We start from the raw sequence: 143535 nt of genomic DNA, 5'->3' as shown, positions 1-143535 counted from the left end.
TCAAATGTCAGCAGCTCATACCAGAAACCTCTGGCCCAAGCAAATTCAGATTTTTTTTTTCCTGGCTTCAATAACAAGACAAATATTCTTCGCACAGAAGAAAACTAGGTATTTGCCAGTGGCCAGAATATAATTTTAGTGACAATAAAGACAGAAACAACAAGTTATACAAAAGATAATACAATTTTTTTGAGTTTCAATATATGCAATAAATAGAGAGTACTTTTTAGTAAATAAATAGAGGACATGTCGTATGATAATTTTCAGGAAATTAGTTCCTGACAACATACAAATTTTTGCAAAAGAAAATAAAAACAACTGGCTTCGCATAGCCTTACATTGTGTTCAATGACATCATGTACATCAATGGGACAAATGGAAATAAATGTTACTTTATGCCTTAAACCTTCCAAAGTAAAGTATTCATGCATTTTTTTTAATTAAAGATTCCGGTATACTTCATTAGATGGAACCACAATAAAGAAATAGATTCAATTGATCCTCATTTATTTTTTCAAATTTTTTGTACCTTTATCTTTTTTTTCTATATATTATACAGTAAAATGATATGAATAAAGTAAGATTGACACAATAATATTTTATATGATTGACTCTATTTATATTCTACTCCTATAACTTGAAGTCTGCTTCTGCTCCTTACACTATCATCTTTTAGATGTTATTGAAAATTGAACCTATGATCTTTCCGTAGAGAAATAGGACTCGTGACATTGCACTAAGCCTACAATTCACAAGTATTCATACATTAAAACAATTTTAACATGCATGACAAAAAAAAAAACCATTAAACAATTCATATCATTTGTATTAACTCGTTATTTGAGTTAATGTAGAATGAATCCGGACCGTCCAATCCATGTTGACATGAATATTAAAGGGGCTTCATGCTTTTCACCTCATATCAAATTGGTTTGGATCCTGATCAAACGATTGAGATGGGTTATCTCAAATTTTGAATTAATGCAGAGGATACGTGTTTTGGTCTGGCATGGATAGGGGTGTCAACGGGTACGGTAAAGGTCGGGTGGAAGTATTCTCATGCCTGTATCTGTTACAAATTGTTATTACTCGTATCCTATCCATACTTGCTACAAATTATCTTATCCGTATCCTACCCTTATGGTTGTCAGTGATGTGTGATATTGCAATCCAAGTAATAAATCCTAAATTGCACTCAATTTGGTTGCAAGTGTACAACCTTATCGAGGAATACTTAGGGATCGTCTCCACAGGGACAAGTTGGAATATTAATTCTAACCTAGCTATTTAATTTAGTAAAAGTGAATTAAAAAGGTTGTTGTTTGTTGGTGATCGAACTGAATTTATCTAAAGTCTAAAGGCGAAATTTGGGTTTTTAACAAGAATGAGAAATTAGGGTTTCTTAGGGTTCCTATCCACTAATGTCACGATTAATTGATTTATTAAAGTTGTTCTTATAATTATGAAGGCACAGTTGAATGTTATAGGTACAAAGTGATATCTCTATATTAATACCATCTCTAAATTAGAATAAAAGTCACCTCTCGGTACTTGGCTACACTAATCTAAAGTCATTAAGTTCTTAACTGTCCCAATCGGTATAGAAAGCTATTCGTCACCTCTCGGTACTTGGTACAATTTTCTAACCTATCGGGTAAAGCCCGTATAAGACAAGCGTCGCCTCTCGGTACTTAGCCTATCAAATACCCTATTCTTTATGGTCAGGACCTAATATTCAATTTCTCAATTGCAAATACCAAATCCTAGGGTTTCATGCGATTTCGATTAAGTCCTCACAATCAAGTAATATAAAGAATCGGTCATGACAAAGAACAAGAAAATATAAGATAAAATCAACTAAATCATGACAAAAGTTTCAAGTACAACCCTAATCAACCCTAGAAATGTCCTTAGCCGATCATGGCTAAAGCACAAAAGAGAATAAAAGAGTAAAAGAGTTCCAAAAGAAAGAAATCAATATAACCGCTCGAAGAATTCGCTATCTTCTTCTCCCTCCTTTGTCTCCCCTTTTTATCCCTTTTTTTTCCGCTCTGTTTTCTCTCCTTCTAATGTCTAAAAAATTCGTCCTAAAAACAGTTATCCTCTCCAGAAATAAAAACATCTAATAATAGCAAAAGAAATTGTTCTGAAACTGTTTATTGAGGGCCGCAATGAATGGTGTAGATTATAAAATATCATCTGAAATGATGCTGAGTGATCCATTGCGGGCCGCAATAGGCTTGGTTGCGGGCCGCAATAGAAGTGCAGAAAGCCGACTGGAAATGTTGTTCTGTCTCAAGATGTTGCGGCCTGCAATAAATGTATTGCGGTCCGCAATCAATGTGAAAAGTTGCTCCAGCTTCGTGTTGTCTCGCTCCAGATCACCCGTCTAGCTCCATTAAGCTCCAAGCACTTGATTAACCTACAAAATAAACATAACTAGGGCAGTAACTTGAACTTTTAAACATTTCTAACCTAATTAAATCTAATTTCAACAAAACTCGACTTAATTTACATAACAAACCCTAGGTTTCAATAGATATAATTCCGGCTTATCAGTCGGATAACGAAACAGTAGCGGGTAAATAACGAATAATACTAATATAATAAGAGTGATGCTTCTATGGACATAAGGACATATTTGTAAAATGAACATATTTTTATTTTCAAAGTTCAAACAGTCGATCCGAACGTTCATCTTGTTCTCCATATTAATATGTGCTTGGAGACCAAATTTTACATTTTTCTAAATTTTTTTACTATTTATTAAGATGGGTGCAAAAAATATCAAATTCAGACCATTGAATTTTGTACCCATCTTAATAAATAGTAAAAAAATTCAGAAAAATGTAAACTTTGGTCTCCAAGCACATATTAATGTGGAGAACAAGATGAACGGTTCGGATCGACTGTTTGAACTTTAAAAATAAAAATATGTTCATTTTACAAATAGGTCCTTATGTCCATAGAAGCCTTTGCCATATAATCATTATTTTTATTATTTATTGATTAAAACATTAAAACATATACATTCATTTCACACATGTATAGTACTTTATTGAAAAAAGATATATATAATGATGCTAAGCGCAAGTAGATTAATTAAAAGAATAATTATAACAAACCCCCCACTCTCATCCCCCCACTCTCTCTTTCTTAACTGCCATATATCCCCCCACTAATTTCCCTAAAAGTTTCCTTTTATCCCCCCCACTAATTATAAGAAACCCCCCACTCCCATCCCCGCATTAATTATGCATTCCTCTAATAACAATTTCCGCGTTAATTATTGCTTTAAAAACAATCTGCGCATTAATTATACTGTTATCTAATAACAATCACTGTTAATAAATGCTTATCTGTTAATTGATGTTCAAAAAAGTATTTATCATTATTTCTGAGAAGTATTTACCCTTGTAACATAGAGTATTTATCATTATGTCTAAAAGTATTTATCATTGATGTTTTACTGTAAGTTGCAATTATGTCTGAGAAGTATTTATCTATGCAATACAAAGTATTTATCCATGTAACATAAAATATTTATCATTATGCATGAGAGTATTTATCATTGATGTTTTACTAAAAGTTGCAAGTATGCCTGAGAAGTATTTATCCATGTAACATAAAGTATTTATCCATATAATGTAAAGTATTTACCCATGTAACATAAAGTATTTATCATTATGTCTCAGAGTATTTATCATTGGGTGAGAAGATTGTTTATTTAATGGTCTCTAGTTGTGCAGGGACGATTCAAAAAAAAAAAATTTGTGCGGGAACAATTAATAGATTGATTTATTCTTTCATAAATAGAGATCATTGCATAGGGTTTAATACCTGATAAATTCAAGTTAAATACTTTGATGCTTCAAGTTAAATACTAACAATTTTTTAAACGCTCATTAATGATTGAGTGGTCCCCCATGTTTAATGGTCCCCAGTTGTGCGGGGACGATTCAAAAAAAAAAGGAAATTTTGTGCGGGGACAATTAATGGATTGATCTATTCTTTCATAAATAGAGATCATTGCATAGGGTTTAATACCTGACAAATTCAAGGTAAATACTTTAATGCTTTAAGTTAAATACCCGCAGTTTTTTAAACGCTCATTAATGATTGAGCGGTCCCCCCATGTTTTTTTTGACAGTATCTGCGGGGATAAATGCGGGAATAAACCTGCGGGGATTGTTATCACTGTCCTAATTAAAAGTACTCTTCTTCTTTTTTCTTTTTAATTTCAAAGTCCTTGGGCAATTACAGCAAGTAACCTTACATCATCAAATCCATAATAGATATATTATAACATCTCTAATTAAAGTAATTTTTTTAATATTTATAAATGTATATTTTTTTTTATAATTACCCGATCAAATAACATATACGAAATAGACTTTATCCGTAGTTTTATCCGTTTAGATAGCGAAAAAAAATATTTTCTCGTATCCATATCTGATAAATTTATATAAAAAGAAATTATTCATGTTCATCTTATCAAATACAGTACGAATAGAGATAAGCGAATAAAAGAGTGCCATTAACACCTCTAGCCATAGACACTATATTTATTAAAAATAATTTTTGATAGCCACTTGCAATCCACCAATCACCATCTGGTCCAACTCGGTGATGTGAATTAATGAGAAACACGAGGTGTTTTAATAAATTTATATATGTATATTTTTTTTTGTCCATTGACTTTATATTCATGCGGTGTAAACCACGCATCAAATTAAGTTTTAAATTAAACACTTGGCCAGCGGCCATTTTTATTAATATCCCTAAAAAAAAAACTTAATTTTAAAAATGCCTCTGTGTGCAATTTTTTTTTAAATATGCCCTGACCGCCTGGACTTCGGGCGGCCCAAAAACCCTGTGAGGCGCCAGGCCCTGGGGTGCCCCATAAGGCAAGTGAGGCGCCAGCCCCCAGGGCGCCCCATGGTGTTTTTTTTTATTTTTTTTATATAGATCTTAGTATTTTGATTTGAAGAATTTTGTGAAGAAAAACGAATTAATCTGGACCGCAAATCTTAATGGGTAATTTGACTAATCTGGACCGTCAGTTAAAGGATTTTCATGCAATTGACTTCTCTGAAAATAAAATTCTCCGGAGTAATTCGTAGCCTCAGACAACGCTCGCAGGGGGCTGCCGCCCCCCTGCCACCCCCCGCATACATACACATACACACATACACATATACACACATACATATACATACACACACACACACACACACACACATACTCATACACTTTTGCTTTAGTCCATACTACAATTATAATTTGACATATACATATACATATACATATAATATATACATATAATATATACACATAATACATACACATACACATACACTTTTGCTTTAGTCCAAAAAAAAATAAGAAGTTAAATCAATTATGCACAACCATTATAAAGTTTTTGTTGTTTTCAGTGAACCAGATATAATTTACACTTTTGTTGTTTTTACAATTGGCAGGGGGGCGGCAGCCCCCTGCGAGCGTTGTCTGAGGCTACAAATTACCCCGGAGAATTTTATTTTCAGAGAAGTCAATTGCATGAAAATCCTTTAACCGACGGTCCAGATTAGTCAAATTACCCATTAAGATGTGCGGTCCAGATTAATCCGTTTTTCTTCACAAAATTCTTCAAATCAAAATACTAAGATCTATAAAAAAAAAAAAAAAAAAAAAAAAAAAAAAAAAAAAAAAAAAAAAACATCATGGGGCGCCCTGGGGGCTGGCGCCTCACTTGCCTTATGAGGCGCCCCAGGGCTTGGCGCCTCACAGGGTTTTTGGGCCGCTCGAAGTCCAGGCGGTCAGGGCATATTTAAAAAAAAGTTGCACACAGGGGCATTTTTAAAATTAAATTTTTTTTTAGGGATATTAATAAAAATGGCCGCTTGGCCAGCGAATATGACAGAATATATATATATATATATATATATATAGAAAGAGTTAGGCTGGGGTGCTATGGATAGCATAGTAGCCTCTATGCTACGGCTCAATATTCGAGTTTTCAAAATCCAAACGGTCGATCCGAACCGTTCATCTTATTCTCCATATTAATATCTGCTTGGAGACCAAATTTTACATTTTTCTGAATTTTTTTACTATTTATTAAGTATTTTACAAAATTGTTGATCCAACGGTGGCTGCACAAAACAGTAAAACCGTTGGATTAGCGATTTTCAAAGTGGCTTAATAAATAGTAAAAAAATTCAGAAAATTATAAAATTTGGTCTCCAAGCAGATATTAATATGGAGAATAAGATGAACGGTTCGGATCGACCGTTTGAATTTTGAAAACTCGAATATTGAGCCGTAGCATAGATGCCACTATGCTATCCATAGCACCCCAGCCTAACTCTCTCTCTCTCTCTCTCTCTATATATATTATGTTTTGGAGTGTCATTGAGAAATATATATATTTTCGACAGATGACAAGTTGAATAATTAATAATTTTGATCGTTTTATGTGGAACAAAGTATTATGAGCTTAAGATAAAATTTATTTGGATCATTTTACAAATTTAATTCAAATCTTAATCTTGATTTACTGATAAGCCAAATGTTAAACGTTACAGTGCTTTCCTGATTTTTATTCGAGTTAGATCAAAAGATTGAAAAAGTTGTTGAAAGTAAGTGTGCCAAAATAATTAATATAAAGTAAACCAGTGTTCTAAATAGCGCGCTATAGCGTTTTTGGACCCTAAACACTACGTTATGGTATCAAAACGCGCTATTTGAGCTACGGACACTATAGCGGTAATAGCGGTCCGCTATAGCGTATAGCATGTAGCACAAATAGCGCGCGCTATGCAACATGAGCTTTTTTTTTTCAATTTATATGGGTTTTAAATAAAGACTCAGATTGGATTTTAACCGTGATTTTTTTTTTGCAATTGACGTACTAAGTTTTATAGTAAACTATTAATTATTAAATGAGAAATCCATTAAACGAAATCAAATAAGGAAGCTACAGCGCGCTATACAACATGAGCTGTTTTTTTTTTCTTTTCAATTTATATGGGCTTTAAATAAAGGCTCAGATTGAATATATTAAGATATTTCTTGAAGTAACAAAATGATACTTACTATATGGTAATTTGAATATTTTGAATATTTTGAATATATTAAGATAATTAATTATGCCATTATGTCTAGGTTATTTTGAAATTTAAATAGAAAAAAGATAGATTATGTTATAATGCTGAATATATTTTGAATAGAAAAATATCGATAGTTTATGATATTAGTATTACTATGGATATTTTGAGTCACAATTTGGACTTTGTATTGGTTCAATACTTCAATATGAATATTATGATTTTTTAATCAATTTGATGTTATTTATTATTATATGAGACTTAGATAATGTTAATATTTAGTACAAATATATGATATAATTTTTATAAAAATACAAAAAACGCTATGTGGCATAGCTTTTGCTATAGCGACGCTATTCGCTATAGCTTTTTTTTTTGACTTCCCGTTATGACGCGATAAACGCTATTTAGAACCTTGAAATAAACTATAAAAAAATATAAATTTGAAATACAAATGCTTATGTTGTCAAGCAGATCAGAACTAATAAATTAAAAATATAATTAAAACTAATATGATGATTTTTGGAGTTAAAACTCACAACGTAATAGCTTTCGAGATTTAGCATCCGTTTAAATTTTTTGAACAATTTGTATACATTCTTTAACTACTTCAGCAAAAACCATAAATTTTCAATCTATAATGGTGTCTTTGTTAACTTCTGATATTTTTAAATATATTTTTTTATATGAAATATCAAGTTTTTAATTAATATTAAATAACATTTAACAAGGGGTGTATTTCTAACAATTGTATTGCCGAAATTTTTATAAATACTAAAAAATAAAATAAAATTACGAAATCTACCCAATTTTTGGAAGAATCTCGAAAAATACCCGATCCGCTTACTAAACAACCGGATTTTCAATTTCTTTCCGGTGACCCAATTCCCGGAAATGGAAAAAATATTCGGTTACTTGGTAACCAGAAATATGGAGAGTGTCCGATTATCCAATAACCGGACTCACTATTTTAATTGCAAAGCATATGCAATTTTTGAAAGCTGCGCCTGTGCTGGTTATTAAAAAGCTGTATTTTTTTTTACAAAACAATTTTTTTTTATTTATTGAAATATTAGAAATATTGAATATATTTCTTTAAAAATAGATGGAATACAATATAGTTTGATTTATTAGAAAGACTGCAACAAATAATCAAGATCAATATTTTTCAGGCCGAATTTTTCGCGGTTGTAAGAAAAATTAATATATTTCTTTATGTGTTGTTGGAAAAAAAATTAAAATGCTTAGATTATGAGTTATTGATCCCGGTTCAAAAGTCACTTCTAGGTAAATACAAAAAATATTGTGATCCTTCTAGTACATTTAATTTCTAAAAAGTTATATCTATTTTTGAAATTGTTTTAAATAACAGTCATTAAATAATTTAAAGTTTTTATTTTTTTCAAAAATAGATACAACTTTTTAGAAATTAAATGTACTAGAAGGATCACAATATTTTCTGTATTTACCTAGAAGTGACTTTTGAACTGGAATCAATAACTCACATTCAAACCATATTTATTTTTTTTCCAATAACACATAAAGAAATATATTATTTTTTCTTACAGCCATGAAAAATTCGGCCTGAAAAATTGTTGATCCGGATTATTTGTTGTAGTCTTTCTAATAAATCAAACTATATTGTATTCTATCTATTTTTAAAGAAATATATTCAACATTTCTAATATTTCAATACAATTTTTTTTTAATTTATGCTTTGTAAAAAAAAAAAGCGTCAAAAATTGCAGCTTTGTAATAACTGATACAGGCGCAGCTTTCAAAAATTGCATATGCTTTGCAATTAAAATAGTGAATCCGGTTATTGGATAACCGGACACTCTCCATATTTCCGGTTACCAAGTAACCGAACATTTTTCTAATTTCCGAGAATTGGGTCACCGGAAAGAAATTGAAAATCTGGTTGTTTAGTAAGCGGATTGGGTATTTTTCGAGATTATTTCAAAAATTGGGTAGATTTTTTCAAAAATTGGGTAGATTTTTTCAAAAATTGGGTAGATTTTGTAATTTTGTTTTATTTTTGGGTATTTATAAAAATTTCGGATTGTATTGTTATAGTTGTATTTGTTTAATCGTTATTAAATGGTGAGATATCTTGTAGAGAATTTTAATGTTAAGGTATCAAAAATAAATTTAATGGGTTGAAACGAAAGATGAGTTTTTGTTTAAAAGCTTGTGAAATACCGATACTTTGCAAAATTTTAATCACAAACATTCTGAAATCCAAATAACACAAGAAATCTAAATTGCTTTTCTCTTAAAATTACGACACGAAAAACAAAAAAAATGAAAAATACATATCTAGACACTGTTCACATCAACATATCTTTGCAAGCTATCAGTACCCATTTATAAATTTTATGTATAAAAATAAAATATATAAATCACATCTAACTAACTGCTTTAGTCATTTAAGTCCTCCTTATAGAGAGAAATATTTAAAATCCATAAAAAATAGCAAAACCTAATTTGGAGTGTATACGATAAATTTGTCAATAAAAAAACGCATCTAACTGTCTCAGTATCCATTTATAAATTTTATATATAAAAATAAAATATATAAATAACATCTTACTGTTTTAGTCATTTAAATCTTCCTTATAGATAGAGTAATATTTAAAATCCATAAAAAATAACAAAACTTAATTTGGAGTGTATATGATAACTTTATTAATAAAAATCAAAATTTTAAATAATGTTTATCGCGTCATAGCGAAACGGTTAAAAAAATGACGTTATATTCATATAGCGGCTAAAGCGTTAATAGCATCATAACTTTTATGGTTCAAAAACGCTGCAGCGCACTATTTAGAACCCTGATAAAAACTCATAAAAAGTTGCAAAACTTGACTAGTACATGTTTAACGGATTTAGAGCCATGATGATTATTTATGGATTAAAAGTATAATAACTTTGCCTTATTATAAACCTAATCAAAACATAGACAAAATTGGACTAATATGACCCGTCTGTAATTCTGTATACATCCTAATCAGAAATATTCTTGAGAAAGAAAAGAGTATATTCCGCACTAGGAGTCTAGGAAACACCATCCATCCGTAGAGTATGTAAGGCATACACTAAAATAAAACTTTAAGAGGGTGCCATTGAAAAGGGCCCAATACAATACTTGTCAAATTTGGTTGTTTCCTAGTCTTTCTCTTACCATAGAAAAGTAGGCAGTGCAGCAACTCTGTAGTCCGGTAGCGAGGGAGCGAGATAGAAATCCTACCTCTCTCTCTCTCTCTCTCTCTCTCTCGATTTCGCAGAGACCCCTAACATTTGACGAATTAAGGCGTAAAGTAAGTCATACTAGTTCCCAATTTACCCCAGATCAGAATGGGGATTGCCACCCAAGATGCGATCAAGCAACTCTCAGCACTTATGGACGAATGTATGTAATTTCTATCTCCGGTTTTTTTTCAATTCAGAATTCATTTGGATTTATGATTATCTGAAAATTTACTTCTTTTTTTTTTTTTTTTGAATTTGTCTTTGCTTAATTTTGGTGCAGTGGAGGAGCCACTCAAGAGGACATTTCAGGTATAGGGCATGGAACTCGTACTATTTCTTTAGATCTGTTCGGTTTCAGTTTCAAATCTCACTTTATTGCGGAATATTTGATTTCTGCGTTATATTGTACCAAATTATTGATCTCGTTGAAGCCTAAAATTCTTTTTGATGAAGCCTTTAATTTTTGTTATTTTCATTAAATTAGTGTGTTGAAGGTAATTGGACTTAATTTTTTCTTTCGTTGTCGCTGTGGAACATTTACCGTAAAAAAATAAGTGGCAGAAAACAACCTAATCATGAGGAAGAAATAACTTTTCATTGACTTTCCAAAAAAATTTAAATTTTTGTTGGGCCGTCAGCATGTCCCCTGATTGGTTCTCTCTGCATTGTATAATTTTTCTTGTGAGATTCATGCACAACCAGGTCAAGTGGGTCCCCCAGGCCTTAATATCAACGATATAAAGCAACAAAGGCGGCGAGGAATAAAAAGAGAGAAAGAAATCAACGTTTTATTCTTAATCGTCTATTTGTTTTGTGCAATGTTTGAAGTTGTAGCCGCCTAATATATTTAAGTCTGAAGGGTCTGTCACTGGTGTTAGCATATATTATGCTCTTCCTTTTATGCTCGGGGTAAAAGGAAATTAATTAAGCCTAGCCTACAATTTCATTGTAATATATTAATTATTATTGAGGTTTCTTTTCAGAATTTAGATTCTCTTAATTTTTATTCTTTGCGTTGCTGCATTAGGCAATTCCTTTTGTTGTTTGTTGTGGTGTGTATGTACATGTGATTGGTAGGTGCCTCTAACTTAACCATGTTACTTGCATGTTTTCTCACTGCTATTGCATCTATGAGGTTGTAAGTGCATGTCATGTGTTATTGTCATGCCCCAAAAGTTTAATGCTGGTTGTCATATCTTGTCATCTTATGGTAAAAAGCTTTTTACTATTTTAGGATAGTTGCTTGAATTAAACACAATTTTATACATGTGTGGATGTACGTCGTAACCCATGCATGTGTACGCATGGGCCACTAGAGCTTATGTTTAGTTGTAATGTAATCCTATGGATTATACATACTAACGTACTAAATTTGACAGAATGTGCATCAAGGATATCAGAATGAAACACTGGCACGGTTCCTTCGGGCCAGAGAAGGAGTTGTTTCTAAAGCCCATAAAATGGTAAAAAAAAAATTGCACTCCATAATTATTTCTACTTGTCTTTGTACGACAATTGAATTCCATCTATGGATTTTTCTTCTTTTGAAATTGACAGCTCATGGATTGCCTCAACTGGAGGATTTCAAGTGAGATCGACAGCATCTTATCAGTAAGTTACACTTCTTTAAAGTTTAGAAAAGGAACTGTTTTGTTTAGTGTTTGGTGTGTGAGACCGCACCATTTGCTTGATATGCTATTTAAATTTTATAAAATTTTATTCTGTAAATTTCATCATAAAGTTCCGTCTCAGATATTAATTGCATGTTGATTATGTCTTATACTGGTGTGGTAATGGTTTAATCTGGAATTTTGTTCTGTTATGTTTTGCTTCAGCAGATACCATACTGGTCAGATCTGGTAGAAGTACTATTTTTTTTCTTATGATATGTGGTTAAAGAATCCAAATATAATTTCTCGGTGAAAACCGACTGGATATGAATCTAAAAGTGATCAGACCATGTCCATTTTTATTTTTCGGATACGAATTGGATAATATCCCATCCATTTTAATCCCTACACATTATATTTTATAGCTGTGACCATTTTTCTTTGAATTTTCTCTTTGCACAGAAACCTATCGTACCAGTTGACTTATACCGATCTGTTCGGGACTCGCAACTGATTGGTATGTCAGGATATTCAAAAGAGGTAAATTTTCATGCTTTATTATTTTTAATTAAACCCAAGTTTGTAGTCACTGATCATCGCTTACATTGTACCGTTATTTCTAATACCTCATGACTCTCGTAGTTTATAGCATTCCTGATCAAAATGTATAGATAGGTTAACTCGAGTGGACAATTAAGAAGTAATTACTGTGGATTTCTTTCATAAGGTTAACATGTCCTCTACAGTGAGAGAAAAAGAAGATTACCTTCTTTGTTTGTCTGTACCATGTACGTCTAACATATTACATCATTGTGATTAGTGGAATATGCCTTCCAAATCTCTCTCATATAAAAGCTAGGTTGCAAGTACTAGATGGTGATTTAAAGTATAACAGTAAGTGCATATTTGCTCATGCAGACGTAAGCATACAAGAATCAAAACTTTCAACCTTGTATTTATATTTCTCTTTATTTCTTTGTTTAAAAAATAGGGGCATCCTGTTTTTGCTCTTGGTGTTGGGCTTAGCACATTTGACAAAGCATCAGTGAGTATTAATACTTCCATCAATGTTATAATTTATTTTGTCATATAGTGTTATTAAATTATGTCACTATTTTGTCATTATTTAATGGCCTTGATGTCTGAAACACTTAAAACCCTAATTTCAAGTAACGTATACATGATTCTTATGTTTGTTCTATTTGTGCTTATTTTTATACTAGGTCCACTACTATATGCAATCACACATACAGATAAATGAATACCGGGATCGTGTAGTGCTGGTATGTATTTCTTCTCAGATTCTAACTTTTTTTATATCTGCTTCTTTTTGGGAAAATTAGGATGCAACATTTGGAAGCTGTATATATATCTTGGAAAACATTAGTTTGACCATAACTTTTTTTAAAATAAAAATAAAACATTCAACTAAATTTCAGAAGAGATGTGTGTTTCACTTGAGGATGTCAATGCACAATGCTTGGATTGACATGTCCAACCTTTCAGGTTTTCCATCAGGGCTGATAGCCAAGTCAAAATATATAAAGTACATGAAAGCAAAACTCATGAACTTATGTTGTATAAATTTCATTATGCATGGTCACAAGTACACATTCCTCCACATAAAGTTTGTGTTTATTACTAGAGTGTTTTTTTCTTACAGGTTGGAGCCCTGATGAGTGATTAAGGAATTGCCTATCACTTTTCTAACACTGTTTATTTTTTTTTAATAGCCAGAGGCATGTAAAAAGCATGGGAAAAAAATAGTGACATGCTTGAAAGTTTTAGACATGACTGGCCTAAAGCTGTCAGCTCTCAGCCAAATTAAGGTATGAATAGAACTCTGCATTGTTACTAAATTCCTGAAACTTGTAGAATTGCAAAACTCCCCCCATATACCATCACTGATATTATCATGACCTCAGATACTATACCTATTGGCTAATATTGTCATCTGCAGGTGAACATGACATACTTAATCACAACCTCATGTTGCATTATTTGCTTATATTGTTGCTGTTTAGATTTAATTACCTACACATATCAGTTGATTGCCATTTATTTATTTTAGTTCTTTAGACACAGAATCTTTATAATTTTGGTCTAGTTAAAAAGTTTGTATCAACATCCTTTATTCTATTTTTGTATGTAAATTACGGTACTTATGAGTTCATATTGGTGCAGTTACTGACCATGATATCTACAATTGACGACTTAAATTATCCTGAAAAGACGGAGACTTATTACATAGTAAATGTCCCTTACATATTCTCGGCATGTTGGAAGGTAAGTTTATGCTATGCAATATTAAGCTAAGAATTTTTTTTTTTATGCATGTATGAAAGTGATGTTAAATTTCAAATGTACCCCTTGAAACAAAGATCACAATCTGGGAATTTGATGACTTTTTGGTCAGTTTATGTAATTTGTTACCATTGTGCTTTTTCTGCTGGATTTATTTCTGGTGTTGCATGTTATAGATTTATTTTGCTCTATAATATATAATAATGCTGTGGATGGGAACAATTGATCAGGTTGTGAAACCTCTTTTGCAAGAGAGAACCCGGAAAAAAATCAAAGTCTTATCAGGAAGCGGCAGAGAGGAATTGTTACAGGTGAATTTTTCAGCTTAAAATTTTAAATTTAGCTTATTTGACATTATCTAGGAATGACACCCAAGGGTTTCCATAAATAGCAAAAATGTCAAATTTGGCTCGTACATACGGGTTAAGATCAGATTGATGATTATGCTACAATACCTGATCCATATGTAGTAGGGTAACCTCAATTGCACATTTGAACCCATGTTATGCCATTATCATGAAATTAAACCTCAGTTAGCTCTCAGTTGTGATGTTGAACCTTCATGAAGCTTCAAATCTTCCTTGATTCTGAGATTGACCTCTATTCGCCCTTGACTGAGCAATCAAACATGGATAAACTGCAAACAAAAAATAAAGCAAAAACCGGAAATGCTTTGGTCTAGATATTCTCTTTCATTCGTTAACTTCATCTTGAAAAGTTTGAAATAAAATCTGTAGATAATGGATTATCACTCTCTGCCCCATTTCTGCAAGAGAGATGGATCTGGATCTGGATCGGGTTCAACCCGGTATGAGTTGTCAGACAATAGGAACTGCTTTTCCCTGGATCACCCCTTCCACCAAGAGCTTTACAACTGTATCAAACAACAGGCCTCAAAAGTCAACCCGATTGGACCCATTAAGCACGGGTCCTTTCATGTAGAAATGCCTGAACCAGACGCAGAGGATTTAATTGTGAAGACCATCGAGTCAGAGATGCACAAGTTTGGGGATGTCAATGGGATCTCTCATTCGGTCAATGGGCTAAAAATTTTAGATAATTAGACGATGAAATTTTTCATGTGTGTCTCTGGAAAAGCTCTAATATTTATGTATGCTCCTGCAATATATGATATAATACCCCTTGAAGATATCCTCTATACTACATGCCCCTGGTATAAGAAGTTTCTTCTGTCTCTTTATAACGGGCGAGAGAGGTTTAGTTTCGGCACTTCCATTGAAAAAAAAATGGAAAGGGGAAGGGGAAGGGGAAGGGGAAGGGGAAGGGTATGGGCAATGTTTCCTATGTTTCTAGGGGTATTAATTCAAATTTGTTGTAGGGGTATTCTTGATATATTGAAGTTTTTGTAGAAGTACATGTGGAATTCCCTATTAAAGCATAGTTTCTAGTATATGTCCTAACAAAGGTCAGGAATATCTCTTATTCCCATGGAAAGTTGTGTTATTTGTTGTAGAACCTAAATACCTTTTAAAGGTTTTCAGAGAAAGTCACTCGATTTTTAAGAGGTATTTAGGATACATGGAAATTTGAAGGGAATAAGGGATACTTGTACTTTAGTTGGGGTATATCTTTTGTTGTTATATCATATACAAATTCTAGGCACGACAGTTTTACAACCTAAACCAGTTAAAAAAAACGTACTTGCAGTTCTGCCTTCTATTATCAGATCCAGTTAATAAGATCTACCTAGAATTTACCCTAAAATTCTTGATCCTTAATGTGTAAAATCCTGATATTTCATTGCCAGGATGTGTTAGAACCTGTAGTATATTATGGCATTAAAATATTGTATGTATGTATTTCCTGCTGTAATTTAGGAAATTGATAGGAACCAAAGATCTTGATGTAAACTTTTAATTCCATCTTACTACATAGAGAATGGTAAAGAATTTTAGCTATGTCACTGCTTATGAGATCTCAATTATATGCAAATTGCTTGTGTTTGCTTTAACACTTGCTTCACCAGTATTTGTTCCTTAGGCAAATACTCATTTTGGCTATAAACCCTAGTTCTAGGTTCTAATCAACATATGTTGCTAAAGATAGCAAGCGCCATTTTTATTTATTTTTTTTTCAAGTAAAAAGATAGTAGATTCTGTTGGCACATCCTCATTATTATTTTTTTTTCGTGTTACGCGTTACATCTGAAATTTCATGCAAACTAACAGTACTTAACCAAGATGCATATCAGATCATGATTTAGATGGACTCAAGATAACTCGAAATTTTATTTGTTATTTAATTTGAAATATCTAGTCATTAATATTACATAATGTGCTTACAATTTAACCAGAAGTTTTTTTTTTTAAATTTAGTTATGAAATCAACAAGAAGAGGGTCCATTTTTTTTATCTCCACTATGTCTTCATTTTTTAAATATTAATAACTCAAAAATGTAAATCATAAACATTAAAATAAAATCATTAAATGTGATCTATGTTATTTTATCTATTTGCTCATAAAAAAATGATCACATTTCGGTTTTGTTTTATATGAATCAATAAGTTGAAAATTCAACGTCTAAAGATTATCCACATTAGTGTGTTATTACAAACTCTTGATGACAACCAAAACAAAGTTAAAATGTCATAATTTTTTACATGTGCATAGATAAAATAATGTAGATCATATCGAACAGTTTTATTTTGACTTTTAAGTTTTAAATTTTGAGTTATTAAAGTTTTAAAAATAGAGGCATAATGGAGACACCAAAAATAAAGGCATTTGAACCCTCCTCAATTAACAAATATTGTTAAGTAAATACAATTTAAAAAACAATGGACATCAATTATTTTACACTTTAATTATTTAAGACCAATATGAAGATAAATTAAAAAAAAAATCCAGCCATCAGTTTTGCAATCGCTTAACTCGTATTATAGAGAAACGGAGCAGGCGTCTCTCTCCTTTACAGTTTTACTTCATTTCTCATTGGCATTTTTCCGTATTTAATTAGTTATACTTTATAGACTTTTCCTCTTTTGCCTTTAAATACTTACGATTCGACCCAAAATATTTGGTATTTGCACGTCACGCATCTCTAAATATGAACCGTAATAAAGTTTGTGCAAGTCGTACATCCAGAGTTTTATGTATATTTATTATGGAGTGAGTCTATGGTAGTATGGTACTATGCATATCACGGGGCCAATCCGTACTACGGCTTAATATTCGAGTTTTCAAAATTCTAACGGTCGATCCGAACCGTTCATCTTGTTGTCCATATTAATATGTGTGTGGAGACCAAATTTTACATTTTTTGAAATTTTTTTACTATTTTTTTAGATATTTAGAAAATCACTTGATTTGAAAATTCTGGACCATCCAAAAACAGTGATTTTCAATAAATCTAAAAAAATAGCAAAAAAAAATTTCAAAAAATATAAAATAAGAGTGTTTACATGAGGATAGGGTCGTGTACGGATGGTATTAATCACTTTTTTAAAGCGAGAGATGCGGGTTTCAAATTCATTTGGCACAACTAGAAAATAAAAGATGGGATGTTAGATTGAGGTTCATTTAGCCATCAAAATGTCGTCAAAATGGAACGTTTACTTTTTTTTAATAATCTATTAAAATCTCAGATAAAAATCATCTCATTAAATACTGCATGAGGTCGAAATACATGTTTTGCCACTGCATCAAAGATTCAAAGTACATTCTTACAATTCGGCCCAGCGTTAGATCCACATATTTTTGCCTTCTATCTTGTGATTTATAGACTCACAACTTTAAGCCTGCTTGTCTCCTTGCCGCTTCCATGGCGCAACGACAGGTCTTTCAGGAGGCGGATGCGGGTGTTTCAGGCAGTCAATAAGCCGTCCAAAAAATCCGAAGCACGACTTCAAACGGTAGATGAGAAACCCTATGGGGCCGATCAAGGTTCCGGTGAATGTGACAATGGTAAGAGGCTCCATTATCCTGAGTAACCTTAGATTTTTATCAATTCACAAACAAAAGAGATAGTTGGAGATTTTGTATGAAATTCAAGAAAGGGTTTACAAGAGATTTTATGAGCAGAGAACATGCAAGAGGATGCTGAATAGATTAATAGGGATTAATGAAGAGAGAGCATACTAGAGGAAGCTGATTTATAGGGATATATTGGAAACGGAAAGTTATGGAAGTATGCATTTAAGGGATCAGAAGTGCTTCAAGAGAAACAGCAGTAACTGAAGTGATGTTCAGATAGGTAGAGAGAGCGCGATTATCAACCAATAGTATATTATTTTGAAGTAGCTCAATTTGTTGCGTTGCTATTATATTTATAGTTAGTAGCGTCAGTTTCATCCCAAAAAAAGTAAAGATGTTTGCCCTCTACAGGCAGATCTGTCAGTTCCCCCCCCCTTTATTTATTATCTTTTGGTTTATTTTTTTGTTAACTATTTAGTAATGACTTTACCACCCCTGAATATATTTTTTGTTAAAAGCTAATATTGTATATGGTGCACTTGTTATCATAATATTATTTGTATGCATAAGATCAACCATTTTTTGCTATACTGCAACAGATCTTTATTCAATTTAATCTCATAATTACGTTCGTGACATCACGATTAAGCAAACTAAGTGTAACATACATAATTCATTGTCAGAAAAGCAACCAAGAATTGAGATGCATTGTGACTGCACCCATTAAAGGAACAATCATACTAGGAACTTTTCTGTTTTTCCTTTTTTGGTATACCATGTTAGGAACTTGACCAAGTACAAGAGCAGAATTGATATTTTACTATACTGGCATCCTCTAATAAAATTTGCATAGAAAAAATCATATAACAGCAAAGTGTTTACTAGATGTGCTGATACCAGAACAATTTGCTATGATTTCCACAATTCTGCAATTACATATTTACCCAATCCAAGCAGGAGTGGAGCATTTCTTTCTTGGCAGCGTGCTGGATCCTGTGGAAAGAAAGAAACAGAAGCATCTTTGATGAAAGGCTAAATGACCCAAGAAGAGCTGCTGATACAGCGGTACAGGAGGCACAATTGTGGATGCGGCATTGTTGAAGTTTTACTATTAGTGCAGGGAAGTGAAGGATGTAATTTTTACTTTTAGTGCAATGATGTAATTTGCTGTTAGGATAATGTAATAGCTGATAGCCACTATCAGTTTTTCAAAAAAAAATTAAGCGTTGTGTAAGCAAGCACACCAACTAATAAAGTCCAGACCATTTTTGCATCTACTTGTCTGCTGTCCTCAATGCAGCAAAGAAGCTTCAATTTACTGTGCATGAGAGACCACAGTGCTTAAGGGATGAGAGAGTGTAATTTGGTCAAATAATAAAAGGCTACAAACAAGCATAGCACCTGACTTCTGCACCACCATCCTGAATTATAATCCTCATTATCCATCTTTCTATACCATATTGAATCCTAAAGTAAAATCTCACAGAACATCACGCCCCAATGATTCCCTTAAAAAAAGCTGAACCCGTACTATTGAAAATCCCAATAGAACATAGTATTAGAGAAAACCATCTCTCCAAAAAAAATTTATTCATTCACATAGTTCGACGATAAAAAAAATTAATCAAAGCTTCTACCAGAATTTTGACTGCATCTTTAATTAAGACCCCTAAAGCTCAGGCATGCCGATACCGGCCTTGGCATCATACGTCTTTTCTAGCACATGCTCAATTGGAGTATCTTTCAGCCCCACTGCATATTTTCATTTTTAAATACTGAGCTGGCTACTAGGTAAAGATTAAAATTAAGTAATACAAGCTACCTAACTGCAAACTTGACAATTGAGTTGCACAAACTTGGAATATACTTGAGCTTGTCTTAATTGCTAACTCTTATTTACTTTGCTAATAGGATAATGAAATAGTTGGGCAAGATAGCTATTTAATAAAAATAAAATGGATCAAATTCATTGTGTAAAGCTGATGGCTTGAAGTTGTGTAACTTCTAACGGAAGTTTGTTGCAGGCAAGTAGGGTGTTGATACAAATTGAGGTAACTGAATTAACTAGGGCAGGTTAAGGCTGTTGGATTGAGGCTTGGCTGAATCAAATTGAGCCAAATTGAACCCACTGCCCAGTTGTCATTGAAAATAGATGATCAAAATAGTTTCTCCATTAAAAAGAGAACATACAAATAGTAGGTCGAGGCTTCCTCCTTTCTTTGAGGATTTCAGGTCGGGGAATAACTTCACCGGATGCCTCCTGACCCCTGGAGACTCTAACTTTGGTCCCATCTTCCAGCCTCTTGTACCCAATCTTACATGGCTTCCTACAGAAGTTTACTACAAACTTTATGGATTGTAAAATCATGGAAGAATACATTCAAAAGACCATTGATCAAATCAATATAACAAAATAACATAATTACAGCCCACAATAACTATCATTAATGTAACTCGAATCATACTTTAAGGAAAAGTATATGTGCTTAAATACAAAGTGTTTTTTATATAAATCAATGACAAACGGGAGAATGAACATGAAAGAAAACTGAGGCAAAGGGCGCAAACTAAAAATATTTGAAAGTAAGTACCCAGTGACAGGGTCGAGAACTTGGACATTTGAAACATGAAGAGGGGCTTCAATGGAAAATATGCCCCCAGTGTGGCCCTCTCCTTGCTTTATGTGCTTCTTGACCTACAACGTGAGATGAATCAAGATTAAGCGATTCATATTCGCAGATTGAATGCAACCCTGTAATTCAGTACCGTACATTTCAAAACCAGTGCCGCTACACATTAATTTTTATTTTTATTCTGCTCTTCTTCGGCAGCATCAAAGTCTACTACTGGCATGCAAATACCAGAAAACAATTGAATCCGAAGGTTAAACCATAGAAATGATCTGGTACTAAAAAGAAAACTTTTCATTCATAGAGACCTAACAAAACAATCAAGCAAAATACAGGAATTTGAGCCAAACACCCCGAATGTGATATATGAAAAGTAATTAAGAGTTAGTAATCCTCTCTATATGAACTCTGTAAGAAGAATACAATTTTGCTGCTTCATTTGAGAATTCATCAAACATCTGGAGCCCACTTCAAATTCTCAAATTACAAAACTCAACAGATCCAGAGGTCCGCTAATACAATTACTCCCTCACTTCAGAATATATAATACATTCGAGAAAAGAGGAGAAAATACCAGATTCTTTCCCTCGACAATGACTCGATTTTGGGAGCGTATGACACGCTTGATAGATCCAGTTTCGCCTTTATCTTTGCCTCTTATTATCATCACCTAAAATCCAGTAAATTAAGGTAATAACAATCAAATTGGATCCAACTTTTGTGGAGAATAAGCTGAAAATTTCGAAGAAAGAAAAGTACGTTGTCTCCACGGAGGATTTTCCAGTGCCTGATAATCTTCTCAGCTGCTTTCCATCCCATCTCTCTTCCTCCTCCTCCCCCTCTCCCGGTCGTTCAAATTGGGTTTAGGGTTTACTTGGGGTTCTATGAAGTATTGTCTTTTCTTTTTTTCAAAATGCTTTGTCATCGTTTGATCGGCGAAGTTTCTTGTGCAGTGATGCCCCTGTAATAATGCATAATCACGAAATTGACCTACGGAATTACGAATTATTGTCCTCTGCATTAAGATCTGGACCGTCCGATTTCCCCGTGCGTTATAGGCGTGAGTCGGATTTGAATAATTCTGATCGTATAAAAAATTAACTCAAACAGTAAATTCTGATCGTATCAAAAATTAAACTCAAACAGTATGTAACATACAGAGGATGCGTATTCCGAAATTACTACATTCATATTCGAAGCCTTTGAGAGTTATTTTTATAAGCCACATTATTCAGAAAAAAAAGGTGTGTTTTCTGTTTATATTTATACAAATCTAGCACGTAGGTCTTAAAAAAAATATGAAGCTAGGAACTATATCATTGGGTTCTTTTGGGATAAATTACTTGGTTCCGATTTGATTTCGATGTTGATTAAAAGATTGGATGTATATGGTCGGTTAAGAGATGTATGCTTGAGTAAATGTCTAAGAGAGATTTTGTTTTAAACCCTCCCTTGTTTGATTCTTTAATTAAGGCTCTTTGCTGGAAAGGATATTGTAATGGAGAGTTCTATTAAATCTCCTTTATTGTTGATTTTATGCTTAGAATAACATGACAGCATTTGTAAAACAGAAAGCTCTGGCCATTCTCGGTTTGATGACTAGAGAGTAAATTTTGGTTGCCCATGGCTGGTGTTGGGACATGTAACGGGCCGTTGGGCAACACAAGTAGGGATTAAATCTTAGGGAAAATTTCTAGTGTACCCATGTAAAATCTTAAAATAGCCAATATTTCTATCAAAACAACATAATAGCTAATATCCTATCAAAACTTTATATTATTTCATCTATCCCCATTTTACTACTGAACTCTTTATTTAATTATTTTAAATATTTAATTGACAAAAATACCCTTTCTTCTATCTAGGAGACGTCCAGTACTTGCTCTCCCAGTGAACTTTTTCCATGCCCACCCCTGTCGAGACCCCTCTTCCAGTGAAATCTATGTCAAGCCCTGTACTTTTCCCCCGACATCTCAACACCAGGCCCTCTCTCCTCTCCTCTCCCCCGACTTCTTCCTTTGTATTATATATAAGACTATGTTCTTGTGATTTTTGATGGATTAAAAGAGTCATTCTGGCAGTTAATTTTTTAATTTAATATTTGTCTTAGAGGTTGGATGTTACTTTAACATCGAGCTGGTGCGGCAAATGACAAGAATGTTACTAATAAATGCATCAGTGTGGGTATAATTTTCCTCATGCATAATCAAGGTTGTGTTAAATATGCACAATTTTCTCAGTGTCGAACTGGTAACATTCTACCAGTACCGAACTGGTACCAGTTGGATACAATTTTTTTTGAGTAAAAATATGGATCAAGACCACATTTGATTTACCAGTTTAACACATTTAACCATTTCTTTCTTTATTTTCTGTTGTCTTATAAATTATAGTTTAGTTTTTATGACTTGTCCTGCTTAATTGAAGCTCTTCAATGAGTTTTTGGTCAAATATTTAGTTGAAAAGGATTTAGAACTAGAATTTTGTTTTAACTACTGGTAAAATCATTGCATTTCTCAGTAAAGAGCTAGCATGTACTAGTCATTACTGAATTTGGATTACATACAACTACAGTATAATATTGTTGATGGTGATGATGATGCAGTGGCGTAGCAGAATTTTGCCAGGGGTAGGCAAATATATATGAAAGAATATATATAATTGCAAAAAAAAAAAAAAAAATTCAACATAACAAAAATTACAATATCAATCAAAATTAATAAACAAGAAGTCAATATATATAATTGAACATCAAAAGTTTATAACAAATATTCATTTACATATAACAAAAACAAATATTAATGTTACATAGTTAAGCCAATGGAATGATTAGGGCCTAAGCTAGACCCGATTTGTCATGATCCTTGTGAAGATGAAGCAACTGGAACTTTAGATTCCTTCTTATAGAATCTCTCCATTCTATAATTGACAAATTTAAAGAAAGAAAATCAAAAATCAAAAGACTTTCTAAATTGATATGATAATTCTTAACTAAAAGAGAGAACAGTAATGTAATTTTAGTCCAAGATGACAAATCAAAAGGGTTGTAACTTAAATATATATACTGGCATATCAACACATTGGCACGGTTCAAACAAAATAAAATAAAATTACTTAACAAAATTACTTAACAATTCAAACAAAATAAAACAAATTCTTAAGACAGACTCATTGGCGCGGTTCAAACAATTATAATTAATTTAGAAACCACATATACATAATTTAGAAACCACACATACATAAAAATGGATTACCTACAAAAGTTTTGAGGAAAGATCAGCTGCAAGGTGAGCTATAATTTATCAATGGATTACCTACAAAATAAAAATGAAAGAATGATGAATAGATTTAGCATAAAGTGCTAACGTCTTGAAGGTAAGTACAATAGTTACCACACAAAGTATGGTTAGGTACCTTATGCCCTTTTGTGTTAGGAGGGGTTAAATTTTGCATCAAGTTGGACTCTTCTATAAGGGCTTACTGGTCATTTTTTCTTGCTAAGGATTTGGTAATGAGCAAAAATATCCAAAGAAATCAAGAAGCAACAAATGACTAAAAACTATAAAACAATAAATCATACTAAATGTAGCGTAAGGCTAAACAGGAACTCCATTTTACTAAATTAATGTTTTCTGATCTGTCCACTAATACAAATTAATAAGCATGTTACTGTCTGTATAAACCATCTCAATTGAATGATTAAAATTGACCTTACAAGTACTGACCAACACATAAAGGCCATGAAAAATTAATGAAGAATGATTCTTCTTAAGAGAAATACTTGATCCAAAAATGAATCGGTTTGAAATGATTTACTAAGATGTAATTTCACCGTTTGTTGATACCGTAAAGTTTACTTCAGATTTAGATATACTGATACAGGTTAGCAGATAGTTAGATGGATGCAAGGAATAGTGTGGCATACTGACTATGGGTTAAAAGGGAAGTGGTGTTGTTTTTTTTCCTAAATTGTAATCTGTATAACTTTCTCAGATAGTTTAATACAGCACCTGGCAGCCACTGCCCGGTTTTTCAAAAAAAAAGATGTAATTTCACCACTATGTTTGCAACCTTTAAACTGTGCAGTAACAAGCACAAATCCTAAGAATTTTGAGAACACTAACAATCTCATAAAACTAGTAACTTATTGTGCTCACATTCTCTTATTGTTTGTATTCAGCATAACTAATATTTTGCTGGTTCATAACCTTACATGTAGTTAATTTAGAAACCACACATATTCAGACTCATTGGCACGGTTCAAAACCAGTACTGACATATATAAAATTGAGAGAACCAACCTGTTGAGTGTTGACTCAAATTGGAGAATTGAAACTCAGTTTGTTGAAGGAGAGAGACGAAAGAGAGAAGCTGTTGCAGGGGTCAGGGGATGAGGCGTGGTCGGAGCCAAGAGCAGAGGAGAGGCATGGTTCAGCGGAACCAGGAGCGGAGGAGGGTTTGGTGGGAGATTTAGTGTTGAGAGTCTCGGAGGCGCGATTCCGGAGATTTAGTGTTCAGAGGAGCCAGAAGCGGAGGAGGGTTTGGTTCAGAGGAGAGGCATGGTTCAGAGGGGCGATTCCAATCTCCAGACCTAACGGAGCGGGAGCCAGGAGCCAGGTGTGACATCTCTTCACTCACGCGGGTTCTATTGGGCTGGGAATTGGGAAACAACTTGGGCCAGGGGTAGGCAGACTTAAATTCAACGGTAGGCAAATCTTTCAAGGCCCATTAAAAAACCTGGTCCAAAATTTTTTTTTTCCAGGGGTAGGCAGCTACCTACCCCTGATACACAGTAGCTCCGCCCCTGCTCATTGGCACGGTTCAAAACCAGTACTGACATATATAAAATTGAGAGAACCAACCTGTTGAGTGTTGACTCAAATTGGAGAATTGAAACTCAGTTTGTTGAAGGAGAGAGACGAAAGAGAGAAGCTGTTGCAGGGGTCAGGGGATGAGGCGTGGTCGGAGCCAAGAGCGGAGGAGAGGCATGGTTCAGAGGAGCCAGGAGCGGAGGAGGGTTTGGTGGGAGATTTAGTGTTGAGAGTCTCGGAGGCGCGATTCCGGAGATTTAGTGTTCAGAGGAGCCAGAAGCGGAGGAGGGTTTGGTTCAGAGGAGAGGCATGGTTCAGAGGCACGATTCCAATCTCCAGACCTAACAGAGCGGGAGCCAGGAGCCAGGCGTGACATCTCTTCACTCACGCGGGTTCTATTGGGCTGAAAATTGGGAAACAACTTGCGCAAGGGGTAGGCAGACTTAAATTCAGTGGTAGGCAAATCTTTTAAGGCCCATTAAAAAACCTGGTCCAAAATTTTTTTTTTTTTCAGGAGTAGGCAGTGCTCCGCCCCTGTGATGATGTTATTTTCATTTTTCTTGTAAGCAACATTAAGTTTTACTTGCATATAGTTGCGTGAGAGTTATAACACAGCAGTTCATGAATTGAGCTGATATAACATCTTCCTTGGTTTCACCAAAGGCCACATCATCTTATTCGTCCAAGCCCTTCGGAATTCGGATCCCCTAAAGTAAAGCAAATTTTGAGTTTGGATCCGGATCGCACGATTTGCTATGGCACAAATATTTAAGGGGTCCCGTACGTGCATTCTACCTCGGGCTGAATTGGCCGTGATTCTTATCGGATAGTCTGGATAAAAAACTCAAAATTTGGGTTACTTCAGGAGATCCGGACCGATCCCTTCGCAGCTCTGGTGCAAAAAATTTAACAAGAAGGAATACTAAATGCTAGCATCTGGTGACAATATGATATGGTTTTAAATTTAAATCTGGCACGCAAAATTATATGATAAGATGGGTTGTAATCTAATGTGAATTACTTTATTCTTCTTGTTTTTGTTACTTTGTTGTTTTGTTTTATTGACGGTTAATTACTTTATCTTTTGTATGGTTTTAGTTTAAAATCACCGATTTTTTTATTTATATCCAAAAAAATATATAAATTTAAAAAACTAACCAAACCGCTTGTTTTTTTCCAAAACTACCCAAACTGGAAATTTTTTTTTCCGATTTCAATGCCAATTTCCGGAAATTGGATCCTAAATCCAGAATAATTTTTTTCGGATTTAGGATTTCTTTTTTTTTTTTTTAGGAAATTTTTTTTTTCATTTTTCAGTTTTTATTTATAATTTATTTATTTTTTGTATTGAAGTATTACAAATATTTAATATATTTTTTAAAAAAATAGATGGAATACTCTATAATTTGATTTATTCGAAAGACTGCTACAAATAATCCGGATCAACATTTTTCATGCCAGATTTTTTATGACCGTAAGAAAAATTAATATAATATAATATATGTATATGTATATGTATAGGTATATATAATATAATATATGTATATGTATAAATAATATAATATATGTATATGTATATATAATATAATATATATGTTAAAATGTGCTTGCATATCAAATTTTATATTTTTTTGAATTTTTTTACTATTTATTAAGTATTTAACAAAATCGCTATATTCATACCATTAAATTTTTGTACAAATAATCAGGATCAACATTTTTCATGCTGGATTTTTTATGACCGTAAGAAAAATTAATATAATATAATATATGTATATGTATATGTATATGTATATGTATATGTATATGTATATGTATATGTATATGTATATGTATATGTATATGTATATGTATATGTATATGTATAGGTATAGGTATAGGTATATATAATATAATATATGTATATGTATATGTATATATAATATAATATATGTATATATAATATAATATAATATAATATATGTATATATATGTATATATAATATAATATATATGTTAAAATGTGCTTGCATATCAAATTTTATATTTTTTTGAATTTTCTTACTATTTATTAAGTATTTAACAAAATCGCTATATTCATACCATTGAATTTGGATCGACTGTTTGGACTTTGAAAACTTTGAAAATACCGATCGTTGAAAGCCTACCGTTGAACAAAAACTTAAACTGAATTTTTAAGGCACTAAACGAGGGTTCCAATACCTCATCATACCTCATATTTTATATCTTCATTTTCATATATATTATATTATATATACATATATTATATTATATATACATATACATATATTATATTATATATATATATAGATATATTATATTATATTATTTTTTTTACGGCCGTAAAAAATCCGGCATGAAAAATGTTGATCCGAATTATTTGTAGCAGTCTTTTGAATAAATCAAATTATATAGTATGCCATCTATTTTTTAAAAAATATATTAAATATTTATAATACTTCAATACAAAAAATAAATAAATTATAAATAAAAACTGAAAAAAAAATTTCCTAAAAAATAGAAATCCTAAATCCGGAAAAAATTATTCCGGATTTAGGATCCAATTTCCGGATATTTTTTTCCGGAAATTTATTTTCCGGTTTGGGTAATTTTGGAAAAAAACAAGTGGTTTGGTTAGTTTTTTAAATTTATTTATTTTTTTTGATATAAATAAAAAAAATCGGTTAAAATCGTATGGTTGCCATGAGTTAAGTTCATTGAACAAAACAATTATGTTTTGTGGAAGTGACAATGATTTCCATTAAATACTCTTCTTTTTTATCTAATTTTCTGTTCTAATATTTGAGTGGATATATATAATTATCTATAGTTAGGTATTAATTATATTCTAATCGTAATTTTATTATCTTATGCATTTGTACTTGCTACATATTTGTTACTGATCTCCATGTAAATGGGTAAAGGGAACAAGAGAGAGAACTGGAGACAAGTTCATTGTTTTATTATTATTATTTTTTTAAAAGAAACTTTATTTCATGCCTTACTCTGATAGCAAGAGGAGAGGGGGAGAGATGCTTGGTGATTAAGGATTCAGAGAGAGGAGAGAGCGGGAGAGAGATTGGGAAAGAGGTACTAAGCAGGACATTGGTTTTATTGGAGAGGGTGGTGGGTGTCACTGTAGAATGAAGTATTGCACGTCTCTTAGATAAAGGAGAGGGTATTTGTGTCAATTGACTATTTAAAATAAGGGATCGACTAACAGTCCCCCTACTTCAGTCCCCTATCTGTCACCCGCACTAAAAGACAAAAAAAATAGTTAAAACGTGCTAACTACCACCAAAGAGCAAGATTAATGCTATTTTATTAATAGTCAAAACGTATAGTATTCATACCTACGAATTTATAGTATTCATATTTATTATCAGAACCATTCATCATATGTAAACACAAGCTGGAGGGGACCAATAACGACCAGGGGGACCACTGACGTCTTGTGACAGCCTGGATTGGGGACCGCAATCGTCTGAAAGCGACATTTGCCAAGATTGGGGACCACTACAGCGAAACTATATATTATTCATATCTAAATAAAGAAGTATTCATATCTAAACAAATGAAGTATTCATACATGTTTGAAATAATTTATACAATTCAAAATTCAAAGTCAGATTCATCTCTCTCACCCCACCTCTTCCAAGAAGTATTCATACTGACGATTACGAAGTATTCATACATGTTTGAAATAATTTATACAATTCAAAATTCAAAGTCAGATTCATCTCTCTCACCCCACCTCTTCCAAGAAGTATTCATACTGACGATTACGAAGTATTCATACATGTTCAAAATAATTTATACAATTCAAAATTAATTGTCAAATTCATCTCTCTCACCCACCTCTTCTAAGAAGTATTCATATCTAACATGAAATATGCATATCTAACAAATGAAGTATTCATATCTAACTAATGAAGTACTCAATATCTAACAAATAAAATATTCATATATATAACTATTCATATCTAACTAATGAAGTATTCACACATGACACTAACAATATTCACATCTGACACTAATAATATTCACACCTGCCCAGATTGGGACCAAAAAATATTCTCAACAGACTAGTATGCATATCTAAAACAATGAAGTATTTATATCTAACTAAAGAATTATTCATACTGACGATTACAAAGTATTCATACATTTTTGAAATAATTTATACAATTCAAAATTCAAAGTCAGATTCATCTCTCTCATCCCACCTCTTCCAAGAAGTATTCATATGTAACATGAAGTATGCATATCTAACAACTGAAGTATTCATATCTAACTAATGAAGTATTCATATGTTGCACTGTGACAACCTTCGCTGGGCTAGCATGAACCCCCTCCAATGGTGCACCACGCTCTCCCCGCCAAATCTTGACGGTGCACCATGCTCTCCTCGTTGGATCTCGACGGTGCACCACGCTCTCCTCGCCGGATCTCGACGGTGCACCACGCTCTCCTCGCCGGATCTCGACGATGCACCACGCTCTCCTCGCCGGATCTCGACGGTGCGCCACGCTCGCCTCGCTAGATCTCGACCGCCATCACAACTGTCGGCGTGGGTAAATGGTGGCGAGCAGTAGAGGAGAAGAACAGGGTGAGTTTTGAGTTGTGTTGAATTTTTTTTTCTTTCTAAGAGAAGATTAAAGAGGGTGGGTTTTGACCACGTGAGGGAACAAAAAAGGAAGGTTGTTAGGGGGACAGATAGGGAACAGATTCAAGGGGGACAACATCTTTACTCTTAAAATAATTAAATAAAGTATTAAATATATAAAAAGGGGATATAATAAATAATGCACAGTTTTGATGGAGATATTAGCTATTATGCTGATTTAATGGGAATATTACCTATTTTAAGATTTTACATGGGGACAATAGAAATTTTCTCTAAATCTTAATATGCGCTAAGGAGCTCGTGCTCGATTGTCTTAATCTATGAATAAAAGCTAAGAAAACTTAATTTAGAGGTAGAGGTGCCTTAAGACCCCAACAGATGATTAAGATTTGGACAAGAGGAGGCTAAAGGAGGATTCTTAATCCTTATCAAGGAATTGATATTCAAAAGGGTTAAACAACTGAGAAAGCTAAAAGAGGTGAAAGAAAGCTTAATCTCATTTTGCCAAACAGCTCATTACGCCACAATAAACATTTATATGAGTTAGATTATCTTTTCCAATTGAGTACTTTTGAATTCCCTACTCACTTACGGTGGAGACATTAAAAATATTATCTTATCTGCTAAAAATCTAAATACGTTAATTTTAAGGTGAGATCTTAGTTTACAACTCTTACAAATAAGATCTGTCTTTGTTCTATAAACATTCAATATCATGTTTGATTGTGAAGTAAATTTAAGGAGAATTAAAGTTGGTTATTCCATCTCACTGTTTTACACTACCTTTGGCATCGTACATCATGGTTTAAATTAATTTGCTTGAAGGAGAGAGAAATTGGAAAATGTATCTACAAGTAGAGTATGTGCAAAGTAAGTGTAGAGTGAATTAGTTTATCAGAAGAGGTGGTATAATTTGCTTATGTATTTATTTTATCTTATTCTTCTTATTTTATACTTTATTTGATAATTTAAGTATGAAGTAAGAGATTTATTTCACCTTTTATTCCACAATCAAACAGGATCCAAAGGATCAGATGTGTTTATGCAACTAGGCTGTGGGCCTATGGCCTGCCGCCTGCGAGATCGCTTTGGACCTTTGGAACTGAATCGTCTGCCTCCCTGGGGGCAGGAAATTCCTGCCCCCAGAGTCACTGCAGAGTGGGTTCCCATATAACCCTAAATCTAAAACCACTTTAACCCTAAACTCTTTAACAGTAACTGGGCCCACCCCGCAGTGACTCTGGGGGCAGGAATTTCTTGCACCCCAGAGGGCAGGAGATCTGGTTCTTGGACCTTTGGTGTGCTCTTATTAATTATACTTGCTGATGTCACAGAGTTATTATAGGAAGTATTGCACAGGAAGGTTTGGTTTTAAGGATGCAATTGATTGTGAATATTTCACAAGAAAAATATTTTTTTGGTATGAACAAGGATAGATAATGACAGACTTTTGCTCCCTAGGATGATACTGTTTATTTGTTTGGTCCTTTATTTGTCTTTTTTATTTGAGTGACAAAGCAGGAACACTGTTACTTACAGGATACACCTGAACTCCTGAAGTGCTCTGGAAGATATATACTTGATTGTATAAATTTAATTTAAAACTTCAACTGTAACTTTATTTTGAAACAAGCCCTTTTTAGGGTAATTTCATTTGCTTCCTAGCGATTATACACTAGCCAATGTTGAGATTCAAACCCTTCCTTCTATGAGCATTTCTTCATTTGATTCTACTTTGTTTCTCAAAATCAAAGAAACATAATGGGTTTCTTTGTTATGTGTCTAGCCTTATCCGAGGACAGTATATACAAGCATGAACGAAATAAAAAATTACTATAATAGAAGCTGGATTTGATTAAAATAATATTCAACAAGATATATTTCAGAGCGAGATATATTTGTTGTTTTAATTAAACAAATATTTCATGAGTAAGATAGGCAAATTATATAATTTTATTAAAATTAACAGAAATTATGCATGAAGTTAACAAGTTTTTTTTAATCATATATAGGAGATGCTTAGTCTCCCATTGACTCAAAAAAAAAAAAAAATTCGGATCTCCTAAAGTAGCCCAATATTTTAATTTTGAATGACCATCCTATTTATTATAGCGCAAATATTAAGGGCCTGTTCGGCGGAACCATTGAAATGGGAATAAGGATAGAAATACAAAAATTTTGAACTGATAATTATTGTTCACGTGGGAAAAAAAAATTCAGTCTGAGTGAATTTTTTATTTCTCATGTGAACAGTAATTTCTTTACTGTCACCGAACAGGCCCTAAAGGAGTCTTATACATTCCCTCTCGAACGGAATTGACTCAGATTCTGATAATTTCAGAATTTGAAATTGGAGAACTGTTAGAAGTTTGCTTATGATGAAAGGCTATTGTATTATAGACTTCCACAATAGAATTCATTTTTTTAACACATTAATTGCAACTATATTTTGCTCCTCCATCAGTGTTGTAAACAACAGTATGAGGTCGTCGAACAAACAGAGTACCGCCAAACGATTAATCGAAAATATCCATAACGGTTTAGTCACTGCTAATGACTAATCAGCTGATTAATCGGTCTAAACGGGCGTTTTTAAAACACTGCCCCCCATCAACCATGCATGGTACACCAGTACGAGTACATGACTATACAATACAAACATAACATATTAACATAGCATCAATTGACATAGGATGTTAAAAGCGACATTATTGTATATTCCAAAAAAGGTTTAACCAAATCAGCATAGTACATAAACTAAGTAACTACCGAAAGGTCAATTTCAACAATATTGTACCAAACTAGAAGCGAATATTTTCTCTCTCTCAAAAGTTTTGGTACGTGTTACAAATTACAAGAAACCAGTTGAAAATGCCAAACAAGCTAGCGAGAGACACCTATCTCTGCACTAGCATATATATCTGGTAATATTTTGCATGTACATGACAAATTGTAAGGTTATTTCTTAGAAGCTAATCCATTCCCATTTTAGAAGAGACAAGAACTAGAGCCTATTTAGTGTTGTTAAAGCGTCCGGATCAACATACATAACCCGTTAGGGCTAAGCTTTAAACATATTTATTTTTTAATGCTCCTGTAACTTGTGCATATTTTATATTTTTTGCCAAAAGAGAATAAGTTTTGTTAACTTACAGGAAGAGTGAAAGCAACCACCTACCTACCTAAAAGGATCTCATTTTGCTTCCAGGAGGGAAATAGAGCAGCTGCTGTTGTTGAATTAGAAGAAAAAGAAAAAATGTTTCCTCAATTAGTTTTTTTTTTGTGTTATGAAATAGTTATTACACAAAAAGAAAACATAAACGACTATTATTTATTTGAGAATGTTTAATAGTTCCCTAGTTCTAATTCCCTTGATCTAGCTATCATCCCCTACATGTTTTACTATTTATAATAGGGAGAATTTCATGTATACCCCTCAAAAATGTCAAAATTACATATTTTTCCTCTAAAATTTATAATTATATCATATTTACCCTTCTAAATTTCAATAACTCACAAATTTATCCAATTTATTGACATTTCTATTAAAACTCATACGATAGATAAATATTTTGTCTTCTAATTGATTGGTTTTCAAGATCAAATGGTTCATTTCTCTACTTGTGATCTGCACACGAGTATATATATATATGCCTGAATACCACTGTGTGAGCGTCACAAGTAGATAAATGAGTATGTTGTCCTTGAAAACTGATCAGTTAGAAGATAGAACATTTTTCTTACATAGACTACATACCTTTTATACTTTTAATAAAAGGATAAAAATGAGAACTTTATAAGTTTTAAATGAGTTAATATAGTAAAATCAATAAATTTAATAAATTTGTAAGTTTTTGAAATGTAGAGGACAAATATGATATTATGAATTTTAAATGGAAAAATACGTAATTTTGAGATTTTCGAAAGATATACATAAAATCTCCCTTTATAATAGTAACCAACGGTCCTTACACTGCGTACAAAAACAAGAAAAATACATCAGCGTCTCCGCGCGCGTGCGTGCCCACATGCTAAATCCATGCCCACACCTAGCTGCTTGGTGTTTATATCTAAACTACGAGATTATTATACATTTATTACAAGATGAATATATCTTCACTGCCAAATGTTTCTATTTATTATTTTGCACAATTACTTGGCAGTAGGGCTGGCAAAAAAATTCGTAGTTCGTGATTCGATTTGGGTTTAATTCGATTTGAAATGGGTTCGAATTGAAACGAACCAAACCAGGTTCGGTTCGAAATTAATTCAAACCAAACTCAAACCTAGCCTGGTTCGATCGAAATGGGTTCGGTTACTTTTATGGTTCGAATCTCATAATAACATCGGCCATCCATTTACCTGATGAAATTAAAATACAAGATAGAGAGTCATAATTTAACTTAGCCGACACTCCCTCGCTCTCAAATCTCAATAACCTAATTCTCTCTCCACCTCTCCCTAACTCACTCTCCCTCTAGCTCTAAAATCTAGCCGATGCTCTCGGCGACTGGCTGTCTCTCCAGCTGTCACTCCTCTCTCCGGCCTAGATGACTGTCTCTCCTCTCTCTTTGGTCGTCTCTCATAGTTCATACTAGGAAAGCAGTCTTTGATGTATTTTTTCATGAACAATTTTTCAACTTAAAAACACTCATTTCATAGTTCATACCGGTAAAAGGAAGCCATGTGAATTTTGTCCCGCGAGAAAAAATGAATGTATAAACTACCGGTATAACTAGAGCTGCTAAAAAATAATTTAGTTCGTGATTCGATTCGGGTTCGATTTGAAAAATGTGTAGTTCGCAATTAATTCGATTCGAAATGGGTTCGGTTCGAAACGAATCAAACCAGATTCGGTTTGAAATTAATTCAAACCAAACTCAAACCTAGGGTAAGTTCGGTTCGGTTCGGTTCGGTTCGATTCGTTGCCACCCCTACTTGGCAGTGCATAGTCAAGTGTTTAAATTTAGATAGAATTGTTGGTATATCCATTGAAATATTGTAAATTGCTTATCTTTTCCATCAAAACGCTCAAATTCCTTATCTCTCCTCGTTTTAAATTAAAATACTTTCTTATTTTCCATCAAAATATTCAATCTCTTATGTCCTCATTTTAAATTAAAATATTTTCCAATTTTCCTTTTATCTTCATTAAATCTGAAAGTGTATAATAAACTCATTATGTGAGCCTGTGAGGTCTATCTTATGGAAAGTCAGAATTTTAATATAAAAATACTTAATTTAAGATAATTTTAAAATATCTAGTCTCAAACAAGAGATGTTTTCCGATTTGAATGAGATATAGCATTAAAGGAATCAAATCAACATATTAATGAAGAGAGATGTCACATTAATTACTTGAGTGATAGGGTCCAGAATTATACAAAAAAAAAAGCTATGTTTTGACTTAGAAAATGTTCAAATATCTCGTGTAGAATAGGGTTTGAGGTTGGAATAAGGTTACATTTGCATTTTCTGAGTATTTTTGCATATTTGGAGAATTTTAGTGATTTCAGAACAAAATTGAGCAAAAACAATGATGAAACATCTCCATACAGTTTGAACACAAACTGCATGAGTTTGAAGTGAAGAATAAAAAAATCCACTAAGGGCCTGTTCGGCCGACAAATGGGAATGGGCACGGGCACGGGATTTGAACTGAAAAACACTGTTCCCGTGGGAAAAAAAAAATTCAGTTGAACTGAATTTTTTTTTTCCCACGTGAATAGTGATTCGGCCGAACAGGCCCTAAAAGATGTGACATAAAAAGGAACGAGGACAAATTTACAAAAATATCCCTCGTCCACAAAAATTGTGTCGAACTCTTGGAAACTTGCCCAAAAAACCTTCTCTAATTAATGTGCTCCCAATTTTATAACCTGCACGGGAGAAATTTCTTTCTGAAGCAAATAGGCAGAATCAGGGAGCCTTTTATATGTTTTTTTCTTTTTCATTGAGTTGCATGTTTTCTAACAAATGCGATTTGTAAATATTACAAGAATCTGAACAGGGATACCAGTATTCAGGGGCGGAACTAGGATTTGAATATAAGAGAGGCTAAACATCATTTAAAAAAATAAAAAAATAATTTATAACACAAAATCTTTCACTATTTGAGTTCATAAAAAAGATACAATAAATAACTAGCATCAATAAAATACCATGTCTATCAAAACTAAATTAAAAACATGAAATTCATATATTATTTAAATTTCGACCTATGATTTCCTAAAAAATCAAATTCAGCAATAATCTCATCTGTGTACAAATTATATATTAAAAAATAAATTATCATTTTTTATCTCAAAATTACAATGAATAATAATTTTAAAAAGTAAAAAATATACAAACCTCAATTAAAATTAAATTTCACAGCTCTTCTTTAACTTTGTTTTTGTTTTCTGAATTTTTTCATATGCCGTTGGATTTCACCCCTCTTCAAAAATTGATTAATTTGTTTTCTGTTTTGGTGAATTGGAAGAGCCGAAGAGATGTTCAATTGCTCAATGAGGTTCCTTTCTTTCAAGCATTCAATGCTCAATTGCTCAATTTCTTTCTTTTATTTTCTTTATACGGTTAACTTTCATAATTCTAGCATGAAGCCAAGAAGTTATCTATTTTTTAATATTGATGGTACGCAAATTTAGGAGTCAAGATTGCAAATGGGAAATAAAAAAGTCAAGAAGTTGCTCCTTAAATTTTATTTTTAGACCCTATAAGTTTGTAATAATACAGGGGGGCTGCCATGTACAAAAATATAACATTTACATGAAATTCTATATACATGATTAAAAAAAAAATGAAACGGTGGCTTAGCACCCCCTCAACAACACTATGTTCCGCCACTGCCAGTATTGCTTTGAATTTTCAAGTACCGGAATTTCCTCCGAGTATTTTTTTTAGAGACGGAAATATAAATTTCATATCAAATATTTGATATGAAAATATTGTGATATGCATATAATTGTGTTATGAATTTGTAAATCTATTTTAAAATTCAAACAATAAATCTAAATTGTTCAACATGATTTGCTTATAATATAATAAGTGTAGACCAAATTTTATATTTTGTAAAAAAAAATTTAGACAGGTAGAAAAGAGTAAGGCTATGGTATTATGTTTAGCGCATATTGGTCCTCCTCTATGAACTCAAATTTTCGGTTTGAAAGTTTTAACAGTCGATCCAAATCTTTCAACATGGTCTTCATATGTATATGTAATTGTAAACTAAATTTTATATTTTTTTGAATTTTTTTGACTATTTTTTGGATCATCTAGAAAAAGTGATTTTCTAACCATCTAAAAAAAATAGTAAATTTTTAAAAAAATGGAAAAATTTAGTTTACAAGTATTATGGAGATCATGTTAAACAATTCAGATTTACTGTTAGAATTTTGAAAATAAAAATATCAATCCATAGTACAGACCAATTCGCACTATGCATAGTACCATAGCCTCCAAAAATTCTGGATCATTCAAAGGCAGTGATTTTCTACCTATCAAAAAGATAAATGAAATTCTAAAAATTGTAAATTTGGTCTTCACTCTTCATACACATTTTCATATGAAAATTATATTTAGTAGTTCGAATCGACTATTTGAATATTGAAAAAAATATATGAATTCATAGCTCGAGTCAATCTGTAATAAATATGCATATTACAATAGCCTCACTCATTTCATATTTTCATTTTAAAGAGTTTGGCAAGAGATCGGTACACTCATATTAGCTTAATACTGGAATGGTAGAGCTGTTTGGTAAAATTTCGATTTATTGAAACTAAACGCAATGGCCATCCCTTGCTTGACAAAGACAATGTCTTGCGGGGATTCTGATCCAAAAAAAGGGGCTCCCTCCTAAATTTTTTTAATGATTTTGCTCAATGAAAAATAATAAATAAATAAGGTACTTCAATTCAAATTTATCATTTTATAGTTATACACGCGACAAGGATGTTTTCCCTTAAACTTATTCTGCACAGCACTTCAATTTCTGTTTGTTTCTACTTTCTAGTTTCTACCCTTTTAAACGGGTTTGCTTACGAAAATAAAACTAGTTGCACTACTGATTTGTATATCTATGTACAAACTACAATGATTGATGGCAAAAAGTAAATAGTAAAGTTAAAATGTCCTTTTTCGTGCTGCATTGATGTCCCATATTCTTACTATTGTTTTCAAGTTTAATCACACCATCTAAATCTCTCAACATGATATCCATATTAACAGCGACAGATTTAGAAATTTCATCGTAGAGAAGCAAAAAAATAATGAATTGGGTTTGAATAGTTAATCAGATTCAAATCCACTAGCTAATCAGGTACTAGATAAAAAATAATGTTCTAATTTCTAATTTTCAATGATTTGACTTTTAATTTCTAATACTCTGATTTCTAATCCTAATTACCAATTAGAACTCAAGAAATTTATCATAATGGTAACTCTAAATTTAACATTAATTACAAACCAAAAGTTCAGAGGGGGCAAAGTCAATCCGAACCTATAAATTTGTATAAAATTTCAAAATCCAGAAAAAAACAGTTGACCCTCCCTGTACTAGGCTGGGTTAGCCCCTGTATATTAAAATGTGCTTGGAGACCAAAATTTATATTCGTAAGAATTTATTTACTAATTTTTTAAATATATACAAAATTATTGTTTTTTGGATGATTCAAAAACGATGATTTTGTACTCATTTAGGCCCTGTTCGGCTGCTAAGCGGGAACAGATCCAATTTGAATGGCCGAAATACTGTTCCCGTGAGAAAAAAAAATCAATTTGTGGGACTGTTCGGCTGCTCCCCACAAAATATTGTTCACGTGGGAAAAATAAAATTCACTCAGACTGAATTTTTTTTCCCACATGAACAGTAAATTTCAGTTAAAAAAATTCCTATTCCTATTCCCATTCCCACTGTGCAGCTGAACAGGCCCTGAGTAAAAAAAAATTTCCTACAGGAATAGTGAATGGCCGAACAGAGTCTTAAAAAAAATTCTAAAAAATATATATAAATTTTGATCTCCAAATAGGCAAATACATATTAATATCAAGATCGCGGTTCATATTATCTATATGAACTTTGAACGAAAATAGAAATATAAGACATGAGTGAGGTACAAATCATTGGCCATTTGAATTCTACTCAAAAGTAAAAATACCAAAAAATAATTTGTAATATGCAAATTTTAAAATTAATTCGGTTTCTGTTCATATCTTCTCTGCACTCTGCAGTAACTCAGATCTTGAGTTTATGTAGAACAAATATGTACCATTCGATCGGTACTGGCACAATTATTAAATGGACCTATACATTACAGACATGGGCCGAATTGACCTTAGTTCTTAACTTCTTATTGAACGGTCGATATTTCAATCTCAAAATCTGTGGTAACGCAGAGGATATATACTCCTACAAATGCTGGGGTAAAACTTGTAGACGAGAACTTAAGTGCAAACAGAGGGATCTCATCACATTATCTGTTGCCTTGGCGCCAAATTAATGCAGAGAGATATTTTTCTAAATGGATGAAGGAAATATATATGTGCATCAATCGAACTTTATCCATCAGAAATAAAAATACAGAAATGTTTTTAAGAATTTAGGATAAACGTACTCAAGTTCATCAAAAAATTCACGAGTTTAACCTGAAACCATGTTAGATTAGCTTCAGAATAAAATTTTATATTGATTTTGTTATATTCACGTGCCATGCATATGCAATTTCTTTTACAATTTTTAAAGTTTATTTTCGCACGTAATAATAAAAAAAAAAAAACCATGTATCTGTATTTTTACTATGCATAAAGGTATCAATCCAAATGCAAGATAAATTAACAACATGGTATCGATAATTGTCCATTTACAAATTACAATCAATATATCCCTCGATTAGACATCCAACATCTGAGATAATTTAAAGAAATTAATTCTTATTCTATTTTATAAAAAAAAAAATAGTCAATTTGAACACAGAGAAATGTTCAGCATTTTCGGTCTGAATATTTTTTAAATATCGTTCGGCAACCAATATTTCAAGAATCAGTGTCATTTGATATAAAAGTCATATATTGATCGAATGACTCTTGTGTTTTCGTACATCTTTTTTTATTTTAAAGATGTGTTTAAGTTTCAAATTTATACACATTTATAGGAGATTGATGAGTTATTTTTAAACATATTATATTCTACCAATTTTAAGCACTTCTATCTATACGAAAGCAGCTATTGAAAAATAAAAAATAAAATTCAAATGCATAATTCATGAAGCAGATCAAACTTAACTATCAGAATTCATCATCTGTAAATATCTGACATTCTTTTATATCAACATCCTTACCTTAGCTTTATTCCTCAAGTGAAAAATGCAATTTTTTTCTTTCAATTTACAAAATCTAATTAAATCTGACTAAAATGGAATTCATATTACATTTCAGATCCGGCCCATCCATTCAATTCTGGCACAAGTATTAAAAGATGTCACGTACATTTCACTTGGAGACGGTGCTACAAAAGTAGAACCAGGTGTTCTTAAGTTGACCAAGTTATTTGACGAACACAAGTCTAAAATTCGTTAAATTGATTTCAAGTGACAAATCCAAATTGTTGAAACCCACCTATCTTACGAGTGATGAATCTATATGTGAAAATTTTAAATATTCGAATTAATTTAGTATAAAGTCAAGCGGTTAAAATTAAAAGATAAATAAATTTATTTTTTGAAACTTTTTTAACCACCTAACTCTATGCAAAATTAATTTTAAAATTAAATTTTTTCACATATAGACGCATCACTTATAAAATACGTGAGTTTTAACTGTTCGGATTCATCATTTGAAGCCGATTTGACGGATTTTAATTAGACTTGAATTTATTAAGAACACCCTACTTCTACTCGAGCCTTTTTTTTTACTAATATGTTATTAAATTGTTGTTCAATCTGAAAAATAGTTTGCTAAAATTCTAGAGCCCAATTTCCCCAACAGCAATCCAATTTCCTTTCTTATTTTCATTGCAGTCACCTCTTTGGCAGACAATTTAATCCTTTTGTTACCAAATCGTTAGTATTTTTGTTCTCTTTCATTGCCGATCTCTTCTCCTTCATTTGTATTGAACAGCAAATAAACGGTTTGGAAGATATAATAATGGTACTAACGATTTGGTGATGGAGTCAAATTAAAGTAAGCTATTTAGTTTAAGGGCTTTATTGAATTAAAAAGAAGTTTAGGATATGAACCAAATTTAATAGTTCATGAATGACGGAAGTAGGACGTGTCTGATGGACATTGGACTCAAATCAATCTGAGACCCGTTTTGAACCGTCCGATTCATTTTATGATCCTTGCGCTTGATCCACACAAATATTGCCGAAATTTTTATAAATACCCAAAAGTCACTTCTAGGTAATTCAGAAAATATTGTGATATTTCTAGTACATTTAATTTATAAAAAGTTGTATCTATTTTTCAAAAAAAATGTTATTAAAAAGAATTCTCAAAATAGATACAACTTTTAATAAATTAAATGTACTAGAAATATCACAATATTTTCTAAATTACCTAGAAGTGACTTTTGAACCGGGATCAATAACTCAAAATCTAAGCATTTTATTTTTTTTCCAATAACACAAAGAAATATATTAATTTTTCTTACATCCGCGAAAAATCCGGCCTGAAAAATATTGATACGGGTTATTTATTAGAGTCTTTCTAATAAATCAAATTATATTGTATTCCATCTATTTTCAAAGAAATATATTCAACATTTCTAATATTTTAATAAAAAAAATAAAAAAAATAATGTTTTCAAAAAAAAAAAATCTACAAATCCGGTACACCATTAACCGGACTTATATCAAACTTTTGGTATACCAGTAACCGGTTCCTCATTTCCAATTAACCAATAACCGGATTCATTTTCACTAATCCGGGAATTGGACCACCGGAAAGAAGGGCCCAATCCGGTTATTGGTTAACCGGATTGGCTAGTTTTTGAATTTTCGCCAAAAAGGAATAGATTCCGTAATTTGTTAATTATTTTGGGTATTTATAAAAATTTCGACAAATATTGAAACAGAATGTACAAATTATAAAGATTGCGGACATACGACTGATTTGAGTACTTAATATTTTTTTCATCTCTGACTCAACTCAAATCCTAACTACGCCTCTCATTTCACCTGTATCCAAACTCAAATATTAGAATTTTTTTTATAAACCATAATTAACTAATTTAATTTTAGCAAAGTAGTATAATTGTTTTTTTTTACAAAAACCATAAAGACCGAATCCCCAATAAGGTCTCCCTTTATTTTGAAACAGGGGTTGTCCCTAGCAGAAACAGCTTGTTCTTGGAAGAAACAATATCTGTCCCTGACAGAAACAGGCCGAAACAGGAGCTGGCTCTAGCAGAAACAGGTCGAAATAGAGGCCAAAACAGAGGAAATACATCACAAAAATACAGAGTGTTTGAGAAAAACAGAAAAAATCAAAACAGAGACCGAAACAGGAGCCGAAACAGGCTGAAACAGAGGAAAATGGGGAGACCGAATCCCCAATTCGATCTCTCCAAAAAGTAAAATTTGGAGACTGAATTGGAAATTCGATCCTTATGATTTTTTGTAAAAAAAAAAAAATTATACTGCTTTACTAAAATCAATTTAATTAATTATGGTTTGTAAAAAAAATTCCAAATATTACCTCACAGTTCATATCATTCACTGAATTTTTTTTGAGGAAAAGTTCATTCACTGAATTGGTACAGCAGAAGGGACACAAGAGCATTACTCAATTTTTAATACCTCACTAGTCACTAGGTACATCTTCTTTCATATATATAGAATAAACCCAGCCGTGTGTTCCCACTCTGCTACCAACTGCTGTGATTCCATCTCTGCCACCTCCATCCCAAAAGAAGAAAACCAAGACATATCCTCAAAACAAAAAAGAAACAAAAAGTTCAAACAAACAAAAAAGAAAGGAAATAGGAAAACCTCAAGTTAGTTCCATAATCAATGGGGAATTGCCAGGCAGCTGAGGTGGCCACCGTGGTGATCCAACATCCCGGTGGCAAGGTTGAGCGGGTTTATTGGTCCATCAGCGCCAGTCGAGTTATGGCCGAAAATCCCGGTCACTATGTAGCGGTAATAATCACTGCCCCATCTTCTTCTGGTGAAAACAACGCTACTGGCAATGGTAGTGTCGGTAGTAAACATAAGGAGAGAAGGAGAAAATCCGGCACCGATGATCATGCACCGGTGAAGCACCTAAAGCTTTTGAGGCCAGACGATACACTACTCATGGGGCATGTTTACCGCCTCGTCAGCTTCGAAGGTTTGTTTCAATCTTTTGTTTTGGAACCATTTTTTTTATATATTTTTAAGTAGCTAGCGTGTTCCCTGTTTGGAGGGTACACTAAAACTAATTTTGTAATTATCCAATTTCAGTAATATGAAATGGGCTTCTGCCTTTTAAAAAAAAAAAAAAAAAAGTAGCTAGCGTGTTTTGTGTTTTTAATTATGGTTTCTTTTTGTAGAAGTGGTGAGGAAATTTGAGACGAAGAGACATGCCAAGCTAAGTAGACTTGTTCAGAATAGTACTTCCAGTACTGGCACGGAGATGTGTAGTAGCTCTACTCAGGGAAGAAGAGAGAGCAGGAAAGAACGCCAAGGTGGCGATACCATGACAACAGAATCAGAGAAAGATGAGGTAGTGGTAAGTTGTTAATTATGGATAGAAAATTGTTTGACTTCTTCTCGTAATTAAATATGTTTTGGTTTTTATTCTTTTTGTTTGTTTGTTTGTTTATTTCTTTTGTGAGCAACAAGCCGTTAATTAGGCGGTTTTTAATCTTTTTTAATGTCATTGGAAGAGAGTAAATGGTTGAGAAAACAAATGCCCTACGAGCTTCAAATAAAATAAAAATGCATTCTTCGTCAGTAAAAATGGACAAAAATTCTTAGTTTAATTCCCAGCCCATTTTAACAATAAACAATAACATAACTAGTGAATAGTGATATGTTTACTAAACATTTATGCCCACAGATATTGGAATTTATCTGTACCGTATAAGACAATATCATAGAATATATCTGTTAGTACAGGTGCCTTAGGTATTATTTTCCCGAAATTATTATTTACCATCTTTGAAAAAAAAACTAATAATTACTATTTTTGAAAAAATTAAAAATTACCAGGTCTATAATCTATATTGCACAACGCCACAACCAACAGAATGGTCACGTATCCTTTGTTTGTTTGTGGTTCCGCAGATTATAGGTACGCAATTAAGCTAGTTGCGCAGCTATAATTTGTGGATCTAGTAATTTAGAAAAAATTTAATATACAACAGTTATTGGGTTTAATTTTTTTTTTCAAAGACAGTAAAAACAAATTCGGATTACTTTGTGTGTAAATGGTTGCCCAGTTATGATTTGAGAATTTTGATATTCATCATCTTATTCTAAAAAATGTTGTAGAATATATTCAAACCATTATTATTATTATTATTTTTTGAGTCTGCTTGGTCTGCATTAACTCAAAAGATGTCTGATTTTAAACGGAGTTAATCCGATCACAGGCTATAATATTAGTGAAGATCTAATCCGTACGAATTTTAAAATAGATCGGACGGTCCAGATGCATTAACTCATAAAATAATCTTTGAGTTAACGCAGAGGATATGAATTCATACGTGAGACAGTGACCAATTAAATTAAAGAGAGATAATTAAGCATAGGTGACAGACTGATAGGCCTATCTATAGCTAATTATTTGTTTCTATATTTTGCGTACTTCATAGCTATTCTTTTATTACAAAGGTAACAGTGAAAGGAGTCCGTGATTGTCCTGGCTCATGTCACCATCAAGTCTTTGTTTGTTCAAAGTAGCGTGTCACCATCAAGTCAACACACTCTCATTAATGGATTTTCTGTTCGTTCAGAATACCCTTTTGACAAGTGATATGTTTCAAACAAATTCTTGCAAATTTCAAATCCCGTCGGGTCTAGTTGTGTGTTTCAGATGGAGTGTCAGAGACTGAGACTCCGTAAGTCCGTATTATTTCTTGCGTTGCATAGATTTCGTGGTCCAGCACTCAAGCTCTTCAATTGTACGAGCCAACGAGGGGAATAATTATATCTGCAGAGAATATGGTTCGTTTGACTCTGATCGGATGTTTAAGTTACGCAGACTTTTTATTTATCGAAATTATTTAAAAATAATATAGAAAATTGGATGTAGTGTAGAAAACTTTTATCAGATTCAGATTCTTTAGTGACTCAGATTTTCTATAACAATGGTTTAGTATGCACATAGTAATAGAATTCGTAAATAATTCACAAATTATTTAGATTTGAGCTGTTAGCAAATCAATCTGTGTACTATTCGATATACTCAAATTATTCGCGAATTTTACGAATTATACTTGAATTATTCTCGAATTATATTCTAATTATTCTTGCGTCAAAAAATTTCCATTATATATATGTTTTTTGGCTCTATTGTGGGACTATGATCTTCCGTCTGACTCAATGTATAATTCCAAATTATACATGAATTATTCTCGAATCACAATTTTTTTATTCTGCCGAACTTTTTCCGAATCATTAAATTTTCATTACGAGTATGCATGAAATTAAAGAGTTTATGAGCTTAATTTGTTATGTAATCTTTTGTATAATTGTGTGGCGTAGTGTGACAACTAAATAAACTGAATATTGATTGGGTTGCTTTAGAATTGTCTAAAGAAATTGAATGTATGATTCATATAGATTCAGCTCCTTCTACAAAATAAAATCTCCTCCATCTAAATTTATATATTATTTTGAAAAAGTTTCTTTAAATAAATTATTTATATAAAAAATTATGTTGGTTACGTCTAATGCAAAAGCTATTATGTGCAATGTCTCAAATGTGAGCCATTTTTGTAAACAAACAGCAACTACTTGAACAACCATGTCCGCGACATTGACCAAACTTGTTATTACACAGCAATATAAAATTGTCAATTAATTTGTTATCTTGGTTTTAATCAAGGACTTACATGGAAACTTAAACTGCAGGCTGAACCAACTGGTGATAAAAGCGAAGAGGATGCAGAGACCGACGAGTTGGTTGCAGTGGCACAGGCGTTGATATTGAGTAGCAAGTCGTCGGGATCACGCCCCGGTCAATGGAGGCCGGCCTTGCAGAGCATTTCTGAAGTCGCCGGAACCTAAAAGGTGGCGAAAATATCTACTAGAGAGATCTTTTGCTAATCCTCTTCAGATGGGTTCTACATTATGTTTACTACCTTATTTACTTAGTAAATAGTTGTATCATAGCTTTTGGATTGGAATTTGGACGGATTGGTTAAAATGAAGAAGTGTCATATTTGTTTAGATATCAGTCTTAATTATGTCATCACGTGTTAACTAGAAATCACAAACCTTATATTTCTTTGGAAATTACAGCCTTAAGGTTGTTGCTTGTTTGTAATTAATTATATTTTTAATTAGGGAGCTAAACAATTTAACAATTGATTGTAAAACAAAGTGAAAGTTGATATATGTATGGTAATAATTAATGTTTAGATAAAGGCTATCAGCTAATTTTTTTTTATCAACCCTAACTAGTCAGCTGGACAATCATTCAAAAGTTAATTATTAGTTGAGAGTAGAATTAATTTTTAGTCTAGTGGCGAAGGCTAAAGACTGTGCCCTCCGTATAGTAGTTCAACTCTAATGGAAATCTTTTGTAGATATTAAAACCATTGTGTGATTTGTCCTCCAACTTTATTCAAAAAAATTATGAGCAAAATTTTACTATATTAGGTAAATGACTGTAAAATGAATTTGAGGCAAGAAGATAAGAGTGTATAAAATAAAATAAAAATATATTTTTGCCACTTGTATGAAAATGCTTTTGTTGCAAACGGACCTTTTAAGGAACCATTTCGTAATATTATCTTTTTTGTTATCATTTTAAGAAAAAAAAATAGAATGATTTAAATTTGCACATAATAACTAACTACTATATTTGCATACTTATTTGGGGATGTTTTTCTAAAAAAAAAAAAAAAAAAACTTAGGCTAAGTAAGGGGAGCTGATATTTGTTACTGAGGTGCAATCAATAAAAATGGACGGCCCAGATTAATTCCATCCAAGCTAAACTCAATCCGGTATCTGTTGAGCCTGGGGGCCATGCTTTGAGATTCGAGCCAAGTGAAATAAATGGTCCAGATACACCACTTGCACCTCAGGTACCTGGGATGATGCGGATTCTACCCAATGTGCACTCGAGTGTGTATCCTCTGAGATATCTCAACTTTTGCGTGACCGACGTGTCCGGTGCCTATTCGGGGGTGATGTAGGGGTCAGTATTATGTGTGCTTTGAGATTCGTGCAGAACGTTATTAAACGGTTGAGATTTTCCATAAAGTCACGCAAAGTTTGAGATATCTCAGAGGATATGAATTCATGTGCACTCTGGAGTCTGGAAAGCAGGAAGTTTAAAAAATTCTTATCTGCTGCCGCGCACTCTTTCCGAAATCATCTAAATAAAAATAGTTATTCAAAAAGGTATCTTATAGATTAGACGGATTTTGATTTTGAGTCCGATTTAGCACGGAGCCACGGGCTAAAGTTTGCTCCTGCGACCACAGATTGAGTGGGAAAATTTTGACAGGTCCAAAGACTCGATCCTTCTAAACCATGCCGCGAGGCCAGGCGGCCCAGACCGGTCACGGATTTTTGTGAGGTGGCTTTGGAAAATGCAATGAGAAAAATCCAGAGCGATTTTCTTAGGAGTGCGGCAGTCCAATTGACTTCGACCAAATTCTGTTCGATGTCTGGTCGGAACCGTTCAATTCACATCAAATTATGTGCCAACTTGATCCGCATAAATTTTAAAATTATCTACGAGAATCCGATATTAATCAGACGGATTTAAACTGATATCAGACCGAATTGGTCCGATGCCCATCCGCCTCCAGACCTCCGTTTTTTTTTTTTTTATATATAAAATACAAAGGCAGTGTTCTAGAAGGAAGGTACATATTTTTCGAAGTAAAAAGTCAAAATGTTCTTGAACAAAGAGAGCGCCGAAAGCGAATCCAAATACTCTGAGGTAACAAAATATTTCCGTTTAGATCCGGACTATCCGATCAGAATCTGGACTAATCCGGTGCGAGGTGGAATGCACGGAGCCTTTAAAATTAGTGCGGATTCTGATCGAACGGTTTAGATCTAAAGAGAAATTTTCTGTTACCTTAGGTGATATGAATTCTAGCTTTCCTCATTCCCACGCTCAGCTTTTGCAGTGTTGCTTGGAAGTTGGAACGCTATATGCTTCTTGTTTTTTCATAGAGAGAGAAAGAATTGTTTGATCACATATTGGTCTTCAATTTCTTCGCAATATCAGGTACACCGCAATTTCTTCTCTGATCTCCATCTTTTCTCCTCCTTGCTTCTTACTGCGACTGTAAACTTTAGTATAAACAAAGAAAGGAAGAACTAGTTCTGAAACTCGAGACTTATATATAATTGAATCCATTTTATTTTACACCAGTTATTTTCGAATTGTTGGCTTGCGCAATCCGTGTGTGAATATCTATATGCTTTGGTTTAATTTGGGTAATTCCTTTGCTTAAGTTTGTTTATGAGCATTGATATTAGACACAGCACAGCTGTGCATAATTAGGACAGCTTAGGAGAGCTTAATGGGTCTGTTATAGCTGAATGGATCCGATATTATGTAGTTAGTTACAGCTACTGTTATGACTCTATGTGCTGCTGTTATAACTCTGTATATAAACCAGAGAGAGTAATAATGATTGATTGTTATTTCATTAACCTTCAGTCACTGACATCCTCTAGCCTATATATAGAGTTATAACAGCAGCACATAGAGTCATAACAGTAGCTGTAACTAACTACATAATATCAGATCCATTAAGCTATAACAGACCCATTAAGCTATTCTAAGCTGTCCTAATTATGCACAGCTGTGCTGTGTCTAATAATTGAACTTTTTCTGATTACTGAAATCAGATAATTTGCTGTGAATCTGTTGTCACTTGGGATAATTTGAACTTCCGTTCCTTTAAAATGATCCAAGTTTTGTTTAGTCTCCCTTGTTGACTTTTAAACTAATAGGTTCTTTAGACTCTTCTTTGGCTCTTCGCAATATCAGTCAACCATATGTGATGATTTATTTACAAAGCTATTTATATATTTAGCGTTTAAAAGATAAAATGATAATTAGATACTTCTTCACAAAGATCATTGAAGATGGAAAGGAATGAAACAGTATCTTTTGTGATAATGGTTTCTCAAATTAGATACTTTAGACATATCATTAGCCTTATAGATTCGTTGTGTATTAATTTTCATTCAATTTGAATGTCATTTGGTATTCTATCAGATGACATTTAATATGTTAAATATGGACTGTTGTAAATTTCAAGTACTTTGATGAATGGTAGCATTAATCTCGTCACTTTTGATGTATATCATGTGAATTTGGTGTGGGTTACATTTTGATTGTCAGATTTCACAATTTTAAGTTATCTATTATGATTATCAAGACTGTCGACCTAATCTATTGTCAAGGGATCTCAACTATTTTTGGTTGGAGGACAGCGGAGGGGCTGGAATGGAATGAAAGGGAAAGAAAACTTTTATCAACTTTTCCTGTTTGGTTGTAAAATTTTAGGAGCTCATACCTTTTCCCCAATTCGGAGTGTGACAGAGGAAAAAAGTAGCAACCAAATAAGTGCGAGGGTGGACAAAATAGCAACACCCCTTTCCACATTATATTATGATGTCTCCTCTGTAACCTCCCTTTTGATTTGCCTCCCTGTAGCCAAAATGGTAAATAATAATACCATCTTGTTTATGCCTTTAACAAAATATACTGGCATTTACTATTTAGTTCTTTCTCTGCATTAAACATTTGTTGGATCTGTTTGTTAACAGTACTGACATCCATCTGTTACATTTTGCAATCAAAGTTTCTTAGATTGTTTTTCCCTCAACTAATAGCATTTTTTAAAATGTTTTCCTTATTGTCTTCAGATAATGGAAAACATAGAAGGGGACGAAACAGATGGACTTGTTTCACAAACAAACTCAATAAGTTATATGCCATTTTTGAAAGAACAAGGAATGATCAGCGTCTTTGCTGCCCTTCTCCTCTCTATAGCAGTATATCTAGTCCTTTCTTATACAAACTCACGCAAAAACAAGCAAAAAAAGAGAGGTATAGTAGCCGATACCAGTGGGGAACTGGGTCTTGCTATGCGAAATGTAAAGTTTGACTACTTGATTCGTGAACCATGGCCTGGTGCTAGTACATTAGCATCTCTCTTTGAGCAAGCTTGTGAGAAGTTTTCAGAACACCCTTATCTCGGTACAAGAAGGTTGATATCGAGAGAGGTCATTGAATCAAATGATGGGAGAAAATTTGAAAAGCTGCATCTTGGGGAGTATGAATGGGAGAATTATGGGGCAGTTTTTAGCCGTGTGTGTAACTTTGCTTCAGGGGTTGTGCAAATGGGGCATGATTTGGATTCTCATCTTGCGATATTTTCTGATACCAGAGCAGAGTGGCTTATTGCTTCTCAAGTAAATCTCTGTTTTTTTCTTTTGGTCAATGCTTTACATAAGTTATGTTCAGTGCAAATACTTTGTTAAGAGAAAATTGTCTCCGTGCATGAGTTACCTGAAGCCTTCACTTGCATACGTAAATATCTGGCAAAATTTTAAATCAGAATTCAAATCTGGAACGGTAGTTGGGTACTTCCATTGTTAATTATGGATTTAAATTGAGTAATATGGATCATCTTATTTGCATATCTGATCTGGATATTATATGCAACACTCACCGAAGACAATGAAATTAGTCCTATAGGTTGAACTATCTACCTCTTTGCTGCTGGATTTAGGCTATGCAAGTTTTTTTAGTTATAAAGTTCAGTGTTGACTTATATGGTGTGTATTTATTCAGACTGAATTTTTCCAGGATTTTTACCAAATATTTGGACCTTTTTTCCCCAGGAGTTCTTGATTATTCACTTTCCATATAATTCCTAATAGAAAATTAGTTAGTTCCTACATGCACGTTGAAAACTCCTTTGTTCTCTTGGGCAAGTTGAATGGAGATTATTAAAATTTTGCAATGCATGAATAAGATATTTTTCTTGGGATAGCATGTCACGTCTTAATTATATTTTTCTTGTACAAATTTCAAAAAAGACACTTTGGTTCATTACAGGGCTGCTTTCGTCAGAGTCTAATAGTGGTAACAATATATGCATCCCTTGGTGAAGATGCACTTGTTCACTCGTTGAATGAGGTGACGTTTCTTCTTCTTTTTTTCAATTTTTTTCAAGCTAGAGAACTGTTTAGTTTCTTTACAAGGAAGCAATATTTACATCTCACAAACCAACTTGATGAATTATAAGGTCCCAAACAGGAGTTTAAGAGTAATCTTACTAGTATCAGATAGTTTTCCTTCCATTACCTTAACTTTTCTTAGTTCTTTTATTCAATTCCAGACACAGGTATCAACCCTAATATGCGACTTGAAGCAACTGAAAAAGGTAGCTGCGATAAGGCCAAGACTCGTCACTGTTAAAAATATAATCTATTTTGAAGATTATGAAGAAGTTGATGACGATGTGAAAAGCAAACTAAGTGATCTAGCAGTTTTACCATTCTGTGAAGTTGAGCAACTTGGCAAAAATAACCCAACACTTCCACGATTACCTGAAAGCAACAATATTGCAGTTATTATGTACACAAGTGGGAGTACTGGTCTGCCGAAGGTTTGTTTAAATAAAACAAGAATATGATTTATGTTTAGAACTAAATTGTCGTTATTATCGCTAGATCATTCATTTCAACCGATCTTGTAACACTTGTATTTTTTTCATATATCCACGATTTTTATTTATTGGTTGAAATATTTTATGCATTGATCTTTATCAGAACATAGCCAAAATATCTTTATATTTTCTTTTGAAGAAGAAGAACTTGACTGAAATATCACGGCTTGTTATATGGATATGACATCAACCATATTAAATGCATTTTCTGTATTGATTGTCAGCAAAATTTTACATTTGTTGTAATATAGATATTTTATGTCTTAATCCACTCCATGTTTATAGGGAGTTATGATATCACATGGAAACATGGTTTCTTTGGTAGCTGGAGTTCGGACAGTTGTCCCGAAGATAGGCCCTGGGGATGTATACTTGGGCTATTTGCCCCTGGCTCATGTTTTTGGACTGGCTGGTGAGGTAAAAACCTTCCCATAATCTCTGTATTTTCATTTCCTTTCTTCATTAATTTGTCAACTTAGTCACTGGGAAATATGTTGTACTTTATTGTGTAGTATAGTATACCATCTCTGAAACCTGCATGTTGTGTATGGTGTTGACTAAACATTTGTGGGAGTACCTTCACACCTTCAGTTAACCTTCATTTTTATCTTCTTGTGGAAAAGATTTTTGGACCGATTACCCTGAAAAAGACTATAGACATCAGTGACTGGATTCTAAAAGAACACCGGCAATAAAAACAAAGGATAAAAAAAAAAGTATAGGGAAAATGTGAAAAAAGAAAAATGTATTAAACAGATTATCTTTACCTTTGCTTCATTTTGTTCCAAGTAATTTATTATACATAGTTTCTTTTTCTGTATTTCCTTCAGTTGGTTGTTATGTCCTTGGGTTGTGCAATTGGATATGGTTCACCCACGACAATGACTGACACATCCAACAAGATTAAAAAAGGGACCAAAGGCGATGTCTCTGTGTTAAGGCCTACTCTTTTAATTGCCGTACCTGCAATCCTCGACCGAATCAAAGATGGAGTTTCCAAAAAGGTTCTTGTCATATTATTTAAAATAAGTTTAAACATGTGAAATAAAAATTTGTCTTAAAAAATTAAGTAGATCCAATTACCATTAAATTATATTTATTTGTTTAAATATTAGTCTCCGTGTCTGCTTTATATAGGTAGAGGAGCAAGGTGGTATGTTGAAGAAGCTATTCAGCCTAGCATACAACAGGAGACTTAAAGCACTTGAAAGTGATTTGTGTGGTGTGTCAGGTGTAGAGACTTTTATTTGGGATAAATTTGTCTTCAAACCTATTCGTGCTTTGCTTGGAGGTCGTGTAAGATTCATGCTCTGTGGTGGGGCCCCTTTGTCAGCTGATACTCAAAGATTTGTTAACATATGCCTTGGGTAATTTTGTACTACTTTCCTCTGTGTTGACTGTTTATCTGAAATCCATTTTCTTTTTTCATAGCAATTAGATTTTAGATATTTACTTCAATCACAGATTTATGTTGCTAAAATAATAGATACGATCAGGCCCTTTACCATGCAGATTGTTAACATATCGTGCATGCCTGTTCCACTTGCAAGCAACCACTCCTTGGTACTTGCATTGTACCCCTCCTTAGTCTGTTTGGTGTATCTATTGCTCAAATAAGTTTGAACACAAGCAAAATCCGGTTGTTCTTGAAGCTTAAATTAAGGCCTGGTTTGACAATATTTTAGCAGTGTGTCATGGTACCTTCCTTTTATTTTGCTTGGTACAGAACTCCAATTGGTCAAGCATATGGGCTGACCGAGACAAGTGCGGCTGCAGCTTTTACTGAATGGGATGATACGACCGTGGGTCGTGTAGGCCCACCTCTTCCTTGCTGTTATATCAAGGTTTAAAATCGATTTTTTTTTTTTTTTTAATCATTTTGTACAGTCAATTACACAATTCATAAATTTTACATAAAATCGATGAGTTGTAGTGATTTTGGTTAAAAAAAAAGAAAAACAATGGGTAATGATGATTTTGATCAGCCCCCAAGCTTGCTATGCCATTTTGTATAATGCACCATTCTGTAGATGTTGGACTATATGATTGTGCCACTTTTGATAAGTTTTTGTATATTATTCCATGTGACATACACCTTTTATGAATAGCAAGACAAGGCATGGATAATAACTGGCATGCCATTATAAAACATAATTATATGAAACTCTCTAGAGGAAAAAAAGTCAAGAAGAATAATTAGATCTTTTTAATGAGTAGAACTAGGGTGCTCTTAAGCTCACCAAAGTGTTTGGTGAGCTTGACTCCAAAACCCATCAAATCGATTTTAAATGACGAATCCGAACCGTTGAAACCCGCCTACCTTACGTGTGATGCATCTACATGTGAAATTTTTAAACATTCGAATTAGTTTAGTATAAAGTCAATCGATCAAAATTAGAAGGTTAATAAATTAATTTTAGTGCATTCATTTTTTGAACATTTTTTGACCGCTTGACTTTATAATAAATTAATTCGAATGTTTAAAAATTTCACATGTAGACGCATCACACGTAAGGTAGGCGGGTTTCAACGGTTCGGATTCGTCATTTGAAATTGATTTGGTGGGTTTTAGAGTCAAGCTCACCAAACACTTTGGTGAGCTTAAGAGCACCCTAGTTCTACTCCTTTTTAATTCCAAATACGTGATTTTTAACCTTTTTACTCGACATATATAATACGATGAATGTATACGTAACTATATCAATAAATAACAAAATGCAGCTTGTGTCATGGGAAGAGGGTGGATATACAATTTCAGACTCTCCAATGCCTCGTGGCGAGATTGTAGTTGGTGGGCCCAGTGTGACAATGGGTTATTTTAATAACGAAGAAAAAACCAAAGAGGCTTACAAGGTGAGCTCTTTGACTTTTTGAATTCAGGCATCACATCAATTAGTATTACCGGTTATAGTTATCTCTGGTTGCCATAATGAGGGAGTTGTAAGGGCAAAGATGTTGCTAAATAGATAGACCTAAATGGACCTAAATTGTGAAAACACTTTGGCAATCAACCCTGACCAAGGTCCAGGACAATCTTATCATGATAATTTTCGGTTGAAGTTCAGATGAGAGGTTTCCCCCCCTCTAATGTGCTATAAGCCCGACAAGCCCAGTTAAGCATCACATGAGTATTGGTCCCCAATCTTGCAGTTGAGCCTCGATTGAGTCCCACTTCAACTATTGCACCTCAACTGACCTCAACCACATAGGCCTCTTTTAGGTGCAAATGATGTTATTGTGCCAATTATGTAAATCAATACTAAGAAAAGTAGGAATACTGACTTTTAGCTAATTTAGGTGGATGAGAGAGGAATGAGGTGGTTTTATACTGGAGACATTGGCCAGTTCCATCCAGATGGTTGCCTTGAGATCATTGATAGGAAAAAGGATATAGTCAAGCTCCAGCATGGTGAATATCTCTCTCTTGGAAAGGTACTTTCCTTTATCTTTCTTATTTTTTTTGTACTTTTCAGATTAATTCTAGGAATTTTCAAATTGGAATTAAGATCTGATATTTTTTGAAGTCCTAAAGTCAAATGGTCTTGTTGAAATTTTGGTGGTAAATTGTAATATGTTATTAGTAAAAAAAAAAAAAAAATCTGTTCTACAATTGGAGCACTACAAATTTTCTGGGTTTGACCAATTGTGTATTGCTATAGAGCCATGTTCTTCATTATATAACTTGTCTCACCATACCCTGTACTCTCTGTCTGTCTGATGCAGATTGAATCAGTGCTAGCAACGAGCAACTATGTGGCAAATATCATGGTTTATGCCAATTCCTTCAACTCGTACTGTGTTGCTTTGGTTGTGCCTGTCCGTGAGGAACTTGAAAAATGGGCAGCTAATGCTGGTGTTGCATACCAAGCTTTTGAAGAGCTTTGTGAAAATGAGAAGGCCATAAGTGAAGTTCAGCAATCTCTTCTCAAGGTTAGTCTCCACTGACCTTTTTGAGACAGGTACTAGTGTGGTTTGGAATTTCCAATTCTGTGACATGGGGTTATTTCACTAGATCCTGTTCTAAGTTCATTTAAGATCCTTACGAAGACCAGATCTTTAGAGACAGCCAAAAGAAGGTTGTTCTCAATTAAATCCATATTAACGCTTTATTTTAATTCCCTTATTTGGGAAAGCTATTATGTTATTTTCAAAGTTCTAATCTCTTATGAAGTTGTTCAGTTTTACTCATTTGTTTATAAATTTGTGTTTTTGTTTAATTCTTGATTGGGTGCAGGCAGCAAAAGCAGGTAAGCTTGACAAATTCGATGTACCTGCAAAAATAAAGCTATTGCCAGATCCATGGACACCTGAATCAGGTCTTGTTACTGTCGCTTTGAAGATTAAGAGAGAAGCCATCAAGGCCAAATTCAACGAAGAGCTGCAAAAACTCTACCAATGAGCTTTACCAAATTAGGTTGTACATAAATAAATGTAGATGTTAAATCAAATGGTAAATACAGTTTGTATATATTTGTGATGCCTTTTGTATGTATTAAGGCGTCTGGCTAGTATAACATTCAGTGTAATTTCAATCTATATAACACCAACTTCAAAATATATTGAATCGACTTTAAATGGTGAATCCAAACCGTTCAAATCGATCTACTTCATTAGTTGTGCGTATATCAAAATTTATAATTTTTTTGAATTTATATCGTTTTTTTGTGTGATGCACTTAAGAGTTTCATTTATCTTTTTATTTTCTCCATTTATATTGTTGCTGATAGTTTTACACATAGCTAGGTGCATTTGAGAGTGAAGGTGCTTATCTGCACTCTCCTTAACCTGGCCGAAATTCGGACGTTTGAAGTAACTAAAACTTTTGAGTTTAGATTCGGACCGTCCGATTATAATTTGCATGAATATTAAAGGTCGGGTGAATTCCAATCTGATCTGATTGGTTCGAATTATAATCGGACGGTCCGGATCCAACTTGGCGGAGACGAAATTAAGCTAGACGATCTAAAGTTTTGGGGTTACTTGTAACTTGTAAGGGTTATATGAATGGACAACATGCTCTCTACCTTGATCCAACGGTGGGAAAGCGCTTACTGAGCAACTCGGATTTAGTGTGCGTTTCTTGTGGGATACTAAATGATAGCTTCCCCTTTAAATCGTTTTCGACCAGTGAATACGATTTATGGGCATAGCGCCGTTTTGGCAATTGATATTTTTTTTTTTTTTTTTTTTACAAAAATCATTAAAGAAAATGACGTAATTACTTGTATAAATTAAAAGTGAATTGACCATAAAAAACATATTCAACGCAAATTATCATGAATATTTTTACAGTCAACTTGCAATTAAAAAATAAAAATAACATAACAACATTGAGTTACAATAAAAAATTACATCAATGGTAAAAAAAATGTGTAGTTGCCTAATTGGTAAAAAACAATGTATGCACATATTCAAAGCAAAATTAAAAGAAGGAAACAATATCTAGCAATTATGGAAATCAAATAATTAATAAACGTTTCCAATATTAATTATGTATGAAAAGATATGACAGCTGAAATGATATTTAAAGAGATTAAAATTATTCACACATTAAAAGTTTTTAAAGATGTCGTGCTAATACTAAATAGGTACATCTACTTTAATTTGTACAAATTTCCATTGAACGGTTGAAATTTAATCTGATCCTGATCTGATTTAAATTCTGTTATCGGACAGATCAAATTTAATGACGGCGCTGTAGAAAGTGCCACCAACCAACACCAAGATTCGGATAATTTTAAGCAATTTCACCGTTTTACTCCAAGTTGTTTACACTTCAACATGTTATCTTTCTTTTTGCGAAACATATTGCTTTAATGATCTTTGAGTACAAAATTGGAAAAAAGAAAAGAAAAGAAAAACCCACTCTGAAAGTCCGATTTTTATTTTCCAACCGAATTTTAGAATCCGAATAACCATGATTTTTTAGCCGCATCCGTACAGTGAACTTGAACGACCCACTTAAAACAATGGAAATAAATCTGCTACGATTCAAAGGAATTTCAGGATTTCTGTTATTCTAAATCCAATCGTTTGTTTTTTTTGTAATGTACGAATCTCAATAGAAGTTGTTTTTAATGCACAAATTTTAAAACAAATAAAAAGTTGGATGGGGCGTAACAAGGTCTCTACAATTCCTTTGGATCACAGCAGAAAACGATATCATGGCCGAGTTAAAAAGAAATACCGATCCAAATTTGAGACCTATAACCAGACTCTGAAAGTCCCTTTTTTTCTTGTTTTCAGAATTTGTCAATTCTCATATGTATTTTTCGAAACAAAAATATATCCTCAAAATTGTCTTAATAGGAGCAATACAGATTTTCGGTTTATTTTTGTCTACGGTAACTGAAATCTTCTTCCAAAATTTAGAAATTTTCAGGCACTAACAAACAAAAGAGGAAGCAAATGTCTCAAATATCATTCAAAAAATTGCAAATTATCTCCCTCAACTTTAATTCAGAGGTAACAATGTGGTAACATGGGTTTGAAGCTTACTGATTTATGTAATTCGGTATGATATTAGACTGGAGTCAACAACAAATTAAAATCAATTAAAGCTCTTTCAAGCAGTTGTTTATCTATGTTTCTTCATCTGTTGAAGTACTTCTGGTAGGGAGAGAAGAGAGAGACGGGCGCAAGAGGATATACAATGAAGGCCCTACAAACGGTATAAGCGCTACAGGGACAAGCCAAGAACCTTTACTTGTCCTGCCAAGAAAAAAATCAACAATATTAAAATTTTGATGTCCTTGAGCTCCTGAGTATTGTCTGAACTGTTGAAGCATTTGTATGGTCCAGGTACTTAGAATTCACCAATGATTTGGCATTTTATGGTCTAGAACTTAAATTCACAAAAATATTTGGCATATATGGCCTAGAACTTCAGAGAAAGGGATATATCATAGATGTCAAAAGTTCAAAGTTTACAACGACAGATATGTGCATGAAATTTCTTATTTAAAGAAACTTAAGTTCTGAATATTTCCTCAATTAGAAATATTCAGCTATAGCATAATTAATTGGGAGAAATGTAGATGGTTTATCTAGTTTGAAGCATGTGTTGATATCTGAAGTTTATTATGAGTGCAGTAGAAATTTTGTTTTATATTGTGCACATCTAACCAAGGATCTGAATATAAAGCTTAATTACTAGTTTTCTTTTATACCTTTATTCACATATTTATTTATTAATATATCACTTATTTATTATCCTCACCATCCCCTTGCTGTTACATCATTGTAGACCCAAAAAGGAGCAAATGTCGAGAGGAGAGTAAAATCTATGGTCATAGCATGTATCTGCAAACAAGAGAACAACACAACCTTGTCAATTGCTAAGGTTATTTAAACTAATTACTACTTGCATCCCTGATATTAAGCTAGCATCGATACACCAAAATCAATTGCAAGTTGAGGGAAACTGCAGCTTAAATATACGCCTAAAACAAGCAATACACTTAAAACCAAACTAATTAAAGAAAACATACAAATTTGCTCTCTTTGAAATATTGAAAGAACTCCTTCCATGCATCACCACCGGCTAAAGCAGCATAACCTATCAGTCCCAGACCAGCTCCTAATGCTATCTGAAAATAATGCCCCCGATGAAGTATAGATAATGTCAATAAAAGGGGTGGGAGATGTGGCACATAAAAAATAATAAAATAAAAAACAACAACGAAGACCAAAAAAAAAAAAAAAAATTAAAAAGCCGTGCACATTTTCACCTATAGTTGTTTACTTTTGGAACACTAAATTAGTCTCGATAATATCTACGAACTTACTAAGCTTGCTTGATGTTTCTTTTTTAAGTTAGTGCATCAACTGATTCTTTTGTTTTCTACTTCTTTATTACACGTGTTTATTTTTTATGAACTCTCAAGAAATCACTTCTGGCCAAACAGGCAATGCCCCTCCCCCCAAAACAAACCATTTTATACTGTATCACTTTGTACCAAACTGCTCAAGCTCAGTACAAGTACAAACCCTGCAGTACAGTCCCAATCCGTCTGTAAAGACCCAAAAAATACACCATTTTTTTTTTGTCTTTGGTTTTGTGTGGGGGGCCGGTTGGGGTTCATTATTTATCTATCCATTTTCTGTTAGTCTCATACCGCTGCTGTGATCCTTGATTCGAGAATATTCAAAGGCCACTTGCTGATTTCCTCTTCCTCAATAGGTGGGGGAGGTGGCTTCCACAGCACAAAATACGGGATGAGTGCATATGCACCCCCAAAAAATGAAAACACAAGAAACGGCCACACTGGTACCTTGCTTCTTGAACTGTCATTGGAACAATTTATTAAATGGTATAGAATACTTCATCTTAATACAGTGCAATGATACAATGGATTATGACATATTTATATATAATAACTTATTTCATGTATAATATGAAAATGATAGAAATCATGAATTAACATTATTAAATGTTGGTCGGTAAACATTACCATGGATCAAAGTAAATCATCAGGGCACTAACTACCCAATTGTGAAATAAGCCCCAAATCAACTCAGTCAACTCAATTTGGCCTGAGGGGCTAATTATCTGAATTAATCCCCATAAAGAAAAATATTTTGAACCTCTCTTGCCAAATTGAACTATTGATCATGCAATTGAGCATCAACTTGACCAAAGTTTTGACTAGTAACTTTTCATTTGTCAAAAAGACTCAACTTTGATTCAATTAACCCAATTTTGCCTCAATAACTCTTTGTAACTAAGACTCAACTCCAAAAAACACCAGAAGAACTAATAATGAAACCAAAATTTTGTATAGCCAGCACCAGTGCACTGTATCAGTCCAGAATAAAACAATTTACCTTCTGCCAGTTGGAAGAAGCAGCATGGAGTAAAGCAAAGGCCACAGACCCATAATGTACCAAAGTGCCACAAGCACCTCATTCATTGCGAACCCATCATCTCCTCTCAGCTTCAATAGCTTTTCCAAGAAATACCTGTCCCGGTACTGCATCAATTAAATGAAACACGTTTCTTTCCCAATGAGACCAAACTGAGGATCCAGTTGCATAATCAACACCTTAATCGAGTTAACTCAGGGATAAATTGCACATTTTGCGGCACCTTATGCATATTTGAGGAATATTCAATCTACTATAATCACAACCTAACCCGAGTAACCAATCATTCAATTTATGCAAGTGCTATCTGATTAAATCCTACCGGAGTTTGGTTAGGCGCGAGTTGAAAGACGTAGTACATAAGCCCGGCCCAGAGCCCTAGTAGCAAGCCCGAAGTGACCCAGTCATTCCAGTTGTTACCCCCTCCTCCGTCGTCATTCCATTTGTTACCCCCTCCGCCATCATCTCCTCCTTTTGAAACCCTGACTTCATTTTCCTTTTCTTGAATTTGCGTATCAAGCTTTAAACTTTTTATTGAGCTTCTTTTCATGGGAACAAGGCTCCTCGCAACGGAAAAATTTTGTGGGTCCAAGATTTTGGGGTGTAGTGGGACGCGAGCTTTGTGAAGTAAGGTCGGAGTTTTGGCGTTTAGGAGGGAAGGAAAGCTGCATGACAGGATTGGGTTTAGCTTGTAGAGTAGCAGCATGCTATATTGGGGGATAATTTCTTCTGAGCAGTGAGCACGCTACCCAAGTGAAGATTTCGGAAGGTGGATGAATGGTGAGCGAAGTGGATTTCGTCTTTCATTAGCGGTTCGGGTTCGGCGTAATAGCGTGACCCGGCCCAATTTTTTTTTTTTTTAATCTATAATAAGCATTTACAAAATCAATTTAAATCTACGGCGTTGTTAATATTTACTTTTTAAATTAGAATTAAATAAAAATGTTCGAACAAAAAGAGCACCGTCCGATGCGAATTTACAAAAAAAACAGCTCTAGGTACACATGAGTTTAGTCCACGCACCATTTAGGGGTGATTAATGAGCGACACTCGAGTTGGAGTATGTTTGTGCTCGATTCATTGTTGAACGAGTGAGTCGTTTCGAGTTGAGAAGATAATATTGAGTTGACAGCTGTGTTCATGTTCGGTTCGTTAAATGTTCGAGTTGACTCGTACTCATTAAGCAACTCGTTAAGAAATCAAGTTTGTAGCAATTTGAATTTTATTTCGAGTTTTTTGTTTTGCATACATTATTCAAAAACTAATTAATATTGATAGAATTTAACAAATTGTCATAATTTAACCTGCTTAAACAGTACACAATTTAACAAAAATTTGTCTATGAGCAAATTTGATAAAATTAAACAACTATCTTCTTGTCGATTCTTATTACATGTCACATGCTCACAGCTATCTCCTTGTCATAGACCTATAAAGTTGGATTTGGATTTGGATTTGATCCGATTGGAATTGGATGTATTATGAGATGTGATATAATTTCATGTAACTCGGTTACCAATGAGCGAGTTGAGGTATGCTCATGCTCGGTTCATTGAGTTAATGAGCGGATTGATTATGAGTGAGTTGTTAGTGAGCTTTTAACAAGCGACCTACGTACCAATGGTTCGGTGGAACACCTTTTTGATTCGACCAAACTCTCTGCCACAAAGAATCCCATCAAGAACTGGGAATAAATCTGCTGCAATCCGAATTAAATGAACAGTATTATGAAATCCCTGCTTTTCCAAATCTAACCGTTCAACTTTTTCTGTGCACGCATCTCAAAATAGTTAGTTTGTCTGTGCACGCAACTCAAAACAAATCGACTGTTAGATTTAGAAAAATAGAGATTTCATAATACTGTTCTTCATCTATTTCGGACAGCAGCAGATTTATTCCCTCAAGAACTTCCACCGCACCATTGTTGCAGTGAAAGAGAATTCAGTATGTTTAAGTATGGATCTGGTTCACCAAATCACTAGTATGGTGGACAAAGCCTACACCAAACTTATAGTGGAGCTGTATTTTGTAAAATCCTATCCGCACCATTATTTGAATATTTGTATTTAATTATAATTTTAAAAATATTTTTTGTTTATATAAAACTTTAAAACTTAACACGACTGCTCTGAACTATAACGATCAGCTTTTCAATTTTTTTTCACCTGCTGCTATTGTTCGTAGCGGATATTATTTTTATCGGGTAAGCTTGTCTGTCAGTTGGTAAAAAAATAGAAAAGATAAATTATATATATATTTTTTAAAAGTTAGATTATTTGTAGAAATATTATTTGGTAAATTTAGAATTACTTTGTCACTAATTAAATTCTCAAATAATTTGAGACTTTGAATATAGAGGGTGATAAAACAATAATCATGAAAGGCTATTGATATTTTTTAACAATTTAGTAAACAACAAAATATAAACTGAGTCTTATCATTTTTATAGGTATAATGCGTTTATTATATAAATTATACTTTTAATATTAAATCTTAAGATTATCTTTATTTTTTTAATTGTCAGAGGTATCAAGAGAATTTATTGTCAAGCGATGTATTCTATTTAAATTAAATTAAGCTTAAAGTAGCGCAATATTTTTCGTATAGTAATAATTCATAGTATAAAAATATAATTAATGTCTAAATTAATACCAATTGCGGCTAAAATTTAAATTCGTTGATTCTCAAATTTAATGCATATCGTATTTCACTTATGATTGATTGACATTATAATTAATTTGCAAATATTTCAATTATATTATTCACAAGTAATTTATAAATAACATTTTGATTTGAAAATAATTATTCCTGCAAATAATAGTTTGACAAATTATTCCACTTATAATTTTAATAAAAGTCTAATTTAAAAATATATATATATTTTTTAAATTCTACTAAATTAGACATGTTTACATAAAAAAGAAAAAATTGGCCGCGCGCTGTGAATAGTAGCGAGGCAGGTAAAAAAAAGGTGGCACTGTGGTTCATTGAATCGTACCAGTTATGCATTGTTTAGAGATTTTTCAATAACAATGTTACAATGCCATAGATCTAAATTTAAATGACACAGATAAAAAAAAATGATGATTAAGCAGCGCTTAAAAGGAATTCGTATATGGACCGTTAACTCATATTTTAATTTAAGATCTGGACCGTCTAATTTAAATTCGAACTAATATTAAAGGCCCCGTACTTTGTAGGCGTGGGTCAGATTGATCCGAATTTGAATCGCACGGTCCAAAAATTAACTCAAACGATGCGTTAATGCACAGGATGTGGATTCGTTTAAAAGAGTGTTAGTCTTTGATCAAAAAGCTGTTCTCATAAATTATCAGAATTTACTGCTTATGATCTATGATAATCTTTTTGGCCTGCCTCAAAATAGAAGGACCCCTAAAATTTTAATTATTACTTTTTACCTTCCATTCAAAAATTACGATTCAATTATGTTTAAAGGACCTATATAACAGATCTATCAAACTACGGGATCATTAAAAATTTTAAACTGCCAGAAAGATATGAAGATGGTTGGTGAATTTGAAAGATCAATCGCTGTGTTCTGATAATTTATTAGAACTTCTCTATCCTCGTATATTTCTTATCGTTCATCCAAGTTCTGATAATTGAGAAGAGACGACCATAAAAAATTTAGACGTCTTGCAATTGATCTGCAGCTTAAAAATTTACATAATTTTAAAGATTACGCCGAAGTTAATTAATTTTCACTCCAAATTTAATGAAAATAATAATGTATTGTCATTTATCGTTTATTCTCTTTTAAGACAATCTGATGTCTTCTAAAAATAACAAGATAAGATCCGTATATATAATCCTTATTGTTTCTTAAATAAAATTTGATAAATATAATCCTTATTGCTTCTAAATAAAAAAATGATAAATATAGAGAGAACATAGCCAAATATATCAGGTGACGTCCTTTACTAATTTTCACAAAAAAACTTAACTATTATCGAGCTTCAAGAAAAACTTGTACAAATAAAACAAGATTTATAATAAAAATGTTCACCTCTCGTGAATGAGCTGCACACTTGATACATAATCACGACAACTGTAACAACTGGTGTGATCCAGTCATTTATTTTGAATTTCTAATGCATTAAATGAGCATGGGTCGAATTTCACATACAATGGTTTTTTATGACGCTTATAATTATAAAAAGATATGGTCCGGTTTCTCTTGATTGGGATGACGAAAGGTTCAATGAACATCGGATAAAAAATAGTGCTACGATCCTCTCAAGTCTCATCTATTTCTTGGGGATGCAAACAATAAAAATTGAACTATAAATCAATCGAGCTATCGGGTTAGACTAATTAATCTTGAGTTGATTCGAGCTCTAAACAAACTATTTTGTTTGTATATTCTTATCATATTTTAAAATTAAAGCACAAAGTATAGTAGTTATTTTTATATCACATCTTTATTATAATCTATCAATATCAATATTTTGTTGTATGAGTGATTTCGAATTTGTACTCACTGAAGTTGGTAAAAAAACAACCGAGAAGCTCGTTCATTTGTCTATTTTACATAGGTATAGTGGGCCCTTTGCTTATCGAAGTATTACGGGCTTATCGGACAGCTGGAAGCCCATCAAATCCCCTTGCACCCGTTCAGAATACCAGTACCGAGGATCCACTTAAAGTAACCCAATTTTTTAGTTTTGATCCGGACCGTCTGATCTGCATTAACACGAATATTAAAGAACCGTGTGCGTTGATGGATTGGTCCGAATTTCTGATCGGACGGTTTATATCAAAACTAGAAAGTTTGGTTACTTTAGGGAAACGGACTCCTGAGATCAAGGGACCTCAAGTCCTCAGAATCCGTATCCTCTGAGATATCTCATATGATGCGTGACTTTTTGGAAAATCTCAACAGTTCAACTACGTTCTGCATGAATCTCAAAGCTCAGATAATACTGGCCCCTACGTTTTCCCCGAATAGGCACCGGACACGTCGGTCACGCAAAATATGAGATATCTCAGAGGATGTGCACTCAAGTCCTCAACCGATGGGGGACAGATTGCTGAAGGGTTTTATTATAAAAGCTTCCGGCCGTTTTATTTCCCTCTCTGAACGATCGAATACTCCTCTCTCATCGTACTGCCTCCCTTGCTTAGCTGCCTTGCCTGTGTGCGTGAGAGAGAGAAAGAATGGAGAGTCTCTTGGCTAATCCATCGGCCAGGGTAAGCATTTCGTTTCAGAGCTCGACTAACACAAGAGAGATTTTAAATGGAGTTCTTCGTTTTGGCCCACGATATTTGTCAAATTCGATTCCTATGTCCTCGGGATTTTCCTCGCTGCGTTGCACCTACTCCCCAAATAATAAGGTGGTGGACGATTTTTTTTTTTTCAAAAAAGTTCTTAATGTTTTGTGCCTGTGATGAGACGTTTAACTAGTTTTCTCTAGTTCGAAAGAAAGGTTGATCTTTTTTTTTTGTCGGGAGACGATCATTATTCGATTGAAATCTGAAAAGGCAATTTTCTTCTCTTGGAATTAAAATTCTCAGGATACTCGAGTTTTCGTTAATTTAATTTGGGATGATCGTGTGACAATAAGGAGGATCTAGATTTAATGACTGTCCGTTTTTACTCCCTCCGTATAGCTGCAATTATCGCTGTCTAATATATTTTGTCGTCTTAATTTGGTTTTGAACTGTCGTTGTCAATATTAATATATTGAAGCTTATCCAATAAAAAGTATCATGTAGTTACAAGAAAGCGGAAAGTGAGGAAGTGTCAATATTAAAATATTTAAAAATTATTATTATTATTATTATCATTCATGCTAATTGAAGCTTTTTATTATCTCTTTGCAGGAAAATATTAGTGCTGGTTCAGTCACACATGCACAAGAAATAGACGAACTGATACATGCTGAAGAAGTGAAGCAATGGGAAAGTGGCAAATCACTAAATGACATTGCTGCCAAGCAGGGGATCACGATCCGTCGCAGCTGCCGCCCTGCACCTCCTGCTGGAGGCGGCATGGTCCCAACAAACATCCTAGAACAGATAATCTGGGATAAGGAAGTGGAAGTTATCCAGGCACGTAACATCTCACTCTTTTATTTAAACATTTTCCTTTCTGGGGTTAGACTGTATTTGACCCTGGTTCTCAATTTTCGGGCCAGTTTTGTAGTTCTATATCTATTTTACTATATTTGTCTTTTGTTGTGTTTCGGCTATAAAAATTGCGAAAGACCGAACTGGTTAATTTAAGGATTTATTATATTTAGAATAATGTCTTTTTTTATCCCACTGCCTAATAGTGACATGTCTCCTTTCAGTCCAAGCAAAGAATGCCGGACAAAATGGTGGAGCGCTTAATTGAGGATGTAGCACCCACTAGAGATTTCATCAGTGCTTTGAAGCAATCCTATGTCCGAACAGGTGTCCCAGCCCTGATAGCGGAGGTCAAGAAGGCTTCTCCTAGCAGAGGAATTCTCCGAGAGAATTTTGACCCTGTTAGTAGTTTATCGCTCATCCCCTAACTCAATGCATATAGAAGAATTTAAATGGATGCTTTTGTTAAATTTTTGTGTCCTTCGTTCTGCTTTAGTTTTGATGTCAACGATTGCCATACTAATCAAACTCATATTTTCCGGGCTTTCTAAAAAAAATGAGGCTTGATTGGACAATTAAGGGGATATAGGTACCATGCTGGTGTGTTACAGTACTGGACAGGTTAGCCACTGGTAAAAAGTAAAAACTAGTAATTAAATTCAAGATCCTTCATTGTAAGTATTCCACTAATGAGTTGAATTAGTTTTACTTCTTTTACTAAACTAGTAATTAAATTCAAGATCCTTCATTGTAAATATTCCACTAATGAGTTGAATTAGTTTTACTTCTTTTACTTTTGCATACTTTGTTTTTGAGTTGTTGCGAAGTTTTTGTAATTTAAAATACGATAACAGGTCGAGATCGCTCGTACCTATGAGAAAAATGGAGCAGCATGCTTGAGCATCTTGACAGATGAGAAATACTTTAAGGTAACTTTTCCAATAATCTTAACATGATCTTGTTAGTATACTAAGAGAATTATAAAAATAAACTTTTCTGAAAGTTAGTAATAAATTATATTAGAAGTAGTTATTTTCTTGTGGCCTTTACATTGTTTTCTAATTTCCTTGCCTGTTTTTGTCATAAATTGATGCCAAACCCTAAATGTCAGGCATAAAGTTCAGATCCCAGTGCCATATTAGCACTGGATCTACAGGTTTTGAAAAAAATATATAAAAAAAAGAACAAAATGGGTAAACAACGCTGCTAAAATGATTTTATCTTCTTTAGTGTTTGACTTTTATTTTTCTTGTTACACAGGGAAGCTTTGAAAATCTGGAGAAAGTGCGGAAAGCTGGGATCAAGGTAGCCTGGTTCTCTGTGTAAAATGAATGAGAGATCTTTTCAAGTCCTTCCGCCCTTTACCTATATATATGTTTTTATTTTACCTTTTTGCAGTGTCCTCTCCTATGCAAGGAGTTCATAATTGACTTGTGGCAGATATATTATGCCCGTGCCAAGGGGGCTGATGCTGTTCTGTTGATTGCTGGGGTATTACCTGATATTGACATTAAGTATATGCTCAAGACTTGCCGTGAGCTTGGCTTAACTGCACTGATTGAGGTATTTTTCTCTCCTAGCGTGGAGATTGGAGGCTACTTGGATACTTTGACAATTATTACTGTCATAAAAGGGCTATACAGAACTCTTTTGTACTTACAAATATAAAATTTTTGGTTTCCAGTTAAGTGGTCTTTCTAAATCAAAACTTAATCATGAGCTCCATAAACAAATTGTGTAATAAGCCTGATCTATGGAAACTTATTATTTAGGTAAACGGACTTTGCGAATGTAACCCAATTAATAGGCGGTTTGTATTGGGCCAGGTTGGTTCAGGCCTAACTAAAGCCCAGACCTAATAAATCTATTGCCAGTATGACCAGTTGGATAAACTAATCGGTTTAGCTGGAAGGGATCATTGGAGGTGTGTTTAAGTGGCGAAGGTTACATCTTCTAGAGCTAGGTTTATGTTTTGTTAGCAGCTAGGGTTTCCTTGAGGCAGCCAAAAGAAAGGAGGGTTAGCAAAAAAGGAAGAAAGTGTACATATTTTACAGAAAAAGGAAAGAGTAGGAACAAGCATGAACAGCAGGAAAGAAAAAAGAGAAGAAAACAAGGGACGGGAAAGGGAAAGAGGACAAAGTCTGCCTCTCTGTTCTTCTCATTTCTTCTTCTAGTTGATTGTGTATGGCTGTCAGTGAGGGAGAGTGGACACACGGGGAGGGAGAGGGAGTGTGGTGCAATCCAACCGTGTACGGTACCGAAACTCTGAGATTTAAATCCAGCAGATAAATTTAAGATTTGCATGTTTTTATTTAGGAAAACAAGCGTCATTTTTATAGTTTCAGATCAAATTTTACACTTAATTTGGCTCACCAAAGATTATTCTGTAATTTCCAAAACAAGAACGTCCCACTTACTAATTAAGCTATGAGACCTTATGCATATATTTATATTTATCTTGGGCTTTAAAAAATGGTTACATAATTGCCCGACATGTCGTATCTTAATAGGTACACAATGAGAGAGAGATGGACCGGGTATTGCGAATAAACGGCGTCCAGCTCATTGGCATAAATAATCGCAACCTCGGTATGTTTTTTCTAGAGATTCTTGCAAGAAATTCTCTCACTTTTCTCATAAATTTACCTCTTTCTGGAAACATTGATATTGAATATCTTAATAAGATATATTCCAAATAATATTTGAAGCTGTGCTGTTTTTGTATCACAAAGGGCATCCTCATTTTTTATTTTAGAGAAGTAGTGATTGGTGTATTTTAAAGCCTATTTGTATCTGTGTCTTGGTCCAACAAGCTATGTTTTTGCACCAAATTAAATAGCATGAGGTGCAAAATCAGCTGGTTCAGGGCTCTCAGTAGTCAATACCAGCATTCTCAGTACCTCGATAAAAGGCCATATTCAGTTCCATAACTATTTTTAATAATAAATTATTAATCTCTGTGTTTGAGTCTTAATATAAGGAGAATCTTTCTTTTCTAAGAAAATGCTTGCTTGAATTTTATATCTAATCAGTTTTTCCTACTGCAGAAACTTTTGAGGTTGACATCTCCAACACACGGAAGCTTCTGGAAAGCCGAATCCAAGTGATTCAGGAAAAAAATATCACTGTAAGCAACTAAGCATTTCTTTTTGCTCCGAAAAATTAAGAACCCTCAATTCCTTGAGCATCCTGTATTAACCTTGAGCATGAGGTTGAAATGTATTTAACTAATATCTATTTTTTTTTTCTATTGCTCTATATCCTTTTCTATATTTTATGTTGCCTCCTTATTCTGGACCACCTTTTCTTTGATTTTGTGTGATTAGGTGGTTGGAGAGTCAGGTTTGTTCACTCCAGATGATGTCAAGTTTGTGCATGATTCTGGCGTTAGAGCTGTAATCTCTCTCTCTCTCTCAATTTGCTAGCAAACTTTCTGTCACTTGAATTAAAACTGTTTGCCAAAAGAAGATAAAAAAAAAATCTCGTGTAAAAGCTGGCTGAGCCTGACTGGGATACACCGGAATGCCTTCTTAAAATATTTTGCCTCTTAAGCAAAAAAAAAAAAAAACTTTTACCTACTTATTAGTATTTGTGCATTCTCTGTAATTCCAGCAAAAGAATAAGAAATGGTACCACTTATAAGTTATCAAAAAAAAAAATGGTACAACTTATAAATAAACATGAAAATAAAAGCACATAAGAAATATTTATTTTATTAACAATATGATTATATTTTTCTGATTTCGTATTTGATTAGGTATTGGTGGGCGAGTCCCTGATCAAGCAAGAGGATCCAGGCCTAGCAATTAAAGGGCTCTTTGGAAAAGATATCTCAAAATAAGTTTCTTGTTACTTTGTTGTGTTTGACGAGCTCAATAGGGAGAGCAAGTCTTTAACTTTTCAGTGCTTGAATTAGATACTATAGATTTTAGTGCAAAATTAATTATTTGTTTTCATTGAGTAAAAAAAATATATACAAAACAATACGTCGTCAACGCATCTCTCGAATTAGAATTGGGCACTACATATAGGTTCCAAGTTCAAACCAAATTGTCAACGAACGGGCCGAGCTCAAACCAAATTGTCAGGCCATTGACAGTCCTAAACCCGATATCAAACTATCAGGGTTTATCTCTTTCCTAGAAATACGATCGCTAGTTTTAATGAAAGACGAAAATCTGTCAAAAAGCGGTTGGATTAGTATTCAATACTGTCGACGCGTCGAACTCATATCAGCTAAAGTGACTCAAATTTTGAATTTAGATCCGAATCATTTATCTGTTTTGGCAAGACAGACGGATTGACCGGATGATCCGAATTTTGATCGACGGTAGCGATGTAAAATCAAAATTTGATTGCACCTTGCCTTGGTCTTCGATTGTTTCTGCAATACCACGTGGGAATGATATACACTGCCTACGTGTCCATTCTCAGGTTCTCTAACCGCTCCACACTTCCAATCATGGCCGTTCATGCATATGTTTGTTTTGCGAACAGTGTATGTTTATCTTTCAGTGAGATAAAGAGAGAATATACCGACGATAATTGTACTCTCCAGCGTCAAAATTTGGTGCTAGCTCGTCTCCAGCCATGTCGACTCAACAACATATCCAACCTAAGAAAAGAGAAGATGAGCGCAAGCCAGAGCAACGCTCTGAGCCTATCCATCATGAACATTGTGTTGGGATTCATACATCGATCGAACAGATCGTATTGAAGGATGGGAAGGATGAAGATGTAAAAGCTAATGACGACGGGTCTGGGGATGCCGGATTGAAATGTCCCAGCGTAGCGCAGCAGGCTGACCACTTCAGGTGCATTTGTGAGGAGGAGCCCTGAGAAGATCAATGTGTCGGGTTGTGGTTAGGGCTTTGGTTTATGCATATCTATATTATATATATATATATATGAGATGGGCTATGGTGCATTGCAATGCATGAACCCCTTATGCATTGCACTATAAATCACGGATTTAAAGTCCAAACGACCAATCCGAACCGTTAGATATTTAATCCATATTGAAATGTGCTTGGAGACTAAATTTTACATTTTTTGGAATTTTTTTACTATTTATTAAGCATTTTTGAAAATTACTGTTTTGCTGTGAACAGTAAAAATAGTAAAAAAATTTGGACCATCAGATACTTTCAAAATTGCTTAATAAATAGTAAAAAAATTTCAAAAAATGTAAAATTTGGTCCCCAAGTACATATTAATATGAAGAACAAGATGAACGGTTCGGATCGGTCATTTGGACTTTAAATTCATGATTTATAGTGCAATGCATAAGGGGGTTCATGCATTGCAATGCACCATAGCTCATCTCTCTCTCTCTCTCTATATATATATATATATTGTGCGTTGAGGTGGGCTACGGTAAGTTGCGAAGTAAAGCGACTATTTTACTTCACGCTCATATTTTGCGATTTTAAAGTTCAAAATGTCGATCCGAACCGTTCATATTGTTCTCCATATTAAAATGTGCTTGGAGACCAAATTTTATATTTTTTTGGAATTTTTTTACTATTTATTAAGCAATTTTGAAAGTCGCTGATCTGATGGTCCAGAAAATTATACTGCTTTTCACTGTTCACAGCAAAACAGCAATTTTCAAAAATGCTTAATAAATAATAAAAAAATTTCAAAAAATATAAAATTTGGTCTCCAAGCACATTTCAATATGGATTAAACATCTAACAGTTCGGATCGGTTGTTTGGACTTTCAAAATAAAAATACGACGTGAAGTAGAAACACGTTTTAATTTGCGAAGTACCGTAGCCTTACTCTATATATATATATATATATATATATATATATATATATTGTGTGTTTGCTTTCAGTACATCCTTAATTCAGAATTTTCTTAAGAAATTTCTGTACAAATATATATATCCAAGTATGCAATCCTATTTGTGCGGATTTATCATATATTTTTTTTAATTTGTTAGGATCTAGAAAGGGTGTTAATTACTGTGGTTAACTATAACAAAGTAGACACTTTTTGCGAGAGAAAAAGCTCATTTATGATGGTCGTCCGTTGCAAAAAGTATCATCGCAAAAAGAAAAGGCTGAACAATGAGAGTAGTTCGTCGCAAAAAGTGTCTCATTCTTAACGTACGTACGTTGACGATGCGTGCATCTAAGTTATTATGTGGCTCAGTTTGTTTCTTTTAAACTTGCTAATTATAGAGTATCAAGACACTGATTCAATATCATATCAGTGTCATCACCGTTAGTGTAATTGATGAAGAATAAAATTATTTATATATTAAAATATTTAGATGATATTGTGTTTATAAAAAGATTAATAATAGGAAAGTCAGATTTCTCTCGTTGTTCTCTCAAAAGGAAGGAATTGGGTTCGATTTGCCTTCAGAAATAAATTTTTCTACGATGGGCATCGGAGCCGTTCGATTCGTGTCTAACGCACTGTGATTCGTGAACATTAATTTTAAAGCGGATCGAAACAAATTTACTCCTTATGGGTTATGGCCATCGGACACATAACCGCACTATTTCTCATAACCGATAGGAGAGAGATTGGAATGCCTTCAAAATATTTCTGTTTAGATCCGGTCCGTTCCATCAGAATCCGAATTAATCTGATCTGCACCATTTAAAATCATGCAGATTTTGATTGGACGGTCTGAATTTAAACATAAATAGTCTGCTACCTAAAGGTGATATAGGTGATACCGAAATTTTTTTAGTTAGCATTGATTTACAGTTACAATCCTCGTTAACATATTTCAAAACATACTACTCACGTCAATTCAGTTTGTGCATTAAATTGAAATGATTTGCAGAATGAGAATGACCACTAATTTGATACGCATATTGGATTGGGCATCAAATTGTTGTTTTATAATAAAATGGATTTGTCATTTTCTTACGTGGATTGATTTGAAAGCTGAAGAAAAACCCTTGGAAAAAAAAATTGATTTGAAAGCTAAAGAAAAACCCTTAGAAAAAAAAAGTTGCGCCAACTCATTTGTGTATCAAATCGGTGCGCGTCAATCCAATTTGATGTGTGGACTGAGTGTGGATGGTATGTTTTGAAATATATTAATTAGAATAATAGTTATTTAATTCTGATTTCCTGAGATTCTAATTAAAAAAATTTCGGTAGGTGATATGAATTCCTCTTGAGAGGAAGATGTTGCGGTAAAAGATGAATTCGTATCCTCTGCATTAACTAAAAAGATAATCTTTTGAGTTAATGAATTCTGACCATCCGATATATTTTAAGATTCATGCAAATTAAATCTATACTAATATTAAAGGGCCCTTATATCTTAAACAGAGACCGAATTGGCTCCGTTTATAATTAGACGGTTGAGATTCATTTTTTAGTTAATGCAGAGGATACGCATTTGTAAAAGTTAGTATCCTATTCTGTTTTGGTCTCTTTTCTAAGGTAAGAGAGAGAATATTACAGGAAAAATTCGTGTCCGATTTTGTTTTGGTCAATACTTGGCTGCATCAGTCAAGCTTTAGAAAAAAAAAAAAAGTGTTTTGGTTTTCTCATCAAGGAGAAGCGAGGCCTATTATTTTAGTTTAGACCGTATGAAAACGAACGGATTGAATTGATTTAATTGAGTATTAAGATTTTTATATAAATTTGATCCGTTTAGTTTAAAACGAACTGAATTAAAAAATTAATAGACAACCGATTCGTTTGGTTTTAACATGTAGTTCATAACAGTTCGAATTAAAATTAGAGAAATAGTAGGAAATTATATTAACTCGATGCTAAATGGTAAGACAAATAAGACAAATCAATTAACAACAGTATTTTCTAACTTAATGAGTTCGGTTGTAGATTATATTAAAGATTTAAATAATGTTTATCATGTCATAACGGAACTAAAAAAGCAGCGCTATGTCCATATTACACTGCTATAGTGATGCTATTTAGAATTCTAAATTATATTGATAATAAATTTATTTCACAACTGTTATAGCTAATTGGATATAATTAAAAGATAACTACCGCTTGGTTTTATAATTTGAATGAGGTTTATATTAAATTTTGATTATACAGCTTGAATGTTAATTAGTCATCACTTGAAATAAATATATTTCTAACTAGAATGAGTAGTCTTTTTTTAGGTCCAAGGGATAAAATAATTTGGGAGTAATTATTGTTACGTACATTAAATTATGTTCTTTTTCATATATATTTATAATTACTATAGATAGGTCATGATGTTTGGAAAAAAAAATATTATGAAAATATCGTCGAGAAAAAAGTGTGGACTCAGTGGCACAGTGTTGGTTATGGACGTGGGTTAGCCACTCTTATAAATTAGAAATTAATATTTTAGTCTTTTACATTTTATAATTTATACAAGTAATTAAATGTATTAGCTTTCTTATAAAATAAAATGAGCACGGTTCAAATGCCTTCATTTTTTGTGCCTCCATCATGCCTTTATTTTTCAAAATTTAATAATTCAAAGTTTAAAACTTAAAAGTCAAAATAAAACCGTTGGATATGATCTACATCATTTTATCTATGTATGTGTAAAAAATTATGACATTTCAATTTTATTTTGGTTGTCATCAAAATCGCTTAATAAACGTACTAATGTGGATGATTTCTAGACGTTGATTTTTTAACTTATTAATTTACATAATAACATAGATCACATCTAACTATTTTATTTTGACTTTTAAGTTTTAAATTTTGAGTTATTAAAGTTTTAAAAAACAGAGGCATAGTGGAGATACAAAAAATGAAGACATTTGAACCCTCCTCAAATAAATTACATCACAATAATTTATTTCTCCAATTCTAATTTTCTAGTTTTGTTCTCGTGGCCGAATTTTTTATTTTTATCATTTCTGAAAAAAAAATATATAACTAGTTTTTTTTTTCATTCTTATAACATTCACAGTCTAAACTTGCAAAATTAAATTAATGTACTTTGATGTCATATTTAATGCACTTTTGGTTTTGCAGTCTAAACCTGTAATTAACCTTCTGATTTTGCAAGTTTAGACTGCGGAAGTGGTAAAAATAAAACTTTTCAAAAAACTGATTATTTCGTTTATTTATTTTTTCAAGGACGGTAAAAATAAAATTTTCGGCCTATGTGGACCCCATTTATCAGTGAATAAAAAATGAAAATTTTTAAAACGGTCTTTACCGTTGGCGAATTACGGATAATGATAGCACACAAATTATATGTTTTTTTTTTATATTTTGCATTTATTATCAGCGTCATTAATGTATTTATCCGCCAACTACATCATGGCTCTCGACAAACATGCATGTGTTCTGCATGTTGTTGATCCGATAAAATTAAATGAGCCATTGGAACCAAACAACAAATAGGACGTCAATTTATTTGTTTCTAGCGAGTTGGATTTAATTGAAAATTTGGAAGAGGATGCATCAGGAAATAGTGAACGGCTAACACAGGTTTGAAGATTCAATTGTATGGTGGGGTCTACATACTGATGACTATTGCTACTTGATTAGAGCGGTCTTTAGAATAGTAGTTACGCTGCTTTTTTTTTTTTTTTTTTGCAGTTATTCTTAGGGCCTTAGGGGTGTTCATCTGGTTCGGTTCCGTTGAAACCTAATCAAACTAGACAAACTAAAGTTATACTCCAGTTTCAAAAATAGAATCGAACTAAACCGAATCAAAGTTTTATTTTGGTTTGTTCCGTTCAAACCGAAATATAATATTTTTTTATTTAAAGTAATTGATTTATAATAAAATGAAACATTTAAAGCAAATGATTAATAAATAAACCGGACTATTAAGAAATAAGCCAGGACAGTCCAGACAAAATTCATAATATATTAAAGTTCGGTCGGTTCGATTATTTCGGTTTTGAAAATTTTCAAACCGGACTGAACCAAAGTTCTAATTCGGTTTTAAAAAACAAACGAACCGAATCATTAAACCAAAAAAAACCAAACCGTTTGATCCAAACTAATTTGGTTCAGTTCAAAACTGACTAAATTGGACCTAATGAACACCCCCAGTTACGTTGCTGTTACAAACAGTACATAATGTGGGGTGGTGTGGGGGAAGCCAATCTGCTCATTTTCTTGAGAAAAGGAGGACCCTCCTATTCTCCAATCCGAACCGTTCAACATCGATCAAACGGCTTCAATTTCTTTTTAACATGGCACTAATCTCAAAGTACAAATAAATCATATATAATTGAAGCCGCTTGATCGATTTTAAACGGTTCAGATCGGAGAATAGGAGAGTCCTCCTTGGAGCAGATTTCATTCCGTGATGTGGGGGGCAGGAACTAGAAAATTTAGATTTGATGGTGGTGGTGTGGGGCATGAAAATAAAATATAAAAATATATAACGTGAGAGGTGGGATTTGAACTCATGTTCTCCTGCAATTTGATGAACAACTTTAACTACCGGTTACAAGAAAATATTTGTTATTTTATAAGGAGACCAAGGTATATAAAAACTTAAAAAGAAAATTTAATCAAAATTATACATAATTAAATAAATTTAGAATCATGGTTAGCCACTTTGCAGTACACTAGGATCCGCATCTGGTGGTGCAGTTAAAATTCGAGTATTAACAATTTAAATTTCATGAAAATATTAAAGTATAAATTTGAAAACTATAAATTGTATCATACGCTAAGCAATTAGGACTTCACAGGATAGACAAAATTTTTTTTACAGAAAATCTGGATAGGACATGTGTCCAACTTAACTATAGTGGCTGGCCACTAGTTACAAGTTACAATAGAGCTTATTTCATTTCTGAGGGAATCCACGTGCTTGCACGAATCCACCAACTACTTTGGCAAATCTGGAACTGGAACATACCATTAACCCACTGTTTAAAATACAGAGGTGATAAGAATGGAAAAGGACATAAGCGGTAATAGGAAGATGTTTTATTGTTTTCTGGTAAGCTGTAATAGGAAGATGTTTTATTGTTATCTAGTATCTGTTTTTCAATTACCTCTAGGTGTATCATTTATGAACACCATGTAAGATCGAATAGATTATAATGCAAGTATGCCTACGGGCTTTCACTCAAAAAAAACTTTGAATCTGTACCCCCTTCAAGGATGGAAATAAATCTGCTGTGATTCGAAAGGATCGCATGACCCTGTTATTCTATATCCATCAATTTATTTGTTTAGAGATTTGTGCATAAAAAAATAAGTATTATTGATATTTGTGCATTTTAAAAAGTGAAAGGTTAGATTTGAAATCGCAGGGTCCTGCAATCTCTTTAGAATCACAGCAGATTTATTTCCCTCAAGGATGGGCAAGTTACTGATGATAGTCTGTAATAAGTGTTAATTGACAAAATTCTGTATTGACAAAATTGCTTGTTAATCCGACAAATCTCCGGTAGGCCAGGAGAATAAAACAAAAAAGGATGTCAATTTATTTGTTCGAGCTGCATTTAATTGAAAATTTGGGAGAGGATGAATCAGGAATGGTCAATGGCGAAGTTAGGTTTGGAGATATAATTGTATGTGGGGTCTAAAAACTAATAATGGTTATTTGATCTGTACCTTCTTTAATCCCGAGCTGCAAAAAAATCTGATAAGGTAAGGTCGTCCGTCATAGATCAATCACTTTAATTTGAGTTTGTACAAATTTTAAAACGGTCTCTTATTATATTTTATATTGAGTCAACATTTGAGTTGCAAAAAATCCTGAGAAGATTGATTTATCAGTTTAATTTAAGTTTGTACGAATTTTAAAAGTTCTCTTATATTTTAGACGGAGTTAAAAATTTGAGTTGCAAAAAATTATGATCATGCGAGGTACATGATACAATCAGTTTCATTTAAGTTTTTACGAATTTTAAAACGGTCCTTTATATTTTAAACGGATTAAATCTTTTTTTTGACTCTGTGGAAACTATTTCGCAGGAATATTCAATTGTAAACGAACTTTAAACTGTGTTACAGACTGGTTATGTTTGATTACAATATTAGAATAACAATAATAGTAAAATTGACATTTATCTTATTTAAATAGCTTGTTTTAATTTTTTGTGAGAATAACTTGTTCTAATAAGACAAACAAGTTTAGTTTTCTATTCTTACTATTTTAATACAAGCAAACACCGAATAACTTGTTCTTCAAAATAGCTTATTCTCAATCCAACCAAACATACCGGTTACAGTTCTACGATAGTTTCCATTCATGTAACAGGTCCTTGGTTTTTCACATTTTTCCAAAATAATACACTCCGGTACTATTTAAAAAGCATCTAATATGCGACATATTCGCCTTGATTTTTTTTTTATTTTATAAAGAATTATCATACATTCCAGTATTTTTTAGATGTTGGTTGCGTAAATCGTTTGCAATTCGACTTGAAATTTGATACTGCTATCCCTTCATTAATGCTGGAGAGTTCATGTCTCCTCGCTCTACCACCTCCATGCATCACCTCGTGCTTCAAAATCGTCTTTTGATTTGGCAGCTAAGTGATAGGCTATAATAATTTTGCTAGTTAAAAAAAATATATCAAGATTTTGTTCAATAAAAATTTATATTTTTGAAAAGGACAGATCCTATGCATTTTAATAGTAAAATTTGTACGAATTACAAAGCACTGGTTGGCACTCTAAAACGGAAAGAGTAAGGCTTGGATGTTATAAATAGCATAAGGCATTTTATGCTATGGCATAAACCTATTGTATAAATAACACATTTTTAATATTTTAATATAGAATATAAATAAATCACAACATTTTCTAAAAAAATTAAAATTTTTTGTCCCAACTGGCCATTTAATGGCTGGTTCCCATTTTAATTCACAACCAGCCATTTAAGGCATTTATAACAAAACCCAGATAACTGGGACATAATTAATTTTTCTTATTGAATGTTGGGTATTAATAAAATAGTAGAACTAGGGTGTTCTTAAGTTCGTCAAATCTCTAGGTAAATTCAAGTCTAAAATTCATTGAATCGGCTTCAAATAACGAATTTGAACCATTGAAATCCACCTACTCTACGAGTGATGCGTCTACATGTAAATTTTTTTAATTTTGAAATTAATTTTGCATAGAGTAAAGTGGTCAAAAAAGATTCAAAAAATAAATGCATTAACATTAATTTACTAACACTCTAATTTTGACTGTTTTACTTTATACTAAATTAATTCGAATGTTTAAAATTTTTACATGTAGACGCGTTACTTGTAAGGTAGGCGAATTTCAACGGTTCGAATTTGTCATTTGAAACCGATTCGATGAGTTTTAGACTTAAGTTCACCAAAGGGCTTGGTGAACTTAAGAACATCCTAGTTTCTACTCTTAATAAAAATGTCGGCCATTCTAGCATCCTTCGTATACATTGTTATAGTGATAATTATAATGTAATTCAAACTGTACTACTGCAAGTGTAATATTGAAAATAGAGGAGGGTTTAAATGCCTCTATGTTTTGTGTCTTCATCATGTCTTTATTTTTAAAACGTTAATAACTCAAAATTAAATCATAAATTTTAAAATAAAACCATTATATGTGATCTATGCTATTTTATCCATGTGCTCAAAAAATCACATTTCAATTTTCCTTTTATGTGAATCAATAAGTTAAAAAATCAATGTTTAGAAATTATCCACATTAGTACGTTTTTACAAGCTCTTGATGACAACCAAAGCAAATTTAAAATGTCATAATTTTTTTACACGTGCATAGATAAAATGATGTAGATCATATCCAATGATTTTATTTTGACTTTTAAGTTTTAAATTTTGAGATATTTAAGTTTTTAAAAATAAAGACATAATAGAGACATAAAAAATGGGACATTTAAACCCTCCTCCTGAAAATAAAAGAATTATTTTACTATGTGAAGGAGAAAATGTTACAAAAAAAAGGACTTAAAATTATATGGCTAGAAAAAATTAAAGAGGACACTAATCATTGCTTGATGTATTTTATTTTCAGCTCTCTAGCATATGACAAAGTATTCCTGACAGTACTGTATGAGATAGAATACTCGCAGTTGAACTAAAATCACTTCGAAACCTATTTGAAATATAAAGAAGATTTAGTGTCACTGAAATTCGAATGACTCAAATATCATTCTACATGGTCAAGTACTACACTGAATTTGAATTCCTTACGACAAGCATCATATCATATCATATCATATCATATCAGTGCACGATAAATAAACTAGAAATTATGTACTAAAACAAATTCGTATAAAATGACACTCCCTCGCAAATTCAGAAGATTTTACGAGTGGATCTGATCATTAACGGTTTAACGCCGCTGGATCTTGCTAGACAGCGAGAAGGTTTGTTGGATGACTTGGATCCACCAGTCAGATATAAACCGTAATATGTTTTTATAATTTCAATGCCGTAATCTGTCGTTAGTTACCGAAGGAATGAGACAGAGTACAGTACACGATGCAAATCTCGTGAGGCAGTCCCGATTTTGTCTGATAATGGGGGAGAACTGAGAAGCTTTGCGGAGAAATGTTAATCTGTTTTGTGGGACCCGATCGAAATTAAACATCAAAGCTGCGTGTGGGATGTGGGGTCAACTGTCGGATAAGAGTTTTACGTTTCGCCTCTTGGTAGAAGCCACATAATAATCGTCAAACGACCTGCACGGCTGCACGCCGTTGTGTTTTTCCAAAAAATTTCTCGTCTACTACCTGAATTCGTATCCTCTGAGATATCTCAAACTTTGCGTGACCTTTTGGAAAATCCCAACCGTTTAAATACTCTCTGCACGAATCGCAAAGCACACATAATACTGACCCCCTACATCACCCCCGAATAGGCACCGGACACGTCGGTCACGCAAGAGTTGAGATATCTCAGAGGATACGCACCCATCCCTACCTACCCCTGGGTCTGGATCCCCGAAAGTAACTAATATTTTGAGTTTAGATCATGACTGTCCAATCAGAATCCGGACCGATCCGCCCCCCTTTAATTCGTGTCAGAGAAGATCGAGCGGTTTATATCAAAACACAAATTTAAGTTACTTTAGGAGATCCGAATTCACCTACCCCGAAGAGGAGAATGAGGTGAAGATAACAGAAAAAGAAAAACTGCAGGGGACGATTTGTAAAAGTTCAGTGAAACAAAACAAAAGTTTTCTCCATTTGCCAAAGTGCATCAGATTTGTTTCGTCTCAGACTCTCGTCACTTTCTTCGTGGAAGCCGCCTCTCTCTCCCTCACTAAAAGGAGATCCAAGTCGGAAGGGTTAACCATTTTATTTATTTAATAGCTATCTTTTCGACTATTTTTAAGTAAATTCAACGTCTAATCCTTCTCAATCTTTTTATTCACACTCATTTTGTTCTAGTCTTGGGTTTTAGCTCGCTCAATTTTTTTTTTACCAAATGACTTTGCAGGACGCCCCTGCTAGTTTTGCTATTGCTATCGGTTGGTTTTGTGAATGATCTTTTTTATTCCGCATTCTAACTTAGTGTTTTTTTTTTATATATCATAGAAGCTCTCAGTTAGAGCTACTAATGGCACCCGGTGCAGCTTCAGATCAGATCAAAGATAGAGGTATCAAAATCGCCCACTGATCAATTTTATTTGCATTTTGCAAAAGCATTTTCTTGCAGCATTTATATATTTTTATACTATTGTTAGTAGAAGCTGAGCACGGCTGTTCTTTTTATCTGAGACTCAATTACTGATATTTGGTAATAATTTAGGTCTATTCCTAGTAAATGATGGATGCTGTGGAATTACCTAAAACATAGAAAAACTCTATGGAATGAATGAAAAACATGTACAGCTAAACTCACTATAAATTCTGAATCATAATTCTTATTATTTTGCCTAATTGACTTCAAAGTCTATTTTATACAATTAACATGGTGAGTAAAATAGGCTGCCAAGCCTTCAAATTGTAAGAAAAATAGAAGTTTTAGCACTTGTAGAATTCATATATACCTGCCAAAAGGATCTCTAATTTCCTGGTATCTTTGGACTGCTAGATAGCCAGTACCAAGCTGGAATGCCCCAGCCTCCCTGTACATTTTCAAGTTCAGGAAAAACATAAAGAGTCACAAAGTGTAATTGAACCTTCTTAGTTCTTAACCTGGCAACTATTGTGCGACTTTCCAATTTAGTGAATGGGGTTTTGCTGAGAGTTCTTTTTAAAATTATAGTGCAAACTTTATTGTGTTGTTAAACAGATGTATGTGTTGTTGGTGTTGCACGAACTCCGATGGGAGGTTTTCTTGGAGCCTTGTCATCTCTTCCTGCTACTAAACTCGGATCTCTAGCTATTCAGGGTAACTAATACCTCTCTCTCTCTCTTTTTATTTGAAAAACTTGGTAGAGGCTACCAAGTGTATATTGAATAATAAAGATTGTTTTAAATTGCATCCTTAATCACTTCTAGCATCTAACTCTTAGCAGCTATCTTCTAACATTTACCAGTGAGCAATTTAGACATCTTATACATAAAATCTAGGAAACAAAGAGAAATTGCTAGAAAATTACAACACTGCCCCTTAATTGTACTATCCCTCGTCATGCTTCTCTGTCAGCAGTGTTGCAGCCACATTTTTGCATCCACTATCACTCTTATCCTCCATCACTTTCGGTTCTCTTCTTGCAGCTCCAAAATGATATCTTGCGATGCTTCCAGATATTCCACACAGTACACATGGACCATGTTACCAATTCCTTGAGTTTGATTGTTGGATTCTCTGCCATGCATTGCCTTTTTGACCTGTCCCATATTCTCTGTACTGAAGTCTCCATTCCTGCTGGTTTCCAACCTAGTGAAATAGATAGTTGGTACCATACCTCTGTTGCATAGGGACATAGGAACAGTAAGTGAGCTGCTGATTCAGTAGGGCAGTTGTTACATAGAACGGATCCCCACTCCTCACATTGATATTCCTTTTCTGCATGACATCACGTGTGAGAATTTTTCCTTTCAATAACAGTACGCCAAATGCTTTGACGTTAGGCGGTATCCTTGCTGTCATATTTCATCATACGTCCATCTTTCTTTGCCTCCCTCGCCTAGTATTCTGTAGATGGACTTTGCTGTGTATGGCTCATGCCCTTCCCAGTGCCACAGTAGGGTGTCAGCTTGGACTCTGAAGTTGATCTCCATTTTGGGTAATAGTGGGTCTAGCTGATGGGAGATTGGGAGAGCATCTCTGAGAGAGATAGTCGGACACAGGGGCCGCGGCTTCTCATCATTGTAGCCTCTTAATGGGGTTCCGTTCCAGGCATCGTACCAGAACACAATTGCCATCTCTCTCTCTATTAGTGTGGATCATGTGTATAATAAATGCATGCACATGGATGAGAATCAAATTATTACTGAATGCACACATGTATCGATGATTGGATGGGACGAATACATGCATTCAAGCAAGCTAGCAGGTATGTATGTTGGCATGCATGCACATGTGGGTTATTGGTTTGTGATAAATATGTATGCATTGTTTATCTGCATCATCCTACCCATGTAAACAGGAATACTAACATTTACACATTGTGTATGGTTGTGATTTGAATTTGTTGCATGCATGCAAATGTGTGATCTAGGGATGTACAAAAAGTCACGCCATGACCGGACACAGCATGGCATGCAAGTCACGTGCCTGACTTGCGCGTCGCGTGCCGTAACCATCTTCCGAGAAAAATGGCACAACACGGCACATGACCAAAATTGACTATACGTAACCAAACCACATAAAAATTATGCCAATATTTATCCCAAATTCAAATTCCGAACAACAACAACCAAGCCTTTAGTCCCAAACTTAAAATTAAAAAACTATAGTTAAACGTGACCATCATGTTTGGTCACGATGTGATTTAGTCACGGCATGACTAACGTGCCCTGACCATTCCCTGCGATTTTGGTCATGGCACAGCATGAATTTACATCCTAGTGTGATCCACAAGTTCACGTGTTTTGTATCATAAATCACTTTTTTTTTCCCATTTCAGGTGCTCTTCAGAGGGCGAATGTGGACCCCACACTGGTCCAGGAAGTATTCTTTGGTAATGTACTAAGTGCAAACTTGGGCCAGGCCCCTGCTCGCCAAGCTGCCCTTGGTGCCGGTATACCAAATACAGTAGTTTGTACCACTGTCAATAAAGTCTGCGCTTCTGGTATGAAAGGTACAGTCAAAAGAGCGATATGGTACAAAAAACTAATGGAGAAGATAAGCTTTGGTAAGTATAGTTACAGGAAAACCTGCACAGGTGCTGGACATTCTCCTAGTTAAAGATGGCAGTCAAAAAAGTAAACAAAAGCAAGTTTCACTGTTTTAGAGGTGTATCGTAAGGACACCAACATGGATCGTATCAGCCATGTTCATTTTGATACTGATTTAGTATTTTCAGGCATTGAAGACAGTAAATGGTTGTGAGTGTACCCAAAACCAGCCTACTAGATAATTTGCATGCAAATAGAATTGCTTGAATTTTCATTGTGCATGCACTTATTAATTTCAGCTGCAATGCTGGCTGCACAATCAATCCAGCTGGGAATAAATGATGTCGTTGTGGCCGGAGGCATGGAGAGCATGTCAAATGCTCCCAAATACATTGCTGATGCAAGGTCTGTTACTTTGTTTTAAGTTTCTTTAGTTTCTTTTGGAACATGTCTTTAAGCAAGGACGAATGTGGATGCTTTTGTACCAATTATGCACTGATTAACATGGTGCTCAATTGTATAATAACACAAACTGAGGCACATGTTACATTGGTAGGATGAAATGCACAATTTAACATGGTGCTCAATTGTACAATAACACAAACTGAGGCAAAAATTGGGTTTAATTGAGCAGAATGTGATTTGGAAGCAAAATGGCTCAGATTGAGGTTTAGTCATGAAATTTTGTTGAACTGAAGCTGCTGAATTGTACTACTCAGGTCTAGTCAGGCTGTGAACAGAATGAAAGAAAGCACAATTTCTGTATGTAAAATTTGGAACTTTTCTGAAATACCGTTTCATGCAAAATAAATTTGGCAGGAAAGGATCACGGTTTGGGCACGACACACTTGTGGATGGGATGCTGAAAGATGGCCTATGGGATGTGTATTCTGATTCTGCTATGGGAAATTGTGCCGAGTTATGTGCTGATAATCACTCTGTCACCAGAGAAGAACAGGTAGATGCTGCTTTGTTTTATGTTCTTCTGAAATTTATAGGAGATGTTAGTTTTCTAACATAAATAATAGACAACTTCAATTATGTACAATTTGAAGGGAAGAGAGTCATAATGCTAGGTTTGTTACCATATTACTTAGCACTAGTCCTGACAAAGTATTGATAAAGTGCCCATATTGAACTGACCATACCGAATGTGGTTTTTGTCGGACTTTAGCTAAATATTGAAATTGGCCTCGGATAAGGTTCACATTTAAGTTGTCTAAGCATGACTAAAACTTTCCAAAATATCATCTGACATTTTGTTGTTATTTTAGGACAATTTTGCCGTACAAAGCAATGAACGCGGCATAGCTGCCAGGGATAGTGGTGCATTTGCTTGGGAAATCATTCCTGTTAGTTTCTTTTCTCTTTTCAGAGCAAAACCATGCCAATGAACCAGCACTTATTATTACTTGTGGTTCTTATCTTCTTTTGTGGGGGCACTTTTCTGTTTTTTTTTTTTTTTTATAATGTTCGGGGCTTGTGAATAAACTATAAACTGGGGTTAAGCGAGGCTCTCAACATCATACTTGGGGCCTTTTGTTGGTACACAACTTTATTAAAGTAGGTACATTGAGTCATGGTAAAATTTGGAAGAAATCACATTAAGAGATAACTTGCCAAATAAAAAAGGCACAAATGAATCCAATAAATGAATAAATAAAAGAAGAACACACACAACTCTGGTACACACCTGTTATGTATTTGATGCCATCATCGCGACTAATGACCAAAACAATAATAGTATTTAATACTTTATCCTTATCTTTTGAGTTATACTGTTTGTTTTTGTATAAAAAAAAGTTTATTTGTACTATGTTTAATTTTTACTTTTGATTTCAACCTTTTCAGGTTGAGGTTTCAGCTGGTAGAGGGAAGCCACCAATGGTAGTCGACAAGGATGAGGGCCTTGCAAAGGTTTATTTTCTATATATATATTCTATATATATGTATTCTAGTTTTGGGGTGGCACATAGCCTTACACAGTGTTTGGTATTTAGTTCCTTCAGAAGCAACACGGTAACATAATTGTCTAATGGAAGTTGGAAAATTCTGTGATCTTCTATTTCTTGGGTTTCTGATTAGAAAATTTCAATTTAAGTGCTGAATTCATGGTACTAGTCCTTTTGTAGATCTTTTGTTTAAACTACAGATCTGTTGTCCACATCACCAATACGAACCAGTTAAGTGCAGAGCATATAAAGCATATAAACAAAAAAAAAAGAAAGAAAAAGGAGTAACGAAAAAAGGAGGCTTAAGTTTTCCTTTTGAACTTGCCCTATAATTAAAAATTAAATCATCTTTGTTTCCCTAAGTTTTTCACATTTCAACTTTATCAGCAAAAAATAAGCAAAAAGATAAGAATAGACGGAACCAAAATAAGAGAGGAAACAATTGTTCTTACTGACTGCTAGTGATGCATTTCTTATCTAAATTATAACATTTTATTTTTAGCATAATTCTTTTCCTTTCTTATTGCATGGAATAGTTTGACCCTGTAAAGCTAAGGAAGCTCCGGCCTAGCTTTAAGGACAACAATGGTACAGTTACTGCTGGCAATGCATCTAGCATCAGGTTCTTTCTCTAGTTATTTATTTGTTATATATAGAAAAGAGAGATTGTTCCTTTTCTCTCCTTTATTCTTCTTGTTTCCTTTTATAAATAGAACAACCCTTCTTTATAAGACTAATTATTTCCCTATCCAAGATTCAGAACTAGTGTTGTGCTTTGTACCCCCTTTTTGTCGAATTGATAATTGGCAAATGATTTTGCTGCTAAAGGGAACATATTCAGTACACCAATTCAAGTTACCAATTAGTCAACTTTTTTATTTAATGGACATTAATGCTGTACTATACATATGTGCTGAGTTTTTATCCAGCATAGTATTATACCCTTTTTTTATTTACTATACTCTGTTTTGTCCTCAGTTTTGTTTATGCTTTCAGGAATTTTTATTATGCAATCAGTGTATGAATTTGATGTTAAATTGTCCTCAACCAGTTAACATTCATTTCCTCAATTGTGCAAGTTGAACGTGAAATGGTTGCCTCAAAAATACATTAATAACACCAGAAGTTTGTTTACTTCTAATTTTCCTTTTATCTTTGTTACTATTTTATTGAAGTGGTAGTAGTAGTTGTTGTTGATAATTATTATTATTCTTTTATAAACAGTGATGGTGCTGCTGCTTTGGTGCTTGTAAGTGGAGAGAAGGCTCTACAGCTTGGCTTGAAAGTTATTGCAAAGATCAGCGGCTATGCTGATGCTGCTCAGGTAACCTATTTGAATATAGAACTATAAAACTGTCAAAGAAACTAATACACAATCTGCAATTATCTAACATAGACAAATGTATGATTGCGCCATCCGTGCCATTGATCAATTTAAAAGCACAAGTTTGATGCCTTATAGTGAATAACAAAAATAATATAACAATTTTTTGAGTGCTAAAAATAAATTTTCATCTTTGAACTTTGTTTTCATGAATTAAGGGGTTCTTTTTTCTTACTTCTAATATTTTGTGATATAGGCTCCTGAACTCTTTACGACATCTCCTGCTCTTGCCATACCAAAAGCACTATCAAATGCTGGCTTGAATGCTTCTCAAGTTGACTTTTATGAAATTAATGAAGCCTTTTCGGTGAATTGTCTAAGTCACTCTTTGTTAAAGCTTATTTTTTTCAGTGTTCTTTGGATTAATTACCAAAGTTTGTTTGTTATGTCGGCAGGTTGTTGCCCTTGCAAATCAAAAGCTTCTTGGACTTCCTTCTGTGAGTATTACCCACATACATAGATACAATCACACACACCGCACATTATTAAGCTAAAGTCCTGAAATACCAGGAATGGACCTAGCTGGTTTAGTATTGGTACAGTTAATCACTGAATTTGGGTTTCTTTTGCAATTGTATATGCTGTTGTTTAAGCTTTAAATCAGCTGTCACTTATCAGTCAAGAGTATGAGGGAAAAAATGAAATTAATTAAAATTGTATTGAAGCAATCAATTAGAATACTCGTACAACAATGTAGAATAGTCACTGAACTCCCAGATGAACTCCCTTTGTAGAGCTGGATGTAAAATTAGACAATGATAAATTCTGCTGTTTTATCTTTGTTTATTTTTTGTAACTTTGTGTGTGTGTGTGTGTGCAGGAAAAGGTTAATGTACATGGCGGGGCTGTGTCTCTGGGACACCCTCTTGGATGTAGTGGGGCCCGCATCTTGGTCACCTTATTAGGGGTCAGTATGACATTATAGCCTTTAACTTGTCCCCTTAGATATTTGCTGCTCTGTATGTTGATTTTGGTCGTATATTCAGTTCCGTTTTCAAAGCTTTCTTTCCATTATCTTATTAATACCAAGGATTGAAATTATACATAACAGCAGTACTTCTTTATCTGGTAAATAGTTGAAAACAGAACCAAGATAGTTCAACGAAACCAAACTTAATCCTCAAATTGTGCAAATATGCCTGTTTTAAGCCGTCGTTGCCTCAGTGACCCCAATTGTGCAGTTATTCCTCAATTTGACCCAGTTAGCCTCAATTTACATGGAGTCGTACATAAAACACCAAAAAAAGCAAGAACCAGCAAAAGCATAGAGAAAACGTTAAATGTGATTAAAGTTGGTTTTTGTACCATGTGAAGATAGGAGCTAAAGAAACATTATCTCTGTTTTCAAGGTCCAAACAGCCTATCTGAACCTTTCAACAGGATCTCCATATTAAAATGTACTTGGAGACCAAATTTTATATTTTTTTAGAATTGTTTTACTGATTTTTTAGATAGGTACAAAATCACTGTTTTTGAATGCTGAATGCTCCAGAATCTTCTGATTTTGTACCTATCTAAAAAAATAGTAAAAAAAATTCAAAAAAATTATAAAATTTGGTCTACAGGCACATTTTAATATGAAGATCATGTTGAGTGGTTTGGATTGAGTGTTTGTACTTGAAAATGGAGATAAGGATGTGGGGCATGAAAACAACGGGACATTTTAACCCTACCCATAACCAATCTGTTTTTTTTTTACTCTTTGGTAGGTTTTGAAAGCCAAAAGTGGCAAACTTGGAGTGGCTGCAGTTTGCAATGGTGGGGGTGGGGCATCCGCAGTTGTTTTGGAGATTGCTTGATACTTGCATTTTCTTGTAAGCTTATATGACTTTACTGAATCATATGCTACCAAGCAAGTATTATGGTTCCAGATTTCAATATGTGCAAGTTGAGTGGTAATCTGCATTCTGGTAACTAAAAGAGTGACATTTTTTGGTGCATACATTTTGCTGAGAATTGACCACGGTGTCCTAAATACTATAATCAAAATGACTGTTGATACCAATTTATGTGTATCATACTAGTACCTTATGAAACCATAGCTGTTCAATAAATGGTTTTTTTACTTTTTGAAATTTGGTACATGTAGGTATCATCATGGATCCTTACTGCTCTTTTCTGGTTTCTTGGATGCTTCCCTTGATTTTTTTTTTCCTTCTTCCCTTATTTTTGTCATTTGGTGAAATAAATGTGCCTGTAAGTAGGGAACATAGTAGAGGAGGGTAGTTTGTGACTTTTCAACTCGTATTCTATCTAGAGATGCAATTTCTCTTAAAAAGCTAGAATGAAAATTGCATGTTCAGTTGTGATACTAAATTTAGGAAAGAATTTTAAAGATGCATTTTGTTTTCTTAAATTAAGCTAGAATGAAAATCTAGTTTTTAGCTCCGATACTAGATTTAGAGAGGATTGTTATGTTTATAATGCTTCCTTTGAGTTTGGAGTGATAGACTTAATAAAATCATGAAGTGTTTTGTAATTAAAAAACACGTAATTCAGAATCCGTAAATCTAAAATAAAATAGTAAAGGAATTTAAATCTTACAGTTATGAATTGAAGACATTTTTAGGCGGAAGCGTTAATACTGATCTTCAATGGTTTTCCTTAGATCTAATGATGGAGACTTTCAGCATTTTCTTTACTTCTCTCTTTCAAAATAAAATTGATGAAACTTTTTTAGAAAGAGATCCCTCAAAATCAGTTCTTAAAACGTTTCTTAATGTGATCTCTTAAAATAATTGGATAAAAACGTTTCTGGAAATTGGATAGGGATCCGTACATTTATTAATAGTAATCTGAATTTTTCTATCAAAAATTCAGATGTTTTTTCGTTAATTTTTTTAAATGAAATTGGTGCACAGTAATAACATAGGCCACATAATAAATAAAACTAATATGGAGACCTCTAACATAGCAAAAAAAAAAAAAAATCATTGCAATGCGCTTGATATTTATTAATAAGTAGCAAAATATTTTTCCAAAAATAATCCGAAGGAGAGGGGGGGTGAGGGGTTGATGAGCATCGGATCAAATTCAGTTTGATATCAAAGTCGTTTGATCCACATTAAGATGCTGTGGGCAGCTTTAGGATTTGTGTGAATCAAATGTGCACTAATCTTGATGTAGATTAAACGGCTCTAGTTCGATATTAGGCCGAATTTGGTCTGATGCTCAGTCGAACTGTCCCAACTCCAATTTGCTCCAAATTGTTACGTTTTATTTAATACTGATAAAGGGCACATGGAAGTTTTTTCTATGCAGGTATCCATTATAAAAAGGTAATTGTATACAAGGTCTCCCTTTTTCTATATGTGGAATTCTAAATTAGTTGCTTGATATTGAAAAATTTCGGGGTGTTCAAATGGTTTGGTTTATTTGGTTTTTAACCGGACTGAAAAATTTCGGTTTAAATGGATCGGTTTCTCAGTGTAAATGATTCAATTTGGTTGAATTTTTGTATTATTTTGGTTTATATGGATCGGTTAGGTTTAAGTTTCTCAAAACTGACCGATTTATGATAGTTTGACTAACACTTTGTTTGGATGGAGAGTAGAGGAAGGGAATGAAATAAAATAGAAATGAAGATTATTATATTTAACCTTTCTGTATTTTTTTCTAAAAAAAAAAATAAATCTTCATATCTGAATGATTAATGGGGAAAATAAATTTAACTTTTTTTTCATCTTATTTTTTGTTTGATTGATTAAAATTTAGAAAGTTAATAAGAAATTTGGTGATTGTAGGTTTGTGACAAAGAAACGTGGGTGTTAATTATATAGGTAATATATAGAATTGAGTGTTTGTGTCATTTTTTCTAAAAACATTTGCAACAGATTTTTTTTCCATCGGTTACACTTCAAATCAATCGATTCTATTTATTATAATCATGCAAGACTAAATACCTTCAATATAATTTTGTCAACCAAACATGATTTGAAAAAAAAAAAAAAATTCTTTCCATTCTCTCTTCCTCTGCTCTCCATTCAAACAAAGGTGTCAGAAGTATTATTCTCTCTTCCTCAACGATCATAGATTTAGGAAAAACAGCTATAGCTCCGGTCTAATCGAATTGAAAGATAAAGTTCAGTGTTTTTACTCTTGTTTATTTTGAATTTACAACTTTAATGTCTTTTTTTTTTCTTCACAAAAGTACCTTTTGATCAATTCTGTTATTTACTTTGGTAATACCTATTTTGTATGGTACTGTATTGAAAGATTGTTGGTTAACTTTTACTGTTTAAATTCTTATTTCAGAGTGTTTTGGATATCTTGAAAATGCACAAATGAATGCATTTTCTGATTTTCAAGTACTGTATTTTTTTCACTTCTTTGATATTTAATGACTGTATATATCTGGTATCTAACTACATTTTCTGATTTTCAATGACTGTATTTTTTTTTCACTTCTTTGATTTTTTTTAGTTTTATGATGTGTGTAATGTGATCGCATTTGATTTCATTGGTATTCAATTTTTAAATTTGATTGTCTGATTTTCAATGACTGAATTTTTTTTCACTTGTTTCAAGTTTCAGCCGCAATATATTTTATTTTGCTAGTATGGAGGGTGGCAGTCCAATATCTGATCGGAACCGTTTGATCTGAATTAAATTCATGTACAGTTAATCTGCACATGAATTTTATGCATACGGAAAGTCACTGCATATCACATATACAACATACGACCACATATGCAGATTTGTATGCAGAAGTACATATGCAGTTTTATTATAATTTGTCATAGAAATATTAATAGAATTAAATTAATTTATATCTAAAAATTTATTTAGTCTAGTGATTTGTGCTCTTCACCATATTATAAAGATTATAAATTCTAATTTCTTTCATAACAAAATAACTTTTAGACTTTTTTCAAGTCCGCATAGACTGTATATGTACATGTATATTCAAAATCGCATAAATTTGACTGCATGAAAATTTATGTGCGGAAAACCACTTCATAAGAAATTTTTTTTATTGATAGTAATTAATAGAAAACAAGAAAGAGAAACAAAAAGAATATAATTATAGTTTTATTGATAGTAAGATCTTAATTGTACTGATCTTAAAATTTGAAGAATTTAGAACAGGAGTAAAGCTAATATACACTTAAGTGTACTGTACACTTAACTTTATGACCGTCAGATTTTTTTAAAAGTCATGTAGATTCTTTAAAAGTCGTGGTAGCACGACTTTTAAAAAAATCTAACGGTCATAAAGTTAAGTATACAGTACACTTAAGTGTATATTAGCTTTACTCTTAGAACAGTATATATTACACCGATCTTAAGGTTTACTTTCACTTTTTAAACACCAGTCATTGCTTTCTTATCAACACCAGTCAAATTTGCATTTTATTCTGTACCTCGTTAACTGGAGCTTTAAATTTTACTTGCAGCGGCCTCCAGTCAACAAAATCTGGACGCATCCATCATTAATTCAAGAGTGTTCAATTAGTTAATTATTTAGTAGAGTACAGGAGGCGGCATTGAGGAGCATCCACATTATTTAATTAAAATATTCCCTGAGTTTGGATCGGTACATATATTAACGATCCGAAATTTAGATATTTTTAAGACCGATATAATTAGTACTGATTTTACTATTAATAAAATTTCTCTAAAAATTAAGTCGTATTCTTTTTATTTCTCTCTTTTTTTTTATTAATTACTATTAATAAAAAAATTCCCTGCAACCGCCGCATATGCAGTCTATGGTCGCATTTTAAAACACTGCTCGCAACGGACAGTCGTTCATCGAGTAAATTCTATTGAATGTGCCTCCTTTCCAGTAGAACAATCCAGGAGATTCTCATCTTATACGGCTCCCACCTATCCACGATACCGAAGAAAATATCTTCCAAGTTAAAATCGGATTCTGGATAAAAGGCAGCATATAAAGCCGAGTTTTTTAAAAATACCCAAATTTATTAATATTTCATTATAAATAATCAGGTGTTTGGCAAAATTATATTTTTACTTAAATCGTAAGAAAATTTTAGAGTTTGGATTAAAAATTCCGTAAGATTTGCTTACGGTTTGGAATTTTTTTTTTTTTTTTAATCTAACTTTGCACCTCTGGTTAACATATTAAAACACCTTCAAAAATTATGAAAATTTACTGACATGCATTTTTGATTTCATAGAATAAGACTGTTAAGTTTCATACAAAATCTCAAAACAGATCGTGAGATATCGGCTCTCAAAAATTGCCCGAACTGCTGAAAGAGTGCTTCTGAGCCCAAATTTGCACCTCTGGTTAACATATCAAAATACCTCCAAAAACTATCAAAATTTACTGACATGCATTCTTGACTTCATAGAATAAGACTGTGAAATTTCATACAAAATCTCAAAACAGATCGTGTCCTTCAGCAGTTTGGGCAATTTTTGAGAGCCGATATTTCACGATCTGTTTTGATATTTTGTATGAAACTTCACAGTCTTATTCTATGAAGTCAAGAATGCATTTCGGTAAATTTTCATGATTTTTGAAGGTGTTTTGTTATGTTAACCAGAGGTGCAAATTTGGGCTCAGAAGCACTCTTTCAGCAGTTCGGGTAATTTTTGAGAGCCGATATCTCACGATCTGTTTTGCAATTTTGTATGAAACTTCACAGTTTTATTCTATGAAGTCAAAAATGCATGTCGGTAAATTTTCATAATTTTTGAAGGTGTTTTGATATGTTAACCTATTTCGATTTGTTAAGTTCAAACCGAAGTAAACCTATTTTACAATTATTAATAATAACACCAATAAAATCAGTGTATGAATCACCTACTGGTACCATTGTCTATAGTATAGCAAATAGTGTTTTTTCTACAGTACAGTATCTCAGCCGTTAATTTTAAACATAAAACTGAAATAATACTCCTCTGTTATCTCAAAATTCAATTTGCTGTACCATAGACAGCTCCAAAATTTAATCCTACACTGATTGTCGAACGGGGCTCTAAGCTTAGTACTAGGCTATACACCCAAGTTCCAACAACTTGGATGTATATAGAAACAGTGGAACAGTGAGGAGGACCAGATGTTAGCTAGTCAATTTGAAAACAATTTTAGTACTGTTTAGTACCCTTTCGTAATTTTAAAAGAAAATGATCACATTTACATTTTTTTCATGGATGAATTAATAATTGAAGTCTCTAGGAACACGTTGGTAAGTTTCTGGTTTCCGCTGAATACATTAAAAGTGTATTGTATCAATTTTATCTTCGAGGAACAATTATATGGTATTTTTTTAATACGAAGCATTAGGTAAAAATAACAGATATTATTTAGGAATAACGTGTTGAATTAATTGTTGAGACATTACCTGCTACTTTGGCGAAAATCATATCCAAAAATCAAACAAGATCTCCCTCTTGATTGCCCCATTTTATCATCTCCCCTATCATGTCATGGTAATACACTCCTTCACTTTCTATAATCTACAAATGTATTTTGAAAAAAAATGAAACAATTTAAGAGAAATTGAAAAAAAAAAAAATATAACACAAGAGTGCATCTATGCAAGGAACTCAGGGGTGAAAACGGAATGGATACAGAGCGGATAGTTATAATATCATTTCTATATCCCTTTTTTCATTTTCCGGATATGAATGCAGAGCGGATATCAGACGGATCCGGATCCAGATCAGATCAATTTTTTATTAAAATAACATAAAAATATTAATGTTCATAATATTTATCTAATTATAATGGTGAATAATATAAATTTTTCATAATATATATTAAAATATATGGTATATATCTACTATTTGGATACGGATAATGAAAACATAAAACCACATCAGTATCCTTATCCACGCGGATATTCGGATATCAGATATCCACATCTAAGTTTTCGAATACGGATTGGATATTATCCATACCGTTTTCATCCCTACAGGAACTGCAGTACAAAATAATTGCAAATAATTGTTAGCTGGCTCTTTGTATTATGTAATAAATGTTGAAAGTCAGTGCATTTTAACAAAACGGAGTAAAAACAATTATTATATAATATTACCAGATGAGTGTTTTAGAAAATATAGTCAATTAAAACGGGCCAAGAAGTATTCTGATTTTATAAGTTAATTCGTATTTTTTAAACCTACAACAATTGTAATATATTAAAGGATTCCACCAATTTTTTTTATCTAACAAAGTAGACTATCGAAGTATCAATACACATCTCAAACTAGAATAAGTTGCTGATGTAGAAAGAAGCTATCAAAAATCTTCAACAAACTTGTTCTCTTATAAATTTTAAATTATACATGCTATGGCCTCAGTATCTCTATTTGTAAAGTTCCAATAGTCAATTCAAACCGTTAAATATGAACTCCGTATGAAAAAAGACACTTGAATATCAAATTTTATGTTTTTATTAGATTTTTTTATATTGATAGAAAATTACAATTTTTAGATTTGAAGTTTCAAATCAAGTGATCTTTCACCTATCTAAAAAAATAGTAAACATTTTATAAAAAAATGTAAAATTCGGTATGCAAGTGCATTTTCATATGAAAATCATATTGAATAATTTAAACCGACCATTAAAACTCTGAAAATAAAAATATAAGTTCATAGTATGAAGTATGAACCACTCCGTAATAATATATATATTGTCCTAACCTCACTCCTTTTACTAATGTTGATTTTGTGCCACAACTGAGCAATACATAGACGTAACTAAATCTTGAAATTCGAAGCTCACATGATACAGAGGCTGACTTGGTGTATGAATCACACTATAAAGTTTAATGCAATTTCATACAAGTTCTAAATCTAAGTTTTTGATGTGCACAAATTCATTGTAAATCAAATGAGCAGTTCTAGTTTGTCATTCGGAACTTGCACTTGTCTCAAAATAATTATGAAAAAAATGTAATTGAGAGATGATGTCGCAAAACGGCAAAGGGAATTATGGTAGAAACTAGCCAGTTTTTGTCATTTTATACAATTTCACTCTTGTTCCCCAAGCTAGATGGAAATCATAGAATTCTCGAAATCTATCAAATACAGATGAACTACGAAATAAAAATAGAATAAATAAAATTTAAAAACAAAACCTCAGATTAGTTCTATATATAGTCGCTCTTTGTCTCCTTTTAGGCTTTTTCTCTCTCAGAGTCACTCTCCCCAATTTATCTCTGTTTCTCCCTCCTCAAGTCCCAACCTCCGATCGCATAATTCCCAAAACCCTAACCCTACCTTTTTTTTTCATGGCGAAACCCTAAAATCGATTATATTACCTATCAATCGCAATCAGACCTTTCAACCGCGCCGAGCTAGGCTTGGCCGATCCTGTCAGTATCACTGGACTGAGATCGCACCTGCGGCGTGCTTAAACTGTATTCTTAGTTTGGCCAGCGGAATATGCAGATTTCGTTGAGATGAAGCCCAAGAAAAAAAGAGTTACTGAAGTGGTAAGCCTTTATATTGTCATATGTGCTTGTTTCATCAATTTTAATTTGTTTCTTTCTGTCTGTACTTGAAAAAAATGATAAAATTAGAAGGTGAGAATTTATAAAAGAAAAAAAATATCATGGCAAGGACAATTTTGGGTGGGGTGGGGGGGTAGGGGGGTGACTCGCTTAGAATAATAACAGCTGCACAGGAATGTTTAATCCGCGACCCCTCTTCATTCCAGGAGACTTAATTCCAACTAGAACCTAGTGAAATTTCGAAGTTCTACTTTACTAGCACGAAGGTAGGTATGGTTGGGTATCTTGCTGGTGCTATATTATTCTTGACTGGATGAGTAGTTTTGTCGGTACCTAAATAAGGTTTCCACTTTCCAGTGATCATATGAAGTGGTGGTAAAATTGGGGTTTGAAACAAAAAAGAGAGCAAGGGATTAACTCGGTCCCTAAATTTTAAAGATGATATGCCATTACATTTAAATTTGAGGTTTTTATTTCTTACAGAATTCTTATAAGCATGGATCTTTGCTGGAGGTATTATTTAAAGTTTTCGTAACCTAGTATCCAGCATTCTTATCCTGTCAATAAGGTTTTTTGTTCTCACTTTTCCCTCCTTAATGGAGAAAACAAAATATCACAGTTACAACTAGGGGTGCAAACGGATCGGATACGGATCGGATAGTGGTAAAACCATATCCGTATATGCTTTTAATTTTCGGATACGGATAGGGATCGGATATTAGACGGATAAATACGGATACGGATCGGTAGATATATACATAAATATTTTCATAATTTATGATAAACTATATGGTATATTCCTATTATTCGGATACGGATAATTAAAATTCAAAACCATATCCGTATTCGTATCCGCACGGATATTCGGATATTGGATATCCGTATCTAATTTTCAGATACGGATACGGATACGATCGGATAATATCCGACCCGTTTGCAGCCCTAGTTACAACACTTCTTGGGTTATGATGGTAAAGTTGAGTTCTCTTAGGCAAAGAATGTGCCAAGTTTAGTATTGAGGTTGAGATGAATGAAATACATCTCGTTGTCAATTACTCTTTTCTCTCGTGTGTTTTTGTACTTGAAATGATAAAATGACTAAAGTTAATTGCATTGGAATTATGGAAGATAATTCTTAAAATTAAAGAGCCCAATGTTATAAAAAATACAAAACATGGAGATGAACTTGTAGAAATTGTTTTCACCCTGCCTATCTTTATTTTTACACCCAGCCGATTCTTTATTAAAAATTACTAATTCTCATGTTATGCATTTTGTAGCCCCCAAGTATAAGATCATTTATAGACGGTGTCGCTGCTTCACCACTAGAGGACATAGAGCTAATGTTAAGGGATTTTGTATGGGAGTATGATAAGGTTCTCTCTCTCTCTCTTTTCTTTTTGAACGATTGACAAGATCTTTCTCACTGTGTGTGTGGAGGCATGTATTTTTGTTGCACAATTTGATTTGTCATAAAATTATAATACCATCTAGCTTAGGGTCACTGTATAGGTCCTTGCAGGACACATAAACAGGAAAAGAAAGGAATTAGTTATCAAACCAGGCATTAAGTGGTAACCCCATTCTTGTCAGTCTATTCTGTTATTCATGCTCATTTCTTTGAATTAGTTAAATTTTTGGTGCTGAATCAGGACCAAGTTATAATTCTAGTATAAATTATTGATGATTGCCTCATTTTACATGCATTTATCATTTTGTTTCTTAGCCAAGTTTTTTTTTTCCTTTGAAATATGACGGTCGGTTCGTATGATTTTGTAAGAACCCAGCATCTCATATATTTCTTCCCCTATAGGGAGACTTCAACCACTGGACTGAGCTATTCAACTTGTTTGACTCGTACTTAGACAAGTACATAGGACCCAGAAAGGACTTGAGCTTGGAAGATGGTTTTCTTGAGGCTGACATGCCTTTCCCTCGTGGGCCTGTGCTTCAAATCCTTAGAATTAGCCGCTTAATTTCGGAGCATTGCTCTAATCGCCACCTAGTCAGCTCTTTTGAGGTAATTTTATTTATATTATAAGGTCCTCTGGAATTATTTGTTTATGCAGTGCACTGGTTCTTAAAAAAGCAGCAAATGTAGAAGAACTTAAGAGAAGGAACCCAACTCATACCACCATAATGTTGATACATTCAGTACTGATTGTATATATTAGCAGTACACCTTTTATACTAGAAGCTCTTACGATCTCTTGGGAAAACCTCAAATGCATCTGCACAAACCTTGTTCTGAAACTCAAATAAGCTCTTACTAACACTGCTGTTTTATCATCTACAATAACAGCGGCATCTCTCATCTCTTCTCTCTTCCACTGATGCTGACATCATCGAGGCAAGCCTGCAAACTTTGATGGCATTCACCAATAAATCCATTAGCAAGAGCTTGTCAGTGCGTACTGGTTCCTTGGCTTCCAAGCTATTCACCCTTTCCCAAGGATGGGGTGGAAAAGATGGGGCGCTTGGCCTAGTTGCATGCTCCCTCCCAGATCATTTACCCTCTGAAGCAGGTCAATTAGGTTCTACACTCCACTTTGAATTTTACTCTACCAATCATGGGTCAAAAGGGTTGCGGGTAATCCACATGCCAGATGTGAACCTCTATAGGGGTAGTGACCTTGAGCTATTGGCTGAGTTGATTAAGGAGCATGATGTACCAGTTGAAATGAGGTTTTCACTACTTACGAGGCTGAGATTTGCTAGGGCTTTTGGGTCCTTGGCAGAGCGGTGTCGATTCGTTTGCATCCGATTGTACGCATTTGTGATGCTAGTTCATGTGGGCCGTGAGCATGAGGATGTTGAGACGCTTTTGGGCAATGAGCCTGAGTTCATTGATGAACTACTCTCTCTGTTAAATTATGATGAGATTCCAGAGAAGGTACAATTACTGTAATATTTTATTATTGCCTGTGTTGATCTTTTCACTTCACTCCCTAATTGATATATAAATTTATAATAGATGCATTTATGTGTGTGTGTGCATGCTATACTGTTTGTGTACTAACAGGTGCCCTAACTTCTGCTTCTGTCTTCGTGCAAAAATTTTCAGATACGGGTCTTAGCCATTCTATCACTGGCAGCACTTTGTCAGGACCGGTCACACACACCAACTGCAATATATTCCGTGACAAGTGGAGCCCACAGCAGTGTCCTGCCAGGTCTCTTGCAGAAGACCATAGATTCAATCACCAATGGTTCAACAAAATGCTCAGTGATCTTTGCTGAAGCACTTCTCTCTCTTGTTTTGGTTTTGGTCTCCTCGACCCCTGGCTCTCTTGCTTTACAGGAGTCTGGCCTCATTTCCACCATTCTACCGCTGTTGAAGGATACTAATCCGCAGCACCTCCTTCTCGTCACCACTGCTGTGCAAGTGGTTGAGGGTCTCTTGGACTACCACAATCCCTCTTCAGCTGTGTTCCGTGACCTTGGCGGACTAGACGACTCCATTTTGCGGTTGAAATCTGAGATTTCAGTTATAGAAAGTGTGTCTGTCTCCCGGACAGCTGAACAAGAGCCTAGTACAAGTCAGGAGTCAAGTAGAAAGGGGAAGGAACCTGAAACAGCACTAATTCAAGTTCAAGCTGCACATTCAGATTCTCTATTTCTGCATAATAGGAGGGCTTTGATCAAGGCACTCCTGCGAACTATTTCCCTTGCAACATATGTACCGGGTGCAACCGCACGAGTGGGTGGGTCTGAGGAAAACGTGCTACCTCACTGTTTGTGTGCGATTTTCAAAAGAGGGAAGGAGTTTGGGGGTGGTGTGTTCTCTCTTGGGGCACATGTCATGATGGATCTGATACACAAAGATCCGACCTGTTTCCCAGCCCTAGAGGCTGCTGGCCTCCCTGGTGCCTTCATAGATGTTATCACCAATGGGCCCCTGTGCAGCTCTGATGCAGTCACGTGCATACCTCCTTGCCTCGAGGCATTGTGCTTGAATGGCAATGGATTGCAAATGGTGAAGGAGAGGAATGCACTGAGGTGCTTTTTGAGGATTTTCACCTCCAAATCGTACCTAAAGGCGCTGAATGGTGAGGCAGCGGGTGTGATATCGAATGGCCTGGATGAGTTGCTCCGACATGCGCCCACTCTTCGGCCTTATGGGGTAGATGCAGTCATTTGGATATTGGATAGTCTAGCCAAAATAGGATCTGGCTCTGGATCTAGTTCTGGATCTGGATCAGAGTCCCCTTCTACTGTTGTCCCCATGGATATTGACAAGCCAGTGGAGAAAGATCAGATGGGAAATGCATCAATCACTGTTGAGTCATTTTTACCCGGGTGTATTAGCAACATAGTTCGGTTGCTTGAGCCGATAGTTCAGAATTCCGATACATGCCGAATGTTTGTTGAGAAAAAGGGTGTAGAGAAAGTACTTCAATTATTTGATCTAGAGTGTATACCTGTTTCGCTATCTATTGGTAACAGCATATCCAGTGCATTTAAAAATTTTTCCCCCACGCAGTCAGTTGCAATGCTACGGATTGTTGGGTCATTCATTAGAGAACAACTCAAGTCAGTTAACGGGGTATTGAGTTCAGCAGTTTCTGGGTCAAAGCTTGACGAGAGTGAACCTGCAAAGCAGATGGAGGTCTTGAGATCTCTTTCCGGTCTGGAGGGGCTATTGGTTCTCTCGAGTTTTCTTTTGAAGAATAACACGGTCATGATGGCTGAGCTGGCTGTTGCCGAAGCTGAGATTTTGAAAGAACTTGCAAAAATTTATGTAGAGACCACATGGCAATTGTCATTGCTTGCCGAATCTAAACCAGATGAGGATTTCAATGGTTTGGGCCAAGAACCTGGTACCTGTAGAGATGATTCCATTGCAATTGTTTCAGAGAGGGAGATTGGAGGAGAGGCGAGCACTGAACCAGCATCTTCGACTGTACATAGTGATGGTATTAGTGCCAGCAGCAGCAGCATGGAAGCACCACTGTATAACTGGAATGCTGATGAGGCTCTTGCATCAATGGTACGTTCCGCTGCAAGCATGCACCGAAATGGGCACCGGCATGGGCGTTTGTCAAGCCTGGCGCGATTACGTGGAGGAGCCCGGTTAACCCGGCATCTGGAAGCATTGCACGCACATTCTGACACAGAAGGACCAGTGTTTACTCTGGAGAATTACATCAGCCTTCATACTGGAGACAACAAGAGTCCTGATTGTCATGTTCGAGAGGCATGTTTCCTTAACTAGTCTTGTTTAATTCTTAGAATATTTTCTTGTCTTGCTATTGTAATTGTAATAAATGCTGGTTGACTGGGTGGACTACCAAAATAAATTTTCTTACTCTGGCACAGTTACCTAAATAAATGACCACCTGATATTCACATACTATCTGACAAATATCTCATACCAGGCAATTGTGTCTCCCATTGTTTAAAGTAGTTTTTTTTTATTATTGTTATTCTTGCATTTGGATTTGTGATATCTTGGTAAGACTTATGTTTAATCGACTTTCATGTCTGTGTTGGTGTTCGATGGCGATGCCTGTTTGTTATTATGGCTCAACTGAGGCTAGATTTAATGTTTATAACTTCCATTATTACATATTTATTCTCCATCTTGCACACTTGACTTAATTGTACTCTACACAGGTACTTACAAGGCTTGCGGCAGCCATACGTGCTTTTCTCTTGATGGTGGTCAAATCCCTACCGGGCCGCAGGAGGACAGAACCCACCCTGAACCCTGCCTCGAGATCTGTACTGACTGCACTATCTCGGCTCTTCCACACTGCCCTTGGCTATTCAGGCCACTCTACACCTGGCTTTGAATCCTCCCTCTCTGTCAAGTGCTGTTACCTTGGCAAGGTCTCTGATGACATGTCAGCTCTGACATTCGACTCGTGGCGCCGTGCCTGCAATACCTCAGTTGTCAATGGGTTTTACGTGACTGGTACATTCAAGGAGCTCCTTACAACTTTCGAGGCAACGAGTCAGTTATTATGGAGCTTCCCTTTCTCTACTGATGGGAAGTCCCCAAATCGCCCCTCATGGCTTCTGGAAACTTTGCAGAGCTACTGTAAACTGCTCGAGTACTACGTGAACTCGTCATTCCTTCTCTCCCCCTCTGCCCCTCAGAGCACACAGCTATTAGTTCAGCCAGTTGCTACAGAACTCTCAATAAACCTTTTCCCTGTTCCGCGGGATCCAGAGGGGTTTGTGTCCATGCTGCAGTCCCAGGTTCTAGAAGCAGTACTACCAGTTTGGAACCATCCAGTGCTTCCTACCTGCCCTGCTACCATCTTGTCGCCCCTGATCTCTATCATGGACCATATATTTTCTGGAGTTGGTGAGTTCAAGCTTGAGCATGGCGGGAGCGGAGGGGTGAACCCGCGGCTTGAAATTGGCCTCTCAATTGATGAAACTACGGTCTCAACCATTGTTGAGATGGGGTTCTCTAGGGCACGCGTGGAGGAGGCTTTGCGCAATGTTGGGTCAAATAGTGTTGAATTAGCAACTGATTGGTTATTTACGCACCCAGAAGAGTTAGTACAAGAGGATGTACAATTGGCACAAGCTCTGGCGCTCTCTTTAGGCAGCAACTCTGAGCCAGGTAAGGAGGAGCCGACTGACAGGCCATCAGGTGGGGATGACATGGCAGGATCAACTGTGCCGACTCCTGCACTGCCTCTGGATGATGTTCTCTCTGTCTCGATGAAGTTATTCCAAAATTATAGTGAGTCTGTGGCTTTGCCTCTAGGTGACTTGCTGGTTACTTTGTGCAACCGGAACAAGGGTGAGGGTCGGTTGAAGGTGGTATTATATCTTGTCCAGCAACTAAAGGTTTGTCCAGTGGGCCCTGGTATGGATGTCAGCTTGTTGTATCCTACAGCCCACGTGCTGGCATTGTTACTTGCTGAGGATGGCAACACACGTGAGATAGCAGCTAGAGAGGGCCTTATTCCTGTTGTCTTGGGGATTTTGAATTTCTTTTGGTCTGGTCCTAGATCCAATGATGCATTGGCTGAGAAGGCTATCAGCACACTCCTACTCGTACTAGGCAGCATGCTACAACAGACACCTATAAAAAATGCAGAGACACCTGAGGAGCCCAATTCTGATGGCATGGATAAAAGCAAGGAAAAGCATGTGGACTTTTTGTGCACAGTATTGGGGAAGCCTACCGGCTACCTGACGGATGAGGAGAGTCAACAAGCTTTGACGATTGCCTGTGAGTTGGTTAAACAGCATGTACCAGCAGTTGTTATGCAAGCAGCTCTTCAACTATGTGCTCGTCTGACGAAGACGTATTCTCTCTCTACTCTGTTTCTAGAAGCTGGCGGGTTGTCATCTCTTTTTAACCTGCCAAGTGGTTCTATTTTCCCTGGTTTTGACAGTGTGGCATCTGTTATTGTGCGGCATGTGATAGAAGATCCACAGACTCTCCAGTCGGCAATGGAACTGGAGATCAAACATGCCCTCAGTGGGGCTGGGACCCTTGCCCGCAATGGGAGCCGGGTTTCACCTCAGTCTTTTCTAACCTCTATGGCACCATTGATTTGTAGAGATCCTTCGGTGTTCATGAAGGCTGCTGCCGCGGTGTGCCAAGTAGACTCATCCAGTGGTGGCCGGTTGAATGTTGTTTTGGTCAAGGATAATAAGGAGAAAGATAAGGATAGGCATGAAAACAAGTCAGGTGATGCTTCCACTCCTGGGAGACTTTCTCGTGTTCACAAAAGGGTGCCGCCAAGCCTTTCTCAGGTTATGGACCAGCTTTTGGAGCTCATTATCAGCTATGAGCCGAAGGCTCAAGAAAGCAGTGACATTTACTTTTCAGAAGCTTCTTTTGACGATAAGATTGTCCCAATGGAAATTGATGAGCCAAATCCAAAGGGGAAATCAAAAGTTGATGATATGGGTGAATCTGAGAGGTCAGCATGCATGGCAAGGGTTTCACTTGTTCTAAAGCTATTGAGTGAGATGCTCCTCATGTACTCTCACACTGCGTTGGTGTTACTCAAGAGGGACTCTGAGATGTCCCAAATGCGTGGCAATTGTGGAATCCTGTATCATATATTGCACAGCTTGCTACCTTTAACCACCAAAGATTCTAAGGACGGATCTGATTTGCTTGCGAAGCTGTCTGGAAGGGCAACCTCCTTTCTGGTTGCTTTGTGTGGTCGGTCTACTGAGGGACGAAGAAGGGTTGTTAGTGAAATTGTGAGGGCATTCGCATTATTGTTGGGTGGATCAACTGGTGGTACAAGCAGCAGCACTAGTGGCCCCTCGAATGGTGGTGCATTGGTGCCTGACAGACGAGTCTGGTCTTGGTGCAATCTTGTTAACATGATACTTTTGTGCAATAGTGGGTCGCCTAGTAGCAATCTGAGTCTGGGGTGCTCACCTGATGTTGCCCGAGCTATGATCGATGGAGGCATGGTGCAGTCGCTTGCAACTGTTCTTAGAGCTCTTGACCTAGACAACCCTCATGCTGCAAGCATATGCAATCTAATTCTTAAATCTTTAGAGACTCTCACTCGAGCTGCGAATGCTAGTGAACCTAAATCTGATAAGAACAAAACTGGTGGATCTGATCATGGTTCAGTACTGTCAATCCGTGAACCAGGTGAAGTCCACCCTGCTGCTGATACTGGTACAGTTGTTGCTGAGGACCAGGAGACAGAAAGAGACCAACAACTTGATGGCCAAGACTTTGCTACAGAGGACACTGGTATCTGTATGGGTATGAGTATGGACAGAGGTGATAGTGAAAACCCGCATGACTTAGCCAGGTCTGGTTTGGTGGGAGAAGAGGATGTGGGTGAGGATGAAGAGGAAGAAGAAGAAGAGGATGAAGATGAGGAGGATGATGATGATCGGGATGATGACATGGGGGTGGCAGGTCGTGGGGCTCACCTAATTCCACTAGCTGACACTAACCCTGTTGATGAGGAAGAATACAATGATGATATGATAGAAGAGGATGAGGATGATGATGAGCTTATCCCAAACCGTGGTGTCATAGAAGTGCGGTGGCAGGGTGGTGCTACTGGTCTAGACCAGATACGGCTTCCGCCTGAGATTCGTGTTTCACGAGGGCGTGGGTTCATTGAGATAGCGTCAGAGTCGTTTCCAAGTGATGATGCTGACGATCTCTATAATCTCCACTCTCCATTTGGCGTTGAGCGTCGTCGTCAACCTGGAGCCAGTGCTGGCAGCAATCGTTCAGCTCTCCTAAGCCGGCAGAGGTCTGACTTCGTTTCTGGCTTTCAGCACCCATTAGTTGCCAGGCCACCTAGAGAAAATACTTCGAGGGATAATCGGCTACACCCTGTATCTCGTTGGCGTATGTTCGATAACGGGATGCCACCCGATGGGTCTTTGTTCTCTGGGGATCGCCTGGTGGGGTCAGGTGCCTCCTCCCAGCTGCTTGGTTTCTCTCTGGGCATGGAGTCGTTGCGAATTGGTGGGAGAAGGGGGACTGGATTTGATGGCCGTTGGGCTGATAATGGCCAACCTCCAGCCAGTAGTCAAGCTGCAGCCATTGCTCAGGCAATAGAAGATCATTTTGTCTCTCAAATACAGGTGGTTACTCCTAGTGGCAGCAGCAACCCTTACCCCAGCAACTCTAATCCTGGTCAGAGTGGTGATCAAGTAGAGACAGATCCTTTGGTTAATGTTCCAATTCTGCCTTCGGCAAGCCCGATGTTGGATGCTACATTAAATGGAGGTAACAATGCCCCATTATCTGAGAACATCCCGGCTACAGGAGAGCAAGATGACAGACTGATGCCAAATGAATTGAACAGGGATGCTTCCTCAGACATGGACAGTGGCCGGTCGAGCTGTCATGCAGTCATCATTGGTACCCAACCAGTGCCTGAGCTGAGTGATGCACATGTCAACTCAGATGCTGATGCAAGTGCCTGTGCTAACAGTGTTGGAATAGAGGTTCCTGAGGTGAGCGGTGGTGCAAACAGTGTTGAAATTGAGGCATCTGAGGTGAATGATGGGTATCGTACCCCTCCGGTGCCCATGGATTCGATTGAGGGTTATCAAACCCCTCCTGTTCCTATCGAGGTCGATGTTGACACGAATGCTGCTACTGCTCCTGATGATGCTGACGCTGAAGCTGATCCTCCTGATGTCAACCACACTGAGAACAATGTGGATGGAACGAATGAGATTGACCCTACATTTCTCGAGGCATTGCCAGAAGATCTAAGGGCAGAGGTACTAGCATCCCAGCAGGGTCGCCAGGCTGGAGGATCTGTTGGAGAGGCTGAAACAGGTGCTGGCATAGCTGGTGATGCAGCAGATGAGATAGATCCAGAGTTTTTGGCTGCTCTGCCACCTGATCTTCAGGCAGAGGTTCTTGCACAGCAGCGAGCTCAGAGGATTGCACAGTCACACCAGTCATCTGGACAGCCGGTGGATATGGATAATGCATCCATCATTGCTACTTTCCCACCAGAAATTCGTGAAGAGGTAAGCTATATTTGTGTTTATAAAAAAAGGATGTACATATTTTAGAAGTTCTACAAACTCTACAACTTGTGTATACAAGGCAAGGACTTATTGTACTGGGTATGAGGGAAGAGTTTCACTATGGCACAACTCAACACGTTCATACGTTAATAAGCTGGCATCAATTCATTTCTAATCCTTTTCTTTTTTGTTCTTGTTTATGTTTCTTTTGTATCTAGGATTTTATTTTTATCCTATTTCACATTAATGATTTTAATTTACATTGCTTACAGGTGCTTCTAACTTCTTCAGAGGCAGTCCTATCTGCACTACCCTCAGCTTTGCTAGCGGAGGCTCAGATGCTTAGAGACAGAGAGCTAAGTCGCTATCGCTCAAGGGGCAGTCTTTTCGGTGGGTCACAACATCGGTTGGGAAACAGTGGCCGGAGATTTGCATTAGACAACCACCATCACCATTCGGTGATGGATAGGGGTGTTGGGGTGTCCATGGTCCGGCGTGTGGTCCCGACCATTTCCAGTGGATCCAGGGGCAATAGTACTACTAAGGAAGTTGAGGGTGTTCCCCTTTTCGATGCTGCTGCTTTGGAGGCCCTTATCCGTCTTTTTCAGTTGGCTCAGGTTGGTGTGTTCTCTCTGTGTGTTTGGTGTTTGTGTGCCTTCAATTAATGGGTTTTGGTTATAGCTGCCAAAAATTCTCAGCTTACCTTTCTAATATTTTTCTCGCCTTGCTATGATCTTATAGCCACTAAGCAAAGGTATACTTCAGAGGGTCATGCTGAATCTATGTGCACATAGCATTACCCGGAGACTACTTATTGGTCTTATAGTCAGTATGATTAGGCCAGAAGCAGAAGGACCTGGTGGACGGACAGACAATGTGGGCCATCGTCGGTTATATGGATGCCAGTGCAATGTTGTCTATGCTCAGCCTCAGTCCCCGACTGGTTCGCATTCTGTTACTTTTCCTTTTTTCTTATTATCTTGAAGGTTTATGAGTAACCTAAAAGGTTAAGCGTAATTTCTGCAACCAATCCTCAATTATAGCTTTAAAGGCTGGCTTGCTACCGTACCAAACAGTACACTCTTGCTGCAATTTTACACATCTGTTGAAGTTGATATGCTTGTTTTATCTGAATATATGATCCGCACAAATACTTTCTGATAACTTATGACCGTCCATCATTTTAATAAATTTTACGTCAATTAACATGATGGTTCAATTGTGTTTCAGTTGAAGCCTCAAGTATGACATCGAAAGCGTAAATCCATGGTTTTTACTCAACTGATCCATTTATCTGTTCCATCCCTTGATTACTGTTTTTTTTTTTTTGTCCTAAAGGCCTCCCTCCTCTAGTCTTGCGGCAACTCCTTGAAATTCTAACATTTCTCGCATCAAGCCATGCTTCGGTGGCCGACATTTTGTCTTTTTCTGACCTCCAAAGCTCTGATGTTGTTGAAAAGGATGGAGAGGAGAAGGGCAAAGATGTAAATTCTGATGTGACAGAGACGCCTCTCATGTTGTTTCTGAAGTTACTCAACACGCCTTTGTTCTTGCGCAGCCGGCTGTATATTGAGCTGGTTCTGCTCTTCTGGCTTTTTACTTGATTAGAAATGTCATGTTAGAGTCTTAACAGAGCACCATTTTAGTAAAAAAAAAAAAAAAAAACCTCTAAAGAAGTCAGATGAAAATTTCAGAGAGATATAAAGACTTCATTCGGTACATGATCAGGGAAATGGTAATCTTGAAATGAAGTATCTGATGCCTTCTTAGTGTGGATGTTTCTATCTATCACCACTCAAGTAAATAGATGCTATACCCTCTGCGGAATCTAATCAGCCAACAAGTAAACAAAAAATACATTAAAGCTACTAAAATTAAACTAATGGGCGATAATTATATTTTTTTTTTATTGAAATTTCTTGAAAGTTATATACCGTTTGTGCTAGAATAACTTATATTAGTAAGATCTAGGTCATGTCATTGCTTGAAGTGGTGGTGAACAATGCTGTTTCAAAGATTGATTTGCTACCAGAATCTGACAATCCATCAGAAAGTGGCTCACCATCAGAGATTCAAGGGATGGAACCCCCAGGAGCTGAAGCTGGAACTGAAAGGCCTTTTAGACTGGATGAACCCAACCCAAACCCTAGTCAGCCCACAAGTGCCAAGCAGTCTGAAAAGCTGTACAACATTTTGGTTGGGCTTCCTGAACCAGATTTACGCAATCTGTGCACCATAATGTCTCGTGAAGGGTAAATTTTTCTCTTTACTATACTGCTTCCTCCGGGGTATAGTAGTGTTTTCATATTTTCTTTTTGTTTATTCAGTTGGCTGCTTATAAGTCCCAAGTGATGTTGTATGGGTATTCAGCATAGTACTATAACATAGCTATACTTTGCATTTTCTAATGCAATCCAAGGTCAAAAGATTTAAGTGCACTTTTGTTTTGACAACCAGGATGCCCGACAAAGTATACACCCTTGCTGCTGAAGTGATAAAAAAGCTAGCATCAGTTGCTCCATGCCACCGTAAGTTCTTCTCGAGCGAACTTGCAACTGTAGCCAGGTCCCTCAGTTCTTCTGCCGTCTCCGAGTTATCAGTCCTTCGTTCTGACCAAAATCTTGGCTTACATTCCTCCTTGGCTGGTTCTGCCATACTTCGTGTCTTACAATCTCTATGCACACTCAACTCAGACTCATACCAAGCTGATGAAAAGCAGCATCAGCTGGTACTCTCTGATTTGAACTCCTCCCTCGAGCCAATGTGGCAGGAATTAAGCGAGTGCATAACCGTCACAGAATCAAAGCTCGGTCAAACTGGAGATTTGGGGCCTGCATCCCAGCCTTTACCTCCCGGGGCACAAAGACTCTTGCCCTTCATTGAGTCTTTCTTTGTATTGTGTGAGAAGCTCCAGTTGGACACAGCTTTTCAATTAGAAAATATCTCAAGCTCACCACGAACAGGAGGCACGGTTACCTTTGCACGTGTGGCCGAGAAACACCGACGGCTACTTAATTTGTTCATTCGACAAAATCCTAGCTTGCTTGAGAAGTCTCTTTCCATGATGCTGAAAGTACCGCGTTTAATAGATTTTGACAATAAGAGGGCATATTTTCGGTCAAGGATACGGCAGCAGCATGATAACCTTGTGGCTGGCCCAATACGCATTAGTGTACGTCGTGCATACGTGTTGGAAGACTCATATAACCAGCTAAGACTGAGACGATACCAGGATCTAAAGGGTAGGCTCACAGTGCAGTTCCAGGGAGAGGAAGGGATTGATGCAGGTGGGCTTACCAGGGAGTGGTACCAGCTGCTTTCTAGGGTTATTTTCGACAAAGGGGCATTGCTTTTTACAACTGTAGGGAACAATGCGAGCTTCCAGCCAAACCCTAACTCAGTGTACCAAACAGAGCATCTGTCGTATTTTAAATTTGTTGGCCGCGTGGTATGTGAATTTTCTGATATTTTCCCTTTGAAAATCTCAATTCATATGCATTTTATCTCGTGACTGAATCGGGTCTTTATTTTTTATGTATATGTATTATTTGCTAATGAAGAGTGAAATTTTTTTTGCCATCATTGGCTTAATGGGGCTGGTTGCTTTATTCATTAAAATATTGTTGTCATTGATATTGTTATTATAATAATGGTACAGGTTGCAAAAGCTTTATTTGATGGGCAGTTACTGGATGTACACTTTACCCGGTCCTTCTACAAACATATGCTGGGTGTCAAAGTCACGTACCATGATATCGAAGCAGTGGATCCAGATTACTATAAGAATTTGAAGTGGATGCTTGAGGTTTGTAATTTGCTTGTACCATTGGGGGTAAATTTTTAGGTCGACCTAAAGAGCAAGTCTGATTGAATTGTGGCATAATGCACCATTTTGGTCAAATTGAGATAAATCAGCCTTTGTTTTTAATAATTAATAACTAAGATTGATTGGGCTAAATTTTGGGATTGTTTAACTACATATGGTTTGGCAATTGCCAGAAGAATCTTATCAGCGTTGTTCTTTTGAAGAGTATAAACTTGGGTAGGTTTAAAATGTCATTTTAGTTCATATTTTATGCAACACTGTGATAGTCTGATATGGTTTGCCCTTACTTTTTTTGGTCTCTCTTTCCTTACAGAATGATGTGAACGATATCCCTGATCTGACCTTCAGCATGGATGCTGATGAGGAAAAACATATTCTCTATGAGAAAAATCAGGTAATTTCATGTACTTTTTTTTTTTTTTTGTTTAGTTCTTTTGTTATTACCATTTTTTTTTTTTTTTTACTTTTGTGTGTTAGCTTGCAGCTGTGCATATCTTCAGCATATCCATGTGTTCCATTATATTCAGGAACTATCAATTACCAATATTTTCTGTTTTATTCACCTCTTGTTTCCATGGCATTCTCTCTATTGGTTTTTTCTTAACTCGGTTTTCATGCAAGTTAATTTTCTGTTGCACCTAAAATTTTCTGGAACCTGTGTTGGAAAAGGTTACGGATTATGAGCTTAAGCCAGGAGGAAGAAATATAAAGGTAACTGAGGAGACGAAGCATGAGTATGTAGACCTTGTTGCTGACCATATTTTGACAAATGCTATTCGGCCCCAAATCAATGCCTTCTTGGAGGGTTTTACTGAGCTTATTCCTAGAGAACTCATCTCCATATTCAATGATAAAGAGCTGGAGCTTCTCATCAGCGGCCTCCCTGAAATTGACTGTATGTACTTATTTTTTGTACAACCAAATTGCTTGTTTGAAAATAATTTATTTTCCCTATAGAAACATCATGATGTCATGAAACAAAAAATTGTCTTAATGCCCCATGTTATTATGATGTATAAAATATTATATACCTCACGTCCCGTATTTTCACAAGAAGCACCTTAGCTGATACTTCTTGTTTTTTCAATGGCAAGCATGATGCCTTCATAGTTTACTGATCTGTGCATGATGATTAGATGATGTTTTAAAAATGATCTCTTTGATTGATTTTTAAATTCTTTTGGATGTTTTAGTAGGAAAAATTGCTTTCACAATTGCACTGTGCCCCAATAATTCTAGCTAAATCTGAATGTAAAACAATTAATGGTTGGCTACCATCTTCTCTTTTTTTGCCCATTGAAAATAGTTATTTATTTATTTCTGATCTTTTTGTAGTGAATGATTTGAAAGCAAATTCAGAGTACATTGGTTACTCAGCAGCCTCCCCGGTAATACAGTGGTTTTGGGAGGTGGTAAAAGGGTTCAACAAAGAAGACAGGGCTCGTCTTCTCCAATTTGTCACAGGCACTTCTAAGGTAAATCCCTCTCTCTCTCTCTCTCTCTCTCTCAGGTGAGATACCATTTCTAGTTCATACCTTCTAAAGGTAAACACCCCTCCTCCTCCCCTCCCCCCAATGTCCTATAAGGCCTCGCACAGGGGGGCGAGAGTTCTACGTAAGTTATTGATGGTATGTGTGTAACCTGGCACTATACTTGGTCATGTTATTTTAGGTTCCACTGGAGGGTTTCAAGGCATTGCAAGGTATATCAGGCCCCCAGAGGTTCCAAATTCACAAGGCATATGGTGCCCCTGATAGGCTTCCTTCCGCTCATACCTGGTAAGTCTGTATATTACTTGCCCCATTGTACTATACAACAACCAAGCCTTTAGTCCCAAATAAATTGTACTATGTTAAGAAAAAAAGGTTTAAACTCTTTCATCAGTCCCTAAATCGAGCATTATCTGATTGCATGAAAGAAACCATTAGAGGGGCTGAAATATGGTATAATATTTTATCATTGTAATTTTCTATAGCTATTTGTATAATTGAAGATATTTTGATTATTTATCTTTTGATAATACTGTTTGATTTGTTCTGTAGTTTCAATCAGTTGGATTTGCCAGAGTACAACTCAAAAGAGCAGTTGGAAGAAAGATTGTTGCTGGCTATACATGAAGCTAGTGAAGGATTTGGCTTTGGTTAATATTCTTCTAGTGCTGATTCCTTTTGCCATTTATATTTTCTAGATGCCATGTACAGGTCAGTTGTTTTCTCTTTGTCTTTCGTATGTTTCAACATTCTCTCTCGTTGTTTGTAAGGAAAATATCCATCTGCTCCTGTGAAACACTCAAGTGTAATGTAGAAAGGACATATTTGTCTTTTAACTGGCTTGAGGAGTGATTGAAGGATGGGATGGTTCATTAGGATAGGCAGCAAGTTAGTATTTTGTGACCTTGGATTTGATCTTTAACAATATTTTAGGTTGTATGGATGGGAGAACTTACGTTAAAGAGACCTGAAATTGTCCCATCTTCAGGTGTTTCTTTCATGCTTTATCATATGCATAGCAAATATACTTCAAACAATAATGCACATGCACACACATCTTGATCGGTCTTTTGACAGATTTGAAGGCTGGAAAAGAGGTACTATGATAAAGAATTGAGAAAAAAAAATTCAAGTTCAGATGGACCTAGTGCTAGCGCTTAGAGTGTATATTTCAACTCTAATGAGAATCAAAAGATGGACGTTCTCTTGCCCCCACCGTTTTGCTGGCTTCCAAATAGTGTTAGTATTTTGCCTTTGGAAAGGGAGAGAGGCGTGTAAATGGTTTGAACATTGTCTTTGTTTCATTTGTAATTATACATGCTATTGTGCTGCTTCTAATACCTACCAGAAGCAGGGGTGGTTGCTATGTTCAATAAGTAGCCTATGCTGGTGTCATTTTTGCTATTCTCTCTTGCTTATTTTCGTGCATTTTCTTCTTGATTATGAGCCTTTATTTTGACATGGGTTTACTTCCAAATAAATAGCCATTTTGGATTAATAATACAAATTCATTCTGCAAAGTCTATATTGCATTTACTCCAGCTGACGGCGCCCCTGGACATTTTGTTGCACACAAATCGGTTGCCTTTTTCACAAGTTTTGGAAGTTCTTAATTATGAATAGTCATAACACTACTTTAGGTGATAATCAGCTGGCTTACCACGGTAACCATTGTCCATTGCTTTTGAATGGAAAGTTTTAGGCCCCCGAATTGTCATTGTTCCATTTTTATATTCATATTTCAAAATCAAACAACAAATCTAACTTACAACAATATCTAGAATTCAAGAGGCAAATTCTCAAATTTTTTGTTGATGAGAACTTTTTGGATTCTAGTAAAGAGCTTTATCTGCTACCTAAAGTCGGCCTAAGAAATCTCTGCTACGGATTGAAACGTGATATCCGTCGGAATCCATTTTGCGAATATTAAATACATTTCAATCAACACCGCTAGAATCATATGCCCTCTCAAACCACTTAACCTTTACATATAACTCACCAGTCTCAACATCACACAATCTGAGCCGGGCATCAAATACAACCTCACCATCCAAATACATGACAAAGCTTTCTTCAAGGAGGCAATTTTCACTGTTTGGTGCCACTTTTCTCAACTTCATATCACCTGTTGTGAGCTTGGACTGCAACGCACGCTTGAGCTTAGAAGCAGCAAATAAGGGCTGTAAATCCATAAACGTGTGACCCATCTTGTCATCATGCTTGAATGTGTCTTTGTCAAATACTTCCTAAAATGTATTTAGAAAAGAGAGAAGAGTTAACCTTATTAAAGTCCTATACTTGTTGCAAATTCCTGGAGCAATTAAAAACTACACTGAATCTTCTTTAAAAAGAAGCGTTTTTCAGTCATTCTTTTGTTATATTAATAGAAGGATGTTTGCAGTTTTAATTTGTCCATAACGTAATAACGATGAATCTGTAAATGTATACTTTAACAATCAAATAGCTTCCGTGAATATTTTACCAAAATTTTAGATAGTTTTAGAAGTTGATGAATCAATTTGATTTTGTCCCTCTTTCTTAAAATAAGAAAGTAGTCGTTACTAGAAAAGACTTTAACAAAAGGAGAAAATATTTGTATGTATGGTTGGATTTGTGTTTGAATTGACGTGATTATAACATAATGTCAACTAGTTGCATATTTAATGTTTAACTGACATCACTGGAATTCATACAACTGCGTACTATTACCTAAAATTTTGAGTTTGATTCGGACCATCTGATTATTATCCGAGTCAATCCAACCCAACTTGGAAATTCACAGTGCCCCTTTAATATTCATGCCATGCAGATTGGACAGTCCGGGTTATGTCTGCAATAACTCAAAATTTGAGTCAATACAGACGCAATACGGATCCTCAGCAGCAATTCAAATATGAGGTGGAATGCACAGGGCCCTTTTAATATTCGTGCCAAAACATATCTAATACTCCAGATCTAAACTCAAAATTTGAGTTACTTTGGGTGAGACTATGCTGCATATGTTCGATCAACTGAACATGTAAGCTATGTTTCCTGATTTTTTGAAGAATTTACCACTATTTTGCGATTCTCAATTGTAGAGGAGTTTTCTTGCTATTTTAAGAATATTGCAGACAGGACCGGTCCTGAAGATTTTGGGGCCCGGGACGGGAGAAAATTTTGGATCCTTTATATATACATTTTTTTTATGAACCATATGCTTATTAAGTCATTTTTGCATTTTCAAAGTCCAAACAGTCGATCTGAACCGTTCAATATGATATTTATATTAAAACTTGCTTGGAGACCAAATTTTACATTTTTTTGGATTTTTTTTTAACTATTTTTTAAGATAGGTAGAAGATTCATTCATTAAGAAGATTCTGAACCATAAAAAACAATGATTTTCTACCTACCTTAAAAATAGTAAAAAAAAAGTAAAATTTGGTTTCCAAGCACGTTTTAATATGGATATAATGTTGAACGGTTTGGATCGACTATTTAGACTTTTAAAACGCAAAAATAACATAGAAGCATATGGTGTTAAGTATTTATAGAAGCGATTAGCCGGTCTAATTTTTTATTGATATGCTAATAAATCATACTTATTTATAGAAAAATTTGAGCCATTTATACATACAAAATTTGAGCCTTAATATTTTATTTATTTTTAATATATACAAATTAAATTTTTTTATATATACACAAACATTTTCATTTTTTGGGGCCCCTTAAATCTTGGGGCCCGGAGCGGTCGCCCTGATTGCCTAGCACCAGGGCCGGCCATGATTGCAGAGATACTTTTGTAGATTACTTTCAGAAATTGAAGGAACTATACCAACTCAAAGCTAAGATATTTATCGCAAACTTACAAATTGGATAGCTCTATGTGGTTCTTTGATGTCAAACGTGAACTCTTCATTCCATACAGGATTGAGGCAACTGTTTATGACCTTTGTCTTGGCAATCTAAAGAAAACAAGAACAGAACGAAAAAAGAAAAAGAAAACTATTAATTGAAGAAAACTATCAAAAGTAAAATTTCACACATGGAAGGACATCTAAGCATGACAGCTTTTCAAAATAAACTCAGTTCTGCACAAAAAACATGATTATATGCATATACACTAAAACTATTGTAGCATGCAGATTTTCAATTTTTTGATAGTGAGTTTCCGTACTACATAGCCCAAATGGATCCAGACTCCAGCACACCAGTACCAATTTACCAATACCAGTTTCTAATTTTGCATGATGCTCAATTGATCAGTTGAACATAAACTGAGGCTGCTTGTGCTTTGAGTTGAGTTGAGACTCAATTATGTGAGTGAGGCATCTGTAAGGTAGAGATTCCTCACTCAAATAACATTCAGTAAAATTAAATTAAACTCTACAGTTTAGTAAAGGACCTTGAGGCTTAATTGTACAGAAATATTATGATGCAAATTTCACAAACCAAAAATGAAAATTATGGCTTTAGTGAGGGATTAATGAGGTAAATTTGTGGCTCTTGATGAGACGCTCCGAATCAAAATAAATATAGCGCGGTTATAAACTCACTGCATCTCCAACTCGAACGATAACATATGGATCGCTACTCGTGAAATCCCGAATCGCCAGTTTCTTGCCATGAGAAACTATCACCTTCAGTAAACCAACGGTATCCGCCATTCCTTATTTCACGGCTTTTAGCAGCTTCTCATAAACCTCACGAAACACTCTCTTGAGACTGCATCAACGATCGATAGTAAAAAACTCCGAGAGAAAATAACAGAGTGCAGAAAAGAAGAGGAGAAAGACGATGATAAGCTAAAAATTGAAAGGAAACACGATACCTTCAAAGAAAACTTACACAGTGCGCAAACTTGGCTTCTCGATCTACAGAGTTCAGGTAGATCTCTGACTACTGGATGGATAGAGAGAAAGAGAGAAAGAGAGAAAGAGAGAGAGAGGGGGAGGGGTCGTGGCAAATGAATGCTGACTGGGAATATCATAGAGGAGGAGGATTAGGATTCAGTATTTCAAGGGCGTATGAGCGATGCTGCGGCGGGTTTCTGTCAGAGGAATCTACTTGCCTAATTGGGTTGAGAGTTGAGACTCGTTGCGTTTTGTAATTTTTCATATGCGATGCAAAAAACACGGATTCATTGAACGCCCGAAAACGATCTCAGTCAGGGTTTCCCAAGTCCCAAATCGCAGTCCCGATGAAAATGGCGTTCCTTGGTTTGACTAGTCAAACTCTGAGAGCCAGTCATATTTTACCCCCATTTGAAGAAAAAAGTTCTCCAATCCCATAGTCACTGGGGAGAACTTTGACCTTGAACGAGGTATGTCATTCTCTGCTCTGAATCGGTCAAACAAGTTTTTTATACGATTCAAATGTTTTCATTTTTCTGTCTCTTCATCGTATTTTCATTTTAAAAAAAATTTAAAAATTAAAAATTTAAAACTTAAACGTCAAAGTAAAACCGTTAGATGTGATCTATGCTATTTCCTCTATATGTTCATAAAAATTTTATCACATTTTGATTTTGCTTTTATATGAATCAATAAGTTGAAAAATTAACGTCTATAAATTATCCAGATTAGTATACATTTTTACAAGCTTAAGATGACAACCAAATCAAAGTTGAAATGTCATAATTTTTTACACGTGCGTAGATAAAATAATGTAGTTAATATCCAACGGTTTTATTTTAAAATTTAAATTTTGAATTATTAAAGTTTTAAAAATAGAGGTATGATAGAGGCATAAAAAATGAAGGCATTTAAATTCTCCTCTTTTTATATATAGATAATTTTATTTTATTTTGAACAAAAGGCCAAAATGGAGGTGTGTCACCGATTTTTATTAAAGAAATCAAAAGAGTTAGTGGAACAGGTGCCAAACGGCTGATAATTATCTTTATCTCCTGCTAAATTGTATTAAGGAAATAAAATTATTTATCGGTCGTAAGCAGCGAATAAAACAAACAGACCAGATGTATCTTATATATATATATTTTTTTTGAATAGATTGGTTGCAACCCACAAGCACACTCCCGGTGTATCATCCACATTTGAGAAGATAATTGTTGATCAATAGTTTTTCATAGATATATAATAATTGGATTAATTTGAAAAATGTATAAATACTCTGAATAACAATTTGAGCTAATTATAATGAATCATTTTTCCAATTTGACAATTAAAAAGTGCTTTCTTTTAAAAAAAATGTTTTATTCTTGAACATATTTTGCATTTCAAAAATTAAAATGAAATCTGTCACATTAAATTTTCAATTCAGAAAAAAAAAATTCCAATGTAGCTATCTAAAGCGTTTTCTCCTTGACGACTCTTTTTTTATAGTTTGAATTGCATGTTTTAAAAAAAAAGCAAAGTTAGTGTGTACTATTTTGGTGATTATGACTTCAAAATATATCGATCGACTTGAAACGATGAATCTACACTGTTGAAACTGATCTAGTTCATAAATGATATGTGTACATGCAAAATTTTGAAATTCATTTAGTACAAAGTTAAGTGGTCAAAAGATAATAAAAGTGAACACATTAGATAATTTATAAAACTTCATTTTGTTGACCACTTGACTGTATACTAAATAAATCTAACAAATTCAAAATTTTGCTTATACATGCATCACTAGAAAAGTAAATCGGTTTAAATAATTTAAATTTACTGCTTGAAACCAATTCGATAGATTTTGTAGTTATGCTCATCAGACCTTCTTGATGAGCATAACACACGTTTTTGTAAATAATTTTTGTTAAATTAATATATTGTCGGCTGGCTTCTTATATCTTAAAAATAACAAATAAAAACATAACACACGCTAGTTTTACTTTCCAATAAACATGCTAGCATATTTTTTATTTTTCTAAGATTGTGTTCAACTTCGGTACAGTTCTGTTAATTTTCAGTATGCGATTCTGGTGACTTTGAAGCTGGCGATGGTTAGTATTTCCCTTCTAAGTAAAGTACTTAAGTACACTATTTGATTAAGGAACCGGTCAATTACTTGAGTCGACACAATATTTCGATTTAGAATTTAGATCCTGTGTCGCGTTGTACACACACAGCGGGAATTCAATAGTGTCGGGATGACGCAATTTATTTTAATTTGGATAAAACGTTATTAGAAATTCAAAAGCAATAGCATATGCCCCACGGTCGAGATCAAAATAAAATAAATATTTTGATCTGTTCAACACGTTTAATGTTGTCCCACATTTCTGTTATTAGCACCCGTTGTATGAAAATGCAATATAATTTCTATTGTCCATAGTTTTACCTAAAAAGGAAGACAAGTCTTACTCGTATAATTAATATCATACATATATCTTGATGCAATTTAGAAAAATGTTTTCTTACCGGAAAAAGTAAATTGCATTAGTCAAGTCTCTCTTTTCATTTTTCAACATAGAGAGGATCCGCAATCTGATGTGTTTACTTATTTGTTTTATTTATATTTTATTTTATAAAAGGGCCCCGTACTAAGCGCACGGTTCTCTTTTTCTCTTTTCAATGAGGCCATATTCTCTGTTTTCAAACATGTGCATAAAGGAAAATGACATTCTTGTTTTTAAATAGGAGAAATTGGTTTCATATCACCTCAAAATGTCATTTCAAAATTTTGATTTTGTTAAATGTCACATCAAATCTCATTTTTTAAGAAAAATATCACAAATACCATATTAATATATAATTTAAAATTAACAATTTACATAATAACTGAAGTTACCAAAATAACCTTAATCCAAATTTTTTTTTCTCCTTGCCTTGCTCTTTGAGCTTGGAGAAGGTCTCAGAGATGCTTCTTGTCTGAGCGACTTCGAGAGAAGCCATTACAGTAGCAGATTTGAACCTTACTAGGGAGGGAGATATCAAACTGGGATTGGGGTGAGAAAGGGTTTGAGTGCGGATTTGAGCACGGAAAAAAAGTGAATTTGAGCGCGAGTGCCATCTGTTTGAGGAAATGCCGGGTAGAGTTTATGCTTTGATAGTATTAAATTAGGAAATATAAAATTTTACCGTTTTCTATTCTAGAATCAAGATTGGGGAAAAAAAAAACACCTTCAGCATAGGCCTATGTTGGTAGCAGAGTGGTACTTCGATTTTTTAATTGTCCAATATTTTTTTTAACCGCCCGATAAAAAATAGTTAAAATGGCAAGAAAATGATAGGGATGTATCTAAAAGCAATTAGAAAGCTGATCAGATATTTTTAGTTTCTAGTTTATCTTAATATGATTATTTAATATTTATATTATAACTAAACTAAGCTTCTGCCATTGTTGAGAAACAAAGAGACGAAGAGAGGAAACGAATTTCTAATCGGACCCATTAAGGAAAGGAAGGAGTTAGGGACTGAGGGTATTTTTGAAATATACGAAAATGCTCAACATATTTTGTTTATTTTTAATTACAAATGTATAACAACATGTCATTTGTGGCAATTTTCTTAATAAATGTGATTTGAAATGGCATTTAGCAAAAGAAAAATTTTAGAGTGATATTTTTCTAAATTTACCATTTTAAACTGACATGAAACTAATTTTTCCTTTTAAATAACAATGTGCACTTGTTATTTTCATTATGTTCTTTTTTCTTTTGTTCTGATGTCTGTTCGTTTACTCGATATTCATTCGTTGTATTTGTCCAAGAGCAAAAATATTATCTTTTCAACGCACACAGACAAGTAATGTGAACACACCAACGAAGATAGAAACACGTGCCTTTAGTTTGTTCTCAAAGAAAAGAAAAACCTAGTTCAATTTTACATTTCCAAGATGATTCTCAAATGGTCTAGTTCCTTCCGAAATTTTTATTAATAGGAAATATATTAAAAAAATATCCAGATTAGAGAACACTTTTGATTTTTTTCGAGATATAGGGAAAACGTTTTGATTTATCACGGCCTCTGGCCGTTATGGCTTATAAGTTCCTGACCGTGATTGATAATCACGGCCAGAATTCAAATCCAGTGCAATATCTGACCGTGTAGAATGAGATATGGACACGTGTAGAATGAGATCTGAGTTTGTCCATTTTAATATGGCATATATGCTGGCCGTGATTATCAATCACGGGCATGAAATTTTTTTTTTTTTTTTTTTAATTTTAATAAGTGCGGTAATTAGTGCTAATCTTGGCCGTGATAAGTCATAACGGCCAGAGGCCATAAAATCTTTTTCCCTATATCTCGAAAAAAATCAAAAGTGTTCTCTAATATGGATATTTTTTTATTATATTTCCTATTAATAAAAATTTCGGCTAGTTCCTTCGAAGGAGAAATTTCACATACATCCTTTAAAAATCTCAAAATAGCGTATTTCATCCTCTAAAATTCAGCACAAAGCTTTTATGGTATTTGTATCTCTCAGGTATCACAGAGGATTACCCTCACTTTACGGTTTGAGATTAAATCTCAATCAGTTTGAAATTCGGGCTATAATAGGGGGCAATATTAGTGGACTTTGAGATTCGTGTCGAGTTAAAAAGAACAGTTCAGATTTAGTAATTGTAAAAGATTTGGAGAGAATGTGAATTTGCTTTTATGTCGGACATGAATGGATCAAAGTTCAAGAAACAGGGGTCAACTGATACTATTTATTTTTAATTTTTTTGTATGTATATAATATTTTATATAGATTAAAGTAAAATATTATAAATATGATAAAATTGACTCTATTCATAGTATGAAAATTTTATATAATCAACCTCAATAGTTATATAGTAACTACGCAAGTCTGATTCTGCCCCTCATGTTAGACATCTGATCGTCATGCTATTCTAGATTGCGAGTGCCCTGCCATTCCACTCTTATCATACAATTATATTGGCCATTTAATTAAAATCAGAACAGCACCAAATAAAAACCACGAGCCACGGACCATGGTGCACACGAGATGTGGACGGGATTGTTGCAACTAAAATAAAAAAATAAAAAAATACAGGTTTGAAAATTCATCAGGTAGGTCCGCGGTTCTTTGAAAGCAATCATAGAATCCTAATAGTCATTTGCACGGAATATTTAATGCTTATCACATGCAGTCAATGATTAGCTAATACAGTAGGTAAGTAGGTCCAAAATTTATTTGAAGACAAAAACCATGAGTTTCGTATTTACAAAAAGCATCACTTGGATCTAATGAATAAATATGAAAACCCTACAAGGCTACAACACCTTGGCACTGCCAAATTGATACATCTCTTACTCAAACTCTCTCACCATCCAATATAACTTATAGTTATTACTATATTTTTATTTTATATATAACCCACAATAAAAAACCAAAGTTATAGCATATGAGTACTACATCAGATAAAATTTACAAAGACCGTGCAAAAAAACATCCTGCAATTTCTTCACTTTCAAGAAGATTTCTCTTTCTCCATCAATGCATAGGATGATTCTAAAACAACAACTTGCGTAGTGCGTACGCAGTATACAACTTGGGATTGAAGGAAAGAACCTTAAGTTTCCTTTTAGATTAGTTGAAGAAATACTTAGCATCCAGTACTTCTCTGAGGTTAAAATCGCCCCTCTCTGGTAGAGGTGGAAAACTCAAGTTTGGAAACGTTTTCTCAAAGCCACTTAACAACTGCAAATAACCAAACAGTGCACAATAAACATGGAGAAATAACAAACGACAACAGGGACAGTAATAATAAATACAATGTTGGGTAGTTAATGTGTTATTGAGCTTTTTTAATTCCGTATCAGTATAATATCGGTGTACTTCAAATTTAAGGCCTAAAAATAGTCTAGCTCACCTCAAGAACCTCATTCACAGATTAAAAAAAAAAAGATGACTCCGAGTAAAATTAAAATAAGAACTTGAGAGAAAGTCAAGAAACTAAATGTTCACCTCGGTACTGACTTGGTATAATAGCAGTTGAGACTTCTGAAATAGAATGTAAAAATGTTGAATAGTCCAGAGAAGGATTAATTGAGGCTTAATTTGGGTTACGGGGTTAAGGTTAAGCATTTGAGGTAATTGGTACCACAAAGATACCAAATAGGCCCGGCCCGATACCAGTATGCACCAGCTAGAAAAGATAAAAAGGTTCTTACATTTTCCAAAATAGGCATTTCATAAAGCTCCACAAACTTTTCACGGAGTATTATGTTCATACGATCTACATCACAGGCGTGTGTCCAATAGGAATCATGAACTCCTGAAAGATCAGCACAGGATAAATCAATCCATAAGTTCTTGAACAGAATATAGTCCACACTGCCAACAAAATCAATCCCAAATAATGGTGCCACAAATGGTCTCTGCTAGCCATATCTTCTCGATTAATATATCAACACCACATAAATATAGATGCTAGCACACTTTGAGTTTTGGCTTTCTTTCCTTTTCTCTTTTGTTGCTGAATTCTCAACAGGTTTGCAAAACTTAGTTCTACCAAAATAAATTGAGCTCATATATCATGTTTGATAAAATATTAAAGAAATGCAAGCAGTAATGTGTCACATATCAGGCACTACCCTACCGGATTAATGCACACTAGTACCGCACAGTCCATCTGCTTTGAAGTTCATATTTAACATATTATACTATTACTTGCCTCGATGGCCACTTCACTGCCAAATCAAGGGTCAAAACATGATTTGGAATTGACAATTCTCAATAACTGGCTTAAATTTACTATTGCAGAAACCAAGAGCACCCATTCCAAAGTTTCACTTCACCGTCCACAATTTTCAAAGTGACATAACACAGCAACCTGGGATAGCATAGATGGGGGAGAAAAATAAAAGCTGATAATATAAACCTGCAAAATTAAGGCCTTCTTGATTGCATGCAATGGCTGTTAGCATCATATGAGAACTATCAAGAGAGTGTACAAAGTTTGGAGGGAAAGCTGTTCTCTGCCTCTTTAACATCACCTGTAATTTCAGCCATAGCATGATATCTTAAGAAATGTTTTACAAATTTTACTTTTTAATTTTATCTACATCACTATATTTTTTGGCAGCTTCACATGTCTACTTTTATGACTTGTTTGAACTTGGTTACTATTCAATACAAACCAGCGTATGGTACAATTTGTACCAGAGCTAAGAAAAAAACCATTCCATCAATCTAACATGTTGAGAACAGTTTACAATAGATACACATTCCAAAGGGACACAAATTTCTGGTACCAAATTCTAACAGAATAAGAGAAAATTAACAGATAGTAGAAAAACCTTGTCAGTTTCATGTTGCAAGGTCAGCACCTGCAATGAAGTCTTGACCTGTTCAACCAGAAGGCAAGTCCTTAATTAGACATGCAGGAACACAGTGGTTTTTAGGGGTTTAGGGTTTAGAGTAATAGTACAGTTGATGGTAGTAATAGTAGAGTTGATGGTTGAAGATCCATGAGGTCAATAGACTCAATTTCAATCCCCAGGTAGTAATAGTACGTTGATGGTTGGATCACATTTGAACACTACTACTGTATAAATTTTTTTGGTCATGGTTTTTAGGGGTTGTCCTATTTCCTTTTTTTATCTAGATTCAGTGTAAATAGTCTCAACAGAACAAGGATTAATTGAGATTTAGTTAAGCAAGCATAAAGTTCAATTGAGCTGAACTGCATTCAATTTTTATTTTAGCGTTAGTTGGCGAGAACTGCATTCGACTTACAGTAGTACTAGACAAATTGCAATTCTTGTTTATGTGCACACTTGCAAAGGTGAGAAGTGTAGCACATGCAAGTATGCACCCTGCAACTCTGATAATGTACAAGTTCTTTATGATTGATATGTACACATATGATGAAAAGACTATTGATATGTACCAATTGCCTTGCCAATTTTCGGTATGGCTGGACGACAGGTAATCCAAGGGGAGTTATCCACCTAACCGGTTGATTTTCTAGAGCGATCACCTGTCAAACAAAATTAAAAAATAAATAAAACAAAACACAAGTAACAAATAGCATTACTATGATTGACATGTTATCTAACTTGAGCACTTCATTAACCAAGTTTACTATTTTTTTCTTGATTAGCTTGGTGTGTACACTTGTAAAAGAGAGGCTATATTAGGGTAGTTTCAGGCTTAGTGGAAAATTAGTTGCAAAAGCTCAAGTTTAGTAAGGCAATTATTGTACGTCTGCAGAACCAATATGATACCCAATCAAGCCTGCAACCAGTATGCATTAATCAAAAAATGTTGGTGGTGGACCTTGGCACAATCTCCGAGCCAAGACATGATATCACGTGCCGCTTCAAACATCTCTCCTAGTGCCATCAGGGTCACCTATACAACATATAATTGATAAGGAGTCGGGAACAAATACATAAAGAGAATAACATGTCTGGCACCAGAATTCAAGCATGTGTTCTTGATGATCCAAGAAGGTAAGATCTTCATAAGTAAATGCTCTCATCTTGGTACAAGGAACGAATAGGCCATTGGTGTCATTTATTTTATTTTTCAAGTATAGGAATCTGGCATGGGCCGATCATATTGTAATACTGAATTACAGGGCTCGATGCTAATAACATTAAGCAGCAGGGACAGGTGAAAAAACAAAATATGATTGACTATTAGTAATTTACAAGGACAACAACAATTGAATAACAAAGAATAAGAATTGGATTTTTTTTTTTTTACTTTTGCAGCATAGCAGGATGTTCTAAAGAGATGATCCTCATCAGTAATGACACCTTTTTCTTTCAACCTCCTCCTTAGCTGCTCACGGGCCCCAACATAAGTGACACCATACACAGATGTCATAACCGTCTGTTTTACCAGCTTTCTGTCCACCTGACAGGTTTTAAGGAAAAAAAAAATTTAATTTCACACTTTAATTTGAGTGGAAAATAAGAAGCCTAAAAGACATCTTATTGAGATCACTCGAGTTCAACTAGGTTTTTCTATCCAAACCGGCTAAGTATAACCAAATAGTGCAGCTATTGAAGTCTTTGCATAGAAGGATGGCATAGGGGCTGAATGGTTTTTCCATTTACTATGCTTTGAATAGAATCAAACTAAGCAAAGAAATGGGAACCTGATCCACTAAAATACGCGCATGTTCTGCATTAGGTTCTACTGCTGGATCCTTTTGTGCATCACGCCTCATAATCTCTATGACTCTATTAATCATGAATTAATTAGCATCTCACTGCTACAATGAAATTGGAACCAAATGAAAGTCAACATGACATTGAGATACCTTGTGGCTATTCCAGTGTATACATCTGCCGGCTTATCTGCATCCACCAAGTTTACCGCCATAGCTCCCAACTGATGCGAACAAAGCAAAATTCAATGACTAATGCAGAACGAAATTAGAAGTACGTCTTGTGCATTAAAATAGAAAAGATTAAATGAAGATTTGTACCCAAATCTCCAAATGATGCAAACAGAAAGCTAATTATATTAGTAGAGGACAGTGGAAAATAAAAGGGGGAAAAAAAAAAAAACTAAAGACTAAACCTAAAAACCAGTCCACAGTGAGGTCTTTTATTCAATTAATTGTTTAGCAGTCTGTAGTGAGGTTTTCTGTTCCCTCAAAACCTGAATACGTATATGAGGTGTTGCAAAGGGTAAAAGTACAATTGCTCAAGAAGCTGAAGCTAGAATATTCCTATTTCAGATTAAATCTAAAACCAGGAGGACGAATGCAATGCACTTTGAACCACTTAATTGAAAGAATAACTAGAACCAACTGAATTATTAATTGCTAGTATTCAACTTTAACAGGCTAAACGAAAACAAAAGCAGGGCAACTTACCACATGCAACAAACACTAATTTGATTACTACAGTATTCAAACTCTTGATGCATTAAGAGAGAGGACAATAGAATTGAATGTAACAATGGAAGCAAATCAATCACACAAGTCTAACCTTATCTCTACCAAGAGCTGCATAGTGCTGAAGTCCGTTACAGGAACCATCCTGAAAAGAATCCAAGAAAAATTTCTGAGAAAATAGAAGTGCAGAAATTATCATCAGTGAACAACCTCAGTGCCATTACGCAAATAAACCATTAGGCGTGCATGCATTGCAGATAAAGAAAGAAGGAAAAAATTGCAACCATTAAAAATGTAGAGTAAATTAGGGCTATACATATAGTCATTTACCCTCAAGCAACCCAGCCAAATTAAAAGTAAAAGAAGAAGAACACAATAAAAATACAACCAAACCTGATGGACTGGTATATATGAGATAGTTGTCTCTGGGGAGGAGCTCCTCAAGGCCTCAGCCAAATTAATACAAACTGCAAGACACTGAAATGGGTCTTCAGCCCCTAGCCACCACCGCTTCCCCTCAAGTGGCCGGTCAGCTGAGTCAAAGATCTCGTCTAAATGGCTCTCGGTAAACTCAACCCTCCCATCAAATGAATATTTATCCACACCTCCTGCATAGAGATTTGCCAAGTGGATCTTGAGCCACTTGAGGCCTGACTGGCCAAGCGGTCGCCCTTCAGCAAACTGGAGGAGGCCACGGCAAACATCGTTGCCAAGGTGGTTGAGGTACGGGTGCATCGGGTATGCACGCCCTCTAAAATCAATGTTGTGCGGGTAGTAGAAACCCTCCTCATCCTTCATTTTTCTCGCAACCTTTTTTTAATAATGAAAGAAAAAGACAAATATATACTTGCTCATTTCTTTCTTAAATTGCATTTTGTTGTTGTTCTAATACTAAACAGTCATTTGTAAGCCTCTTTTTTATTTCTAAGTAAGTGTGAAATTAGTAAGTCGTCCAAAAGCTCAAACAACCAGAGAATACGTTATTTACGATGTTATACTCTTAGGAACCCAACAATTCAGTCAAGGGCCACTACTGAGAGGAAAATGTACCCAACATGACCGAGTACAAACCAATTGATCCATAAAACTGGCCTAAAAGTTTAATGCGGCGATGTTGCTGCAAAATAGTGTTGTCCTCGAAGTTTAGTATTACAGAAAAAGGTCTTACAGCAAGCTTGAGTTCGAGATCACATCTCAATGAATGCCTCTCACTGTTTATCTTCTTGACAGACCGTGTTTTCCACTTCCAATTCTTCATCTCAGCTTCATCCTCAGCGTCAGGTTTCTCAGGTAAAGTAAGCTGGAGATGCATATATTAAATTAAATTTTATTAATTCAGACATCAGGGGAAAAATAACTCTCATTGTCCATCCAAAAATAAAAAGATGCAACCTATTTTCAAGCTTTCTAAAGTTTGATAATATAAAAATCTCACTAATTAATCATGAGAATTGTAACAGTAAGGTGGTACGCGCCAGGTTGAAATCAGCTTTTGTTTGTAACATGCTGTTTGATTTGCACTTATGCAAAATGCTTTAGTTATGACAAGTCATGCATCCACAACTAAAAGAACTAAAGCAAAGAACAAGAAGACATAAAGAAAAACACGGTCAACATACATCGCTTCTGTCAACCAGGTCTCCTAAGCAGCCCCCGCTGCACCAGATTCTGTCCACTACATTAAGCACCCTTTCATTTATTCTCCATTTTGTGCTTCCTAGGATGTTCAGTGCCTGAGAGAGAGTGAGAGAGAGAAAGTTAGGAGTTAATAAAGAGATAAACAAGTCAAGCTGGTACCTGCTTTATACACTGGTCAGCATGGGGCCAATACTACTTCAATATCCCCTTTCAGTTTTTCATTTTCAATTTTGGTTCCTTGCAATCGCAAAGTGAGGCTGAATTGCTTAACTGAAGATGAATTTTTACAATCAACGGATGAAACACTTATTCAACACCAAAATGCGCATATCATTTTAATAAGAATATTGCCATTGGGACACATACCTGTTATGGAAGTACATTAAAAAAATAGAACTAAAAGTAAAAGAGAAGTGGTATCCATACATCAAAAATTTGTTGCATTTGTTTCTTAGGAGCTCTTATGATTGCTTCCCTCTGTTGTCGGGCTCCATGGGTACGCATTATTTTAGATGGTAAGAACAAGTGTGCGCCTTTATCGTACCTGTCAGTAATTTACAAGACCAACTATGATAAGTTCCTTCTAATGAAACAAAGGGTTTATCACTCAATATTTCGTTGTAGTGCTGGTTGGGTCCAATAAGACTAAAACATACTATGTATTAGGGTTTTATGGTCTCAATGAATCAGAGAAATTTTAAGACTATTGGAATGTATTAAAAAACTAACCCTGTCCAGCAAACTGGAGGAATGAGCATCGGCATGTAAGGCATGACCGTGTGCCTTGCCTGTCAGAGAAAAAAGAAAGTACAGTTAATATGCAGTGCGTAAGAGAACATAGAAACTAGGAAATGAAAAGACACTAAATATGAGAAAAAAGACAGATTTGACAGAACAAAGTTTCATAAAATGTCAGTCAACTTACAGTTTTGTCAAGACCTTGACGCACGAGGGGATCGCACTCAATCACACCATACCGCCTGTTTATCTTTCTATTCAATAACAAGGAGGCATCAAATTAGTCGAAGAAAGAAATTGGCATATACCTGTCATGCCCATTTAAATGGAAACTTTGTATTTTCATTCAAAAAGAACCATACAAATATAGTATCAGTACAGTAAACTGTTAACATCCAAAGGTGACTTATTTAAGGCTCAAGACATAATCCACACATTAAACCTCTATTTAACCAAAAATATGCCACAATAAACAAATTTAAACAGTTGTAATGGAAAGTATAACTGATGGTAACAGGTACATTACAGGACTAAATGTTGAGTGCAGAAATAAAAATATTACTGGTTATTAAGAACTAAGGTTCTGAGAGAATGCTTGAAAGCTGGGCGGATATCTGGTGGGCTGTCAGCTGACTGGTCAGCTGGAGGTTGAATATAAGCTGTCTCCATTAGTATCTCAATTAACCGGCTTCCAACCTAAAATAGTAACATATAAATAAACAAATTAACAAAATATAACTCTGACAAAAAATAAGTCACGGGAATGAAAAATCAAACAGCAAATCCCAATTATTTTATGAGGGATAGGGAAGTATTTCCAAAACATAAAAGCCGGCATTCAATTCATGCAGTTTCAACAAAAAAATGTTCTTAGAAAACAGGCATAGTATTTTCACATGATACAGGGTGAATTTCATAATATCAGAGTAGCAAGAAGATAACTCCATTGTCAAAATACAAGCTGCTATCAAGCATAACTTTAACCTCACATGAACTCATAATATCAGGATAACAAGTGACTGTTCCTTTGATGCATATTTCTTTCATATGCAGCAACAAAGAATATTATTCTTTTCTTTTTTTCAATAATTTGAAAGTAATTTTACCATATGTGCAAGGCATAATGAAATCTATCAATAAGAAAGTTAATAATACACTAACTTTGAGTTGGTTCTCTTGGCCCCAAGGCATGGATTCATCGTGCTTCTTGACAATGTCCCTCACTTGCCGTATCTTTTGCTTCTTTATCAGCTGGTTCACTTTCTTTCTTAGCCTCTCCATCTCTTTTCTAACCGCAAGATCTGTTGTCTTCACTTTCACCACTTCCACATCTTCCTCTTTTTCCGCTTTCTTCTCCAAAAATCTGTGAATTCTTGCCTGTTGGGTTTTGCATTTACAAAAAAAAAAAAAAAATGGTGAAACTGGTACACACAAGCATGTGACGTCGTGAAATAAACATGAATACCAGGTTGTATGTTGTATTGTTGCCTGACTGGTTCAAGGATTGGCATACAATACACTTGCCAGTTTCCCTTTCTAAAAAAATGCTCTCTTTCAAAAAATATTTAAACAAGTTAAAAATGAAATAACTGAATAATCCCGAATAGGCTATTACACTCTAGATGCTAGAAAGAACAATCCAAATGAAACCAAACTGGTAATAAATTGGTGAATTCTGTTTGTAGTTGTTTTGTTGGACCTTTATGTGTAAAAAAGAAACAGATACACACACAAAACCATCAAGGGGAAATCTGATTTATGCAAAAGTGTCATGCACAGGTAACGCAGCTCATAATTCGTTACCATCACCTCTATATCTTGGTTCAATAATTAAGTTCTTTTGGCACATACATCTCCTATACAAAGGAGCATGCAAAAACAAATTTTCCAACACACAAGCAGAATAAACATGAACCTTATGCGACACATTAATCAATTTATGTTTAACCAAGCTTGTTGGCTCGGTTGGTGTATTGGAGCAACAAAAGTAGGCATGAATAGTTTTCATCAACTAAAAAGTCAGTACCAACATGAACAAAAACTGTGTCCTCACCTCATGCTCAATAGATTCTCCGATGGAATGCGCAGCTTGCACCACTCGCACGCTCCCATCCCCGTTCCCCACCATCATCAAGCTCATCATTTTATGCATGGTTATCACAGCCATCATGTCTGCCGGTAAACTATCAAAAAAATCTGCATAGTTAGATCTGTTTTTTGGACTTCTACACCACTCTTGTACCTCTAGTATTTTATCTCTCAATGGCTCAAACCACCCAAGGAACAGGGATTTCACATAAGGTAAATTCGGTGCAAGCTTATGCTGGCACATGTCATCCAATAGCTCTCTGTACTCCTTAGCTGCCTGTTCCCATGCCTCGGTCTCTATCTTCATCTGTCTCCTCCGAAGTGCTGTGTACTTCCCCGCACTGTACCCATGTAACAGCTTTGGCTTTGGCCAAGCATCTGGAGCCTCTATCTCCCGACCTGGCGCTGCTCCCTTTATTTTGTGGCCTGGCGCTGCTCCCTTTATTTTGTTGCTTGGTGCTGCTTCCGATTTTATCCTCTCCTCTAATAAGTCCTTCATTTCTTCAATTGAGGTCGGCGTTTCTTCCTCAGCATCAGTAGAGGAAGTTGCTTCAGCTTCAGCTACACTCCCTAAGGCACGTATTTGGAAAGAATTAGGAGAAAAGTGGGTTACTTGGGTCTTTTCTCGGAAGCATGAATCGTGGAGTTGGGTCAATTGGTTATTTGTAGGGACCAAGGTTCGAGCTTGGGAGCTTGAGATGGGTTCATGAGGGGAGGTGAGGTACGAAATAACACGTGGAGCCCGCCTAGCAACGGATCGCCACATCTGTACGCGTTTCTTCGAGATCAAATTGACGCTGGAATTGAGAGGGATGCCGAGAAAATGAGGCAAGGGTGGGAGGTTTGTGTTGCTTGCGTGCATTCAGGACGCCGAGATGGCGTGAGCGATGCTCATTGTTTTGCGCGCAGGGATGTGCTGGAAAGGAAGGGGTGTGGAGAGAGACGGAGAGGGCAATGGCGAACGAGAGAGAGAGAGAGAGGGGAGCCGCCTTTCTAAGGGAAGGGTTTGGAGCTGTAGCGAAAGGGGAGCTTAAACCCTCTCTTTTTGTTCACCGGGGTTTTTGTTGGACTTGGGACCGAGATATTTTTCCCTAATCTTTCGTTAATCCTAACCCATTTTCTCTGCACTTTTTACCCTTAAATATATAAAATAATACGAGGGACTGGGGATGTCCACGATGACAAAGCACCGCACGGCAATGGACAAATTTTCTTTCCTATAATCCTAATCTTTCGTGTATTTCTATTCTTATTTTTAATGCTACATGATATTCTACAATAAGTATATGTTTTTATTTTTATTTGTATTTTATTCTATTATTCTATATCGAGAAATATTTAAATACTAATTCTTCATTTTAATTAATCTTTTTATAGTATTCATTTGTAAAATTATTATCGTTCATTTCAATTGAAAGCTGATTTTGATTATTATTATAATTATAAAATGTTTAAATATGTATATTGACTTCATTTACCTTATAAAATTAATTGCTCTTTATCTATTATAATATATAATATCATAAAGTATAAATTATTAAATAATGTTACTTTTTAGATTTTTTTTCTCTTCTTATTTGCGTTATTGATAAAAAAATATAGACTTAGATTAGTTGTCATTTAATTGTTACATCAATTCTCTAATATTGATTATGTTGATAATTAGTAGAAATATAGAATATAAAGTTTGAAAATGAAAAATCGCTATGTGTGATAGCTTTCGCTATAGATACGCTATTCGCAATAGCTTTTTTTTTGTCTCCCCGCTATGCTGCTATAATCGCTATTTAGAACCTTGACTAACTTTCCTACTCCCAAATGCTCCTAAAATTTGCACGAACCGATCTCCATCAAAATTCATGCAAATCAAGCTACTGCTCAATGCAAAAAAATTAAGATTGCAAACTGGAGGTCTCCTGTTCTCCCCTTCTCTTTCTTAGAGAGTGTTCGGCAGCTTGGCTTAAGAGGTCGGTACTTAACAATTTAATCTTCACTAAGGAGTGGATGTTCGGCAACAGCTTTATGGATTAAGAATGTAGCACGGGTGAATAAAATATGTGTTTTAATCTAAGAATAAGTATAAAGACCAAATTACCCTTAATGTCTTTTTTGTGTTCCTTGCTTGTGTGGTTATAACCCAATTCCATTTGATTCAAAGTATGGTACCGACTGGTACAAGTATGCAATATACTTCTTTGTCAATTTTCATTGAATATTGCACATTGCACTCAATTGATAGCAGTAAGTCATTTTCCATAAAAACATATTAATAGCAGCAACAGTATAGTGCCAACAACAAATTTTACAAATTAGACCTTGTAAAAATTCATAATTGCACACATACTATTCTTCATACAAATAGGTCAAATATATAGTGATCCAAGTTTGATCATTCAGTTACTATACCAAAAACATAACATAAATTGTATTAAGTTATGTCACACAAACAAAAGTCAGACTATCATAATCTGAATATCAACCTACTTAACAAAAGTACAAAATAACCCAAATCTAATATGATATTTCAACTAGTTAGGAGTTGAGTTCAGGGGTAGCTGACCAGATCGAAACAATCCAATGGCACGATCAATAAACAACATTAAGCGTTCATGATCATCTTCTTTCATGAAAAACTCTCTTACCCAAGAGTTTCCCAAAATCATCCCCATATACATGAGTTGTTGCTGGTAATGCCAAGGACTGCAGCTTGTTAAAAACTTGATCGTGTACACGATTTGCTTGACCCAATTGTGCAATCAATTCGGTTCGTTGTTGTTGCTGGCAAAGGAATCTTTCAGCAAATTCATCCATACGGTTAACATTTTTTTTCGGTTTGGTATGACGTGAGGACTGATCAGCTGAGTTTCTAACTCTTTTGCGATTTAGCGAAGAAGGTACATGAGTTGGCACAGAATTTGGCACATTTGTAGTCAAATTGACGGACTCCTGAATTAGATCAATACCATCTGCTGTCACCTCAAATTAAGGATTGCTGAAATCATCAAGTTCTTGTTGGGCCGTGGCATTGTCATCATCAGAGCTAGAAACTTCACCGAATGTGCGGGGAATTGAACAATTTGGAGCAGTGGTTATATTTGATGAACCTGAGGCTATACTCTTCCCATAAAGAGTCTCCACTCGATTGTACCATATGAAAGTCTTGTTAACATACTTCTTATATCGATTAGGGTCCTTCTGCAAAATAAATACAAGTATCTGTTAGCTTTAAAAAATAGTAATTTGAATACTTAAAATTTTAATAAAATTGTGACACCCTCTAGTACCTCCTTGAGATCTGTCCAAGCATCTTCAGGAACATCCGGTACGTGTGCATCTTCATTCCAACTACATCCACTACGATTAGCCATGTATCGAAAAAAACTGAAGTCACATTTTAGGTTCTTCCAGCGCTGCTTCAAACTCGATGATGGTATTTTTCTATAGCTAATTATGAACCCAAATACAACTAATTTGGTTGCAAGCATACAACCTTGTCAAGTAGTAGTTCGGGTGTCGAATCCACAGGGACAACTCGTAAAGTACTGGTTCTCGCCAATTCGCTAAGCTAGACTACCGGAGTTTGGGTTGGTTTCTAAGTCTAATTAAATTGAAAGGAGCAAATAATGAACGTCTGGGGTTTGATTCAAGTGTAGGAGTTCCAGGGGCTTTGGCATTCCTATCCACTAGGGTCTCAATCTACTCGATTTGTATTTCTAAAGCATACGTGAGCGTCCTATCTAAAGTGATAATAGCGTGCACTTCACGGTTAAGTACTTCGTGAGCTAATATCGTACTTTTAGGTTACCTCGAACTTCTCGGTTAAGTACTTCGTCCTAATAACCTATTCTTTACTCTTTTGTTCAGGGAGTTAACACAAGTGATTTTTAGTCATTGATAATAGCGTACGCTTCACGGTTAAGTACTCCGCGGGCTAATATCGTACCTTTAGGTTACTTCGGACTTCTCGATTAAGTACTTCGTCCTAATAACCTATTATTTACTCATTGGATAAATTCCTAAATCCATGTATCGGAGGAGTAAGGTTAAACCACACAATCCATGCATAAATCAAGCATCAAAAGAGTAAATTGCTAATAGTCAATAAAAATCACAAATCGAGTAAGATAAAGTGCATCTAGTTTCGAGTTTTACATGCCATCGCCCCTAGAGAGGAGATCAGCTTCTCATATGGGCGAGAATAGTTACAAATGGAGTAAACAATTTGTTACCAAAGTCTAGAGAAAGAAAAATAGAGTAGAGAATACAAATCCAAGCACAAATCTCTTATCCCTCAAGCTTCTCCTTCTCCAAATCGCCCTAGATCCGAAACCCTAGCTCTTGAGATGGTTCCCAGCTGAGAGAAGTGTCTAATGTCGGCTGCCCCCTTTCTCTCCATGAGCCCCCGTCTATATATGCCCTTCTGGGCCTCTAACAGCCCAAAAATAAGAAGCTGAGAAGAAATTTCGAGTCGCAATCATAGGAATTGCGGGCCGCAATAATAGTGCGAAAAAGTGGCAGTGAGTTGTTTGCGTCTGGACTTGCTCTAAATTGTTCTCATTTGCTTCTAATACCTGAAAACACATCAGAATATAGCAGTATCTCGAACTTGGTGCGATATCTAAACAAAATGGCTTTAAACTAATAAAAAGGGATAGTTTTAGAGACCAAATCCTACCAAAAATGTATATGAAATTTGGGCTTATCACTCGATAAAGCACGCTTTTGTGTGCTTTTCTTAGTGAACTCGCAGTAAATGTAACTCCATTCTTGGTCATTGTATCCACCATCACCATTTGGATCTTGCCTTCTACTTTGAACCTCGTCTAATAAATCCAAGAGCATGTCGGTCTCTCGATCAGACCAGTTTGCTTCTCTCTCTCGACGAGCAGTGTTTGCATCATTTCTGTTAGCTCGGCTCTTACCTTTCTTGCCTCTAATTGCACAAGCTTGTTCCACTACATGGTCCATACTACATTTGCAACAAAAATATTTGTATTTTCTATTAAGAGAGGTGCCAAGATGTATTTGTATTTTCTATTAAGAAGCAAAAAATAGCAACAAAGCAGTATAAATAAGAAACAAAAAATAGCAAAAAATAGTGCCCAAATCAACACAGTTAAGCTTGAAGGAATTGTTTCATTTTCTGAAAAAGAAAATGTTTTCCTACATAGAATTCTCAAAGGAGCTCAATTAAGCTCAAGATAAAGGAATTGTTTCATTTTTTCGGTGAAGGTCAATTGCTCCAAATTTCTCCAAATTTCGGTAAGCTCAGTCGCATATAAACAGTAACCGACAATCAGCTGGCCTTACCTGAAATTTGATCCAAAATTCAGTGAAGATGGATTGGCTATGAAGGAGCGGCTAGGGGTCTGTGTGCCTTTGCGTTCCCAACTTCGTCAACAAAAAAAAGTGAAGATTAGGGCTAGAATGACAAAATTAGATGGATAATTTTGTAGTAAACAAGTAACAAGAAATAAATGGAAAGGAGAAACCAATTTAGAGAGAAGGAAGCTAAAGAGAAGTACCTTGTGACAGCTTAAGAAGAGATTTTACGGGACTTGAAAAGAGATGAGGGTGTCTATGGAAAGAGCATTTCGATGCGAATCTCGTAGTGCTGTCGGATTAGAATGCCAACCATTAGATCGTCACTAAACTTCGCCGGAGACAATGGTTTTTCTTCTTTTCCACGTCTAGGGAATCGTTCCCTCATAGAGAAGAAAGACAATAAAAAAATGAAAGGAAAAGAGGAGGCTCCTTAAGAAGGTCAGCTTTTGAGGGTAATATTGTCCGAAAATTTCATATTTTTGCCTCTAAGGAGGCTTAAAGGAAGCGAAATCCTTAAGGAGGGGGGAAGACCTCCTTAGTTAAGGAAGTCTCTAATCTTCACTAAGGCAGACTTGTTCGGCGGACTTAAAAGCATAAGGAGCTCAAAGGATGTTGGGGTTTTGACGGTTCAAACTCATTGATTTAGCTTAACAGCGGAAGTGTGTAAAACAAAATTTTTACGGTTAAGTTAAGCTAAGAATTAAACGAGGTATGTCAGGAAACTTTCCAAGGCGGTCCACCTTCAGTATTCCTTTGGCATCAAAACCTCATTTAATTTATTTACAGATCTACTCCATAATTGATTTTCTAAAGCATTAAATCTATTTACCAATTAAATAGATTAATATAACATGTTTATACCTCGTTTCCAAATCTCAGTTGGAATGCAGATTAAGCGAGAAAAGCTACACCAAGGAAGGAATCGACTCGGAGTATCACACGTGTGATACCTCTATTGGTTATCCACCAGGACTAACCGGAGAGCGATTTATTTCTTTTGCCAGAAATACCGTAAACCACAGTTTTCTGCAAAAACACTATTCACCGAAAAGGGGACAAAATAAATATATTTATGACTCAAAGTTATTTCGTTTCACTTAAAAGTAAAACCAGAAATACCGCAGAGTTTGCAAAAATATATTATTTTCGAATCTCGTAATAACCGAAACCGGGGAAGAGAGAAATTTCGATTAACGAAGTAATCAGATTAACACGTGAATTAGTAAGTTTTCTCTTTCACCCTCACCCCTCTATTTATAGGTTTTGAGGAGGTTCGCAAAAGACCGAAATACCCCTCAAAACAAATCTATTTACCAAAATACCTTGACACCTCATGCTTTAATATGTGAAATGACCAAAATACTCCTTCCACCTCACATGCCACCTTGCAAAGCACATGGGAAGGTCGGCATAGGGGTGAAAAGACCATTTTGCCCTTGGCCCATTAAAGCATGAATAGTATGGGCTTTGATTTTGGGCTTTGACTTTGGGCTTTTAATTTTAATTAAGGCTTTTATTATTTTGGGCTTTTAAATCCATAATTCAAATCCATAATTAACAATTAAAATTCCAAATCAAATATATATAATTGTCATGTACAATTATATTTTTTTTCGGTTGTTGTTTGGTAACTTTTATACAACGTAACGTGTACGTTTATAAATTAACCGTTGTTTCTGCTTGTCATTTTTATATGACATTTATAATTTAATTATATCACGTATAATTAATTACAACCATCTTAATATTAATTATAATCAATTTATAATTAATTAGTAAGATTCTCCCAGTAGCTCCTATATGGTGTGACTCAATATGATATGTGTTATGTTGGTAAATAGAGTTAAAACTGTTTTAACTTCTATAATCATGAGCGGCATCTGGCAGTATACATCATGATCATCCAATTACACAGATGATGATGTACTGTACAATATCACGATCCAATAAACAATTTACTTGTGTCTGTTCTTCTGTCTCATAGCTATCAGATTAGTTTCAAGGTAGATGTGTGTCATCCTTGCTAACTGAATCTTTTCTTGATCTTGAGTAGATTATCAAATATAATTACTCTTGTAATTATACCGCATGCAGATAATCTAACTCTACCAAGGGGCCCAGTGATGCAATAGCTCGTATAAAATACGAGGGACAAATAGTACTTTTGGCAGACTATCACTTCCTCAGCTAAGCTATACATATGGAAGTGCTACCGTTATGACTGTTTTTTACGGACAGCGTTAGATAACACTTACACATACATATTTCTTAGTGGGAACGATAAATATCTCATACTGTAGAACTTGACACTGAATGAAAACATTAATGACACGAACACAATTCTATTTAATGTTTCATTCGGGGTCTGTCAAATACCATGTTCCTAGAACATGTATCTATGTGATTAAAATGACATCTCGTGTCAGGTGGTTTGTAAAACTTAACCATCTTTTAATCCACATACTAACCTTATAGCGGTAATTAGTGTTCCTGCTAATTACCTTGGTCAGTGACCTTTTAAGAGTATATATCATCTATATTATGGAGTTTCACAATTTCAGTCATGAACTCGAAATGATCCATAAATGCAATAATACTCAAGGCAACAAAATGATATATAAATAAACATTCAATTCATGAACAAAGCTTTATGATAAATTATTGTATTATTGACTTCTAGATTATTACAAACTAACAAAGGATGCTTAAGTCGTGCTACCGAACAGGTACTTAGAGTACGCTCCAGAAAGGGGGAACGAAGGGGACAGGAATTTTTTGAGTTTCACCTGCTCCACAATGTAAATATGGAAATAAGGGAAATGGTTAGAGAGTGAGCGGTTAACCCTACGCGACTGAAAATGGTTACACCCAAATCGGGGTGTAGACGAAGGAAAAACGGGCCCACCAGCGGATCTGCCAATTTTGCCCTTTTTCCCGCCTCCGTCGACACTTCTCATTTTCGTTTTCCCTCCATAAAAAAAGTGAATCAATTTCCACGCTATCTTCCTCTTGGCGCGGTGCTTTCTCTCAACGAGCTTGTCAGCGTTGCCAGGTAATTTTTCTCTGATTTCTTTGGAATTTGAACTCCAAGAGTTGAAAAAACAGTCAAGAGAGTAATTGATTAGTTTCAAGATTGTGGCGTTGTATTCTTTTCTTTCTATGATACAACATTTGCTTTTGTTCACATAATAATTTGCAAAATTGTAGTAACTTACACATAGTTTTCATGTGTATTTATTTTGTCTTGCCTTCTAAATTCTACTAATGTATAAATAACATTGATTAGTCCTTGCTAGCAAATTGGCACTTGTGACGAAGCAGCAAAATAAATTTGCATAGTACTGTGATAATATAATTCTGAAATTAGTTATAGTTAAATTTATGCAACTTGTAAGGTCATGTTATAACTTCCTCATAGAGAGCAATACAACAAATTTTATTGCAGATTTAATTAAATTAGGAAACCACTTGAGGAATATGTAGGGTCATATTGTATTTGTTGGACTTACTGCCCCAATCCTCCTTACAAGAATAATTCTTTTGAAGAGAACAGTGCAGTTTAACTAAATAAGTTAATATTATTTTTTTCCCATTTTCATATTTAACTGTACAATTACAACTCAATTTATTTACCTGATATTGAGGAAGGGATGTAATTTTTCTCCACTCTCTGTTCCTTTCCCTCAATGTAACTTGTATTGGTACCAATGACTCGGTAACTTTATCTTTTTCTTAGATGGATGAGCAAAGAAACAATAAGCTAGTTACTTTCAACAAGATGTTGGCAGCTGCATACATTTGTCGTTGTGCTTACCAATTAATGATTCAACAGATGAGGGAGAAAGCTAATCAAGTTCAACGAGAGTTGAAAGTAGATTGTGATCTCGAAAGAGATAAATTGATGTATAGGCTTCTTCATAGCGGGCAATGTCGTGACATAGTTCGAATGGATGCTCGCTCCTTCCTCAACTTGTGTTCTTTGTTAGAAGAAAAAGGTGGTCTTAGACCAAGTAGACATGTAGGCTGATATCTCCATATTATATCTAAATTACAGCCCTGATTTACACTGAAACCTGTGCTTTAAAGCCTATAAATGTTGACTTTTTACTTATATTTCGATGAAATGTGGTACTGCTATGCTTTGTTTGGTATTTTGCAGGAAAAAAGGGCGAAAAACTGGATCTGACAATTTTTCATACGGCCCGTATGACATACCCTACGGGCCGTACAGGATCTGCCCAGCCACACAGAAGGTTCTACAACAGAGGCACAGAGTCTCCAAGACAAAGCATAGACCTACGGGCCGTATGGGGTTCCCTACGGGCCGTAGGACGCTAAATTGGAAGATCCAGCCAGAATTTGAAATCAACTGAAATCAAGGAGGCCGAAAAGGAAGCCTCTGCAGGCGCGATCTGGGGCATTAAATGAGATATTTCCTCACCAAAAAAAGGGGGATTCACCACTGGAACTTGGACAACTTTTCTTGGAGAAAAAGACAATAGGGGAAGAAGAGGAAGAGAAGTGAAAAACGCGAGTTTGCAACGGATCTTCAGATTTTTCCACTGTTTTGTCATGAACTCTTTTATTTTCTGTTATTTGTGTTATCTTATGAACATGAGTAGCTAATTTACTTTGTTTCTAGGGTTAAGATGTAGTTTCTAGTTTGGTTTTGTTTGCATGCTACTTGGATTTCGTGTTGAATGCTTTGTTTTTACCTTGTTGTGTAGTATTTCGATTGCTTTATTTGTGCTTGCTTGAATTGATTAGTCATCCCGTTAGATGAATGCGCACATCTAAGTGTTAGGAGCCAAGTCTATGACATTTAATCCAACCGAATAAAGTATATGAAGTAGGGTGAAACCAAGGAGTACCCGAAAGGTGAAACTTTCCTTGAGGCGAAAGTCCTTGGATATTTTTAGTAAACCAACAAGTAACTTAGATAAATTAAGCCAAAATGCGAAAGTTGAGGTTTAACGCATCTAAGAGGGAAGTATTTGAGTCCGGTAATCGGGCACTAGGCCAAAATACGAAAGTTGAGGTTAGGTATCTAGATCTGGTCGATAGAAACCCTAAACATTAGCACCAACACAGAAAATAGTAGCTGCAGCATTAACTCGGGGTCCCCTACGGGCCGTATGGATTCCCATACGGGCCGTATGCCTCGGGGCTGAACAGAAATGAAATCTGAACCCTGGAATTCTTTTTATCAATTGAAAACAACTTAAATTC

At 34.8% G+C, this 143535-nt stretch overlaps 10 protein-coding genes and 1 long non-coding RNA gene across 19 annotated transcripts; 6 read left to right on the top strand and 5 right to left on the bottom strand.

The window, feature by feature from the left end:
• The first annotated feature begins 10281 nt into the window (after window positions 1-10281).
• LOC144565189 (Sec14p-like phosphatidylinositol transfer family protein) lies at window positions 10282-16194 on the top strand. Its single transcript, XM_078314867.1, has 11 exons — window positions 10282-10521; window positions 10642-10670; window positions 11741-11824; window positions 11919-11972; window positions 12434-12511; window positions 12963-13016; window positions 13195-13254; window positions 13705-13800; window positions 14156-14257; window positions 14506-14586; window positions 15013-16194. The coding sequence occupies exons 1-11, from the start codon at window positions 10467-10469 to the stop codon at window positions 15337-15339; spliced, it is 1020 nt and encodes a 339-aa protein (XP_078170993.1). The 5' UTR covers window positions 10282-10466; the 3' UTR covers window positions 15340-16194.
• A 3359-nt stretch (window positions 16195-19553) lies between these two features.
• On the bottom strand, window positions 19554-21754 carry LOC144565713 (KOW domain-containing protein). Its single transcript, XM_078315533.1, has 5 exons — window positions 21598-21754; window positions 21413-21508; window positions 20800-20903; window positions 20399-20535; window positions 19554-19960 (listed from the first exon to the last, which is right to left on the bottom strand). Exons 1-5 carry the CDS (start codon window positions 21655-21657, stop codon window positions 19878-19880), a joined length of 480 nt encoding a protein of 159 aa, XP_078171659.1. The 5' UTR covers window positions 21658-21754; the 3' UTR covers window positions 19554-19877.
• A 21392-nt stretch (window positions 21755-43146) lies between these two features.
• Window positions 43147-46852, top strand: LOC144565549 (uncharacterized). 2 transcript variants are annotated; one of them, XM_078315340.1, is made up of 3 exons: window positions 43147-43605; window positions 43808-43980; window positions 46335-46852. In XM_078315340.1, exons 1-3 carry the CDS (start codon window positions 43287-43289, stop codon window positions 46488-46490), a joined length of 648 nt encoding a protein of 215 aa, XP_078171466.1. In that variant the 5' UTR covers window positions 43147-43286; the 3' UTR covers window positions 46491-46852. The 2 variants fall into 2 exon arrangements, with proteins under 2 accessions (XP_078171466.1, XP_078171465.1); XM_078315339.1 differs by having other exon boundaries at window positions 43808-43986.
• Window positions 46853-48514: 1662 nt separating this feature from the next.
• LOC144565337 (long chain acyl-CoA synthetase 8-like) lies at window positions 48515-56787 on the top strand. 3 transcript variants are annotated; one of them, XM_078315063.1, is made up of 12 exons: window positions 48515-48673; window positions 50329-50877; window positions 51527-51607; window positions 51810-52079; window positions 52425-52556; window positions 52970-53143; window positions 53277-53506; window positions 53866-53983; window positions 54861-54992; window positions 55437-55571; window positions 55863-56069; window positions 56374-56787. In XM_078315063.1, the coding sequence occupies exons 2-12, from the start codon at window positions 50332-50334 to the stop codon at window positions 56536-56538; spliced, it is 2190 nt and encodes a 729-aa protein (XP_078171189.1). In that variant the 5' UTR covers window positions 48515-48673; window positions 50329-50331; the 3' UTR covers window positions 56539-56787. The 3 variants fall into 3 exon arrangements, with proteins under 3 accessions (XP_078171189.1, XP_078171187.1, XP_078171188.1); XM_078315061.1 differs by having other exon boundaries at window positions 52946-53143; XM_078315062.1 differs by lacking the exon at window positions 48515-48673 and adding an exon at window positions 49989-50124.
• Window positions 56788-58539: 1752 nt separating this feature from the next.
• On the bottom strand, window positions 58540-61782 carry LOC144565421 (uncharacterized). Its single transcript, XM_078315174.1, has 6 exons — window positions 61327-61782; window positions 60966-61111; window positions 60257-60425; window positions 59630-59728; window positions 59359-59441; window positions 58540-58850 (listed from the first exon to the last, which is right to left on the bottom strand). The coding sequence occupies exons 1-6, from the start codon at window positions 61708-61710 to the stop codon at window positions 58721-58723; spliced, it is 1011 nt and encodes a 336-aa protein (XP_078171300.1). The 5' UTR covers window positions 61711-61782; the 3' UTR covers window positions 58540-58720.
• Window positions 61783-66100: 4318 nt separating this feature from the next.
• LOC144565173 (uncharacterized) lies at window positions 66101-70988 on the top strand. Its single transcript, XM_078314846.1, has 10 exons — window positions 66101-66359; window positions 66849-67076; window positions 67319-67495; window positions 67949-68023; window positions 68355-68399; window positions 68493-68657; window positions 69605-69683; window positions 70142-70221; window positions 70421-70489; window positions 70852-70988. The coding sequence occupies exons 1-10, from the start codon at window positions 66183-66185 to the stop codon at window positions 70933-70935; spliced, it is 1179 nt and encodes a 392-aa protein (XP_078170972.1). The 5' UTR covers window positions 66101-66182; the 3' UTR covers window positions 70936-70988.
• An 11161-nt stretch (window positions 70989-82149) lies between these two features.
• Window positions 82150-91001, top strand: LOC144564914 (acetyl-CoA acetyltransferase 2-like). 5 transcript variants are annotated; one of them, XM_078314492.1, is made up of 15 exons: window positions 82150-82297; window positions 82548-82609; window positions 83248-83346; window positions 85031-85204; window positions 85541-85646; window positions 86061-86199; window positions 86516-86593; window positions 87093-87158; window positions 87730-87815; window positions 88418-88517; window positions 88774-88884; window positions 88973-89014; window positions 89398-89484; window positions 90287-90391; window positions 90667-91001. In XM_078314492.1, the coding sequence occupies exons 2-14, from the start codon at window positions 82570-82572 to the stop codon at window positions 90374-90376; spliced, it is 1218 nt and encodes a 405-aa protein (XP_078170618.1). In that variant the 5' UTR covers window positions 82150-82297; window positions 82548-82569; the 3' UTR covers window positions 90377-90391; window positions 90667-91001. The 5 variants fall into 5 exon arrangements, 3 of the variants coding, with proteins under 3 accessions (XP_078170618.1, XP_078170617.1, XP_078170616.1); XR_013514780.1 differs by having other exon boundaries at window positions 82151-82297; window positions 90287-90460; window positions 90667-90855; XR_013514781.1 differs by having other exon boundaries at window positions 82151-82297; window positions 89398-89536; window positions 90667-90787.
• Window positions 91002-97647: 6646 nt separating this feature from the next.
• LOC144565470 (E3 ubiquitin-protein ligase UPL1-like) lies at window positions 97648-115184 on the top strand. 2 transcript variants are annotated; one of them, XM_078315236.1, is made up of 19 exons: window positions 97648-97991; window positions 99290-99385; window positions 99823-100029; window positions 100312-100902; window positions 101074-103206; window positions 103626-108461; window positions 108734-109078; window positions 109203-109404; window positions 109800-110038; window positions 110433-110713; window positions 110919-111909; window positions 112120-112266; window positions 112601-112681; window positions 112957-113182; window positions 113623-113762; window positions 113959-114065; window positions 114330-114488; window positions 114711-114765; window positions 114855-115184. In XM_078315236.1, exons 1-17 carry the CDS (start codon window positions 97959-97961, stop codon window positions 114430-114432), a joined length of 10758 nt encoding a protein of 3585 aa, XP_078171362.1. In that variant the 5' UTR covers window positions 97648-97958; the 3' UTR covers window positions 114433-114488; window positions 114711-114765; window positions 114855-115184. The 2 variants fall into 2 exon arrangements, with proteins under 2 accessions (XP_078171362.1, XP_078171361.1); XM_078315235.1 differs by lacking the exon at window positions 114711-114765.
• A 304-nt stretch (window positions 115185-115488) lies between these two features.
• On the bottom strand, window positions 115489-118457 carry LOC144565469 (Calcium-dependent lipid-binding (CaLB domain) family protein). Its single transcript, XM_078315234.1, has 3 exons — window positions 118316-118457; window positions 117629-117724; window positions 115489-116023 (listed from the first exon to the last, which is right to left on the bottom strand). The coding sequence occupies exons 1-3, from the start codon at window positions 118424-118426 to the stop codon at window positions 115715-115717; spliced, it is 516 nt and encodes a 171-aa protein (XP_078171360.1). The 5' UTR covers window positions 118427-118457; the 3' UTR covers window positions 115489-115714.
• Window positions 118458-123831: 5374 nt separating this feature from the next.
• Window positions 123832-134039, bottom strand: LOC144565468 (DNA-directed RNA polymerase 1B, mitochondrial-like). Its single transcript, XM_078315233.1, has 19 exons — window positions 132947-134039; window positions 132055-132270; window positions 131456-131589; window positions 131081-131147; window positions 130885-130943; window positions 130582-130699; window positions 130137-130250; window positions 129686-129817; window positions 128911-129327; window positions 128612-128662; window positions 127936-128006; window positions 127771-127855; window positions 127374-127526; window positions 126942-127016; window positions 126553-126642; window positions 125960-126007; window positions 125542-125656; window positions 124832-124935; window positions 123832-124358 (listed from the first exon to the last, which is right to left on the bottom strand). Exons 1-19 carry the CDS (start codon window positions 133841-133843, stop codon window positions 124248-124250), a joined length of 3057 nt encoding a protein of 1018 aa, XP_078171359.1. The 5' UTR covers window positions 133844-134039; the 3' UTR covers window positions 123832-124247.
• A 1230-nt stretch (window positions 134040-135269) lies between these two features.
• LOC144565376 (uncharacterized) lies at window positions 135270-136399 on the bottom strand. Its single transcript, XR_013514885.1, has 2 exons — window positions 136266-136399; window positions 135270-136176 (listed from the first exon to the last, which is right to left on the bottom strand). It is a non-coding gene; the product is annotated as an uncharacterized LOC144565376 (long non-coding RNA).
• Window positions 136400-143535: the final 7136 nt, after the last annotated feature.

Source organism: Carex rostrata, chromosome 14, assembly GCF_964058835.1.
Source record: "Carex rostrata chromosome 14, lpCarRost1.2, whole genome shotgun sequence".
NCBI classification, from domain to species: Eukaryota; Viridiplantae; Streptophyta; class Magnoliopsida; order Poales; family Cyperaceae; genus Carex; species Carex rostrata.
This window is presented reverse-complemented; position numbering and strand designations above follow the sequence as displayed.

Bases quoted from the DNA above. Each gene is read 5' to 3' on its own strand.
- LOC144565469 (XM_078315234.1), bottom strand. From the start codon at position 118,426: ATGGCGGATACCGTTGGTTTACTGAAGGTGATAGTTTCTCATGGCAAG. The intron at 117,725-118,315 runs GTGAGTTTATAA...TGTTTTCTTTAG, and splicing joins TCGTTCGAGTTGGAGATGCA to ATTGCCAAGACAAAGGTCAT. The intron at 116,024-117,628 runs GTAAGTTTGCGA...AATACATTTTAG, and splicing joins CACATAGAGCTATCCAATTT to GAAGTATTTGACAAAGACAC.
- LOC144565173 (XM_078314846.1), top strand. From the start codon at position 66,183: ATGGAGAGTCTCTTGGCTAATCCATCGGCCAGGGTAAGCATTTCGTTT. The intron at 67,077-67,318 runs GCACGTAACATC...GTCTCCTTTCAG, and splicing joins AGGAAGTGGAAGTTATCCAG to TCCAAGCAAAGAATGCCGGA. The intron at 68,024-68,354 runs GTAACTTTTCCA...CTTGTTACACAG, and splicing joins CAGATGAGAAATACTTTAAG to GGAAGCTTTGAAAATCTGGA.
- LOC144565713 (XM_078315533.1), bottom strand. From the start codon at position 21,657: ATGGGATGGAAAGCAGCTGAGAAGATTATCAGGCACTGGAAAATCCTC. The intron at 20,904-21,412 runs GTATTTTCTCCT...CTCACGTTGTAG, and splicing joins TTGTCGAGGGAAAGAATCTG to GTCAAGAAGCACATAAAGCA. The intron at 20,536-20,799 runs GTACTTACTTTC...AAACTTCTGTAG, and splicing joins GTTCTCGACCCTGTCACTGG to GAAGCCATGTAAGATTGGGT.
- LOC144564914 (XM_078314492.1), top strand. From the start codon at position 82,570: ATGGCACCCGGTGCAGCTTCAGATCAGATCAAAGATAGAG. The intron at 85,647-86,060 runs GTCTGTTACTTT...TAAATTTGGCAG, and splicing joins AAATACATTGCTGATGCAAG to GAAAGGATCACGGTTTGGGC. The intron at 86,200-86,515 runs GTAGATGCTGCT...TTGTTATTTTAG, and splicing joins CTGTCACCAGAGAAGAACAG to GACAATTTTGCCGTACAAAG.
- LOC144565189 (XM_078314867.1), top strand. From the start codon at position 10,467: ATGGGGATTGCCACCCAAGATGCGATCAAGCAACTCTCAGCACTTATG. The intron at 10,522-10,641 runs GTATGTAATTTC...ATTTTGGTGCAG, and splicing joins CTCAGCACTTATGGACGAAT to TGGAGGAGCCACTCAAGAGG. The intron at 14,587-15,012 runs GTGAATTTTTCA...TAAAATCTGTAG, and splicing joins GCAGAGAGGAATTGTTACAG to ATAATGGATTATCACTCTCT.
- LOC144565337 (XM_078315061.1), top strand. From the start codon at position 50,332: ATGGAAAACATAGAAGGGGACGAAACAGATGGACTTGTTTCACAAACA. The intron at 52,557-52,945 runs GTAAAAACCTTC...TATTATACATAG, and splicing joins TTTTTGGACTGGCTGGTGAG to TTTCTTTTTCTGTATTTCCT. The intron at 54,993-55,436 runs GTGAGCTCTTTG...TAGCTAATTTAG, and splicing joins AAACCAAAGAGGCTTACAAG to GTGGATGAGAGAGGAATGAG.
- LOC144565470 (XM_078315235.1), top strand. From the start codon at position 97,959: ATGAAGCCCAAGAAAAAAAGAGTTACTGAAGTG. The intron at 109,079-109,202 runs GTTGGTGTGTTC...ATGATCTTATAG, and splicing joins GTCTTTTTCAGTTGGCTCAG to CCACTAAGCAAAGGTATACT. The intron at 113,183-113,622 runs GTATGTACTTAT...ATCTTTTTGTAG, and splicing joins CGGCCTCCCTGAAATTGACT to TGAATGATTTGAAAGCAAAT.
- LOC144565549 (XM_078315339.1), top strand. From the start codon at position 43,287: ATGGGGAATTGCCAGGCAGCTGAGGTGGCCACCGTGGTGATCCAACAT. The intron at 43,606-43,807 runs GTTTGTTTCAAT...TTCTTTTTGTAG, and splicing joins CCGCCTCGTCAGCTTCGAAG to AAGTGGTGAGGAAATTTGAG. The intron at 43,987-46,334 runs GTAAGTTGTTAA...CTTAAACTGCAG, and splicing joins CAGAGAAAGATGAGGTAGTG to GCTGAACCAACTGGTGATAA.
- LOC144565468 (XM_078315233.1), bottom strand. From the start codon at position 133,843: ATGCACGCAAGCAACACAAACCTCCCACCCTTGCCTCATTTTCTCGGC. The intron at 130,944-131,080 runs GTAAGTTGACTG...TTTCTCTGACAG, and splicing joins GTCAAGGTCTTGACAAAACT to GCAAGGCACACGGTCATGCC. The intron at 125,657-125,959 runs GTTTTTCTACTA...CTGAAATTACAG, and splicing joins TGCAACATGAAACTGACAAG to GTGATGTTAAAGAGGCAGAG.
- LOC144565421 (XM_078315174.1), bottom strand. From the start codon at position 61,710: ATGCTGCTACTCTACAAGCTAAACCCAATCCTGTCATGCAGCTTTCCT. The intron at 59,729-60,256 runs GTATGAGACTAA...CATTATTTTCAG, and splicing joins AATCAAGGATCACAGCAGCG to ATAGCATTAGGAGCTGGTCT. The intron at 58,851-59,358 runs GTGAGGATAATA...TTTTCTTGGCAG, and splicing joins GATGTAACAGCAAGGGGATG to GACAAGTAAAGGTTCTTGGC.